Below are 144,179 nucleotides of genomic sequence, written 5' to 3' on the forward strand. Positions count from 1 at the left end.
CTTTTTGAAAAATAAATATTAGTGAGTAATGTTTAAATATTTAAATATATGTATTAGTGTTTCACTTTGTGTATAAGTGGCTGCATGGGTTGGTGAGTAGGTACATGTGTATGTATATAGGTTATTAGATGTTTTTCTTAGTATCAGTATGAGTGTTTGTATGGTTTGGTGGGGGTATTACTTAGCACATAGATGCATGAATGACTGACTCTCTTTGTATCTGTTTTGAAGACAGCATATGTGCAGGACTGTAGGGGTGGATGAGTGTGTAAATGTGTGTGTTAGTGAGTGAATGACTGTCTCAGTAGTGTCTTTATCAGTAACTACATATGTTTTAATCTAGTATATGTGAGTATTGATGTATATAAGTAAGTATATGTGAGAGTGAGGAATTGTAAGAGTTCCAGTTTAAATTAGTATGTGTTTCTATAAGTGATTGTTTAAGAGAGTTAGTATGTGTAAGTTTCCTTAGAAGTAAAGTGGTAGTGTGTGTATAGCTGTATATGCAAATAAATGAATGTTCAATAGTTTATTTGCATGTGTGACTATGTGTGTGAGTAACTTTTGGATGACTGTCCGTGTGTAACAGGATGTATAGGTGTATCACTACATATGATGAGTGAGTATATGTATGAGTGACTATATAGAACTGTTAGTGAATGAGTGCATGTGTATATAGATGGTGGAATTATTCAATTGGTTGTAGTAACTGGTATGGGTATCTCCATTTTTTTTGAAAATGTTACTTTTTATTTTTGAATATGTGTTTCAAGGGTTACATTTCAGTGAAAGGAGGTCTATCACTCTGTCACAAGGATGGTGTCATCAGTGATGTCATGAGTGATGTCACTGACCATGAGTGATGTAATATGTGACGTCATCAGCAGTGCATTGCACGCGCAAGTTATAGTGAGTCCAACTAACTATAACGTGGGAATTTCAATGGTTTTATGCGAGTAAAATTTCCAGCTAACTACAACTGGTGTAAAACCTATGGTTTTTTCAGCGAATTTAATAGGTTTTTTAAATGCTAATTCCTAACTATAACTAGTGTGAAACCTATGGTTTTTTCAGTGAATTTCAATGGTTTTTTAATAGCAAATCTTAATAGGTATAGAAAGTGAAACATTTTAAAACGAATTTTATATTGTATAAATATGTAAAAAAAAAAAATTAATTTGTAACCCGGGGGCGCTCCTGGGGCGCGTACCGGTGAACGCACGGGTAAGCGCAATGTTACGGCGCGCCCCGGGGCGCGTACCGGGGAGCATCCCGTTAGCGCAATTGCCGCGAACGAAAACAACATCGTGACGCGCCGCATAAGCGTGACGTATCGCGTAACCGCGTGATGCGTTCTTTCAGCGCGCTGCGTAAACGCACCCGGAAGCGCTCCGTGGCACGACCCGGAGCGCGAAACGTAAGCGCGCCGGGGCGCGTAGCATAAGCGCGTCGGGACATGTGACCTGAAAATAACACTTTTCATTGGTTCTCAACTTTTTTTTTCTCCAAATGATTAAAGCCCCCTCCTTTTTTCCTCATTCTTACTTTCTTCTTTGAGAAAGCAAGAGCTATTTGTGAGCAGAGAAATGGCTTCAGTAGTAGCTGCAGCTGGTGCACCCCCACCACCACCACCACCACCCAGAAAGGAAGGTCCACCACCCCAGATCCTTCCAGGAGTTGAAGAAGAAGAGGAAGAAGATGATGAGGAGGAACAGCCTAGGAGATTCTTGCGGGAAGAACCTAGGCAAATGCATGTGAAAGTGCATTTTATATGGAAGTACTTCTCCATCCCTGCTGGGCAAAAAAAAGTGAATGCCCCACATGTCACCTGTTTGATTTGCGACAAAGTCCTCTCCAGGGGCAACCCAAATAAAAAGTATTCCTTTGGGAATTATACAATGCTCCGCCACATGGAGAGGTGGCATCCTAACAATTTGGCACAGGCTGAGGTACAGGACATGCTTCAGAAGAACAGAGATCCTCAGGCCAGCACCTCCACAGGTGAATTTTCGGTTGCAGCACCAGAAGGGCGCCAAATGATACCAAACATCCAAAAAGAATTTGGTGAAATAAAGATGGTCTGCATTTTTTGTGGAAAGACCCTCTGCTACGGGCAACTAAGTATTTCCCTCATTAATGATGCTATAGACAACCACCACTGCAGCAAGAAAAGAAAGCAGTAGCTTTTTTTTTTTTTTTTGCTCCTGTCGAGCCACTGTTAATTCCAAGTTTTTTGTTTCTTCCCTAAAAAAATATAAAATTGTTCAAAAATACAAAAAAAAATGTTCAGAAAAGCAATAAAAAAAATATAAAACAACAAAAAGAATAAAAAAAAAGTTCTTTTCAGAACTACCTCACATTTATAAAATTAAACCTATATTTTTAAAGGATCTCTGTCAATTTTTTGTCCTTAGGGTACGCGTACCGGGGCGCGCCCCCCCCCCCAAAAAGAAAAAAAATAATTAATGAAGCAGTTAGCATGAGGAAAGGACACAGAGAGAGTTATGCTAAGAGAAAAAGAGCTGCAAGATGACCACAGAGGGATTGTTTATTACATAGTAAAAAATAGAGAAGGTGTAATTGGATGAAAGTAAAATGACTAAAGGAGCGAAAGAAACGAAGAGAGAGGAAGAACACTAAAGTAGAGATAGTGTGAGACTGTGATTGGCTGTTAAAAGAAAAAGAAAAGACAGTAAAAAATGGAGAATGAAGGGTAGTGACAGAACCATGATAAATGAAGAACGATGAGGGAAAATGAGAAAAGACAAGGTAGTATAAGTAAAGAGGGGTGAAAGAGGGAGAAAAATTGAATTAGGATAACACATAGGGAGTGACAAAGAGAGAGGACAAAGAGAGTAAAGGAAACAGTACCTGAATGGGCTTGAGTAAAACAGCAAAAAAAGATAAGTAATACAGTGTGTGTGACTTACAGGGAGTCAGTGGGTGTAGGTTGGAGTGTGGGTGTGTAAGGTGTGTCTGTGGGTGTGGTTGTGTGGAGTGTTTCGGTGTGGGTGGAGGTGAGGGTGTGTGAAATATGTGTGAGAAGTGTATGAGTGTGGGGTGTATAAGTGTTCGATGTATGTGTGTGTATGGAATGTGTGTGTGTTTTTGAGGAGTGTGTGTGGGAGTTTTTTTTGTGTGTATGAGGTGTGTGTGTGGTGTGTGTGTGTGGGGTGTATGTTACAGGTGTGTGTATGTGTTGGGAGGGGGATGAGGTGTATGTGTAGGAGTAAGGTAAATAATTAAGAAAAAGAGAATGAGTGAAAAAGCAAAGGAAGGGAACAGAGGGTAAGTGAAGTAAAGAATAGGGATCGAAAGAAGTTGAATATGAGAGGGTAAATAGGGAAAGGGGAGTAAACATGTAGAATAAGAATAAGTGAGAGAAGCAGAGTAAAGACACAGGAGTGCCTTGGAATATTCCAATATATGCCAAAGACAGAAATGGAAGTGGTCCAATCAATTTTGTCCACAATTTGAGAAAGCACGGAAACATGTGAATAAATCTGTTTCTGCTTACATGAGAGACTATGGAATGGGTTCAATATACAATAATAACTTGCGTTACAACATGCAAGATATCTACAGGAGAGTTGGGGCCCCATTAGGATGACGGGCGGACATTGTCCGCCCGCCACCCTATCGGAGAACGGGACCGCCCGCCATAAGGGCGGGGGTCCCGTGGGGGGAATTAGGATGTGCCCGCCACAGTGGCGGGCACATCCTGTAGTTTTACCATTGTGACGGGCGGTGCACTCTGCACCGCCCGCCACAATGCAAAAAATGCTTTTACGCATTTGCATATGCAAAGCGGCAGGCACCGCGCTGTGCCTGCCGCTTTGCATATGCAAATGTGGGGGGGTACCTTAGGTACCCCCCATGTGCCCCCCGACAGTGGCGCCAACCTGGGGGCCCTGCAGGGGGCCCCCGCAGCAATGTCCGCATGCCTTTCCGTGGCGGCATTGCCGCCGCGGAAAGGCCCACACATTTCGCCATCATAATATGGCTGGCGGTGTCCATTGGACTCCGCCACCATATTAATCTATTACCGCGGCGGTAAAGCGGCGGACGGTATTTCCGTCCGCCATTGTCCCCTCCGCCATCCTAATCAGGCAGAGGGGAAAACGAGAGTGGTTGCCGGGCGGATTGCCTCCGCCTGGGTGGCGGTGGCCAACGCCACCCTAGCGGAGGCAATCCGCCCGATATCCTAATGGAGCCCTTGGTGTGCACTTTTCAGATGAGGGGAATAGAATATTCCTCCTGAATTTAAGACTGTGCATTGGATTACTTGTAGGTACCTAAATCAGCCACAGAACCCAAAAGCCCTTTTCAGGGCTACCCTATCTCTGATCAATCCAAATGATTATCTTTTTCTAACTTTTTTCACTATTTTTCACCATAGTACGCTCCCCGGTACGCTTCCCCCGCAATTTTTTTTTTTTTTTTTGTTTTATTTTTGCCTATTTGAGCCTCCTAAGACCCCCACACAAAACATAGAGGGTCAAGCAGTGCCTACGATGCCCCCTTATACCCATTCCCAACGTTGGTTGTCCTCCATTTTCTGTCTTAAATCTACCAAAAACAAAATGGAGGACTCCCGTAGCACTGCCGGTGCGCGTACCGGGGCGCGCACCGGAAAGCGCTCCAAAAAAATGTTAAAAGTTAATTTACATAAAAACCACTGGAGACACTTTCACCAAATATAGAATAGCTCATACTACATACCAATCCCTACCATTTTCCCAAATTCGATGGAATTCCATTGAGCCATTTAGCCTGTAGACCTCTCTAAGTACCCTGAGGTAAATTACTTCACAAAAACACATATGAAGTGTTAGAATTTACAACCAATGAAAATGTTACTTTCATTTTCTACTTTTTTTTCCTGACATTTAATTGGTTATGTACATGAACATAAATGAAAAATGAGAGGGAAACACGATCCTTTTGACTACAACTACCTGAGGTACATCTTGAAAGGATTTTCGCATTTTCTCTTCTTCACCTCTCTGTAAAGTAAGTTGATAATTTGTAAGGGGCACTTTAAGTTAATTTGTAAAAACGTTTTCTGATAGTTATTTACTGTCCCTCTGCTATAGTTATAGATAGATAGGCTCCTCTGTTATATTGATGGATTGACTTAGGCTTCTCTGCTATAATTATGAATTTACTTACATTACTTCACAGGCACTTTTTTATATTTCTACTTCCTGCCTGTTACCATACACTGCCCAAAGTTAACTTCACTGTTAAAAAATCAAAACTACCTGTCTGAACTTAAACCCAACAGTGCCATATTTCTACTGATTTTTTTTTTTTAATGCAAATTTCAGCACAAAAATGGAAGGAGAACAGAACATTTCCTTTGAAATTGTCCTAGAGATGAACAATGAAGAAAACATTGAACCCAATGACTTGGAATTCATGGATGAATCACGGGACCATGAACTTCTACAATGTGTAGAATCTGTGGATTTGTTAATTCAATATGAGGACGTTTCTGACAGTCAAATGTTGGAAGTTATGTTCACTCAAAAAGAGGACATTTCGGACAGTCAAATGTTAGACGTTATATTTAATTTGGAAAATGAATCTAAAAAATAAATGTATATTTAATAATTCTAAAATTGTTTGAGACATTATTCATTTGTATATGTAATTCTTTAACTAGTACCAAATTGATTATAATGTAAAGTCAGACTTATAGTATACTGTGCAACTTTTTTGCTTTACATGGTAATTTTGCTCATAGATACTTCCTTTCTCCCACTATATTATCTCCAATGTGTATTTGACATCTCTTTTTCATCTCCTGCCTCCATGTTCTTTCTGCTTTCCTGACAGACTATGGTATGGATTCCATATACCACAATAACTTCTATAACAACATGCAAATTATCTACAGAGGAAACGGTGTACATTGAATTTAAGACTCTGCATTGGTACCTACATGTTAGTACTTAAATCACCCACACAACACAACAACTCTATTCAGAGATACCCTACCTCTAAGCACTTTAAATTATTATTTTAGTGTTTCACTGAGTTTTCCCCATGTGTGGGGGTGGGGGAGGTGTGTGTGGGGGATGTGCAGGGTGTGTCTCTGAAGTGTGTATGTGTGTGTGTGTGTGTCTGGGGGGGATGAGGTGTATAGGTGTGTGGGGTATGTGGGTGTGGGTGGGGATGTGGGTGTGTAAGGTGTGTGTGTGGGTGTGTGGGGTGTTTGGGAGTAGGTGGGAGTGTGGGTGTGTGAGGTGTGTGTTGGTGTGGGGGGTATGTGTGTAGGATATGTATGTATGTGTGGGATGTGTGGATGTGTCTGTGAAGTGTGTGTGTGTGTGTGTGGGGGGGGGAGGTGTGTGTATGGGATGTGTGGGGTGTGTCTGTGAGATATCTGTGTGTGCGTGTGTGTTGGGAGGGGGGTGAGGTGTGTGTTTGAGTGTGGGTGTGTGGGATGTGGGTGTGGGTGTGGATGTGTATGGTGTCGGTGTGGGGTGTTTGGGTGTGGGTGGAGGTGTGCGTGTGTGAGATATGTGTGGGGAGTGTGTGGGTGTGGGGATGTGGGGTTGTGTACGTGTGGGTGTGTTTGGCACGTACTTGTAGGTACTTAAAACAGCCACAGAACCCAAAAGCTCTTTTCAGAGCTACCCTACCTGTAATCACTCAAAATAATTATTTTACACTATTATTTTCACTATTTTTCACCAAAGTACGCTCCCCGGTAAGCTCCCCGGTGCGCGTACCGGGCGCTCCCCCCGCGAAAATCGGAAAAAAAGTAAAAAAAATGTGTTACCCGCGGGACCGTTTTATGTCCCCCACATCAAACCTAGGGGGTCAGGGGGGTCTACCCTGACCCCTTTTGGTTATTTCCCCCTTTGTTTTTACCACCTCTTGTGTCTCGATCCTACCGACACACAAGATGGCGGCCGCTCCGGACTGTTTCGAATGTTTACAGACACCCGAGAACCAATCAGCTTCCAGTGCGCAAGTCGCGTGGCGCGCCCGGAACACTCCCCGGTACGCGTACCGGGGCGCGCTTACAGATATATACATTTTTTTGAACCTAAATTACTCAAAATCCTCTGGAGCACATATCTTGAGACATAGCAAAGGCACATTGGGCTACCAGTCCCTACAATTTTGCCAAGTTTGGTGAAAACCCATTCAGCCGTTCGAGCTAAAAGTGCGACAGACCGGCCTATGGAAATTAACATGGGGAAAACACGTTTTGGGATCCCCCTTTTATCTCGGCCCCCGCTTGACGAATCCCCCCCAAACTTTCAGGGAAGGAGCGGAGAGCCGCAAGGCAAGCTTGCTGAAAAATTCAGGCAGATTCCTCTACCGGCGCCAAAGTTATTCCCAATAGAATGTTACGATTTCCCTATGGAAATCAATCCTAACTATAACTACCTACTGGCGACCGCCAGTAGGTAATATATATATATATATATATATATATATATATATATATATATATATATATATATATATATATATATATATATATATATATATATATATATATATATATATATATATATATATATATACATATATATTTTTCTGCTTAGTCTGGCATTGGTGGATGATCCAATATGAGGGACATTAATGGATGATCCTGACAATGCTGAAAAACCTACCCACCTCCGTCCAACCTGGACGCGTTCCAGGTCAGGTGGGTAGGTTTATCGGCAGTGTCTGGATCATTCACCAATTGTCCTTCATATTGGATCCTCCACCAAGTGTCCCTCATAGTGGTCAGGACAATCCATTTCACCTAAGGATCACAATCTAACTCTATAGAGGTGGAATCAATGACTAATACCCACTGGGGCCACCAGTTAACATCAAAAGGTCAACCTTTTATAGAAAGGAGACCCCTAGCCCCCGTCAATGGCAAAAACAGATTATTTCATGACCCTGATGAAGAGCTGCCCAACCATCGGGCTCCCAAGACACGAAACATGTCGACCACATCAAACTAGTGACCATTCAGACGGGAAACATCCTTTACAACGCCACTTTTATGACGCACTGCCATTACAACGAATCTTTTACAACGCAAGTGCTTTTACAACGCATGCTTTTACAACGCATGCTATTACAACTCAGATGCCATTACAACGCAAGTATTTACAACGTAAGTATATAGTATCATTTTTATTAAAATAATTCTTTATTTTATAAGTTTGTGATAAAAATAGGTTAATGAATAAAAACATATAATTTAAATTATACTTTTTGAATAATACAAAATAAATAGGAAATATAATTTTCTTTAAAAATATTTTGTTTATTAAAAATTAATACTTAAGTAATCATTAATACTAGTGTAAGTAATAAAAGTTATTGTAATTTAAATAATAAGGAAGAAAAAAATGAATACTAAATTAATAATTAATACTAGAGAAACAAATAAAAGAAATATTTCAAAACTTTATTAAGATGATTTTACGCCGGCTCCACCGCGAAACTACAGAAAAAACTCCAACGCATCCAAAATGCTTCAGCCAGACTCATACTAGACATCCCCCGCACAGACCACATTTCCGCTCACCTGAAAGACCTTCACTGGCTCCCCGGCAACAAGAGAATAACGTTCCGTCTCCTCACCCACGCGCACAAAGCCCTTTACGAACTTGGACCTGATTGCCTCACACGCGCCTTTCCTTTTACACCCCCACCCGCCATCTGCGATCATCCAACCACGCCCTCGCCGCTGTACCGCGCATCCACAAAGCCACCATGGGAGGAAGATCCTTCTCCTACTTAGCGGCCAAGACCTGGAATTCCCTTCCCATCCACCTCCGCCTTACTCAAGACCACCTAGCCTTCAGAAAACAACTCAAAACATGGATATTCGATAAGTAAACCCCCCCCCCTTCTTCCTCAAGCGCCTTGAGACCCTATGGGTATGTAGTGCGCTATATAAATTCTGACTTGACTTGACTTGATTAAACATATTTAAAAAAATACTAAATTAATATTTAATACTAGAGTAATACATAAAAGACATATTTAAATAAATTATTAAGATGATAAAAAATTTATAGAATAGTAATAATTAATAGTAGAGAAATAAATAAAAGAAATATTTAAATAAATTATTAAGATAAAAAAATGATAGAATAGTAATAATTAATACTAGAGAATAAATAAGAAATAGTTAAATAAATTATTAAGATGATAAAAAATGGATACAATAGTCATAATAAATCATTTAATTTTTTAAAATATAGAAAGAATAGTAATTTATAAAAAAAGAGTACTAAATAAAAGATTAAAAAATACTCAAGTAAAAATGAATACTAGAGTAACTAAGGATTAAAATAAAAAGAGGATTTTTTTTTAAAAGGTAGAAATAATAGGATTAATAAAAAAAGGGAAGATATAATTAATTTAAAAAATATAAAGTTTTTTTTTTTTTAAATAATTAAAAAATAGTTAATATGTATTAGAAAATATAAAGAAATTAAATAAAAATACAGACGTATTTAAAAATAGTTTCATTTTGTATTGATTTCAATGGAGAGTAATGTCCTTCGTTTATTTCTATAGCTCATGTTATGAATGCCGCGGAACATTTTGGAAAGAATTTTTACAGCTATAAGACAGATCGAAAGGAAGGAAAAGAGACAAGTTTAGAGGTAAGTGCAATTTAAAGGGTATATCGGTAGTACAACATTTATAGAAAATGTAAATTTTAATAAAATAAATAATATAATACATGCATAGGAAATTTATGAAGTGAATTTTTTATTTAAAAAAATATATTTTGGTAAAGAATATTTTTCTTACATTTATACATATTTTTATTATGACAATAGATGCATGTAACATTTATTTAAAAATGTTTAAGAACTTTGTAATATACATTTAAAGAAATAGTCCTTTTTTAATCTTTGTAGCTCCTGATGACGTCGATGCGTAAACGTGAATGCGAGCGGCAATTTTAAACATCGTCGATGGAGGAAGCAGCTGGAAGCTGAACTGCGTTCAGGTAGGATACCGTTTAAACTTTATTTATTTACATTAGAATGTTTAACAGTATATCTATATTGTAAAGAAAGGATAAGGAGAGGTTGCGTATGTAAATTGAAATGTTTATTGAGTAATTTCAGCATGTTGCCGATCATGTAAGTAGAGTATGCCTTTGTTGGGTCGCCTGTAGTAATATATTAATGTATGTTATTATTGTTAGGTTGAAAATTAAGGAGAAATGTTATGAAAATATTAATATAGAGTATGTAAGATTTAAAAATGCAATGTTAAAAAATATCTGTTTGAAGATTGAATACATGTCCTTTGGATTTTTTGGGATATCGACTTGGAAACCAGTTTGGATTTCGGGGAATAAGGATTTTTCGGGTGTTCGAATTGGAAACCACTTAGGATTTCGTGGACTATGGATTTTTGGGGTGTTCGAATTAGAAACACTTTGGATTTCGGGGATTTAAGATTATTGTGGACATCGAATTGGAAACCACTTTGGATTTCGTGGATTTTGGATTCCAGTCGTGAACTTTTGGAGAAGAACATGGATTTCGAGGAATATGGATTTTTAAGGAGATCGAATTGTCAAGAAATTGAATTTCGGGGACTCTGGATTATGGATATTGTTTGGGAATTCATGATTTTTACTTTGACGTTTTTAGTATTGGATCAAAGAAGATAGTTTTTAACAGAAAACTACTGCATTTTTAAAAATATCAGAATGGTTTTTGAAAATGGAAAATGAAAAAACGTGAAGTATTTGAAAAGGACAAAATTTCAAATTTTTTTAACATCCTTGGATTGTTATTGGATTTGGATTTTACTACCAAAAGGATTTATTTATGGGGAAAAAAAGAAGAAGAAAAAGAAAGAAGACTACTAAAGGTAAGGTGACCCGACGATTATTTGTAAAAACTAATTTAGTGAAAAGTAAATGCCAATTTAATTGAAAAGTTATTGTAATTTAGGGCAAAGCAGGAAAGTAATGTGTATATTAGAATTTAAAATGTAGGACGTTAGCAACATTTTCTAGGTAATCTAAAGCCACACACAACGAAAACTGTTGTAAGATAGCCAATAGTCTCTCGGACATTTGTTTGGATTTTTGGGAGATGCGTGGGTTTAAGCTACCAGTTAATGTTTGAGAGATTCTCATTTCTTGGAAACTTTGCTCCTTCTTCAAAGTTTCCAAAAAATGATAGAAGTTGGGGTGTGGTGTACCAATTGTATGGTTGAAGGAGTTATGCCATCCCTCTATGGCATTGTTTGTTTTTGCTTCTCCTTCTAAACAGCTTGTGTAGCAGTTCCACCACTCCACATGGAAACGTGGCTTCCTTCTGCGACCCGACCTGCTTAGATGCCCAATCCATGTGTCTTCAAAATAATTTAGTAAGGGTGCCAATTTATCCTCGTTCTCATTAAAAAATTCAGACTCTGTAATTGCAGTGTAGTACTCGTCTACAATTTCAGGAGGAACAAAGCAAAGAGCAGTTAGTTTTTTTAGTTCAAACCGTAATTTGCTATCTGATGAATAATCTGCAACCAGGGATGTTTTTTGAAGTTTACACCAAAAAGCCTGGGAAAAATGAAAAAAACATCCCTGAATTTGGGTATCCGTGTACATTTTGGTGATTACATTAATCATTGCAAATTCAAAATCATTAATTATTTTCCTAGGACTTTTATTGGATGTTTTACTTTTAATCACTGATAAAAGTTTAGTGTAGGTTGCAGTTTGTTTATCAGGTAGCAAACTATATACTAAGGGAATTACATTGTGGTTAATCTTGGCATGAATAGTGTAAATTTGGGTTAATGGATGGGGTGTACTTTTAAACGTCTCATCCATCATCCAAATTTCACTGTTCTCTAATTTAACAAGGTTGCGGGGAGTACTAAAGATTAGAATTCGTTTCAGAGGGTTTTGGTTGTCATGCAGGAGGAAAGGTTCATTAGAAATAGAAATAGTGAGTTCTTCAGGAATTAGAATGTCAACAAAGGTATGAGGTGTTGTTGTATGGGTATTACTTGCCTGCTTTTGTCTTTGAATAATTCTTCGCACATTGGGAATGATAGACATACTGCTAGCTACATGACTGGGGATATGCTGTGCAACTTCTCTTAATATGGAAGCTGTTGAGTCATTGGAGGTGCATGCAATTGCTTTCATTTCATTAATGGTTTCACGAACCTCAATCTCCATTGCAGAGGCAGAGTGATTATGTTCAGTTGTTTTATTAATAGTTTCTCCATGAGTAACCGCTCTGCCACTGCAATGGGTTGAGTAATATTGCACACACCTCCAATGTCTTCGTGGTTCACTTATCCTTTCTTTACAATATAGATATCCTGCATGCTTTAGTAAGCGGTTTCCTCTCTTTGATTTTACGTAGGAGGCAGTTTGTTCAGAAGACATTTTCTGTAAAGACAAAAAAAGTGAAATTAATTTATGTTTTTTATTGAGAAGGACTATTTCTAACTTTACTTATTGTAGTTTGAAAAAGGATTTAGAGTAGTAATCTCACACTTTCCCTACTGCTGCACCTTCCTAGAGTTAGAATAGTAAATGGTACCCGTACACTATCCCACACTTTCCCTACTGCTGCACCTTCCAGGAGTTAGAATATTCAATGGTACCCCTTAAATATCCCTCACTTTCCCTACTGCTGCACCTTCCTGGAGTTAGAATAGTAAATGTTACCCCTACACTATCCCACACTTTCCCTACTGCTGCACCTTCCTGGAGTTAGAATAGCAAATGGTACCCCTACACTATCCCACACTTTCCCTACTGCTGCACCTTTCTGAAGTTAGAATAGTAAATGGTACCCCTACACTATCCCACACTTTCCCTACTGCTGCACCTTCCTGGAGTTAGAAAAGTAAATTGTACCCCTACACTATCCCACACTTAACCTACTGCTGCACCTTCCTGGAGTTAGAATAGTAAATAGTACCACTATACTATTCCACACTTTTACAACTGCTGCACCTTCCAGGAGTTAGAATAGTAAATGGTTCCTCTACACTATCCCTCACTTTCCCTAATGCTGCACCTTCCTGGAGTTAGAAAAGTAAATTGTACCCCTAAACTATCCCACACTTTCTCTACTGGTGCACCTTCCTGGAGTTAGAATAGTAAATTGTACCCCTACACTATCCCACACTTTCCCTACTGCTGCACCTTCCTGGAGTTAGAATAGTAAATGGTACCCCTACACTGCCCCACACTTTCCCTACTGGTGCACCTTCCTGGAGTTACAGTAGTTAATGGTACCCCTAAACTATCCAACATTTTCCGTTCTGCTACACTTTCTTTTCTTTTTTTACTGGTTCACTTTTGACACATTTACCTTTATAGATTGGAGTTTTGCTGTTTTGGTTGAAGATGTCTATTTGTTTGGCTGTTGTTCGATGCTTGTTAGATGGTTATCTGTTTTGAATGAAAAAATAAAGTATAATTGAGATTTGTTTTTTATGAAAATATATTTCATCTTTCTCTGAAAAGAAATTTTAATAAACGTTATTGTTCATGTTAGCAAAACACACTGTATTTCACATGGTACATAGGCTCATTTCTTATATTAATAGGAATTAGAAAATACTTTTGATTCTGCAGCCATTTCTTGTTTGTTTGCATTGAAAAAATGAACAGAATGCCTTTTCTAAAGGATGTATGACGTTTGCATATTTGAAATGTTATTAAACTTGTTTTACCTTTGGTTGTTTACTTTTGCGTTCTTGGCTTGGATTTGGAGTTTGAAAATGAAGAATAGTTTCTTTTTGACCTGGTTGAAAGATAGAGAAATAGGAATATTTCTTGTACATTTTTAAAATATTGTACTTTTCTTTTTTGTCATGAAAACAGAGGTTTTTCTATTACGATGTTTTTTGGTAAATTGGATATAAATAGTAAAATTTACCTCTTCAATTCTTTCAATTGTTTTTCAGTTGAAAGAAGGTTTATAGTTCTTAGAAGATGATTTCTCTAAATATGGATTAAAAAAAGGAAGATGTTACATTTAAGTTTTATAACCCTACAATTTTATAGGAAAAAAAAGAATGTTATTTGAAATGAATCTATGACATAATATCGACAGACAGAATATAGACATACAAACATATCGACACAAAAATATCGAAATCAAAAATATCGGAGTTCTATCTACATAAAGGTAAGTACAAAAATATCGAAAAAAAATATAGTAGTACAAAAATATCGAAGTTAAAAATATCGTTTTTTAAATGTATTATTAATAATGTAAGAATCATTAAAAAATACATATAACTTAGCAAATTAAAAATATAAACATTAAAACATATTAAAAAATGTATAACTAATACATACACATGTAAAATAAATAAAAAAAACTGCATATAAATTAATATATATATACTTACTCTACATATTGCAACAGTAGAAAAAGCGTTGGATAGGGTAGGGGTAAAAATTACTATTCCCACTCCAGAGAGTGCAACAGTAGGGAAAGCGTTGGATAGCGTAGGGGTAAAAATTACTATTCCCACTCCAGAGGGTGCAACAGTAGGGAAAGTGTTGGATAGCGTAGGGGTAAAAATTACTATTCCCACTCCAGAGAGTGCAACAGTAGGGAAAGCGTTGGATAGCGTAGGGGTAAAAATTTATATTCCCACTCCAGAGAGTGCAACAGTAGGGAAAGCGTTGGATAGCGTAGGGGTAAAAATTACTATTAACACTCCAGAGAGTACAACAGTAGGGAAAGCGTTGGATAGCGTAGGGGTAAAAATTACTATTCCCTCTCCAAAGGGTGCAACAGTAGGGAAAGTGTTGGATAGCGTAGGGGTAAAAATTACTATTCCCACTCCAAAGGGTGCAACAGTAGGGAAAGCGTTGGATAGCTTAGGGGTAAAAATTACTATTCCCACTCCAGAGGGTGCAATAGTAGGGAAAGCGTTGGATAGCGTAGGGGTCAAAATTACTATTCCCACTCCAGAGAGTGCAACAGTAGGGAAAGCGTTGGATAGCGTAGGGGTAACAATTACTATTCCCACTCCAGAGAGTGCAACAGTAGGGAAAGCGTTGGATAGCGTAGGGGTAAAAATTACTATTCCCACTCCAGAGAGTGCAACAGTGGGGAAAGCGTTGGATAGCGTAGGGGTAAAACTTACTATTCCCACTCCAGAGAGTGCAACACTAGGGAAAGCGTTGGATAGCGTTGGGGTAAAAATTACTATTCCCACTCCAAAGGGTGCAACAGTAGGGAAAGCGTTGGATAGCGTAGGGGTAAAAATTACTATTCCCACGCCAAAGGGTGCAACAGTAGGGAAAGCATTGGATAGCGTAGGGGTTTAAATTACTATTCCCACTCCAGAGGGTGCAACAGTAGGGAAAGCGTTGGATAGCGTAGGGGTAAAAATTACTATTCCCACTCCAGAGAGTGCAACAGTGGGGAAAGCGTTGGATAGCGTAGGGGTAAAACTTACTATTCCCACTCCAGAGAGTGCAACACTAGGGAAAGCGTTGTATAGCGTTGGGGTAAAAATTACTATTCCCACTCCAAAGGGTGCAACAGTAGGGAAAGCGTTGGATAGCGTAGGGGTAAAAATTACTATTCCCACGCCAAAGGGTGCAACAGTAGGGAAAGCATTGGATAGCGTAGGGGTAAAAATTACTATTCCCACTCCAGAGGGTGCAACAGTAGGGAAAGCGTTGGATAGCGTAGGGGTTTAAATTACTATTCCCACTCCAGAGAGTGCAACAGTAGGGAAAGCGTTGGATAGCGTAGGGGAAAAAAATATTATTCCCACTCCAGAGAGTGCAACAGTAGGGAAAGCGTTGGATAGCGTAGGGGTTTAAATTACTATTCCCACTCCGGAGGGTGCAACAGTAGGGAAAGCGTTGGATAGCGTAGGGGTTTAAATTACTATTTCCACTCCAGAGAGTGCAACAGTAGGGAAAGCGTTGGATAGCGTAGGGGTTTAAATTACTATTCCCACTCCAGAGGGTGCAACAGTAGGGAAAGCGTTGGATACCATGGGGGTAAAAAATACTTCCCACACTACTCCCCCTTTAACACACAACACACTACACATACAAAAAACACAATTAATATAAATTTCAATTAATCAATTAATAACAATTAATATTACTAAATTGATGTAATTATAAATGAACTAATTAACACATATTAATTACTAATTAATTAACAATAAATACCAATAGATAAATACAATCTCTTTAATTAATTACATTTAATTATATCACACCCTATCCCCCTATAAACACACAACCCACTACACATAAATAAATCACATCATTTAACCACTTAATAATTATTAATTACCAATTCATTATTAATTAACAATAACAAAAAATGTAATATATTAGCACATTAACTCTAATTAATTTAATTAAATAATTAATATTATTTAATTACCAATTAATTATTAATTAACAATAACAAAAAAGTAAATGTATTAGCACATTAACTCTAATTAATTTATTTACTAATTAATATTAATTAATTACCAATTAATTAATTAACAATAACAAAACAATATATATATTAAAACATTAACTCTAATTAATGTAATTAACTAATTAATATCAATTAATTACCAATTAATTATCAAATAAAAATATTTACAAAAATATAATAATTAACTAATTAATATTAATTATTTACCAATTAATTATTAATTAAACATATTTACAAAAATATATTAATTAATTAATTATTATTAAATTACTTCCCACCCTATTCCCCTATAAACCCACAACATGCTCTGATACTAAAACGCAAAATGTAAATAAAATTACTAATTTTCAAACATACATTACAAAACATATTTAACAAACATATAAACAACATAATAAAATACATAACACTAAACAAAATTTCGATATTAGTAATATACATACCTTAACCCCATGGCTGCTCAGCATATTCCCCTGCTGTGCTGAGAAATCGGAAATCCCACACAAGATGACGAGCTGGGCTCGTCATGAGCGTGCGAGGAGGCTACTTCATGACGAGCCCAGCTCGTCATGAGTGTGGAAGGGGTTAAAAAAACGATATTCTGTCTGTCGATATTTTGGACATCGATATTCTATACCATCGAAATTAAAACATCGATATTATTGTATATCGATATTTTAATTTCGATATTTTGTCTCACTACCATTTGAAATATTTTGTCATACTTTCGAAAACGGAATTTTCATGTGTTAAATTTTTAGCTATTTTTAAATTGATTTACAAAAATTGTATTTCATTTTTAGGTTCATAAGGTACTGCATCCTTTAAAAAATACATTTATTATAAATACTTGAAATAAAGTACCTTTTTCAATCAGGATATATTATGCTTTGCTCCTCAATTGGAGAAACCACTCTTGCAGAGTTGTTGTTGGGTGTTTCACATTTATTCTTTTTTCTGACGATAGAAAACATTTGAGATTTTTTATGTTTTAATATATGTAAATTCGAATAAGTAATTCTTTTTTAAGTTTTTACTAGAAAACAAATCATTCTAAAATGTTAAACACAGAACTAAAACTGTGACAGTGCTACGGATTACCTTTTTAAAAAATGCAATAATACTATTGCTTTTTTAAACACTGCTGCATGTGACAATTATTTGCTTTGTCACGGCATTTGAAAACTTTGCAATTTTTTTGGTTAAGCAGATTAAAAGTAAAGATATTTTATAATTATAATTGGACTTACATCGTAGAGTAAATAGTTGTTATGGTGAAACAATGTTATTTGATGAATGGATTTTTTTATAAATCTGGAAAAAAAATAAGTTATGTTTAGTATTTGAAATCTTTATTTTGAGATTAATGCTTATTTTAGTTTTATTTAAATGGAAACTTACTTGTATTTCTGTAAGGATTAAGATTGGCTTCGGTCCAGGTCGTCTATCTGGCAAGGGTCAGTTTTTTGCGTCTGCTGTCTCTGGGAGTTGTAAAACAACTGATTTCAAAAAGGTGTCTTACTCGTATTTATAGGTTTTTGTGTGGTTACCTGTAAATTTTAAGAAACGCTGCGTTTAAATGTGTTTTTTTACTTTAATTTGCTGTGAAAACATGTAATTTAAATTATCGTTTTAAAAGTGTGTGTTTTGTGTTTGAAATAGCGTTCGGTCCTCCATTTTGTTTTCAGTCTCTAGGTGTTATTTCATGAAAAGAGTTGTAGGACTTATTTGTTGTGCTTATTATCTAAAATGGTGGCTATGTGTTTCATATTTCGATTATATTTGTTAAAGTTATGTTCTTTATTTCGTATATTAATAGTTTGTGAATAATATTTTTTGAATTTGTTTTATATGTTTCTAAATGTTTTCTGAATGTGAGTATTTTTTTATTATTCGAGCATGAATTTTAATACTCGCGTATTAATTTTGGAAAATGCCGTGTTTTATTTTATATTGACTTACAGTTTATTACCACATTTTAAATTACTTCCCCACCCAAAACCCCTATTTTCCCTGCATCCCGTGCCAGGATTTATATATATGTAATTCTTTTTTTATGCGTTGTAATGGTATGCGTTATATGTGTTTTCGTTGTAATAGTTCTTTTCCATTACTTTTAGTATTTCACGTTGTAATAGTATGCGTTGTAAAGACATGCGTTGTAAAGGTACTTGCATTGTAAAAAATGCGTTGTAAAAGCATGCATTGTAATAGTGTGCATTGTAACGTCATACATCCCATTCAGACTAGTAGTTATCCTGGTACCTTATAACCACATGATAGCACCACTACTTTTATTTAGTCCTGGTACCCTTTCCATATAAACAAAATTTTAGGTCACCAGAACCAATTTTAGCCATCACTCAACTCACTCACTCCCTCACTTGCATTTATCTATACGGCATCTCCAGATCAAAAGATCTCCGATAAAGAATCCCTCAGGCCTGTCAGGCATTGCAGCGTCGGACAGACGAGGAGCACTGTTAGAACTGGGGGTCTCTAGTTGGCAGAGGTAGGTGCCACTGTCCAAATAGGGACACTTGCTTCTAGTCAGGGCCAGGAGATAACCCTCTGAGATAACCCCTGCTCACCCTCTAGGTAGCTTGGCACGAGCAGTCTAGGCTAACCAGAGGCAATGCGTAAAGTATTTGTACCAACACTCACAGTAACACAGTGAAAACACCACAAACTGACTCCACAACAGTTTAGAAAAATAAAGGTATTTAATCTAAACTACACAAGACCAAAACGACAAAAATCCAACATACACAGTTCAAGAATATGGTTTCAAAAGAGTTCTTAAGGTTTGCGATAAAGTTCTTTAAGTTGCGATAGAATAAAGCACAGATGCGTGTAAAGTTCACAGTTGCGTCACGTTTACTCACAGTACCTTTTAGTTGCAACAAAGTTCCAAAAGCAGAAGCTGGTGCGGTGGAAAACAAGCGATGCGTTGCTCGTGAAACCCTGGGGAGGCGATGCGACAACCCCGCTGCAGCAGCGGGCGTGTTGCGACGAATCCGGACTGTATAGGGAGGAAGGCCACTTGTATGGATTCCGGTGCGTAAGTTCCATAGGAAGTCTGTTCTCGCAAAAGGCACGATGCGACGATCTCGTAGGGGCTGCGACGATCTCCGGGGCGACGATGCACGGTCCAGCGGTGATCCTCTCTGTCTCAGCTCCTCGATGCGATGATTCTGCGACGATGCTCGCAGCGACGTGATGCGGTCCGCAAGCAAGCGGTGCGACGATCTCACCCAGGGATGACAGGCTCTGCGACGACACTCGCAGCGATGTTCGACTTTCCCGCACCGGTCTGGTGCGTCCCGCAAATGAAGGATGCGACGGCCCTGGCAGCGGCGTCAGGCGCTGCGACGATCTCGACCTTCGTAGCGGCGGGAAACTTCTCGCTCTGTCGGGGATGTGCTCCGCAAGCGAGCGATGTGACACTTTTCGATTGCAAAAGTTTCTCAAGCTTAGTTTCAAGCTTCCCAGCTCAGGTACAACTTCCAGAGGCCCCACAACTGGATCAAGCACTCTAGGAAAGACAGAACTCTCTCAGCAGAGTTCAGGGAAGCTGGGGGTGAAGTCCTTTTGTTCCTGGGACTTCAGAACAGGGAGCCAGCTCTTCTCAGGCCCTTGGAGATTCCTTCAAAACAGGGGACACAGCACACTAGTAAAGTCCTTCCCCTCTCCTTGGCAGCAAAGCGACAGCAGGTCAGTCCAGCAGGGCAACAGCAGGACAGTCTTCCTTCTTCAGTTTCAGCTTTCTCCTTGGCAGAGGTTCCTTCTTGATTCCAGGATGATCTAATTTTCTGTTGTCAGGGGTCCTGTACTTATACCCCTAAAGTCTTTGTTCTCTCTGTGCATGTGGGCCCTGAGCCCGGTCTGAACCAGTTCTGGGTGTTTCCTGAGTACTTTGTTTTGATGGCTTCTTCTTTCCTTTCAGAGTGAAGGGCAGGGTCGTCCGCCGCCCAGCAGGAGGTGGAGCCAGCATTGTGGAAGGCAGGCACAGCCCTATTCAGGCCCAGGTGCTAACTCCTCCCACCACTCCAGTTGCAAATGCAGTCATTCAGCCTAGGGCTGACTCAGCCAGCCTCCTGGGGAATCCCCAGCCCCTGTCACTCTCAAACCAGACAGTCAATACGCAAGCAGGCCAAGGCACACAGAAGGGTCAGACAAGAGAGCAGCAACTTTCTAAAAGGGCTTTTCTCAAACACAGGATTTAAAAACAACCTTTCCTAAAAGATGTGTTATTAGATTCTGAGTTCAGGGATACTAGATACTTATGTCCTATCTTGTTCCTATCTGAAGAAATGCTGTTAACCACTGTAGCCAGCATCCCCCATGATAATCTATGGAGCAAGATAGCCTTACAATAGTGAAAAACGAAAATGGTTGCCATTCACTATCAGAGCATGTTACCTGCACTAGTACATGCTCTACCTTTTACATACACTGCACCCTGCCCAGGGGGTACCTTGGGCCTTCCATAGGGGTGACTGATGTGCACAAAAAGGGAAGGGTTAGGCCTGGTCAGTGGGGACACTGACCAGGAGGACATGGCAGTTTCTAAACTGCCCACAGGCGCTGCAGTGGCAGGCCAGAGACACCATTTTAGAGCTACTCTTGTGGGTGGCACAATCAGTGCTGCAAGCCCACTAGTAGCATTTGTCATCACCAGCCCTGGCATACCCAGTGCACTTTACTAGGGACTTCATGGTGATACAAATATGCCAAACATGTATATCCAATCAGAATAACACTTTACATAGGGAGCACTTACACTCTGGCACTTATCAGCAGTGGCAGAGTGTCCAAAGTATCTAAACCAGCAAAAACGAAATCCAGCACAGCATCAAAAATACAGGAGGTAGAGGCAAAAAGATAGGGGAAAACCACGCCAAAGATGCCAGGTCTAACACGTGTCCCCTCCAGCTGAAAGTGGGGAGAACTACCCACCCTCTTTGGAGTTTGCTTCACTAAGGCGGAAAAACCTGGACAGACCATCAGCATTGGCGTGTTCTGTGCCAGGGCGGTGTTCCACCGTAAAGTCCATTCCCTGTAGGGAGATGGAGCACCTCAACAGTTTCGGGTTCTCACCCCTCATTTGCATTAACCATCTGAGGGGCCGGTGGTCGGTCTGAACACAGAAGTGAGTCCCAAACAGGTAGGGCCTCAACTTTTTCAGAGCCCAGACCACAGCAAATGCTTCTCTCTCAATCGCACTCCACCTCTGTTCCCTGGGAAGTAGCCTCCTACCAATGAAAGCTACTGGCTGGTCTCCATTCTCCTCAGTGTCTTGTGAGAGTACTGCTCCCACACCATGCTCTGAAGCGTCTGTCTATACTATGAACTCACTGGAAAAGTCAGGCGCCTTGAGCACCGGTGCTGTGCACATAGCAGTTTTCAGGATTTCAAAAGCAGTCTGGCAGGCTTCAGTCCAGTCCACTCTTTTGGGCAATTTCTTGGAAGTGAGTTCTGTCAAGGGGGCGACAATGGTGCCATATCCCTTGACAAACCGTCTGTAATACCCGGTGAGTCCTAAGAAGGCTCTCACCTCTGTCTGGGTCTTGGGGGGCTCCCAAGCCAGAATGGTATCAATCTTTGCCTGTAGAGGCACCACCTGGCCGCTCCTAACCTGGTGTCCCAAATACACCACAGATCCCTGCCCTATCTGGCACTTGCTGGCCTTGATAGTGAGGCCTGCCCTTTGCAGAGCCTTCAACACTTCGCAGAGGTGTTGCAGGTGTTTCTCCCATGTGGAGCTGAACACAGCAATGTCATCCAGGCATGCGACGCTGAATTCCTCCAGCCCGGACAGTACCTGGTTAACCAGTCTCTGGAACGTGGCAGGGGTATTTTTCAACCCAAAGGGCATGACTCGGAACTGGAAGTGCCCCTCTGGCATTAAAAATGCTGACCTCGCTTTGGCCCCATCAGTTAAGGCAATCTGCCAGTACCCAGAAGTCAAATCAAATGTATTGAGGCACTGGGCAGCTCCCAACCGATCCACGAGCTCATAAGCTCTGGGGATGGGGTGTGCGTCAGTCTTCATGACCCCATTGAGCCCACGGTAGTCCACACAAAACCTGAGTTCTGGAGGGCCACCGGGCGTAGCAGCTTTCTTGGGCACCAAGACCACTGGGCTAGCCCAGGGGCTGCTGGAGGGCTCAATCACCCCTAGCGCCAATATCTTGGAAACCTCTTCCTTGATGCTGGCCCTGACCTTGTCAGCTGCCTTGTAAAATTTGTGTTTCACAGGCAGACTGTCTCCAGTGTCCACATCATGGACGCACCCGTTGGTGACACCTGGGGTCAGGAAGAACAGGGAGGAGAACTAACCCAACACTTGGCGACAGTCCCTCTGCTGCTCTGGGGTCAGGGTGGGCGAGAGGACCACACCATCCACTGACCCATCTTGCTCCTTAACTGCCAGGAGGTCAGGGAGAGGATCACTATCCTCTTCCATTCCTGCATCTGTAGCCATGAGCATAGTCACTTCAGACCTCTCAAAGTGTGGTTTGAGGCGGTTCACATGCAAGACTTTCAGGGGCTGCCAGGGAGTCCTCAGGTTAACCAGGTAGGTTACCTCACTCTTCCTTTCCACCACCTCATATGGCCCAGTCCACTTGTCTTGGAGCGCACAAGGCTCCACTGGCACCATCACCCACACTTTCTGCCCAGGTTGAAACTCGACCAGAGTGGTATTCTGGTCGTACCATCTTTTCATTTCTTCCTGGCTTGCTTCCAGGTTCACCTGAGCGAGCTTCCTTAAGCGTTGTGTCTGGTTGCGGATGGCCAGCACATAGCTGAACACATCCTGGGGGGTTTTCCCACGGGACTTTTCCCAACCCTCCTTCACCAGTGAGAGAGGTCCTCTAACAGGGTGGCCATACAGGAGTTCAAAGGGACTGAACCCTAAGGACTTCTGAGGAACCTCCCTGTAGACAAACAACAGGCATGGTAACAAGACGTCCCACTTCCGTCTCATGGGCTCCGCTAGGCCCATAATCATACCTTTCAGGGTCCGGTTGACCCTTTCAAGCAACCCATTTCCTTGAGGGTGGTAAGGAGTGGTGAACTTATAAGTTACCCCACACTCCTCCCACAGAGACTTCATGTACTTAGATATGAAGTTGGTACCCCGGTCGGAGATCGCCTCTCTGGGGAACCCCACACGGGAAAAGATCCCCATCAATTCACGGCCCACCAGGGGTGCTGTGATTGTCCTGAGAGGGACTGCTTCCGGGTACCGGGTGTTATGGTCCACCACGACCAGGATGGACCTGTTACCTAAGGTTGTCTTGGGGTCCAGGGGCCCTACTATGTCTATGCCCACCCGCTCAAAAGGGGTGCTCACTACTGGGAAGGGTTGAAGGGGTGCCTTCAACTTCATTCCAGTCTTGCCACTGGCTTGACAGGTTTGGCAAGATCTGCAAAAGGAACCAACGTGCTTTCTCATCTGGGGCCAGTGGAAGTGGGTGACAAGCGGGTTCAGGGTCTTGTCTTGCCCCAGATGTCCTGCAAGAGGCACATCATGAGCCAGACCCATTAGGAAGCTTCTGAAGCGCTCGGGTACCACCAGCACATGGGCTGCACCGGGCTCAGCAAACTTAGGCTCGCTATATAGTAGGTCATCTTCCCAGTAGATAAAGTGGTCTCAGGCTGCTCCACCTGCTGCCTGATCCACAGCCTGTTGCCGCAGACCATCGAGGGAAGGGCCTTCCTTCTGCACCTGGCAGAACTCCTCCCTGGAGGGACCACCTTCTTGCTGCCAATGGGTCAGTTCAGGTAGGTCTCCCAGTTCGGCCACCTGTTACCCTGTAGGTTCCAGGGCATCTCCCTCAGGTTCTGCTCCTTCCTGGACCGTGGGAACTGCTGGAGCGGGTTTCCCGCACCCCTTGCATCTTCCTCTCCTGGTAGGTCTCTGGGCCACTGTTTCAGGCTCCAGTTCTGCTGAGTCCCCCCTACTGGCTGTCATAGCACGAGTGGACACACAGATCCACGCAGGCAAACCCAACATTTCAAAATGAGTTCTGTGTTCTACATCCTTCCATGGAGAACTCTCCAGGTCGTTACCTAACAAACAGTCTACAGGCAAGGCATCACTGACAATTACTTCCAAAATACCAGAGACTCCCCCACCCCAATCAAAGGGAACATGCGCCAGCTTGCAGAGGCGCACTGAGCTGTCAGCTGCCACTACAGGGCTGAGTACACCAGGGATGATTTGCTCAGACACCCACTGATGTCACGCTGGTTCCTATTTCTCTCAGAGCCTCAATCTCACTCCCATTGATGGTCACCTTCTGCCCATATTTCTTAGTGTTAGAGGGCAGTAAGGTTTCCTGGACCATCTCTTGGTCTCCTAGACAGACAAGGGTCATAACTGCTAGCTCCCCCCAGTCACTAGAAACCATATCCCCTCCCAAAGCTACACTAGCTAACGCTGGGGCGGGAGCACCAGTGGGTGCTAGCTTCATCTTGGGACAGCTTGGAGCAATGTGGCCCACCTCATTAAAGTGATAGCAGGTAGGGGGACCTTGGTTATCTCTTCTGTCTCTATTGTCCCGCCTGCCCTTAGGGGGCCTTGGCTGTCTAGGTTTGGGGGTTGGGATTCCTTTCCCTGGGAACTATTTTGGGGCCCTTGTGAGAACTCCTTTTGGTTACCCTTGTCCCCCCCACTCTTCTGCTGGGGACCCTGCCCACCTTTGGCTGTGGTACCCACAATTCCTCTGTGGACCCTGGTACTGGTCCAGCGGTCCGCCTCCTTAGCAAGCTCAATGGGGTCTGTCAGCTTGCTGTCTAAGAGATGCTGGCGCAGCTCTGGAACACAAAGACTACTCAAGTGCTCCCAACTGATTAAATGGAACAACCCCTTAAAATCAGTTACTTTACTGCCCTTCATCCAACCTTCCAGTGCACGAGAGTACTGATTCACACATTCCATCCAAGTCTCAGACTCTCTCTTCTTGGAGTTTCTAAACTGCAGTCTATACTGCTCCGGAGTAAGGCCATACCTGAGACATAAGGCCTCCTTCATATTGGGGTAGGTCATGGCACCTGCCAACTCTAAGGGCTCTAGAGCACTCCTCCCAGAAGCCTCAAAATGTTTCCACAGGCCCGCCCCCCAATGCTGTTCAGGCACACCATTCATTCTCAATGCAATCTCATACGAAGTGAACCAGGCATAAATATCCTCACTCCTATGGTAATTCTGCACCAGGTCCTTGGGAATATATACTTTACCCCCTTGCACTGGCTGCCCGCTGCAACCATTTGAACTGGCATCCACCTCCTTGGCTTTAAGATCCAGTTCTCTCATGCTCAACTCATGAGCCAGAAGCAATTTCTTCTCTTCTAGGGCATGGGCATTTTTACTCTCCTCCGCTGCCCTTTCTCTCTCAGCTCTTTGGTTTTCTTTCTCCATTTCCAAATGCTTCATTTTTATTTTCAAGACCTCCAAGTCATATTCTCTCACTCTCTGATTCTCTTGTAACTCTTCTGGGGTGAGGCCCCTGCTGGAATGGTTGCTGCCAGCTCCTGAGCCTACTCTGCCCACTGGCAGATCTGCGCCTTGAAAGGCATTTTCTCCATTCACATCATTTCCCTCTTGTGCCTCCCAATGGGCCTTCAAGATTTTCTGCAGCTCCTCCTTTCTGTAGGCGCTCTTTATGGGGCACCCAAACTCAAGGCAGAATTTTCTAAGATGTTTTGCTTGGTAGTAGTACAAATCCTCAATGGAAAACTCCAACTCTACTTCTGCCCCCTCACTGAGTGCCTTACCTTTCGCAGACATGATGCTTTGAAGAGTAACTCAAAAATAGAATCAAAAATCAAAAACCAGTAGTATGCGGTGGCGTAGTGGTCTGCACTCACTAGTGATGTACACCAATTACTGTGGGTCTAGTACAAGTACAAGTTCAATCCACACCACTGACCAACAATGTTCGTACTGGGGGTCTCTAGTTGGCAGAGGTAGGTGCCACTGTCCAAATAGGGACCCTTGCTTCTAGTCAGGGCAAGGAGATAACCCTCTGAGATAACCCCTGCTCACCCTCTAGGTAGCTTGGCACGAACAGTCTAGGCTAACCAGAGGCAATGCGTAAAGTATTTGTACCAACACTCACAGTAACACAGTGAAAACACCACAAACTGACTCCACAACAGTTTAGAAAAATAAAGGTATTTAATCTAAACTACACAAGACCAAAACGACAAAAATCCAACATACACAGTTCAAGAATATGGTTTCAAAAGAGTTCTTAAGGTTTGCGATAAAGTTCTTTAAGTTGCGATAGAATAAACCACAGATGCGTGTAAAGTTCACAGTTGCGTCACGTTTACTCACAGTACCTTTTAGTTGCAACAAAGTTCCAAAAGCAGAAGCTGGTGCGGTGGAAAACAAGCGATGCGTTGCTCCTGGGACCCTGGGGAGGCGATGCGACAACCCCGCTGCAGCAGCGGGCGTGTTGCGACAAATCCGGTCTGTATGGGGAGGAAGGCCACTTGTATGGATTCCGGTGCGTAAGTTCCGTAGGAAGTCTGTTCTCGCAAAAGGCACGATGCGACGATCTCGTAGGGGCTGCGACAATCTCCGGGGCGACGATGCGCGGTCCAGCGGTGATCCTCTCTCTCACAGCTCCTCGATGCGATGATTCTGTGACGATGCTCGCAGCGACGTGATGCGGTCCGCAAGCAAGCGGTGCGGCGATCTCACCCAGCGATGACAGGCTCTGCGTATGACACTCGCAGCGATGTTCGACTTTCCCACACCGGTCTGGTGCATCCCGCAAACTAAGGATGCGACAGCTCTGGCAGCGGCGTCAGGCACTGCGACGATCTCGACCTTCGTAGCGGCAGGAAACTTCTTGCACTGTCGGGGATGCGCTCCGCAAGCGAGCGATGCAACACTTTTCGATTGCAAAAGTCTCTCAAGCTTAGTTTCAAGCTTCCTAGCTCAGGTACAACTTCCAGAGGCCCCACAACTGGATCAAGCACTCTAGGAAGGACAGAACTCTCTCAGCAGAGTTCAGGGAAGCTGGGGGTGAATTCCTTTTGTTCCTGGGACTTCAGAACAGGGAGCCAGCTCTTCTCAGGCCCTTGAAGATTCCTTCAAGACAGGGTACACAGCACACTAGCAAAGTCCTTCCCCTCTCCTTGGCAGCAAAGCAACAGCAGGTCAGTCCAGCAGAGCAACAGCAGGACAGTCGTCCTTCTTCAGTTTCAGCTTTCTCCTTGGCAGAGGTTCCTTCTTGATTCCAGGATGATCTAATTTTCTGTTGTCAGGGGTCCTGTACTTATACCCCTAAAGTCTTTGTTCTCTCTGTGCATGTGGGCCCTGAGCCCGGTCTGAACCAGTTCTGGGTGTTTCCTGAGTACTTTGTTTTGCTGGCTTCTTCTTTCCTTTCAGAGTGAGGGGCAGGGTCTTCAGCCGCCCAGCAGGAGGTGGAGCCAGCATTGTGGAAGGCAGGCACAGCGCTATTCAGGCCCAGGTGCTAACTCCTCCCACCACTCCAGTTGCAAATGCAGTCATTCAGCCTAGGGCTGACTCAGCCAGCCTCCTGGGGAATCCCCAGCCCCTGTCACTCTCAAACCAGACAGTCAATACACAAGCAGGCCAAGGCACACAGAAGGGTCAGACAAGAGAGCAGCAACTTTCTAAAAGTGCTGTTTTCAAACACAGGATTTAAAAACAACCTTTCTTACAAGATGTGTTATTAAATTCTGAGTTCAGGGATACTAGATACTTATGTCCTATCTTGTTCCTATGGGAAGAAATGCTGTTAACCACTGTAGCCAGCATCCCCCATGTTAATCTATGGAGCAAGATAGCCTTACAATAGTGAAAAACGAAAATGGCTGCCATTCACTATCAGAGCATGTTACCTGCACTAGTACATGCTCTACCTTTTACATACACTGCACCCTGCCCAGGGGGGTACCTAGGGCCTTCCATAGGGGTGACTGATGTGCACAAAAAGGAAGGGTTAGGCCTGGTCAGTGGGGACACTGACCAGGAGGACATGGCAGTTTCTAAACTGCCCACAGGCACTTCAGTGGCAGGCCCGAGACACCATTTTAGAGCTACTCTTGTGGGTGGCACAATCAGTGCTGCAGGCCCACTAGTAGCATTTGTCACCACCAGCCCTGGCACACCCAGTGCACTTTACAAGGGACTTCATGGTGATACAAATATTCCAAACATGTATATCCAATCAGAATAACACTTTACATACGGAGCACTTACACTCTGGCACTGATCAGCAGTGGCAGAGTGTCCAAAGCATCTAAACCAGCTAAAACGAAATCCAGCACAGCATCAAAAATACAGGAGGTAGAGGCAAAAAGATAGGGGAAAACCACGCCAAACATGCCAGGTCTAACAAGCACCCCATGATGAGGCATGACACCCTAACAGGTGTGTGAGGGTACTAAGACCTGACTTTAAGATCTTCCAGTGAGAAGAACCCTAGCCTTTGGATTAAAATACTTATATCCACTGCCATAAGAGGAACTACCCCTATTTTGATAATAAACACTCGGTGTAAAACTCATCCCAATGATACAATTTCCTGTTGCTGCCCTCTGGGCTTTGTGGTGGGGTGCTTGGTTAGCACTCTGTGTGGATACCGTATGACCTGTTCTGTTTGGTAGATGATACAACTAACATTGAGATGTGGTCTCCTCTTCAGAGCTGCGGCATCACTGCTGTCTCAGGCATTTACCTTTATCTGGTTTCTTTCAAGCCTTTTTCATGGCACTGGTACCCGTTGACTCATTGTCAGTAGTTGAAGGAAAACATTGATATACACAGTACTATCAGTCCCAGGATGCATCACACCATGTTGGATGATTAACTTCATCGTAAACCAAATTTAATCCACATTAATCCACTGTTTTCTGTTCATATCATCAATTTTGATTGTTCAAAACAAGTTGATTTCAATATTCAAGTGCACGTATAATGCCCAATTGCCTTTAATACAGCATGTTAAAATCCCTCAATGTCAGTAGTGTCACCATAAGAACTAAGCCAGGGCACAAGTCTTTTAAAAAGACGAGGGGGGACTGACCAAGTAAGACAGTATGCAAATGACATCATGACGTCACGACATAGCGCTATAAAAGAAATAAAATAGTACTATTTAAATTTTTGGTGTAAATACTCTGACAGACTAACCCATCGGACGGTCTTACAGTGTCTGTATTTACATACAGGGACAGAACAAAGGCAAAAGCATGCCTCTCTTAAGAACCTGTGAAGAGAAGGCAAGCGGTGTGCCTTTGCTTCCCTCTGTGGCATTTACATTTAAGCAGGCCCGGACTGGCCATTGCGGGCACCAAGCAATCCCCCGGTGCGCCGCAAGGGTGGGGGCCGGTTTTGGGCCATGGGGGCCGTTTTTGTTACAGGGCTGTTTTTGCAACATAGCTGCAAAATCGGCCCTGTAACAAAATCGGCCGAAAACCGGCCGCGGCAAAGAGCTCGGTTGCACCCCCAGCGGGCCGGCCGAGCACTTTGCCAGGGCTTGTTTTGGTTCTCAGTCCGGCCCTGCATTTAAGTGTGAGGTTCCAGGCGGCCACTAGTCAGCATATTCTAACAAAAGGAGGCCGGAACGCCCCTTAACTTCGGCCCAGCTGGAGGTGAAAAAAGGCTCCCTCGCTGCCTGCACTTTTCTGCTGGGAATGGAAAGCAGACAACGTACAGGTGCTGCTGAACGTGTTCTGGTGTCTTACACTGAGACAAGTTTAACATATTTCTGTGGGGCCTAACTTCTTGTCAGGGGGGGACCGCATCTACCCCGTGAAAATAGTGGGTGGACGCCGTATACCTGCGTGTATCCCCAACTCGTGCCCTGGACTAGGCTCTTTAACATGGTAGTTCAGGTGACTTGTCTGGTTTCATGATGTTGGGTTTCATATCTGAGGTCTGCTGGGTATTCTATTCCGATGTGTTTCTGGGTGGGTTGTTGTGCTCTCTTTATTCTGTCTGTGGTAGTATTTTTGTCCTATGAGCTTGTACCACTGGAGGATATTGTTGTCCATCTGATTGCTAGATTGACACAAGTGTGTATTTATACCCTCAAAGCTGTCTAATAGAGATTCACTTTGTGAGTTCAGAAAGTTGCAGAAACTGTTTCCGAGGTTTTCTTCATGAGCCATTGTTTTTATTATTTTAATGCAACCCCCCTTTCTATGTTAAATGTTCTAGTCTCTGATCTGTATTATTTGGAATTGGTGAGCGTTGCATTTCCCTGAACCTCATCAGCTCCTCTCTTATTGCTCAGCGTGTGGTCTACCAAGTCCAACAACTTTTTAGGCAAGTATATTGGAACGTTTGGGGGATTTTCTAAGAACGATACTATGAAAGCCCAGCTGCAGTACGTTTTATTCTATGCCCACCCTTCCTTTCTGACCCCTTCCAGAGAAGTTCTTATAATGTAAGAGAAAATAAAAATGATAGAGGAAGAAAAAATACCAGTGGAACGAAATAAAAAATGGCACGATAAAAATGTTGTGCAGGACTAAATGAAGGAATGCAAATCGGCAGGCTAAAAGAATAGAAAATTATAAACTAAAAGTGGAAACAATCGAAAACAAAAATGACAAAAGGCATAGAAAAAAACTAAGAGAATAGGTGAAAGAAAGACCAACACAGATTATGAATCTTAACCAGAAAACATGTAGTATCACAGTTATGAAACATCTGACATCCCTATATTTTTGAACGAGGTTTGATATGAAAATGTTCCATTTAAAGAGGGAATGTGAATCAGCGTTTAAAAAAGGAGTGAGCTGCTTTTGCTCAATCCGAGATTTTGTTATTAGTTCGTGGGCGTTATCCTCTTCTTCCTCTGGGATAGTCGGCATCCATCCGCTGGAAGCTGCTGTGAGGTTGCTCTTCTGGTGCGCGCTGCTCGGTGTTTAGGAAGTAAACAGTGGGCAGTGGCAGGCTGAGCGCTGGCAGGCTGCGGAGGGGCCGCCGCTGCCACAAGCTATGAGACGGCTGCTCAGGGAAGCAACAGCAGCGGCTCCCACGCGACACAGCCCACCCGGGCTGCACGCCTCGCCCTCTGGGGCTGCCTTTGGAGAAGCAGAGGTCTGAAAGAAGACCAGCAGACCCATGTGACACACTGGCCCCGTCCACCCCTCCTCCGTGCATATTGGGCAGCGCCGGCGCTGCTGCAACCCATCCTGCTCTTGTCATTCGGACCGCGAGGAATCGAAGTGTGTGCCATTGGCAGCCGAGGCCGGGGTTCATTAAGTGTCCTGGAGTGGAGTGTGTCTTATTGCACGTGTGGACTTGGCAGAGGAGGTTGGATGATTAAACGAATGCAGCGCTAGGATGTGCTTCCAGGCTGGTTCATGAAATCGGAGCTAAGGCAGCGGGGACTTTTTTCCACACCTTTGGAATTGTTTTCATTCTCATTTTTTGTTTTGGAATATTTTATTTTTCCATTTACTTCAACCCCTGGAACGCACTGGGAGAATGGCGAGACTAAATAAGTCCAACTTTATGCTGGGATTTTTACTTCTGTGGCACATTTCAGGAGACCTGTGTAGTGGAGAAGGCGCCGATGGTAAATATTACCTACTTTCCATGAGTATACGTGCACTCGCACTTTTCAGACTTCTAAAATCACTGCAGCCATTAAAAAGTTTGAAGGTGCATAAATGATCCATTTCAGAAAGGTACAAATAATTGGCACGCCTGCTGGTCCATTCGAAAACACACTTGGAAGAAATGGGTGTCTGCGGTGTTTTAGCAGCAGCGATTTACAGTGCATATTTTATTTACACAATACCTCAGCTTGTCAATGGTTTCGCTAAATATTGCATATATGTTGAGAGCATGTCACTCGAAGTAGCGGGCTCTCGTAGCGCCTATTCATTCAGCTGCCCTGTCATTTTCCTGCCCCCGCCCCCACATTCTGCAGGACCGGGCTGCTGCACCCGCGCGCTGGCGGTGTGGTCTTTAGGGCGCGCGCAATCGGTACCTGTCGGACTCCCTGGGTTCCCAGGAAGTGCCGCGCGCTGTCCAGTTCGCATGCCATGGATCCCGGGCAGAGTCTAAGTTGCTCAGATCCTAATTAAAGGTCCCCACGGGAAAGCGGTCCTGGCCGGTGTCCGGATGATCAATGGCTTTTAGTGGCAATGTGTTGGTGTATTTCTCCAAGGATCGCTGTAATTGAATATAAATAGCAAATGCCAATCAGGCGACGTGCTAGCGGATGGAGGGGCCCCGTGCTTCAATCACGGTTACTTCACGCCCCTCTGAAGTTGGGGGCCACTTCTTAAGATTCTCTTCAGGATGCAAGTGCAGGGGGAGGGGGATGGCTAGATCTGGGGCAGTACTTAAACTGTGTGCGTCGTACACCTTATACTCACACTTTACTTATAATTTATTTTGTTATCACAGCTGGTATTATGTATGCATAGCTCCCCTCCCCAAGCAAATTCTGCTAGCCAACTGCTTTTCGTTGGAAGGTTAACACTAATCTTCTGATGCCAACATTTCCGAGCTCGACTTTTCTCATTGTGGGGATCACTAAATTCATAGTTTAGTTGTTTAGCCAACTCGTAGAGGGATTACCACTGTGAATACCTTTGAATTCTATCTTGTCACTTCCAGGTCGCGAAAAGTAAATGGGGGAGCATGAGCTCCACCCATACCACTACCAGACTCTGGAACTCCATTCCAATAATACTAAAAAAAAGAAACAAATCTGTTAAAATTCAGAAAGGGTCTAAAGACTTGGCATGTTAGAGGGTGAGTCCTACTAAACCCTACACAATGTCATCGATCTGATGGTAGCGCCTAGACATCTCCGGGTATATGCAGCGCTGTATAAATGCCTCATTTCATTTTATTTTCCTTTCATCATGTGTGATTTCCTGACGTGGGGACGTTTGTTGAAGCGCAGACCGCACAAACCCGAGCACCCTGCACTCAACCCACCAAATCCACCACAGACGTGTTCATCATCTCATCTAGATCTATCTGGCGGTTCCCACGTGTGTTTTTTTTGTCCATTAACGTTTAGAACAGTCTATAAGTAATCTGCATGGTAAAAGTGAGTTAACCCCTCCCCCGGCTGCATGTTTATCTGGAATATCTGCCATGCATGGGGTCCTTCAGCTGCTTCTGCAAAAAATGCAGCAGTTGCAAACTGCCTTGAAAGGTAAAGCTTTATCAGACTCCAGCCCCTGATTTTGGCCACAAACTCTGAAGACCATAGGCTGGAATATGCGGGGCCATGTTGTATAGGAAGAGCTGGATAAAGTGCTGAAGACATTAACGTGCATCTCTCAGTGAGTCCCAATGAGGCATTCCTCCATAAATCCTGAACATGGTGCCAGGTTGCCCCGCTACACAAAGGGTCTCCAAGGACTCGGTGACTGCACAGTGCCACTCTCCATTGATGCCACTTAGACGCAAGCACTGGCAGAACAAAGCCAGGCGCACAAAGCCTAAGAGAGGGGAAAGAGACAAGTCAACTTGTCAGGTCCGCACAAGTCTTTCAGCGTGTGTTGTGAGGCTGTGTGTGTGTGGCCAGAGGGGGAGGATGTCTTTTCATGTGTTTCTATTTTTTACGAAGAAGTGGTACCCAATGGTACAATGGGAGTGAATGCCGATATAGACTTTTAATGATGATTCAGATTATCCGTGCATGGCTGCAGAATCACAAAGAGTGGCCCAGCTCCGTCTATAAGGATGCGCCACAGAGTCCAGCAGAGGTGGTCCGTGGTTTTCTTTAACGTGTTTCAGTCATCTGCAGTTTTTTAGAAAGTCGTTTTCTTGTTTTATTTGTATACGGCCATTAAAGAGAGTGCAGAGGTTCTGGGAAATGCAGACCTCCCTTGTGCACCTGTCATTTATCCGCACTTTTTTTTACACATCTGATCACTGAATTAAGGTGATGTAAAGTTAATATTATTAGTACAAGGAAAGGTGAGCCATCTTCATGTTTCCTTTACCGTGGGTTTGTGGTATTTGACTTCTGTATGAGGATGTACACTCTGACACTTAAAATGATTTGCTGCGTTCATCAATTTTAAACAAATTCATCTTCAATTGTCATGAGTTAGCATTTCACAAGGAATGGTCTGTAAATTCTGTAAGCTTTCGAAACTACACGCTTTGGCATATAACTTTGGATACGTATATGTATTGTTCCATTTTAACTTCAAAAGGCTTTTCCTTAGATCACTTTATTCTTTTTGACATTCATATGTTTCGATGTCGTTTTTTCACAATTTTCAAAGAAAATTTCCTTGCAAGTCTTTTTTCCAAACTGCACATGCTTCTTATGTCCAGCAGAGGGCATACATAACATCTTCTGAGCCTAGTGACTTTTCCCTATTTTTTCCATCTCAGATAATCGAGAAAATGTGCTACTATGAAATCCAAGGAAGACGGATATTTTAGTCGTTAATCTTACTCTTATTGCCTAATCTATCAATCTTCCATGCTGCCGAATGCAGCAAGCCAACTTGCTGTGCTGTGTGAAAGGGAAAGGGCAGGAATGCAGCATATTTAACATTATAGGACACGTGCCTGTCCTTTCCTAGCATTGGTAAACTTTTGGCTGCCTAGCTCCAATGTAGGCATCTTTGTGTCATGTTGCAAGGGTGCCTGCGCTGTTGTCAGGATTGTTTACGTGCAGGAAGGGACACCTTCCTGAACAAAACAATCCTGAGGCATTTTCCTATTTCTATGTGTGTGAGGAAAAACGTGGACAAATAAAGCAATATCTCTTTGTAACACTGTCAGGATTGTTTATGTGCAGGAAGGGACACCTTCCTCCACAAAACAATCCTGAGAGGCATTTTCCTGTTTCTATGTGTGCTGCAGAATGCAATACACATAGATGAAAAACGAAGAGAAATGAAGAAATATCTTCTTGTCACACCTCACCTGGGGAGGTGTGGCATTTTGATGCATTCACAGGTCTGCCACTAATGACAAATTTGTGAATGTGTCAAAATCCACCAATGGATGCGTGGGAACACTCAAGATCCATCCATGGGACACCTCCATAGGGCACCATAACGCAAAACAGCGATTTGCACTGTATTGCGTTGCTCTAGATTTATCAAGCAAAGCAGGGCCACGGAAGGTGGCCTCATGTGGCTTGATAAATCTCACCTAGGTTTTGCATTGCCGTTGCGCCCCTTGCAGGAAGTAAGGGTCAGCTACCAGTAGGAGAATCATGTTGAAGAGTCCAGTACGTTTGAAGGAAGGAAGTGAGAAGGAAGGTTTAAGAAGGTTTTGCAAGGCCAATGCAAAATCTTGATAAATATGCCCCCAATATTTAAATGCTGATGCTGGGATATTTTATTGGTGAAACTAAATGGACCCTTAAAGATATCAATTTACATCATTAATAATATATCTATTGATATAGCTCTGAAATGACCAGGAGCCCAATAATCTTACTTGTGTTTTAACCGGTCTGTCTCTTAGCACTCTAGGGGCCAGTTTACAAACATTTTGCGCTGTGTTTGTGTCAGCAATAATCTTTTCTTTAATTATTTACTTTCCAGGGCAAAATGGGTGTCACGTAGGTGGCTCATGGGCATTCCTATGCAGCCACCCATGCTTTTTGATACAAACGCCTATCTGCTGACATTAGTAGAGAAGGATTTGGCCAAAAAAGAATGACGCTTTTATAGTAGGAGTTAAACAGGAAAAATGCTTCTATTTCTCCTATTGTTTCCCAGTTTGCATGTGTGATGCACAGTGCAGCCCACATCCAACGTGGGAAACATTTCAAAGTTTGCCTATCATAGTATTTTGCACTGAACGGGGCCCCTTCCAGTACAAAACTTTTGCTGGACTCACGCACACACCCTTGCACTATGACCAACCGTGTGTGTGCGTGGTACTCAGCCAGCAGATTTTGCACTAATGCTAGGGAGAGGGGAGGCGAGTGACAGACATCTGTAGATATGGTGATGTCCTTCTCTCTCCCTCTCATGCAACTCGGCAGAGCATTTTTGAGTGCTGCGGAGCATTGTGTGTAAGTTTTATAATTCTGGGCATGGGATCGAAAAATGAGTAAACAGTGACAACTCAAAAACAATGCAGCAAGATTTGTGTCACTTGAATGTATCTTTAAAAGTGAGCCTTCTAGCTCAAAAGAGGGTGGTTGCAGCCCAATTTTGCAATGCCCTATGCCGCCCCTCTACGTTTCTGGTGCACGTAATGTCCACAGACCTCGCACCACCTAAGAACTTTTTGCTAAGAGTCGCAAACCTCCTGCCTCATTAATATTAGTGGGCCAGGAACTGGCTCGTGACTTCTAGTGAAAAGTTACAAATGCAGGGAAGAAGGCCTGCTCCCAATGCAGATTTCCACCTCATCATTGGAAATCACAACCTGCTACTATTATGACCCGAACTACAGAGGTCATAATGCAAAAACTGATCCTCTGAGATTTAGAGGTCAGAGAGAGCATGCACCTGTCTGTGGACAAGCTATCTGCTCCTCACAATGCCTACAGCATGCACAAGTAAGTTGGTAGCTATCCACACCGTACACACTGAAATGCTTAGTACTGGGCTTCAGCTGGCAATAAATATTCCATGTTCTATGACCCTAAAAGTTGTTAAACATGGTCATAAAACGCATTCGTAATTCGCCAGTGGAGAAGAGATGCCGTTTGATTCCCTCTTTCCCTTGTGATGCTCATGGGACTGTAATGCAATTTCTTTTAAGAATCAAGCAAGCTTTAGTTTCTTGAGATTTTTAATATAAATGCTGCAGACTATACACTACTGAACGCATTTCCGAATTATCACACGTCCAAGTACGCTCAAGAATTTTTTTCAAAACTGCAAATTTTTACAGTTCTTGCTGAATATTTGTCCAATGAGCACAAAAAAGCAGACAACCTCATGTATCATTTGCCCACACGTGTGCATGTTACTTGCAGGGCCGGTCCTAGGACTTCTGGGGCCCCGGGCGAAATGGAAGATGTGAGGCCCCTCGAATTTGCAACATCAAAGGCCGGCGTTAGGGATGGTGACCCTCGGTGCGACAATGTTTGTTGGCGCCTCGCCAATGAGCTCCTTTGCTATGAATTCCCTCACTATCACCCTTTAACAGCGCTCCTCAAGTTATGCTATGTGGATTGATGCTCAGCAGATTTATAAAGCGCATAGCTGCCCGAGGGCTTCCCAGTGCTGCGTGAGTCATCGTGTTGTCTAGCGGGATTCTGAGGCAGTACATGTCTAAGGCTAGTGGTGGTAAAGCCATGTTTTAAGCATATTTCTGAATCTGGTCTCGTTCATATATATTCTGCGCTCAGCGGGCATAGCATTCCAAAGCTGAGGCTCAATGCGACAAGGATACACATCCCCCAATCTGATCCTTTGGACCTTTAGCAATCTCGCATTGGAGGATCTTAAGGTCCTGCTAGGAGTGTAAGGTACCAGAAGATCCACTATTATGGTTGATTCCTCTATGCGCCAAGTAAAATGCCTTGAATTGTATCCTTTCCTCCACTCAAGCCAGTGCAAGGAAGCCACTGCAAGTTTCGCTGAGGTATGTTTGGGAGGCTTGAGGATAGTCCTTGCTGCCACACTTTTGACTAATTGGAGTCCCTTGATAATATATTTGGGTGAGCCCATATTCAGGGAGTTCCCATCGTCCAAGCAAAAAAGAATCAGCACTCGGACCTCTATTCTCCTAGATTGTGTAGGTAGGAGGTCTATGATTTTCCGTAGAGTTCTAATAAGGCCACAGCAAGATGATGTAAATATTTTTACTTGAGCCTCCATAGATAGAGAGCTATCCAACCACATACCTAAGTTCGTAATGGGGAAGGAAGGGATTGGATGTGCCCCCAGGAACTCTGGCCCTCCGAGGTTTGTTTGCGGTGTTGGCTTGTTTCCTAAAACCATCAGCTTGGCTTTGTTTCCCTTCAATTTAAGTGGGCAGTTAGCCATCCATCGTGCAACTGTCTCTAGCCAAGGGGCAAGTTGTTGATGTAAACCTGTTCTAGGGTAAAGGGAGACTACCAGTTGGGTGTCGTCAGCATAGGAGACCATCAACACCCAAAATTCCTTAACGATGTCTACCAATAGACTCAAATAAATGTTGAAAAGTGTAGGCCTCAATGCAAAGCCCTGCGGAACCCACACTTCAAACGGAAGACATCTGAATCACAGGGAGGTTCACAAATTTGAAAGGACTTTTCTTTTAGGAACGAGAAAAGCCAGGTCAGAGCACAATTTTGTATTCCTATTTCACTTATCCAGAGCACTGGAGTCTCGTAGCCAACGGTATTGAACGCTGCGCTCAGGTAGAGAAAGATAATGGCCATGGAACCTCCTTTCTCCAGCAATATTTTCAGCTCCCCTTTTATTGCTAATAATGCGGTTTCCATGCTATGCTGTGGACCAAAATCAGTCTGAGTCGGATTAAGAAGAGAGTTCTCCTGAACACAAGCAATAGCCTCACTGAAAGCCCTGACCTTGGGTTTATGCCACTCACCTTGCTTTGGCTCGACGCTGACTTTTAATTAATGCTTTTACCTGCCCTGGACCTTGCAGTTATAATGCAGAAGTATGAAGCCAGGGAGAGGGTCCTTCTCTCCTGGGCCTCACAGGGATAGATTATGTCTGCAATGAGGCTTAATGTTGGGGGCCCCTCTCACTTTGCACTCAGAAAAAAGAAAACAATCTCTATGTGAAAAGAATAGGCAGCAATTTGTCAGAACACATCGCCTGACATTTAACGTCTGTTTTTGAAATTTACAGGCATCTTTATTGCTCATTCACCTTCTGAACTCCAGCATTTTAATTTCAGGGGTACTGCAGTCTCCCCTTCCCCCCCAACACCCCCACACTCCTATTTCCAGCACCTCTATCCTTCTTTGTCTCCCATACGGTCCTCGAATGCATGTACCATATTTCTTTACATTTTTCCTCGCCTCCTCCTGGTCTAAGCATACTGTTTCCCCATATTCACCTGCTCTCCCTTCTCAGCCTCCCTTCACCATCTTGTCTCTTGATCACCTTTCTCCTCTTAACCCATACTGTCTCACGTTTGAAGTTTTACCATTTCTCCTCCATTGCTATATTTTGTCTTCACTTTTGCTCTGCACTCTCCCATCCACTTATATCCTTAAAGGGCAGGGTAAAGTGCACACACAACAAATGTGACAACATTAAAGCAATAATTTAAAAGCATCTTTATTGCTCCTTCACCCGTGGGACAACAGCAGGGTTATTTGGGGAGGGCTGTAGCACCCCACTCACCCCTACTTCCAGCGCATGTGAAAATTCTCTGGACTGCCCACACAGCAAATGCACCCACAACATTTAAAACTCTGCCACTTTTCATGGACTCTGGAACCAAAGTCAGGCATGACTCACAGTTCCAGAACGTGAGAGGATTTTCAGTTTTACATGATGTGAACTGAGCCCTAAGTCATTAGAGAGCTTTACGTGACCATCAGTTACATTACAAAATGATATATTCATTTTTTAGGGGCATGTGGAAATAGTGTTATGCCCAGAATCACTGAATGTTCAGCAGACGCTGAGACTCTAACCTAGTTCCTTAGTTCGTATAAGCTGCTCAATGCGTGCAAATCCCTGGGGGAAGTGTTTCATCCCATGGCTTCACAGTCATACTGAAATAGTAGGAAGTTCAGGAGATGGGGGGCACCCTACCCTGGGCCGCACAGTACTGAATAATGACAGTACGGCCAAGGGCAGGGGGGCCCACAGTTAGACCTTGAACCCTGATCCAGTGCTGCAAGGCTCAGGAGGGGGGCCTCTCGTGCCCTGGGCCTCACAGCACTGGATAATGGATGCAAGGCCAAGAGAAGGGGGCCCCACACTTGGGCCCTGGTCCAGAGTTTCGAAGCTCAGTGAAGTGGGGACTACCACCCCTGGACTTTAAAGAAGTGTGGCGCTTTGCCTATAAACATTGCCCAGCCACGGCTTCTCTCTGTTCTTCTGAGCCGCCTCTCCTGACCCATTAGTATTCAGCCGATCCTGAAAACAAAAGGGCCATTCGTTGCGTGGAAACGCGAATGGCACCTTTTCAACAGAGCACAGCCCCGCCCTTGACCTGCTCACACAAACACAATTATCTTTGCTGCTGTCCCAAGACCCCCGGGCATTCTTTCCATCCCCCCCCACACCCGTAATCCCAGGAATTACACCACGCCTTTAGGACTGCCGAGATTAAGGCACCTCGTTTACATGTTTGGGTTATCTTTGTTACTGCTCACATCATTATATTTTTCCTCCTTTCTCTCTTCTCCACCTTTCTCTCTTTCGTGATTTTTCATCACATTCTGAAGATGAAAAATAATTCGCAGTCTCCATAATTGAGTGTCGGTACCAGCCACCTGCACACACCAGCACAGATTACGCACAGGTGGGAGTACAACATCCTCAATTTGGTTGGACTATGCCTAGATGTTCCCTCTTCTGCCTGCCACAGTCTTTTTTTTACAGCACTTTGTATTGACCAAGAAGTGATATATTAAAAGCATACAATATACCTTTTTTAAGTAAATAAATGTTCTCCTTTCTTTCCCCCATATTCCTATCCAATTTACAGTGGAGTTAAGGCAGTAGCATTGTGGACCTTTTAACTGTCCCGTCAATTCATCCACGAAATAGCACAGCACTCGTGTAAAAACGAAGTAGTACATTTAATGGGAAGAACAAGACTATCTGAAAGTCATTCAACTGCGGGGCCGGCGGCGGGGCCCCCCCTGAGCGCGAGGCCCTGGGCAGCTGCCCATACCGCCCATGGCTAGGACCGGCCCTGGTTACTTGTTACGCTGTCACATTTGTGAAGCGTGTCTGAAGGCTTTCTTTGTTGTCTTTAGAAAGTGTGAAAGTATCAGGTGGATGCTAGACACTTCTCTGAAAAACCATTTTGCCCAAAATGGAAGTTTGAACTGAGCAGAGTTCACCAAGTGTCTGACACCGAGGTACTGTTCATGACAGATTCCCCTCGAGGTTTCACTTAACGTGGTACCTTACTTCTTAGACATCTTTCTTTACTCTTATTGTCATTGCTGCAACTCACTGGTTTATGCAGTCTTTATTCTACTTGTATTCTCGTAATGCTGAAAATATCAAACATTGCTTTATATTTGCTTGTTAATTTGGTAGTAACAATCTTATTATCTTCTATTGCATATGTGCTATGTTCCAGTATTTTAATTTTGTAAAGGCTTTCGTTTTTTCCATTAATAACTGAAGATATCAAGGGAGTCACCGTTCTTAAAGGGCCACCCCAATGTGAGAATTGATTATCAGAAAAGTTGGTCCTTGTAAGTGTTTATTTAATTAATCCAAATATGATGTTAGTGGTAGTACCGGAGTCGTGTGTGAAGGCTCCCTCTCAGGCCTTATGATGCCAGGTAGTATACAAATTATCACAATTGCATGATTTGTTGATTTGGCAGTCTTGAGGTCAGTGTTACACAAAGAAAAGTACAGGATTTTCAGAACAATGTGAAAACTCACCATGTACTCGTTACACGTTTAAGTGTAATAGTAACATATAAACCACCCTATCACGTTCAACGGACGTATTATATCTCCATTGAACAAATGCTCATATTAAAATTGTGTGATCTCACCCTCGTCTAGAGGGACAAAAACATAAATTGGAAAGCAACATGACATGTTTTTATTTACTTTAATATACACACATTTTGCCTGTGTTAGACGTGTATTAATGTCTCAGGATTCTAAAAGGTATAAACAGGGATATCTTCGAGATTGTGGGGGTCCGGGCCAAACATAATCTGGGGCCCCTGGCTTGGAACTACTCTGAATTTATTACCATTTCCAGCTTTTCCAAGCCCTAAGCAACTATGGTCTGATCACTAACAATCCTCTTTGTCTGCTCCCAAATATTTAAGGAGACCCCAGTCTTTTAGGGGGCTAGGGCTCATTCAGTGCAAAGCCTTTGAATATTTAGAAGATATTGGATACCAGGGAGCCCCTTTTTATATTGTGAAGGGGGGCCATCATTCTTGCACTATGCCACTGTTTGGGACTGTCCTAAAAGCTTAATGATGGGGCCCCTAGAACGGTGAGAGCCCTGGGCCAGAGTCCACTTTGCCCATGCCTTAAAATGTCTCTAAGTATAAAGGGTCTTATGTTATATTTTCAAACCATGAGGTCAATGCATGATGGCCAAAATGCACCAAATAGGATGTAGATATATAACTTTTGCCATTATTTTAGGCCAAGCACTCATTAGAAACTATAATTCATAATAAAGTATAATACATATACTTCTGTTTAATGAGTAGGGAGTACATTTTTTCTTTATATTTTCCAACGCGTCAATTAGCTAGAGCAGGCAGAGAAGGTATATGATATTGAGGGTGTTCTTGAAATTTGTAAGCCAGCTTTTTCATAGATTAATCAGTTGGGAAGACAAATATTATCTATCTATATAGCTATCACACACTTTTGGGAAACACTGATAATGGATTTACAGAAGAACTTGGGTAACACCAACCAATCAAGAAGAAGCCAAAATCAATCCAGGTCAGAACGTCAAAAATTGTGGAGCCTGACACAAAGCAAACAATTCCTTAATGAGGCAATCAAGGCAAAAAAGAAAGGCATCTACTTGTCACAGATGCCCCCCATCCCTTCCTTGCGAGCCACTTATAAGAAGAAAGTCTGGGAGTTGAAAAGACTGTGGACAGAAAAGAACTGGCTTAAAGTATTCTCCCTAATTAAAGAAAAAGACAATAGCAAGCTATGGCGATACATTAACAGTCTGAGCTCTGGAAGTCAGCTCAAGGAAAATAGCGTTGCAGGCAACGTGTGGGAACAGTATGTGAAGGGTCTGTACACCTGTGGAGTAAATAAGATGGACTCTCTCTGCTCAGAGTGGTCGCAGGTGGCAGCTGTAACCATTAAAACTCGGAGCGCGCTGAAAGATATTACAGTGCCCAGTCAGCCCGTCATTTATACAGAGGAGGAGACTGTAAGGTACATTAGGGCTACAAGAACAGATGGGGCTCCTGGCCCAAATGGTATTCCCGCCCAGGTCTTCAAAACTGCCCCTGCCTTTTTTTCATCCATACTTACCCCGCTATACAATCATTCATTCTCCACAGCAATCTTACCAACATCCTGGAAAGGCTCGGTCTTATTTCCAATACATAAGAAGGGAGACCACTCGAACCCGGCTAATTACAGGCTCATAGCCCTTCTTGATATAGAAGCCAAGGTATATGCCCGCCTATTACTATGGGACCTAGAGGCCTGGGTGGACAAGAACGGCATTCTCCCGCCTTTTCAGACTGGCTTTAGGGCCAATAGCTCCACCATGGACAATATCATAGCGCTTTCCTACTTCTCGAAGCAAGCCGTTTTTAGGAACAAGCTGGCCCTGTTCTGCTGCTTCATAGACTATTCCACGGCCTTTGACCGAGTCAATCGAAGACGGTTATGGGCAAAACTCGAATCTTGGGGGATCCCTCAAACACTGCTAAAAGCTATAAAAGCCCTCTATGAGGGGACATGGGTCCAGGTCAAATTAAGTCCAACAATCGCAACATCAAGAATTGAAACTAATACCGGACTAAAGCAGGGTTGTGTTTTGGCTCCCCTACTCTTCAACTTGTACACAGCAGACATGGGGCAAGCCTTGAAAGACGCCAACTTAGTACCTCCGAGATTGGGGAAGTTGGCCCTGGGAACTCTCCAGTATGCAGACGATACGGTGGTCATGGACCACACCAGGGTGGGGCTCCAAAGAGCATTAAATAATCTTGCAATATATAACAAGGAAAATAGCCTACGGATTAATGAGAGCAAGACTAAGATAGTAATCATTGGTAAATACCCCCAATAAAAACAAGCAACATGGTCTTTGGGTGAGCACCGAATCAGGACAGCCACATCCTACAATTATCTGGGGGTATGGGTGTTGGAGAGGGCCACTGCAGTCAAACACATAAAGGAGTTAACACCGAGAATTAACAAAATAATCCTGTCTTTCAGACGTCTAAGCCATCGCCTAGTTAGTCCATCAATAGAACCCATGTTGACTGTCCTTAGGCCAAAACTGATTCCCGCTATCATGTATGGTCACCTAGCCTTCCCAGGAGCACTCGAGAAAGTCATCAATGCGGCACAGATGAAAGCTTACAAGACTGTGCTACACGCTCCTAGACAAGCAAGGAACACCAGGCTAAGGCTGGAAATAGGTTTGAACCGCCCAGAGTTGGTACTACAGGGGGACCTAATAAAATATTACATCAGAGTACTGAAAGCCCCTGAAAATAATCTTAAACACTTTCTAAAAATTATTTTCAGAGTAGCGGGCTCCCCATGGCACTCCAAGTTGGAACAAGCAATAGACCTATTGAAAATCGAGGGAAAGAGCATGCCCCTTCAGTAAATTCCTTATTCTGCCTGGGCCCAAGCTGTAAAGCGCCAAGTCCAGACCATCTCGTTTGAACTGGATCGCTCATCACTCCGGTACAACCCTCTTTCATTGGCCCTGGACAAGTCTTACACTCCTGGCAAATTGCAACCATATTTGCAAGACTCACTTTCAACTCAAGCAAGAAAGAAAATTCTGTATTTGCGCTTCCTGGTCCTTAAGATTTTGGATTTTAACCCAAAATGGGCACGAACTGACAGTACCATCTCCTGCCGGTTATGCAACTACCACAGAGAATCTTGGCTACACCTTTTATGCTGCTGTTCAAAGCTGGCCAGCGATCGTCATCGTCTGCTGTACCCGGCCCTAAGGAACTTGGGCTTCAGAACTTGCAGAGAGGCCTCGGACTGGTGCTTCTCAGAAACCACAACTTGTTTACTTGCCAGGGTTGGCAAGTTTATCCATCAAGTTAGAATTGCACTTGACTTCCATCAAAAGGCCTCAGAACTGAGGGGTCCAGTCATTCTGCAATGAAAATTATCTGGTGCCCTAACCCTGTTAGTCGTTACCTAATTCAGGGTTTTCTTGCAAGGCCACTGGAATCACTGGAATCAGAAATCCAATTTGGGGCCGGACAGGGTGCTCGTTAAGAATTTATCTTAATGACAATTAGCATTATGGAGAGAATAACCCTGCTGGACTCTTATACAACTATTTGATCCTTGGAGGTGCAAAGATGCGAAACTGTGCTAACTCATCATTTTAATAAATAAAAAAAATCTTTTAATTGAAGTTTTAACAGACACAAAGTAGTAAATAGAGCCGGCCCAGCCACAGTGCTATTTTAAAGCTGAACATTGGGTTTTTACTGGGGGTAGGGTACTTGGGGGGGGGGTGTTGTTTATGTGTTTTTTACTGTAAAGATTTTAAGTAATCGCACAGTTAATAAAGTTACTTACTATCTATCTATCTATCTATCTATCTATCTATCTATCTATCTATCTATCTATCTATCTATCTATCTATCTATCTATCTTCTGTCATATCATTTATGACATTACTGATGACATTTCAAATGACATTATTGATAGCATCACAGATGACATAATTCAATGAATGTGCACGTTTGTTTTACAGTTTACATAGTTGAGAGTAACTACCATATTAATTCTACATAATTTTGTACAGCTAGGGTGTAGCCTATGTGTGTAAGTGTTTTCAAAATGCATGTGCTTCTACTGCACCACAGCTATGTAGAGGTACTGAACATGTTATAAATGTTTGCATTCAAGAGTAACTCTGTGTGCAAGAGATAGCTGACTTGTATTTGTCATGCTGCAGACAACGTTTCGGTTGTGCATAGAAAGTTTCCAACAAGAGAAAGATTCTACATAGTAGATACTAACTTTTTTAGGCAGCCTTGACTTAGTAGAGAGAACTGTGTCAGCATGATCATTTATACTTAACATGGAAGAGCATGTGCACTAGGTCCATATATACAAGTGCTTGTTGTGGCTCAAAAGAAAATGTGTCTGTAAATTGTTTGCACAGTATAAAGGCTGCAGGTAGTATGACCTTTTGCCAATTCAGATCTTGGTTATATTTTGGCAAATACAGTTTTTTACAGCTGTTGCATAGAATGTACATTGATCTTAGTAGATTCTTTTGAATACTCTGTGGTGTCTTTCTCATGAGAGTTTCACTTTTTGGAAACAGTTTGGTATAGAATTAACTCTCTCCATGAATTAAACACTGTTTACAGTACTCAGTTATGTACTGATATCAACTATGTTTCTTAATTTAGGCTCAGTATGTGTCAGGGGTTTGATAAAGATAAAAGCTGTACGTAGTAGGGCATTTGTTAAGGAATTGACAATCACTATTTTGTCTTTCTCTGAACAGTTATACACAGATTGAACACCTTACTCAATGAGGTTTACCCACATATCTGTGGTTCATTGTTAATGTGAACCATAGTGTGTGTAAAACCAAAGCAATTTATACAGCAATAAGTGGGAAAGCGAAGCTTGGTTGATGTAATCAATTATGTAATTTGAGATATCAGTGATGTCATAAATTATGTCATAGAACATTTCATGAGTGATGTCATTTGTGAGATCATAAGCAGTGCATTGCAGGGGGCAAATTATAGTTAGTGTGGGCAAATATAACTGGTGAATATTTGTTTCTTTTTTTAGTTCGAAACGTTAATGCACTAAGAAACCCACCTAACTATAAAATGACATTTTAACCTTTGTTTTTTCCAGTGAATTTCTAAGGTTTTTTTCAATTTAAAACCCATATTTTTATGACACCTAGGGGTCGATTCCGATTCGGTAAAATCCCCTACGAATAGCCGTACGGAGCATTTGTCCCATACGAATCGTACACCTACAATGTCCCCGTACGTACGATGAAATACGATCCGAATCCAAAGCAGATCTCCGTACGAATCGTACGAAAGACCATACGACTTAATAATCTGTGCAAATCGCATTCGGAACACGCAGTACGCGACGTCCGTACGGATCGAAGCAGCTTTTTCCGACCCAGCAAGTATGATTCGTTACGGCAACACTCCGTACAACTCTTCTACTATGGGAAATTAAAACGTCCGTAAAAGCAAATATCGACTCAAATCGCGTGCGAAACGGACCCCCCCGGGTACGCGAGTTCACCCCATGATTGCAGTGGTATGGTGCGTAGGAATACGGTGCATCGGGGTACGGTGCGTGGGGGTACGGTGCATAGGGGTACAGTGCATAGGGGTACAGAGCATAGGGGTACGGTGCTTACCCCCATGATTGCAGGGGTACGGTGCATATGTGAATATGTGGCTCTCCAGACGAATTGCTCATACAACGTTTTCCGTACGAATCACGTTCTCGGTCCCCGGTCCGGATTGTACTTGTCGGGTCGTACAGCATGTTTACGATTCGTACGGTTCACCGTCAGGGTCCTGTGTCGTACGGATTTTCCCTTGGTTTTCGTATGGTTCGCAAAGATTCACACTTATTATTTTCCTACGGATCGTACTACACGATCCGAACGGATTTGTACGATTCGTACGGAAACGGCTACGAATTCGAATCGTCGTATGGATTAGTTTCCCGAATCGGAATCAACCCCTTAATGTTAATTTAACCTTGGTTTTGTCTCCAATTAAATTGAAGGGTTTAAAAGAAAATTATATGCATTTAAAAATACATAGAAACTAACTACTCCAACAGTGTATGCGCAGAGAATGTTTAACTTCTTAGTTGTTGTAACTAACATATTCAGAAATATTTCCAGCATTGTTTTCATAGTCTTTTTATCTATCTTTACAAAAACATCATATTTATATTTCAAAAAGATGCTGTTAGAAATGGGGATCTCTAATCGTCAGAGGTATGCACCTTTGTCTAAGTAGGGACCCTTGCTTCTAGTCAGGGTACTTGGGATACACACTTTAGATAACCCCTTCTCACCCTCTTGGTAGACAGGCATATCCCAAAGGCGAAGTGTAAAGTATTTGTACTCAAAACACACATTAATACAGTGATAACACCACAAATTGACACCACACCAGTTTTGAAAAATAAAGTATCTTTATCTAAACTCAACAACTCCAAAACTACAAAAATAAACACATACAGGTAGAAAAATAGCACGCACAAATAGTTATTTCCAATATAAAGCTTGTAGAAAACATATGGGGCTATTATGAGGTTATGACAGCAATAAATCCAGAGTACGGTGCCAACCACAAGATGCACAGTGTCGGGCACGGGGTCAAACAGACCCCCAAACAAACAGTACTTTTGGATAATGAAGTCTATGATGATGCACTGTATCGTGGAGGTGAGGCGTCGGTGCCGAGGCCAAGGCCAGCTCCCTGGCTGCCACACGCAAGGCGAGGTGTGGTGTCTGTGAGGAGGTGAAGTGTCGAAAGAGGAAGTGGGTTGCATCAGTGGTGAGACGGCTATTCCGGTGAAAATAGAAAGTAAGCGAGTTCATGGAGTCACCCGAGGCAGGCATGATAACTGAATGCATGTGTTGGCGGTGACAGAGTCGGTGCGAGTGATGGAGTTGGGCAGGGCCAATGAATGCAAGTGATATCAAGCATTGATGGGCGTCGGAGCTGCGGTGCATGCCCGGCGGTGCATACTGCTCTTCTAGTGCGGTACCCCTGATCATTGGGCAGGTCACGGCACCACAGCTGCATCACTGATGGCATCAGAGACAGGTTTTCCTGCTTCTTTCAAGTTGCTTCCAGCTACCAACAGCAGGAACAACCTCCAGAGGCCCAAAACTAGAATAGGCACCTCCTGACTGGTCAGAACTCTCAGCAGTAGAGTTCAGAGGAGATGGGGGGGTGAAGTCTGTGAGTCCCTGCGACTTCAGAACAGGGGGACAGTGCACCAGGCCCTTGGAGAGTCTTCTTCAAGCAGGTTTCTCAACAAAGTTCCAGTCTTTGCCCTGTCCTTGGCAGAAGGAGCAACTGCGGGCCAAGCCCACACAGCACAAAGCAAAGGGCCAGTACTCATCCTCACAATTCTCCAGCTCTTCTCCTAGGCAAAGGTTCCCCTTCAGTCCAGAAGTGATCTAAAGTTCTGGGGTTTAAGGTCCAGGACTTATACCCAATTTTGTCTTTGTTCTTCTTTGTTCAAGGGTCTCTGAGCTCAGTCCAAACCAGTTCTGTCCTCACTGGTGCAGAATAACCACAGGGGATGGAGATAGTATTGTGCAAGGGAGACAGGTCCTACTTAAGTACAAGGAAAAGTCCTCCCACTACTCTAAATGCAGCGGAGGTCTATTCACCTAAGCTCTGAGTCATCTAGGAAAGTCCAGGCAGACCTCAACTGCCCCAGTGGCTGTCTACATTTACATTTACATTTACATTCTGAGCTCAGTCCAAACCAGTTCTGTCCTCACTGGTGCAGAATAACCACAGGGGATGGAGATAGTATTGTGCAAGGGAGACAGGTCCTACTTAAGTACAAGGAAAAGTCCTCCCACTACTCTAAATGCAGCGGAGGTCTATTCACCTCAGCTCTGAGTCATCTAGGAAAGTCCAGGCAGACCTCAACTGCCCCAGTGGCTGTCTACATTTACATTTACATTCTGAGCTCAGTCCAAACCAGTTCTGTCGTCACTGGTGCAGAATAACCACAAGGGGATGGAGATAGTATTGTGCAAGGGAGACAGGTCCTACTTAAGGACAAGGAAAAGTCCTCCCACTACTCTAAATGTAGCGGAGGTCTATTCTCCTCAGCTCTGAGTCATCTAGGAAAGTCCAGGCAGACCTCAACTGCCCCAGTGGCTGTCTACAGAGAATGCATATCCCCAGCCCCTGTCACTCCAAAACCAGACAGTCACAACAGATACAGGCAGAGGCCCACAGAATGGTTAAACAAGACAAGACAAAGCATTTTCAGAAGCACAATTTGAAAACTATCTTCACTAAAAGATGTGTTATTAAATTCAGAGAGCCTCAACTTTATTCCTCTATTTTGTCTCAATGGGAAGTTGTACTTGTGAGATGTTGAAAAGTACCTCCCATGCTATCCTAAGGGATAGATAGCCTTTCAATAGTGAAAAAGAAATTGGCAGTATTTCACTATCAGGACATGTCACACACACCAGCACATGTACTACCTTTCACACTTTGCACCCTGCCAATGGGGTACCACGGGCCTGCCTGAGGGTTGTCTTACATGTAAGAAAAGGGAAGCTTAGGGCCTGGCAAGTGGGCGCACTTGCCAGGTCGACATGCCAGGTAAACATTGCACATGTAGACACCACAGTGGAAATTTGGGTGTGAAAAGTGGCTTACCTTTCCGGTCACAGCTCTCTGCAGTGTGACAGATGTACAAGTAAAGTATAGAGTTGAAATTGTCTTTATGCTAACATGTCTGACTTACATAACAACTATAGAGTTTATGATATACAAAACACACCGCCCTCTCAGGTGAGACATATCCCCAGAGTAACATATGTGCAAAGTAGGCTCAGGAAAGAAACTGTTCTCTCTGCACATACGCCTCTTCACATTGATGAATGCCCATAGTATAGTATAAAATGAAGTATCCTCTCTGTTCAGAACTGTGTCTTGGACAACCCGTGTCCATATTTCATTGTGGAGACATACCCCATACATAATAGGGTGTGTACAGCAGCTGATAGCAGTGTGTATTAGGCTATACACATGCCCTTCCCCCTGTGCCAAGACCTCTCTCTAGTATCGCACTTCACCATACTACAGCATGCAATGCCACACTGTTGAATCACAAACTGCACAGCGAAATAATTGGCTTCTCCATTGCCAAGTCTCTTTTGTATAAATGATGTGTATAAAAACATTAGCATACATTTACATGTAGGAGCATATTCACATTCCCTTGAACTTAGAGCTGCCAGTTTTACTGAAAATTACAATAGTATACCAAATGTGAAATTTATTGGTAAGTGTTAAAGAAACTAATGCAAAGTAACTTTAAACCTTTCTATTACAGCAAAGCAATTTAATAATAATACAAACTACAACAACTCCATTAAAAAACAATATAAACAACTGTAATCCAAAGAAAACAAACAACTTTAAAATACATATAAACATTTTAATGCTCATAAATAGGTCCTAAAACACCCCCCACCTTTTTGTTTTAATTTACTTACTGGATCTTAATTTTGTAGCCCTTCCTTTATAGTCTTTTATCCTCCATAGCCTGTCAAGGAGTATTTCGATTTGTGTTATGTCATGGCATGCTAGGTGGCAATAAAGTCTGAGCAAAGCAGCATATCTATATATACAGTTCACAAAGCCTAGCTCGTCCAGAGTTAGCTTGTGCTTCTGAACTACTTAACTGTTCAGGTGATTCCACATCCTTCCAACCTGAATACACTGTGCCTGAAGAAGTAGTTATTGCTGACCAGCACAACAATCCTGCTTTTCTTAACAAGGCTCTTCAGTGCTGCAGATGTAATCAGATAATTTTTTCCTTAAAGAAAGTTTCCATTTTCCTCCTAAAAAAGACAAAATAACCAAAAAAATAAATGTTGCACACTGGTCAATAATTGATAAAAGTGATACATCAGTATATTTTTAAAACCTTTCGAAGTTTTCCACCCACTATCACATATTTACATCGAATGCACCAGTAACTTGTCATTTGTTTCTCTTGAAAAATACCACACCCTCAACCAGTCTATTTTAATATTTTTGCAATTAAATTAGAACATGCCATCAATTCTGAGCCATAACAGTTTCTAAAGTAAAATAATCATTGTTACACACCTTTGCTAATGTTCACCACAGTGTGTCACTCTAGAAATAGCAATATCGCCACTCAGACATCTCATAGGGCTAAAATATATGTACAATGATGTTCATAAGACAATTGGAGCTAGTATTATTACATTTTTGTTTTAAAAGTTAACAAATACTGCTTCTTTACTTACAAGTATATGCAGTTGGAACACTTAATTTTTTAACAGTTCTCCAAACGTTGCTCACATCTTGCTACATTCTAATCTGTACCTCTCAAAAGCTATATTAGCACATCTAAAAATCCACAAACAGCTTTTCACTCTGTAAACATGGTGTAGAATAAGTTTGCCAACACTAGTACACCTAATGACACTTCCCAACAAAGTTAAGAAAATCGAGTATTAAATACCTGAACTTGAAGTTCTTTCTTAAATATAGATGAAGACACCAGTCTCTTTCAAATCCACAAAATTCCCTTCTGTTGAGCACAACTCTAACAGACTTCCTTCTCCTCCAAAGCACCAAGGAGAAACTGAGCCATAGTTGGTTCTGCATCCTTTTACATTGCAGCATTCTTCAACCATGTAATAACAATGAAAACTATTGGGTGAGACTTGGCAAGTTTTTCTTACTTCTTCCCATACTATCTTGTGAGACTCATGCTCAACATACATCATGGCACTACCAGTGATTTTCCATGCGAGTCTTGTGAGATCGTAACAAATTATAAAAAATAAGAATTAACGATTTACTCTTTACAGTACTTATCTCTTACACATTTTCTCTCTAAAACAAGCACTACAATACTGATTCCTATTAATAAAATGTATTGGGAACTTATCTACTAATTTTTACTATTCATAATCCCATGAGAGTCCCACAAGATTGTACAAATTTGTTAAAAACAATATACATTTATAATTTTCACAGTAGTTATCCCTTAGACACCCTTTCTTTAAATCTAGGGGGCAGTGTGGCTTTCTTTTCAATTCCCCAAAACCTAACATTTATCACAGTAAACAGTAATGGCTGCCATGGGAGGGAGGCAAGTCAATAAGTCCCTGGAAAGCAGGGCACCAAAGCAGAGAGTTTTGTTGGGCCTTGCTCTTTCTGCATGGTTATGGCCAAACCTTTTGCCCTACTCCGCCTATTTTTCTGACATCCTTTTTGGTGGCATTAGGACTCTAGGCACTTTACCTCTGCTAATCAGTGCTAAAGTGCATGTGCTCTCTTCTCTAAATATGGTATGATTAGTTAACACATGTTTGGCATATTTGATTTACTTCTGAGTCCCTTGAAAATGTGGTATACCATATACCAAGGGCCTGTAATCTAAATGCTAATAGTGGGCCTGCAGCACTGATTTTGCCACCCACACAAGTAGCCTTCCAACCCTGTCTAAGGCCTGCTATTGGAAGGCCTGTGTGTGCAGTTTACAGCCACTTCATCTAGGCCTTTAATACCAATTACCTAGCCTTAAATTCCCCTTTTATTACACATAAGTCACCCTAAGGTAGGCCCTTGGAAGTCCTAAGGACAGGTTGTTATGTAGCTAAAATGCAGGACATTTACTTTTAAATTTTACATGTCCTGGTAGTGACAAACAGCGACATTAGTTTTTCACTACTGTGAAGTCTATTCCTCTCATAGCCTTATTAGAAAGGAGTAGCTAAATCATGTTTCATATCTGTGGAAGAGTAAATATAAATCCTCTTGGGTGGTAAAGTTGTAATTAACATTACTGTTTTAGAAATACCATTTTTAGAAAGTGGACATTTCTCTGCTCTTACTTCTCTGTGTGCCTTACACCCTGCCTCCAATACAGCTACACTTGTGTATTCCCTGTAGACAGCCACAAACACAGGAAGGCTGGGTATGACATTAAACTCATCTGCATTCATCTACATTCGGATAGCTCTTTCTAGGCAGGAAGAGGGAGGGGGAACTGACACACCTGATTAGGCAGTGTCCTGTGTCCCACACAAAGGGCTGATTAACCCTCGCAGATATCCTGGCAAACAGGGCTAAGATAAAAGGGGACCTGTGCACTTCAAGGGCTTGCTTTGAAATTACTCCCACCTCATGCACTTCAAAGGCATATTTGGGTATAAGTACTGGGGCTCTGACCCTACCAAGACAGTACATCAGAAGGCCTGTGAAGTACTCTGCTAGGAGTAAAGACTGCTGTGGTACAAGGATTGCCGCTCTGTTTGACAGTCTGTTCAGAAGAAACTGCTTCTCTGCTTTGCTGAGCTGCCCTGCTGTCTGCTGATCTTTGACCTGTTGAAGACAAGAACTGGACCCATCTCACTTGAACTCAGAGTGACTCCAAGGGCTTGCTGGCTTGCCCTCTGTTCTGAAGTCTCAGGGTCATCAAAGACTCCATACAACTCTGCTGCTGGACTATGCTATCTGTGAGTCTTCCTATACCAATCTAGTCTTGGGCCTCTGAAGACAATTCTGCAGCGGTTTTTGCTTGAAAATCAACGCAGTGACAATTTGGAACTGATTTAAAGTGACGCATTGCCCTTCGACGTAGGAGCTGACCGATGAAATTGCCTCGAAGGAATACGTTTACACAGTCCCTGCATCGTGAAGGGGTTCAATGCCGAAGCCCTCATCGACTGCTCGGATTGACTCCAACACTTCACCTCCTCGACACCTCGTATCCAAAGTCAAAGTCAAAGGAACTTATTGAGCGCACAAATCACCGTAAGGTCTCATGGAGCTTGTGGGACTCCAGAGACTGATGGTCAAATCCAAACATCATTAGTTCTGATCAGATAATCCAGCCTTCAACACTTTCTCCATGTTTGACCTGTCTGAGTCCTGTAGCCAGCCTGCCCTTCATCACAGTCGTCTGAACTTTGTATTTACCCGGGTCTAGCGGGGCCTCAAGTAACCTCTCAGTGCTATTAACTTCTAAGCACTATTTTTGCTTATTTTTAAGAAATCCATAATACCAGTTTTATTTTTGGGATTTTTGTTGTTTTGGTCTTGTGTTATTCATAAAAATATTCTCTGTTTTGTTAAACCTGTGTGGAGTATTTTTGAGGGGTTCTTATTGTGTATTGTGTGTGTTGCACAAATACTTTACACAATGCCTCTTTAGATAATCCTGACTGCTCTGTGCCATGCTACCAGAGGGTGAGCAGAGAGTGTCGATTATGTGTATCTAACTTACCCAGACTCGGATTGTGACACCCACCTGGACTGGTGCATACCTCTGCCAACTTGCCCAATTTCTAACATGGGGGATCAGCATTGAGAGTAGGACTTGTGTTTGTGCCATACCTAATAGTAACTCAGTGTTCACTACCTTCTATACTAAGACCAATTTTAACCTTTTCCGTACTCCCTGATTGACATCTTTGATTTTTCCAAAAGTCCTTTTACCCAATGCTCATTTTTCTACAATGTCTGTGGTGGTATCTGGCAATATTTTACTAAATCTACATTTAAGTCTGTGGTCAGATAGAAATGTGGTCTTGTTCATATATCGTCCTAGGTCATTACTGATCACTGAGTCAATAGGTCTAAAAAGCCTTTTACCTCACATTAGGATTGCAGGCATTCCTATATTTTAAGGAAAATGTTGTCTAGATGTAGCACCCACAAAATGTACAGCAATAGACTCCCTCTGTACCAAGCAATGTTGTAACTAACATGGTATCTCAGGAACTAGTCATCACAGGGTTAAGCAAGATATCATTTCAACACAAAGAAGAATTAAACAAACAGTAGGTGCCAGAAGAGAAAGCTATTGACTTTGTCAATGTTTGTCAGCTTGACTGAAAGTTAAGGAAAGCGATTTGTCATGGCTAGTGCTGGTCGCCACATAGTGGTTTTCTTTTTTTTTGCTCTCAGCAATGCTTGAACAGCAGCTCGGCTGCTGAACAGCATGACTAACAAATATTGACAAAGCCAGTACCTCTTGCAGGCGAGACCTTTTGACATTGCCAATTATTGATTTAATTATAATGAGACATGGCATTTGATGCTAACCATGTGGTGGCTTCATCTCTCCTTGGAGACTTTTCCAAGTCACTTTCAAATAGCAGTCTATGCCTGACTGATAGCAGGACTGAACAACTTTACTAAACTAATCGTCTGGGTGTTTGTGTTTATCGATGTATGTGTGTGTTTGAGTACATGAATGTTTCTGTCTATGATTGTGTTGTATGTTTGGACATACATGCGTGTTGGTTGGCATGTTTGTGTCTGTTTCTTCATGACTGCTTATATACTAGTGTCTCCTTTTTGTGTTAGTTTGAACTTGTGTGCTTGAGTGTATGTGTGGTATGTTGTGTGCAAGCTATTTTATTGTACTGTGTGTGCTGTGTGAATGGTTTGTCGCTATATTTGAGAAGGTTTCCGTATGTGTACTTGTGTAACTTTGTGCAACTTTTTTATCTATTTGAATGTCTGTCTTATATGTATGTGAGCTTGTGTGTGAGAGTTTACGTTCATCAGAGAAAATTAGTGCATTTCTGGGTATCTTATGGTGCGCTTCAGCCCATGGCACATTCTTCAAATGCACATGTGTGGCCGTTTGAGTCATTTTGTTTGAACGCAAGTTGTCAGCAATTCCTTCACTTTCTATTTATACCTGAATTACCTGTGGCTGACAATCAGTGGCAGGCTCTGAAAAATCTGGGTGGGGAACGTGCCACCTCTTTTTTCATGGGCGTCATTTAAAAAAACACAATGACTTTTATTCTGTACACATATAGATGTAAACGACAACTGGAAAGGAGGAATACCGTAGCACTTTCAGATAGAAGATGAGACACGATACACATCAGAGATTTAAATTCGTAGATCAGCTAAAAAAACTCTACAATTCAAACCTTGCTCTCATGCAGGTCTCTTGAACAGATTGAAAAAGTCATATTCAACCATTTTACCTCGGATTGCGATAGTAATTATCAAAATCCAATATTAAGAGTGAGGCTACATATTGGTTATCCAAACATCAGGTCTCTGTGGGGCATATTACCAAGGGCATTATCGCCGCTTTAGCGGCAATTTTTCCCTCTAAAGCGGCGATAATTTTATCGCCCTATTACCTAGCTGTCGCTAACACAAGTTAGCGACAGCTAATAGGCGATAGCGGGCATTTAGGGGCCCACTATGCATGTCAGCGATGATTATCGCTAATGAGATGCAAATCGCTATCCCCTATTACTAACTTTTGGAAATAATCGCGCTAAGCGCGATTATCTCCAAAAGCTAACGCCTGCCCAGAGCAGTTCTTAGCCATGTTATCCAATGGAAGGTGGATAACATGGCTAAGAGCATTGTCACGATAATGCATGAATATCGCTGATTTTACAGCGATATTCATGCATTTCCCACGATTTTTACCGCTTTTGAGATAAACCTTGATAATATCAAGGTATCTCAGCGGTAAAAATCGCCGGAGCGCGGCGATATTTTAATACCCGCTAACCAAGCTTAGCGATAAATATCGCTATAGCTTGGTAATATGCCCCTGTGTTTTTAGAAACTATTACCGACAGTGATTCAAATGGCGCCAGGTTGCAGAAACTAGGGCTCACTGCTGTAACCAGTGGTCGAAGTGCATTAAAAAAAGTATGGGAACTGTGATGCTGCATGCAATGGGTTGCGTGTGAGTAAGTGTGAGCATGTGGTTAAAGGGGAGGCAAAACAGACAAAAACAAAATATTCTGTTTCGGTCTTTCACCTTTAGGTAACTACATATAAAATAGCACACAGCTTGAATGAAAATTAAATGCAAGTTATGTTAATCAGTGGGTAATGCACTATTGTACTGTATGAAACCCCTTTTAGTTATGCACTGCACCAGAGAGCCACAAAACTGAATCCTGGTTGGTGCAGTAGAGAATAGTGAGTTGTGTATTCTTAGGGCTACGAGGTCTCAGTCTGTGAGAGAAGGTACTGTGAATAATTTTAGTCATTATTTTAAAATTCCATTTGACACAGTATAAGATTGGCTGCTACAACAAAATGCGTAAAAAAGGTTTAAGAGAAAAAAAGTGCTTCCAAATATGGATTTTTAGTAATACCCAGACTGTATGTAGTGCAAATTATTTTATACCTGTCTTTTAAAAGCTCATACTTTACAGCTTAGCTGGCAGCTCCCTTACAATACCTCTCAAAATGAATAATTGTGTGTCATCAGGAAGCATTTTTATATAACTGCCTTTAAAAAGCACACTCTTCACAGCTTAGCTGGTAGCTCACTTACACCACCTCTCAATAGAATAAATGTATGTCATCAGGAAGCTTCAAGTGATACCATTAATGAAAGCCAATCCCATCTTCCAAGCACCCTTCATATTTGCAGATTGACCTGTTGCGCACATTAACATTTCTTTAGGATATGCAGGCACACTGGCAAGAAGATGTGTTTAGTTGTCAGCCTCTTCCTCAGTTTCTGATCAGAGGAGGCTCCCTGCTTACACTTTAGTGGAAGCATTTCAATTCTATGAATTAACCATCCTGGGACCGTTGTCTTTTCACAAAAAGTAAGAGAATTTTTTTTCTAAAATGAAAGAACTATGGACATGTCGTGCCCCTCAGATTTGTATTTTATTTTTTATTTTTGAGTTTTATATTGTATGAACATGATGTATCAGAGTGCTGTACAACATGGATGCAGTCAGATAAGCATACTCAAGTGACCCTTTGGGGAGTCAGAGCACTGTACATCAGGAAAAATAAACCAATATGAGTATACAAATGTGGGGGAGCAACAATGTGAGTGTAAGGACGGAAGTTTGACGTTCGTAGTTTTGTTTTGGAATGGTCATTAACAAATATATGGAGTGTCATTGGAAAGGCTACATCTTCATTGGGGAAGGAATCTGATAATCATTAATTGTTTTACACTTCATTTGAATAAGGCCTTTGAGGGGTTGGTTCTGGTCTCATGAGGAAGTGAGTTCCAAATTTTGTTGGCAATTCCAGAGAAGGAGCTATTGTAGGTGTTCTTCCTTTTAAAGTTGTAGGGCTTCAGTAGAAGGGAGCCTGTGATTCTTAAAGCTCTGTTCTCACCTGGTATGATAAGTTTCCTGGCCAGGTAAGATGGAGTGTTGTGTTGAAGAACTTTATGTGTCAGGCAAGCAATTTGTAGGTGCATCTTTGCCTCATAGGGTAGCCAGTTCACTGTCTTGAGATCAGGGGTGATGTGATCACTTTTTTTGAGCATGTAATGAGTCGAGCTGAGCCATTAAAAGTTGTCTTCAGAGTTGTCAATTTTGCTTTTGATAGACCCACAAGGGTAGCAGTACCATAATCTAGTGTAGAGATCACTAGCGTTTGTACTCATGCCCCAAGTAACTACAGTTGGTAGTTGGTGCCTGTGATCGTGGCCCTGATGTGACACTGCATAGGGAGCTGATTTTCCAGGATTATTCCATTGACCTTGCTGAGTTTCGGATGTGTGAGGTACAGTTCAGGGCTGTTAGATCAATGAGTCATTCTCTGGAATTCAGAGTGTGGTTGAGTGGAGAGATTTGGAGGAATTCAGTTTTGAGGGCATTAGGTTTTAGGTGGTTCTGTGTAAACCAGTATTGGGTTATTGTCATTGTGTTATTGAGGATGCTGATGTCTTCTGAAGAGGTGATCTTTAGGTATAGTTGTGTATCATTCAGGTACATATGGTATGAGATGTTGTAGAGTTGGAGGATTTCAGTCAGGGAATCCATTAGTGGTTTGAAAAGGGTGGGGGAAAGTGAGGAGGCTTTAGGGGGCAAAAACATTGCAACTGGGCGGGGTTAAGTTTATAGAAGAAGAAAGGAGATTGGATTTCCTGTTGGTTGGATTTTTGACAAGTTCAAACTTTTATTTGGGAAGATCTTTGGCCTTGTCAAGTTCCACAAGAGGATTACGATCTTCTGGTATGCCTGTTGTAGGCTTTCCTTCTTAGTTTTAGTAAATTGAGATTTGTTGGAGAGGTAGAGAGTCTCCAAATTTATTCCGCTGCCCTTAGTAATCAGGGTTCATCATAAAGCCTGTAGTCCAACCAAGGGTTGAACTTTTTGATCTGGATTCTTTTCAATTGTTTGGGCCAATGGATCCCATGATGCCGGACATGGAGTTGATATAGTGATTGGTTAGATCTTGTGTGTCGGAGATATTCATGCATGGAGGTAAAATGTTGTTACTGAGAGTACTTAGCCTGTGTGGGTTGATGTTTCTGGTGTATCTAGTTCAACATTTGGCTTTCACTGGTTGGTCTTTGGAGATAATTAGCCTTTCTGCTACGGGGAATAGGATGCAGTGGTGGTCTGCCCAGTCACATGGTAGGAGGCATTACATTTGAATGGTATGTTCCTTTGCTATTATTAGGTTTAAAGTTACCACTTTATTGTGTGTCGGGCTATTGCAGGCCTAAACCAGGTTGAGGTTGTGGAGGAAGGTTTGATGCTACTCTCAATGATCAGACCACTTCGACCATAGGCTCTAACAAAATATGCTCTGTGTATAATCACACCAAACACTGAGCGATATTACCATTTTGCCACACACACTGTAACAGTGATTGATAAGGAGCATCGTGAACAGTATCAGAATGTTTTCTTTTAAACTCTGATAACTTAAAATGCTGTTGGAATATATGCCAGATGGAGGAACAATCATGTACAAGGTGGCAAGGCTCATGCAGCCAATCGGGTGACCCACAGCAAACACCAAAAGAGATAAACGCTATAGCACTGCCCATATCTACATCAGCCTACATTTCTTCACTCTAGTTTGCTCAGTAGTTATTCGCTAGTCCCAGCTCGTGAACAGAAGCAGCCGCTTGTGCATGTTCACTTCTGCAGCTGACAGTGTGCACAGAGTAAGTGACTTTGCAGATGTTAGGTTACAGGCACCATATCTTAGAAGTGTGAGTAACTTAGTATTGCACCAGTTTGACGTGTGCCCCTAGTTGCAACACTCATATAATACAACAAAAAGGACTTGAGCTTCAAATAAGTTCAAATGACAGCCCCATAAAACTAAAAATACAAGCATTGGCAAAGTCAGTATCTTTTACGTATGCGAGCCATTGGCTGTCAACGTTTTTAGCCATGTTGCACAGCTGCACAGCTAAGTTTGGGAAAAAAGCGTTATAACGGGGCCAGCACAGGGTGCATCATAGTGCTTTTTCCTCTGGCAGGATGGGGCGGGGACATAGGGATGGGCAATAAAAATGTGCAAGCAATGGAGTGGGAGGAGGGATAGAGGAATCCACCAAAGAACAAATCCCAAAAAAGTACCTCAATTGAGAGCGAGGGATAGAACAACACTAATAAAGTAATGTATAAGTAATGCTCCGTGGATCAGCTGAATAGAGGAACACAGAGTGAAACCAAGAGGTGCTGCCCATTATGAAGTAAGAAAACCATAGTGCATGGAGGCCAACCAATGGTAAGCAATAGGCAGGTTCTAAGACCTTTTAATTGTTTTTTTTAATTTGTGTTTACAAGCGAGCTTGTAGAGACAGCACATGCGCTGTCTCAGGTGAGATCAAAGAAAATTATATATGCTCTGACCAACTGGTACAAACATGACCTTTTTGCACCAAACTCTGCGTAAGTGTATTTTGCATTGGTTGTTTATTGTAATTGCTGAGTGTCGTTGTTGTGCGACACTATGCAAATCTGCATTAATGGACCTTACAGGACACAAAGATTCTCAGTGATGAATAATATTTTTACTAAGTGTAGGAGAGTAGGGTCTGCTTACTATGGTTACCCCCACTTTTTGCTGGTGTTTCACTGTTTTTCGACTTTAGTCTGGCTGGGGCCTGCTATTCAGGACCCCAGCCTAGCTGCTTCCTCTCTAAATTGATTGCATGTACTGTAGGTACCCTCCAGATTGGTTACTGGGTTACCCTTGTGAGTCCCTTGTAAATGGTACCTTAGGTACCAAGGGCATAGGTACTCCAGGGGCTTACCAGGGGCTGAAGCATGTATTATGCCCCCCTTGGGAAGCCTTCTAAAATGGCACCACAGGTCTGCTACTGCAGCCTGGGTAAGGTGGTGGAGGCACCCCTTACTAAGATATAACCTATCACTCACTCCTATGGCAGTCCTTATCGATCCTGAAGGCAGAGTGCTTGGTTTCATGTGAGAGGGTACCCATGCATGAGCAGGACCCCTCTTCAACTTTTGGAATCCATTCTCTTAGACTGTTCTGTGATGCAGCCAGACCATATACTCTTAAGTGTATTATAACCTCGCGGTAAATGCTAACTTTGGAATGGCTGCTTGGAAACTTGTCGTGTTTGGTGTCAAACACTTTGAAATCATACCCCCAACCAGTCCTGGCTGTGGGGGTAGGATTCCACCCTTCTAGAGGGAGAGACATGTACACACTGGCCTAATCAGTAATAGTTTAAAAGAGCCCTTGCATCACCAAATGGATGCCACAGCCACAGACACGGGTCTGACCTCCTGCTGCTGGACGAAACTCCAGCATGGGAGGCCTGGACAATAGGTTTCCTGTCACAGGTAGCTGCAACCACCCCCCAGACAGGCTTTAGTGTATTGGGGCTGGGTCGGTGCAGTCAGAGAATGCTTTTCAGACAGTGCTGGGGGCACACTTGGGGGCATATTATCAAGGGATTTATCTTTAAAAGCCAAGAAAGCGGAGATAAAATTATCTCCCACCAACACCAGTTAGCGACAGCTAGTAGGAGATAGCGACCATCTTGGGCCCCGTTTTGCATGTCAGAGATATTTATCACTAATGACATGCAAAGTGGGCGTGCCAAGATGTTAGCAACTGGAAACAGTCGCTAACATCGCTATCTCCTATTACCAACTTTTGGAGATATTCGCGCTAAGCGCGAATATCTCCAAAAGCTAACACCTGCCCTGAGCAGTTCTTAGCCATGTTATCCAATGGGAGGTGGATAACATGGCTAAGAGCATTATTTCGGTAATGCATAAATATTGCTGACTTCACAGCGATATTCATGCATTTCGGCCGATTTTTATCGCTTAGGAGATAAACCTTGATAATAGCAAGGCTCCTAAGCGATAAAAATCGCCGCAACACGGCGATAAAATTATTGCCGCTAAGCCAACATAGCGATAATTATCGCTAGTTGTTGGTAATATGCCCCTTGGTGTCCCTGTGCATACCCAAGTTCAAACCGGTTGCAGGGGCGCTCAGCCCCTGCTCTGGCATGAAACTGGACAAAGGGAAAGGGGTGTAACCACCACCCTCCCTGGATACCCCCATAGGTGGGTCCCTAGAGTATGTCCAACCCCATAACTTTTTTTAGTTTTTTTTTAGTTTTATATAGCGCATCCTAGACCCGAGAAATCAGATATCAGAGCGCTTTACATGAGCACCAGTTTCGTTACAGAAGAACACATTCATTTTTGGTAGGCACGGGGAGATTAAGTGATTTGCCCAGAATCACAGGATGTTCTAGCGTCGTTGCCGAGACCCGATTCCGGTTCCCCAGCTTCGAGCCATACTTACTATAAGTATGAGAACCCAGGGGCATATTATCAACAACTAGAGATATTTATCGCTAAATAAGCATAGGAAAAATTTTTTTTATCGCCGCACATCGCCGGACTTTATCGCAAAGATAACGTGCTATTAGCAACATTTATCTCCAAAGCGATGAAATATCCGGCGATAGCGGCGAAATGCATGAATATCGCTTTCAAGCATTATCCCCAATAGGGACTTAGCCTGAAAATCCACCTCCCATTGGATATACAGGCGGAGAACTGCTCTGAGCAGGCGTTAGTTTTCAGCGATATTCACGCTTAGCGCAAATTTTTTTTCCGCTACTCCTGCGTTGATAATAGGCGATAGCGATGTAAGCGACTGCTTTCAGTCGCTATTAGAAACGGGATCTCTGGCTGGCCAAGGCTTGCGCCAGAGTCAGTCAGAGACCACCACTTCCACGTCAGGGCAAGGGAGTCACACACCAAGATAACCCCTGCTCACCCTCTAGGTAACGTGACGCGAGCAGCCAGGCTAAACTTGGAGGCTATGTAGGTCAAGTGTTTGTGCGCGCACCCAGCAACAACACCCAAGGCCCACCACAAAGGAAACTCCACACAAGGTTATATAAAAATAGTCTTTGTATTATATCAAAACACATTAGATAAGAACACACATTTTACAATGTGCCAACAGGCACGGGCAGAATTTACAAGGGATATGTACAAGACAGGGCCACCTGGACCACTGTCAGGAATCATCACTTTTTAGGAATAGTAATTAGCACATAGAACACTTTTAGAACAAGTTAGCACACAACCAGTAATTACTGGTAAAGGGTAAGTACTTCCTACGCAACCCTAAACACCTTAGGAAAATATTGAGCAGGAAACCAAGACCTCGCTAGCAACACCTGTACTAGGAGAAAAACAACCACCTAAGTATCACCAACATTTAGGGGTATAAGCATAGGAACATTACACATGATGCATTAACATTCAGCGGTGTAGGGAAAGAAAACACATGATGCATCAAAAACACATTCAGAGGTGTAAGGAAGGAAATACATGATGCATCAAAACACATTCAGAGGTGTAAGCACAAGTAATTGCGCAAAACTCACATGAGCCACAACCTGTGGTAGTCCCTAGGCCCTCTGGCCTTGTTGGGGCTAGGACGCCCTGTGTCCCAGTGTCAGGGGGGGCCTAAACGTGGCAGCTGCCCACAAAGTGCTGGGCAGCTGTGAAGACAACGGCTCTGCACAAAGCACTTGTGTCCCCCAAGAGCCTCGTGGCTCTAAACAAACAGAATTGCCCTCCCGAGCCTCTCAGGGCTCGTAAAACAACTGTGCCCCCTTGAGCCTCTCTGGGCTCTAGATCAATGGGGCCTTTGAGCCTCGCTGGGCTCTGAAGCAGAAATGCACTGAGCCTCTGGGGCTCTAAATAAAGATAATGTCCCTAGAGCCCTCGTGGCTCTAAATCGATAGAAATGCCCCTGGAACCTCTCCGGGCTCTCTCACAATTGGGCCGGTCGTTGGAGTCCCACTGGGGATTCTGAAACAAAGGAATGCCCCTCAGATCGTTGGAGCAGCCCTCTGCCAACCGGGGCCGCTCAAAATCACAAGGAAACTGCCCTTGAAGCTGGAAAGCCAGAGCAACACTCACCGGCTACTGTGGTGGGGTCTCTCTGATGCCGCGTTGGCTCTCTGCGGCATCTCCCTGCCTCGCGGTGCACGGACACAGCTGCGCCCAGGACTCTCCTCCGCTTCCGGATGCCCGCACTTCTCCTTCTCGGCACACGTCTTTGGATGCGGGGCTCTCCTCCCACTCCACATGGGGAGCCTCGCTGGCGGACACACGCAGGAACACGGGATCGGCTCCCGCTGCTTCCGGCTTCCGGATGTCCAAAGGTCCCGCCCCCGGATGCCTGACTTCCGGTTCGGCCGGGTGGCGGCGACGGGGGCGATTTCGCAGGCAATGGCAGGTGGGCACCGGCTTTAACCCACAAATCGCTCCCGGCGCTATAAGCCAAAATAAAGCGCTCTTAAGCACGGGAAGCAGACAAAGCGCTCCCAGGCGCCAGGGGAAAGGAAAAGGGCTCCCAAGCGCTAGGGGCAAGGATAAAGCGCTCACAGCGCTAGGTGCAAAGATAAAGCGCTCACAGCGCTAGGGGCAAAAGTAAAGCTCCAGCATGGTCTGGAGGCAGGCAGGGGGGGCAAGGCAGCTCACTGGGTCTCCAGGCAGGGAGACAATCCAAGTGGCGGTCCTCCTGGCCCCAGCAACAGCAGCACCCCCCTCTGGCAGGATCCTGGAAGAGAACAACATTCATGGGGACACAGCCCCTTTTTATACAGGTAAATCCTTTGTTTGGAGGTGCAGGGTGGGGGAGAAACCAGTCGCAGCTGATTTTGGAGCACCCTTGATGGCTCAACCACCCCTTTCATTCACTAGGGAGGCTAGGGTCGTTAGACGCACCACAGGGGGCGGAGCCAGCATTGTGTGGGGAAAGCCCAGCCCCATTCAGGAACCAGGTGCAGCCCTCCCTCACATCACTCAGGCTGATCTCTCCACTCACTCCTGGGCAGACCCATCCAGACTTCCTGGAGCCAGGCTTGCCAACCAGCTCCAGCCAATCACGCTCCAGCACCCTCACTGCACACACACATCAATGTCTAGAAGTGGCACTTCCCTACTAGACACATACGAGCCGCACATACCATTGCGCAAGATTCACTCTCACGAGTTCGCACATACCAAACTCGACACATACGAGCCGCACATACCATTGCGCAGCATTCACTCTCACGAGTTCTGACATACCAAACTCGAGCCTGCACTCCCCACACATCAGGAACTACCAGGGACCCACACATTCCCCATGCATTCCTATGGGAGGGCAGGCCAGCCATAATACACGCACGCACTTTACCCTGGGACACAGGGAAAAAGTGTGCAGAGACCCAAAAATCACTAACACAGATCCCATACTAAAAGCAAAAAGATTGGGGGTGAACCTGCCAGAAGGGCCAAGTCCAACAGTCGCTAACAGGTTGGATACGCCCACTTTGCATGTCATTAGCGATAAAAATCGCTGACATGCAAAGCGGGCCCCAAACCGCTCACTATCACCTAAAAGCTGTCGCTAACTTGCTAATAGGGCAATGAAATTATCGCCGCCTTGCGGCCGAAAACGGCCACAAGAGCAGACATAATTTCATATTGCCTGCCTTGGTAATATGCCCCCCAGTCCTTATGACTTTAGATTACACCTGGATGAAACTCTGCAACATATATCCTGGAACTGCGACATTCTATTTCGACTAGAAGACAGAAGAATCTCCCTTGGGGTCAAGGAGCGACTCCCCTGTTCAAACAGGCACCAACAAAGCAATTGCCGGTCTGCATCTTCGACGCTCCAGCCGGACCCCGAAGTATCTGCAGCCCAGGAAGATAATTTCCAGACCTCTCTAAGGCCGACATGAGTCCCCAGCAAAGCTGAGACCAGCAGCCCAAACAAGTGACGTGGAACCGAAACTCCTGACATTGTGCACATTTGCTAAGTGCATTGACTTACCAAGCTTTTTAGAAGTTGTTCTTTGGGTTACATGTAGCCCAAACCCTGAGCATTATCGGCACCAAAGATTGTGGGCCTACACTCCACGAGTGTTCTGTGGGCCTGCTTCTTGCATTTCTACTTGAGGCTCCTTTACGATCCCTAGTCCGTTGACTGTCGGGTCCCCACGAAGGTAACTTCTGTTTCTTGGGCTTGCCTAGTTGCTCCAGCTATGCCCTGACTCTCTTCCATAGGGTGAGTCCCTCAGATCTTGCTGGTTTGCACCGAAGCCAATCTTTGCTTTCTGCATGGGTTGCTGTTGATAAGGCTTGTTGGGTACAATCCGGATACCGACACTGCAGCACTCGACATCGTTTGTGGGACAGGTCAAATCCAGCTCCTGGTTGTTGTCAACACCTCCTGGTCCTCGTGGCTGAAGAGTCAAGCTTCACCTTCTGCACCTGAAATCACCCGACATAAGTGGGCATCTTCTCATCACCTTTCTGGTCACTGGCAAGTGACCCAGACTCGGCCCCCTCTGCTTTCAGATTCTTCACATCTCTGATCCACCCTTGGATCCAACACGACTGATGGTGAGCTACAACGCCAGAAAGACTGCGGAGCTGGTTGTGTGAAGGAGGACGTGCTGTGAGGGTGAGTTAAATTAAAAGTGTCTAAATGAGTATCAAAAAAAATTTTTTTATTAAATGATCCCTAAGACACAATTTAACAGGTATTATGTGTCTGAATTTAGTTGCCAAGGATTAGGAATGGTAAAATTTGCATAAAATAAGTCATTTTGCAATAATTCATCATTTGACTTTGGGAATATGATGTGTTGTTTAAATGCGAAACATTTGATGTGATTTCCTTTCACATGTCACAACTGTTTATTTGTAATTATTTTTGTGAATTATCGTCATTTTACTTGCTTTTTCGTGAATTTGTAAATAATTGTTTTTTGAAATGTTTGTTGTATTGTAATTTGAGATTGTACAGAATGAGATTATCTGTTTAGTAGATTATGTGTTCTTTTTTGAGAATTAATATAATATCAAAAAATAATTAAAATTAATCAGCCGAAATCAATGGCTGGAAAAACGCATTCACTTTCGTTTATTTCCCCATATAAGTAACATTTCCTGAATAATTGGTTGAGAGGGTACACTAGTTGTTTTTCATTGTCAATAGGCCCTACCTTCTCTCTCCTTTATCCTGTTGGGCCAAACCCCTCCTTTTCACAAAATTTTACTGTGTGCTGCATAAGTTTACTTTATGTACTTTTGCCTCTAGCCTCATAAAGAGACTAGAGGGATGTGTTTAGAATACATATCTTATATATATACCTGGTATGGTTCTCCTTTCATTTGGTCATTCATGAGATTATAGGCTGGTAAAATAAGCTGCTTTACATTCCGTCAAGACTTGGCATGAAGGCTGCTCTCCACAGCTACCACTAGGATAGGTTTCTATATAGGTTGTCTTTAAACCTACCATCAATAAGGGTCGTTTGGACTGGTTCAAGGTGCCCCCTAGAATAGTAGACAGCATATGCAAGGCCAACTTCCCACATTGGTATGCAGTGTGTGGGATTCCAGCTTGCCATTGTTTTACCAGATAATCTCAAGTGTTTGAACATTTGAAAACCACCAAAGGTACATATAATACAAGCTTAGTTACAGTAAGTTTTACTAAACTTATAGTTGTGTGTTAAGGGCTTAAGCACACCCTTTCTACAACTCAAGAGAGTTTAGTAGGTAAAGAACTAGAGTAGGTAGTGCATACACCACACCTCACTAGTTATGTCTTCAGTGCCAGGACCTAGTGGATCCTTGCAAGATGTCAGCAAACTACAGACATCTAAGTATGACACATTCCCTTTCTCTGAGTTAAGGGCTCTGTGTACCATGAGAAAACTGAAGACTGGCAAAGGGGCCACCACCCAATGCCTCAGAGAGGTATTACTGTTAGACGACCTTAGCAAAGCTTTAGGGCCTGAAGGGGTACACTGATGCTGACCAGGCAGGTTACAATGACTTAGACCTGGACAATCCAGCTCCTCCTGGAGATGGAGAAATGGAGGCCCAGTGGGTCCCTTATTTGTCCTCCCAGGAAGAGTTAGGGGTGTACCTAGAAGGCCATGATCACCTTTTTGGAATCTAGCCATTCTGACACATCTGTAGGGACCTCTGTCTCTTCTCATAGGAGGGACATCTCCCAGGAGAAGAGAGAGCATCAGATGAGACTTGAAGCTCAGCTGAGGATAAGGAGACAAAGAGTAGCCTTAGAAAGGCAGTCCCTAGAGCTTGAAAAAGCTAGAAAAAAGATGGGACTAGAGTCCATGGTGGCAGCAATTTCCCTAGTGGTAGGGAAAGGTCTTATGACCATAGAAACTTAAACAAGATTGTCCCTCTCTACCAGAATGGGGATGACATCCACAAATAAATAACTGCACTGGAAAGGGTCTGCAAAGTACATAAGGTCCCCCAGGAGCAGTGAGCAGCAATATTGTGGCTGTCCTTTGTAGACAACAGAGATACAAGCTTCTCACTGTCAGAGAAGAGGATGCTGATGATTACAAAGTCCTGAAGATTGCTCTCATATATGGGTTTGGCCTAACCACTGAGCAGTATAGAATACAGTTCAGAGATACCCAAAAGACACCGACTCAGGACTGGGTTGACTTGGTGGATTGTGCCACTAAGGCTCTGGAGGGCTGGTTACTGGACAGTAAAGTGTGTGATTATACAGGATTGTATAACTTCATCATGAGGAAGAAGATCCTTAATAACTGTCAGAATCAGCTGTTGCATCAGCACCAGGTAGACTCTGATCTGACCTCTCCCCAAGAATTGGGAAAGAAGGCAGACAAATGGGTCAGAACCAGGGTGAAGCAGAAGGTACAGAACCAAGGTGGTGACCAGAAGAAGCAAGAGCATAAAAAGGATGGGGAGAAGGGTAAAGACCAGAAGTCTTCACAAGGCCCCCCAAAATCTTTTACTGGTGGGGATTTCCAATCTTCTAAGAATAAAGGCCAAACAAAAGCATGGTGTAAAATCTGTAAACAGAAAAGCCATTGGACTAGTGATTGCACTAAGAAAGATGCAACTCCAGACACCATTCCCTTAAGGCAACTGTTCCCCCTAGTTCAGCTCCAAGTGATGCTCTACAGCAGAAGGGTGTAGTAGGGTTAACCCTGTGTACTGAGATGGGCTCTGGCCTAGTCAGAGTGCCAACTCAGGCTGTCTTGATCTGTGATGGAGGCTTGGATATGTCCTCCTGTGTGAGTCCCAGTAACTTGGGCAAATACAGACAACAGCTTTTTGATCAATGGAAACGAGTCTTTTGCCTACAGGGACACAGGAGCAAGTGTCACAATAGTTACACAAGACTTTGTGGACCCTAGGCAAATCATACTTGGTGAACTTTACCAAGTGACCAATTCTAGCAATGTCAGGACCAACCATGCCCTGGCAGTTGTTAATTTCTCCTGGGGAGGGGTAACTTGCCTTAAGAAATTTGTGGGAAGTGCAGACCTCCCTGTTGAATGTTTGCTTGGCAATGATTTAAAGACTTCAGCCAGGTCTTAAGTGGAGTTTAGGACCCATGCAGAAATGTTAGGGATCTCTGCACATGTGTTGGCTGGGACTAGGTCACAGGTCAAAAAACCTAACACTGAACAGGCCCTGGATTCTGGAATAATGGACCAGGTGCCTTCCAAGAAAAGGAGCTGTAGGGTTAAGGCAGTGCCTTCCCCCCTGACTCAGAGTGTTGATCAGTCTCTTGAGGGAGATGGTTGTTCTCCTGAAGAAGGAACTGTCCCAGAGGAGCTTCAGCCTGATCAGGTTGACTCCCCGGGGACAGGGGGACCTTCCAGGGCAGACCTGAGTCAGGAGCAGCTGAGCTGCCCTTCTCATGAACCCCTCAGAAAGCAAGCTGCTGCTGAGGCTGCTGGGAATGCTAGTGGCACCCATAAGATGTATTGGGTTGAAGGACTCCTGTACTCAGAGAGGAGAGGCCCCAAGCCTGGTGCTGCAAGGAGGTTGGTTATACCTCTAAAATTCAGGGGCTTCCTATTGAAACTAGCCCATGATATTCCTCTAGCAGGACACCTGGGCCAGAACAAGACTTGGGCCAGAATTGTCCCTCACTTTCACTGGCCCCACATGTCTGAAGACAGCAAGGAGTTTTGTCGCTCCTGTGTCACCTGTCAAGCCAGTGGCAAAGCAGGTGGCATCACAAAGGCCCCCTGTTACCACTACCTGTGGGGGGGTTCCCTTTGAAAGAGTGGAGATTGATGTTGTTGAACCAATGGATCCTCAGACAGCATCTGGGCACATGTTTATCCTAGTGGTGGTGGACCATGCCAGTAGGTACCCAGAGGCTATACCCCTTAGGACCACTACAGCACCTGTTGTGGCAAGAGCCCTCTTGGGAGTGTTCTCAAGAGTGGGTTTCCATAAGGAGGTAGTATCCGACAGAGGTGCAAAGTATATGTCTAGTTACATGACTGCAATGTGGAAGGAATGTGGAGTGAACAACAAATTCACCACACCTTATCACCCACAATGCAGTGGTTTAGTTGAAAGATTCAACAAAACCTTAAAGGGTATGATCAATGATCTTCCAGAAAAGGTTAGGCAGAGATGGGACCTCCTACTGCCCGGCCTTTTATTTGCATACAGGGAGGTTCCTCAGAAGACGGTTGGCTACAGCCCTTTTGAACTTCTGTTTGGGTATCCTGTTAGAGGCCCATTGTGTCTGGTGAAGGAGGGATGGGAGTTACCTCTCAAACCCCCTAAACAGGCCATTGTGGACTATGTACTTGGTCTCCTCTCCAGGATGGCTGAGTACATAAAAAAGGCAACCAAAAACCTTGAGGCTAGCCAGGAATTACAGAAAGCCTGGCATGACCAAAAGGCTGTACTGACTGTTTACCAGCCAGGGCAGAAAGTATGGGTGCTGGAGCCTGTGATCCCAGCAGCTCTCCAAGACAAGTGGAGTAGACCTCACACTTTTATTGAACAGAAGGGAGAGGTTACCTGTTTGGTAGATCTTGGAACTCCCAGGTAAGTATGGGTGCAAAATCCACTCAGCTCGCTAAATTTGCAAATTTTCGTCAATTTCGCGATCCGCGAATCTGGCGAAATTGCCGAAAAATTTGCGAATTCGCGAGCGGGCGGATTTTATTTTGGGGCCCACAGGAAGCACAGTTAAGGCAGGTGCTCGAGTTGAAGCTACCTTTGTAACCATTTTAGAATGGTGCCGGCAAGCTGCCAGAGTGCTTGCTGGCGCCATTCTAAAATGGTTGCAAAGTTAGCTTCAACTCGGCACCTGCCTTAACTCTGTAAGTGCTTCCTGTGGGCCAAAAATTAAACCTCAACAGGAAGCACTTACAGACATAAATAAAGCAGGTGCCCGAGTTGAAGCTCAAATTCAGTAACGTTTTAATCAGCCCAAAACATTAGTGAGCACGGTCGAGGCTGGGCAAGTGTGCTTTAACCCCATATCTGCCGTCGAAAATTATCTGTGATACCCGAGGAGGAAGGTCTTTGCATCTCTGAGTTTCTCGAGCGCAATCCCCGTTCCTGTGACCAGGAGGCTGCTTTCTCCTCACCTACTGCCCTGCTCGCTCTCTGACCCTTTATACACGAGGCATTTTGACACGCATAGAAGCCCCGCACCACACACTAGCGGTATCAAACGTCTTCCCGCCCTTTCCCAACTATGATGGACAGCTCACTCAAGGGCCCTCGGCGCCTTTTGGCGCTGTGGCAAAGTTACAGGCACACATGGTCAGTGGAGACAAATCTTCTGGCCCTACGCAGCTGCAGTGTAGGAAAAGGACTATCATTTACCCGACGAGGTAGCACTTACTGGATTAGCCAGTAGAAAGTACTCCAGTTGAGTAGAGGTATTGCACAAAACGGTGGCATCTTCGGGGATAACTATGCAGGGCAGGATTCATTCTGGCACGAGGCTCCTGTCACAAAAATGAAACCTCAACAGGAAGCACTTACAGATATAAATAAAGCAGGTGCTGAGTTGAAGCTCAAATTCAGTAACGTTTTAATCTGCCCAAAAGCATTAGTGAGCACGGTCGAGGCTGGGCAAGTGTGCTTTAACCCCATATCTGCCGTCGAAAATTAGCTGTAATACCCGAGGGAGGTCTTTGCATCCCTGAGTTTCTCGAGCGCAATCCCCGTGTAGTTCCTGTGACCAGGAGGCTGCTTTCTCCTCACCTGCTGCCCTGCTCGCTCTCTGACCCTTTATACACAAGAGGCATGTTGACACACATAGAAGCCCCACACCACACACTAGCGCTATCAAACGTCTTCCCGCACTTTCCCAACTATGATGGACAGCTCACTCAAGGGACCTTGGCGCCTTTTGGCACAGTGGCAAAGTTACAGGCACACATGGTCAGTGGAGACAAATCTTCTGGCCCTACGCAGCTGCAGTGTAGCAAAAGCACTATCATTTACCCAACGAGGTAGCACTAACTGATTAGCCAGTAGAAAGTACTCCAGTTGAGTAGAGGTATTGCACAAAACAGTGGCATCTTCGTGGATAACTATTCAGGGCAGGATTCATTCTGGCACAAGGCTCCTGTCACAAAAATTAAACCTCAAGAGGAAGCACTTACAGATATAAATAAAGCAGGTGCCCGAGCTGAAGCTCAAATTCAGTAACGTTTTAATCTGCCCAAAACATTAGTGAACACGGTCGAGGCTGGGCAAGTGTGCTTTAACCCCATATCTGCAGTCGAAAATTAGCTGTAATACTTGAGGGAGGTCTTCGAATCCAAGAGTTTCCCGAGCGCAATCCCGTGTAGTTCCCGTGACCAAAAGGCTGCTTTCTCGTCACCTGCTGCCCTGCTCGCTCTCTGACCCTTCATACATAAGAGGCATGTTGACACGCATAGAAGCCCCGCTCCACACACCAGCGGTATCAAACGTCTTCCCGCCCTTTCCCAACTATGATGGAAGCTCACTCAAGGGACCTCTACGCCTTTTGGCGCAGTGGCAAAGTTACAGGCACACATGGTCAGTGGAGACAAATCTTCTGGCCCTTTACGCAGCTGCAGTGTAGGAAAAGCACTATACATTTACTCAACGAGGTAGCAATTACTGATTAGCCAGTAGAAAGTACTCCAGTTGAGGTGATGCAAATCGCAAAAAAAATCCGCGATTTCGCGGGAAAATCCACGAATTTGCAGACTTTTTTGCGATTTCGCGCAAATTTGCGGACCACAGATCAGGAAAATTCACCCATACTTACTCCCAGGAGCCCCCATAGGGTGCTTCATGTCAACAGACTGTAACCATATGTTGACAGGGCAGACATGGGCTTACTCATGGCTACTGATGAGGGACAGAAGGAGGAGAGTGACTCTCTCCCAGACCTGCTCTCACAGAACCCTGATGATGGGTCAGTAAATGGTGTAGCCTTGGCAGGCAGCCTCACTGATCAGCAGCAAACTGATTGCAGACAAGTGCACAGTCATTTTAGACATATGTTGTCTCTGACTCCAAGTCAGACCACCTGGTGCACCCATGAAGTGGACACTGAGGACAGTCTGCCTGTTCAAAAGAGGATTTACAGGCAACCTGATCATGTCAGGGACTGTATCAGGTCTGAAGCCTAGAAAATGTTGGATTTGGGAGTTATTGAACCATTAGATAGCCCTTGGGCTAGTCCAATAGTCTTGGTACCTAAACCTCACACCCAGGGTGGTAAGAGAGAGATGAGGTTTTGTGGTGACTCCAGTGGTCTCAATTCAGTCACTAGGACTGATGCCCATCCAATCCCAAGAGCAGATGAGCTTATAGACACTTTGGCTTGACCCAAGTTTCTGAGCACATTTGATCTAACAGCTGACTACTGGCGGATCAGATTAGCTGATGATACAAAGCCAAAGACAGCATTTCCAACGCCTAGCGGGCACTATCAATTTGTGGTAATGCCCTTTAGTCTGAAGAATGCACCCGCCACTTTTCAAAGATTGGTGAACAAAGTCCTAACAGGCCTCTAAGACTACTGTGCAGCATATCTAGATGATATTGCTGTCTTTAGCTCCACCTGGGAGGATCTCTTGCTCCCCCTGAGAAATGTTTTGGAGGCCCTGCAAAAGGCAGGCCTAACTATCAAGGCTACTAAGTGCCAGATAGGGCAGAGGCAGGTTGTGTACCTGGGCCACCTTGTAGGTGGAGAGCAGGTTCAACCATTACAGAGCAAATTTCAGACCATCATGGAATGGAATGCTCCCACTACCCAGACTCAGGTCAGAGCTTTCTTGGGCCTGCCTGGGAACTACAGGAGATTTGTCAAGGGGTATGGTCCATTGTGACACCCCTTAATGACTTAACTTCTAAAAGAATGCCAAAGAAAGTTCAGTGGACAGTTTTTATTTTATACAGCTTGTAAAGCGCATAGTTACACTAGCAAGTGTGCTATTGAACTGTTGCCGCTACAGCTATAGCTTACATCCGGCCTAAGTAGAGTCTTTCTAAAGTATGAGTCTTAGGCTTTGGGGAAGAGAATTGTTTTGAGCTCTCTTCGGAATGCGGGCTCTGACGTCTCCAATCTCAATCTCATTGGCAGTTTGTTCCACTGGATGGCGGTCTGGACTCTAAAGGACCATCCACCCATTCGCACTCTTTTGAACTTAGGGACCTGAACCTGCCCCGTACCACCAGATCTCAACTGGCGAGTAGGCTCGTAACGTTTGAGGAGACTGTGTAGGTATTTAGGGCCTTTTCCATGGAGGATGCGATGCCCTACACAGAGGGCCTTAAACGTCACCCGTTCTCTGACTGGCAGCCACTGTAGGGTTTTCAATGCTTTTTTTGCTGACGCTTTTCTAGGTAGTTGTAGGATCAGACGGGCCGCCGCATTTTGTATGCGCTGTAATCGTTGCAAGCATTTTTCACTGGCACCTAAGTATAGGACATTTCCGTAGTCCAGCCTGGACGTTATTAAAGCATGGACCACTGATTGTCTTGGCGGCACAGGCAGAAGGCCCAGTGTTTTCCTTAAGACCCGTAGCATACCAAAGCAAGTGCCCGCCACTTGTTTTGTCTGGTGATCAAAGGATATTTTGTTGTCTACCCAGATTCCTAAGTTCTTGACTGGATTGCTGGGTTCGGGTAGAGCCCCCAGCTCATCCGGCCACCAGGCCGAGGTCCAAACTGATGGTGCCTTGCCCACAATCAGCACCTCTGTCTTGTTTCCGTTTAATTGGAGGCAGTTGTTGGCCATCCATTTGACGAGCTCCTGCATGCATAGCGAGAAATTTGCTGCACATTGCTCCTTTGGCTGTGTCAGGGTCACGATCAGTTGTGTGTCATCTGCGTGACAGTAAGCTGTCAAAAAGCATTTGATGACCTGAAGCAGGCCATGTGCACTGCACCAATTCTGCAAAGTCCTAACTACTCCAGAGAATTCATTGTCCAAACAGATGCATCTGAGTTGGGGGTAGGGACTGTGCTATCACAATTGAATGATGAAGGTCAGAACCAGCCAGTAGGTTTTATTAGCAGAAGGCTGACCCCTAGAGAGAAACATTGGTCAGCTATTGAAAGGGAGGCCTTTGCATTAGTTTGGGCTCTGAAGAAGCTGAGGCCATACTTGTTTGGCACTCTCTTCGCTGTTCAGACTGACCATAAGCCCCTCCTGTGGCTAAAACAGATGAAGGGTGAAAGCCCCAAACTTTTGAGGTGGTCCATTTCCCTACAGGGGATGGACTATACAGTGGAACATAGACCTGGAAGTAACCATGCCAATGCAGATGGACTCCCGCGATACTTCCACTTAGAATATGAAGAACATGACTAAACTGGTCAAGGTTAGTTTAATATCCCTGCATTTGGGGGGTTGTGTAGGAGAGTAGGGTCTGCTTAATATGGTTGCCCCCACTTTTTGCTGATGTTTAACTGTTTTTCGCCTTTAGTCTGGCTGGGGCCCTGCTATCCAGGACCACAGCCTAGCTGCTTTCTCTCTAAATTGATTGCATGTATTTTAGGTACACCCCAGGTTGGTTACTGGGTTACCCTTGTGAGTCCCTAGTATATGGTACCTTATGTACCAAGGGCATAGGTACCCCAGACGCCTACCAGGGGCTGAAGCTTGTATTATGCCACCCCTGGGAAGCCTTCCAAAATGGCACCACAGGTCTGATACTGCATCCTGGGTAAGGTGGTGCAGGCACCTCTTACTAAGATATAGGTTACCCATATCTATCTTTAATCACTTACACATATAAACCTATAAGTTACTTCTATGGCAGGCCTTATCAATCCTGAAGGCAGAGTGCTTGGTTTTGTTTGAGAGGGTGCCCGTGCATGAGCAGGACCCCTCTACAGCTTTCGGAAACTATTCTCTGAGGCTGTTCTGAGACAGTCAGACCATATATTCTTAAGTGCATTATAACTAGGGGTGGGTGGAATTTGCGTAACCGCAAATCTCTGCGAAACGGTACAAAATCTCCACGAACACACAGAAATTCCGCTAACACGTGGAATTGCTTGTTTGCGATGCTTTTTTCCTGTTTGCAAATGCTGTTTGCTTGCTCGGGAGAAATATCTCACGAACATGCATTTTGAGAACGCGAACAAGCAAAAAGTTCAGCGAAGTCGCAGAACACAGAATTTTGGTCAATTTCACGTTCTTCGCGGAACGGAAAATTACCCAAATTCCGCAAGCTAACTTTGGAACGGCTGCATGGAAACATGCTGTGTTTGGTGTCTAACACTTTGGAATCCTACCCCCTCCCCCGCTAGTCCTGGTCGCTGGGGTAGAATTCCACCCTTCTAGAGGGAGGGACATGTACACACTGTTGTAACCGGTAATAGTTTAAAAGAACCCTGACATCACAAAATAGATGCCACAGACATGGGTCTGACCTCCTGCTGCTGGATAGAACTCCAGCAGGGGAGGCCTGGACAATAGGTTTCCTGTCACAGGGAGCTGTAACCACCTCCCAGACAGGCTTTAGTGTATTGGGGCTGGGTGGGGGCATTCAGAGAATGCTTTTCAGACAGTGCTGGGGGCACACTTGGTGTCCATATGCATACCCCAGTTCAAACCGGTTGCTGGGGCAATCAGCCCCTACTCTGGTGGAAACTGGACAAAGGGAAAGGAGTGTACCCACGCCCCACCCCGGATCCTCCCATAGGTGGGTCCCTAGAGTATGTCCAACCCCCTAACTTAGTATTAGTATGGCAACCCAGTCCTTAGACTTTAGATTACACCTGGATGAAACTCTGCAACATATCTCCTGAAACTTTGACATTCTATTTCGACTAGAAGATGGAAGAATCTCCCTTGGGGACAAGGAGTGACTCCCCTGTTCAAACAGGCACCAACGAAGCAATTGCCGGTCTGCATCTTCGATGCTCCCGTCGGACCCCGAAGAACCTGCAGGCCAGGAAGAGGATTTCCAAACTTCTCTAAGGCAGACACGAGTCCCCAGCAAAGCTTAGACGTGCAGCCCAAACGAGTGACGTGGAACCGGAGTTCCTAACACCGTGCACATTTGCTAAGTGCATTGACTTCCCAAGCTTTTCTGAAGTTGTGCTTTAGGTTACTTGTAGCCCAAACCCCGAGCATCATCTGCCCTGAAGATTGTGGGCCTACACTCCACGAGTATTCCATGGGCTTGCTTCTTGCATTTCCACTCTAAGCTCCTCTGCGACCCCAACTCCATTGACTGGTGGGTTCCCATGAAGGTAACTCTTCTGTTTCTTGGGCTTTCTTGGTTGCTCCAGATGTGCCCTGACTCTCCTTCAAAGGGTGAGTCCCTCAGACCTTGCTGGTCTGCACCAAAGCCAATCTTTGCTTTCTGCGTGGGTTGCTGTTGCCAAGGCTTGTTGGGTCCTGTCCGGATACCAACACCGCAGCACTCGACATCCTTTCTGGAACAGCTTGAATCCAGTTCCTGGTCATCATCGACGCCTCCTGGTCCTCGTGGCTGAAGAGTCAACCTTCACCTTCTGCACCTGAAATCACCCATCAGTGGGCATTTCTCATTGCCATCCTGGTCACTGACAAGTGACCCAGACTCTGTCCCCTCTGCTTGCAGGTTCTTCACATCTCAGATCCACCCTTGGATCCACCCGGACACTTTCCACTTGGACGCCAGTAGCATTTTGCAGCAGCTCTCTATTGAAATCAACGACGAAACCAGACACAAAAAGACACCTATGCACCCGGCTTCCTTGGGTGAGGTAACTTGAGTACTCCGGTGCTCCTGTGGGTGTTGACTCTAAAACCTCCTAGTTCTAAAGGGGTTTGCTCCAAGTCCTCTTCTAAGTGTCCTTAATCTTTAAAATTCCAACCGCAACTTTCCCCGTAGAAGGTAATGGGGCTTCACAGCTGTGTTTAGACACTGCATGCGTCCCCCGTGGGTCCCCTGTATCTCTACCTTGGGTGGTTCTTGGTGGCCCCAACAGGCTCTAGGCCTTGTATCTATGTCAATTGAGGTTCTTATACCACTTTTTAGGTCTCCTGGCGTTTAACAGCGCGTCAGCGCTGTGTCCGCCAGGAGATCTTTTGTCAGTGACTATGCTTCCCAGGAGACAGGGCTGGCCGCACGCATTGCCTCTTCAACGAGGCTATATGAGCGGGGCACGCGCTCGCGAACGCGCTCAGCTGCTGTCTCCCGGGAAGCTCTTTCACCAAACACGCATGCGCATACACAGACGCATACACAGACACACACACACACACACAAGCGCCCATGCACGCACGCACCCACACATACAGAGAACCTACCCCCGCTGTCGCATACACACACGCGTGCACACACACACCCACAAGTGCACCGAGCGCCCCCCCGCCCCCACTTACCGCCACTCCGGACTTCAGCCGCCACCGCTCCTCTCCTGGGCAGGCACTCCGTGGGCGCGGCTTCCAGCAGGAAACGGAAGTCCCGCCCCACGGTAGTTTTCCTCACGCGCACACGACCAGCTGGGGAGTACAGGAGCAGGTTCGCTGAGATGAAGTGCTGGCTGGGCGGCCAATATCTGCTGGTGGTAGGTCATATGTTGGGAATGGATCAGAACCAGTGTTCTTCACCTCCACGTTAGGTAATGTAATCCATGCAGCCTTTCTCGAACTGCGCTAAAACAGAAGTCAGATAATGTGCCCATCCATTTTCCGTATTATCATCGTTTTACTCCGTGAAGAGGCCCTCATCAGGGGCGTAACACAGGCCCCCGCAGCCCCCGCGTTGCGGGGGGGCCCCGGCCCCAAATCCCCTGCCCCGGGGCCCCCAGCCTCTGGGGGCCCCCCAGCCTCTTAATAAATTAAATGGTGTACACAGCACGCAGGCGCAGCCTTTGCCCCGGCCAGGCCTCAGAGGTTCGTTCTACATTAATTAAATGGTGCGCAACTGCTGCGCAAGCGCGTCCCCGGCCAGGCCTCTCTGGAGCCGGGACTGCTACACCAGAGAGCTCTTCCGATTCCAGGAAGTGGGGTGAGGGGTCAAGGGATAACTGTCTGAGGACCCCTGTTCCGAGGACGGGTGTGAACTGTGAGCTGTACTCACCAGATTGGACTCGGACCCTCCGGACCCTCACCCTCAGAGTCGAGGGATGCTCTGTGCAGGCCTCTGAGGGTCTCAATCTGCGGACATCACCAGCTACCGAGCCGAGCCCCAGAGAAGGCGAGTGAGGTGTGAGAGACACCCTGCCCTCACGGCACCAGAGGAGACGGTTAGTGAGCTGTGAGGGGCCCCTTGCCCTCTCCCTCGTTCCCCGGGTCACTCACTCTTCATCCTCTGCCCTCCCCAACCCAAACTTCATTCTCTGCTCGCCCCTTCCTCCACCCCACTCTTCCACCTCCTCTCCCTCACACCACTTCTTTCAAAGTTGCCGTTTTCTTTTGAAATGTTTTGCACTGTTAGTGTGTAAGTGAAGCATATGTTTCCATACACGTGTGTGCTGCAAAAACACGGACTGACTGCCGCCTCGCCCTTCATCCTCTCCTGCTGTGCACCAGCAAGAGCGTCACTGGCATCACTAGCGTCACTGGGGTCAAGTCACAAGATGCCTTCCGCTGGAGTCATCAAAAGTAAACATGATTTAAGTAATTATACACAGCTGGTCAGAAGAAGCAAAGGACACCAGACGATCTGTTCCTATTGTGAAGCGCTCTGTCACCTTCGGGTAAAGTCCGCGCTATATAAAAATGCATAAATAAATAAATAAATAAATAAATCTGCCGTTCCTAAAGCCCCCTCCCCCCCGCCCCCCTCCCGCTGCAGACAAGCAGCCAAAGGCCTCTGTTGGTCCTTTTCACAGTTTCTTCTTCACAGAGCCCTGGTTCCAGCCCCTGAAGTCACAATGCAGAATGACGCCCCCCCCCCCCTCCTGAATGTGATAAGGGACTCGAGTCACCAATGTTTCACAAACACACATCGGCTTTGAGCTGAATGGGGCCCTTGAAGGCACCCCCTCTCTGCACCGAAGGAGTTACAGGGACTTGTGTGAACCCTCTGGTCTACCAACCACTCTACACACCGCCATCCACCCTTTCCCTTCTCCTCCACTATCCTCGAAAGCATCAACCCTCCGCTGCACAATATTTGGGACTTTTGATAGTGTTGGTTCATCCCTGGGTGTTTGACAACTTCTGTTTGTTTACTGGTACTTGATAGTAACAGACGATCTCTGGGTGTCTGACCGTGTCTGTCTATGTGTATTTGGTACTGACGGTTTATCTCTGGATGGCTGACCGTGTCTGTTTTTCTATGGGTAGTTATTAGTGATGGTTTATCTCTGGGTGTCTGACAGTGTCTGTCTATGTGAATTTGATAGTGACGGTTCATCTCTGTGTCTGACAGTGTCTATTTGTCTATGTGTATTAGATAGTGATGGTTTATCTCTGAGTAATTTACAGTGTCTGTCTATGGTTAGTTGACAGTGTTGCTTCGTCTCTTGGTGTCTGACAGTGTCTGTTTGTCTATGGTTAGTTGACAGTGTTGGTTCGTCTCTGGGTGTCTGACTGTGTCTGTTTGTCTATGGTTAGTTGACAGTGTTGGTTCGTCTCTGGGTGTCTGACAGTGTCTGTCTATGGTTAGTTGACAGTGTTGGTTGTTCTCTGGGTGTCTCTGATAGTGTCTGTTTGTCTATGGTTAGTTGACAGTGTTGGTTGTTCTCTGGGTGTCTCTCTGATAGTGTCCGTTTGTCTATGGTTTGTTGACAGTGTTGGTTCGTCTCTGTGTCTGACAGTGTCTGATTGTCTATGGATAGTTGACAGTGTTGGTTCGTCTCTGGGTGTCTGACAGTGTCTGTTTGTCTATGGTTAGTTGACAGTGTTGGTTCGTCTCTGGGTGTCTGACAGTGTCTGTTTGTCTATGGTTAGTTGACAGTGTTGGTTCGTCTCTGGGTGTCTGACAGTGTCTGTTTGTCTATGGTTAGTTGACAGCGTTGGTTCGTCTCTGGGTGTCTGACAGTGTCTGTTTGTCTATGTGTATTAGATAGTGATGGTTTATCTCTGAGTAATTTACAGTGTCTGTCTATGGTTAGTTGACAGTGTTGCTTCGTCTCTTGGTGTCTGACAGTGTCTGTTTGTCTATGGTTAGTTGACAGTGTTGGTTCGTCTCTGGGTGTCTGACTGTGTCTGTTTGTCTATGGTTAGTTGACAGTGTTGCTTCGTCTCTTGGTGTCTGACAGTGTCTGTCTATGGTTAGTTGACAGTGTTGCTTCGTCTCTTGGTGTCTGACAGTGTCTGTTTGTCTATGGTTAGTTGACAGTGTTGGTTCGTCTCTGGGTGTCTGACAGTGTCTGTTTGTCTATGGTTAGTTGGCAGTGTTGGTTGTTCTCTGGGTGTCTCTGATAGTGTCTGTTTGTCTATGGTTAGTTGACAGTGTTGGTTGTTCTCTGGGTGTCTCTGATAGTGTCCGTTTGTCTATGGTTTGTTGACAGTGTTGGTTCGTCTCTGTGTCTGACAGTGTCTGATTGTCTTTGCTGAAGTAGATTGTAAAGTTCTTTCAGGAACATCCTCTTGCATTACGACATTGCAGGCAGCAGGCCATGCAGGAGATGGTAGGGAAGTCACGTGACACAAATCATCTTTATACAACAATTCAGAGTTTGATAACAAATTAATGTAACACATTGTAATATACAATGCCAATAGCTCAAACTTTAATACTGGGAGACCTATTGCATTGTAAATGCTTGTTTAATATATGGTTTGGTACGCCCCTAGGGCTCAACGTATATTGTGCGAATTTACTGTGTGCTAAATAAGTTTACTTTATGTACTTTTGCCTCTAGGCTTATAAAGGGACTAGAGGGATGTGTTTAGAATAAATACATATATTATATATATACCGGGTGTGGTTCTCCTTTCATTTGGTCATTCATGAGATTAGAGACTGGTAAAACAAGCTGCTTAGCCTGAAGGCTGCTCTCCACAGCTACCACTAGGATAGCTTTCTATATAGGTTGTCTTTAAACCTACCATCAATAAGGGTCATTTCGACTGGTGCAAGGTGCCCACTAGAATAGTGGACAGTATATGCCAGGCCAACTTCTCACACTAAGCAGCTTCAAGTGTTTGTTAAATTTAAAGGTAAACCATCCACTTAAGGGACTTAGCCCCTCACTCAATCTCAGGTGCAAATTTGGTGAAATAATCACACATTTGCAATACCTAATGCATAATAATGAATGACTGTGAAGTTACTGCACAATTCAGTTTTTTTTACCTTGAGATGGGTGAAATGCACAAATACATGCATTTGCCTATTCTGAAGTATGCAAAATTGAAATTTGTTCTATTGCACATATATTCGAAGCCGGCTTTAGAGCTGGTGGTGCCCGGTGCAATAATGTTTTTTCGTGTCCAGCCCCCATATGACCTCCGCCTCAGATTCCCTTACTACCACCCAGGTAAAAGTGCTCCTCATCTCTCCATAGGCCCTCTGTCAAGTACATTTCATGTGTTTTAAAGCACCGGTAAAGGTTGGCTTTACTATTCCTCTCATCTATCCACCTAAAATACAGATCTGGTCTTTGCAACAGGTATATTAACCCTCTGCACTACTTTATAGCAGCCAAAACTGCCACAGGATAAAACTCTGATCTTTTTCTCTAGCAGGAACATTAATCACAAGAGTTATCATGACATTTTCATTGCTACTTGAAAGCTGGACACACAAGTTACTCTGCAGCAGGCGATTTTAAATCTTATGTTATTGCTTTACTCAGCGCCCCCCTGAAGTCACTGCTCCCAGGGCTGGACTGGCCGTTGCAGGCACTGGGCAATCCCCAGGTGCCTCAAGGGTGGGGGCCGGTTTTGGGCACCTGGGGGCCGCTTTTGTTACAGGGCCGTTTATGCAGCATAGCTGCAAAATCGGCCCTGTAACAAAATCGGCCGAGAATCGGCCCCGGCAAAGAGCTCGGTCGCACCCCCACGGTCTCACCCCCAACCTCTCCCCCGGGGGGACGGCCGAGCACTTTGCTGGGGCCGGTTTTGGTTCCCAGTCCGGCCCTGACTGCTCCCCCCCCAGATCAGCACCCATTGCAGCAGCACTGGTCACACCGCCCTAAAGCCCGCCATACACGTATTATCTGGTAACTATCTTGCGGGTGAACACCTACATGGTCACAAATTGTGAGATCGAGTAATCCTGAAATGGGTCATTTGGGTGTCTGTAGCCCAAGCAGGATTACTGACAAAGATGGGATCAGGCCCAATGAGTGGTCTTGTTAACATCTGTGTAATCCTACGTTTCAACACTGCCATAATTGTGGTTCCTTAGAGAGAAGTTAAACTTCCAGAAATTAATATTCAATAAAACAAAACAAACACTTGCACTTTATAGAGAAAACAATGCTGATGCTACATTTAATGAAATGTTTATTCACAGTTCTTTAGGTTTAAAATACTTTCGTCTTTAATTATGATGCAGACTATGTTGTTGTTTTCACGATTGCATTTTTTTTTACCTATGAAAGGTGAAATATTCTGCATATTTGAAGTCGACGTACATCATTTCAAGACTTACATTTGTAAGAAAATCTGCAATAGCCTCCCTCCTTGTGCCTGGCTGTTTGATGTCTATTACCTTTGAAAAATGCCACCAGCCATCTAGAAGACATAGAGATGCCGTGCCAATTTATTCTTCAAATTAAGTGTAGCATTAAAATATTAAGAGGTTCTGCAGCTAATGTCTCGCGGGCATTTTGGCGCTGTATCCCCTTCAAGGTTATTGACTGGGATGTGTATGTATTTTAAACCCTGTAAAGTCACAGGGAGGTGTTAGGTTTTCAGGATGCTAATTGTGGCTGCATCATATAGAAATTCATTATGTCGTATACATCCCTAAAATTGTCTCTGCCTTTCTGTCCTAAAGACATCACGCATTATTATGTCGGTGGATATGTCTGCATTATTTTGCTTCCAAATGGCAATGCAAGTAGCGTTCTTCACAGATCAAATCTATTAAGACCGTGTTAATTCAATTATCCTAGTGTGTTCAATGCGGCATAGAGATTCAATTGTTATTCAATTAGTGTGTACATAGTAAACTACTTTACAGCTATTAATCACCGACTTCATGTAATACAACTGCTGACTTTATAGTATTTGTGCTCGAAAGTGGTGTGGGTTATTGACGTTTTTCCTTGACATGTGTTGGTTATTGTAATGATGTTATTTATGGACATTTTTACAACAATTGTGGCGTGCTCTGATGTCATGCTGGGACTGAAATACACTTCAAACATTTCTCACAACTGGATGCCTTTATTGAATCCGAGAAATCATGCATCCTCACATTGTTGTTGATGTTATAAATGTTGCAATGCAGTAAAGGGATCCCTGCTAAACCCTTAGTGACCAGACAGACAGACAGACAGACACAAAGCCCATCCTGGGCAGAGGTGTCATGCCTCCTCATCCAGGATGGGCTGGTTCCACAAAGGGGAAGCTTCAAAGGCTTGCCACCTTTGTGAGCTGTCCCTGCCTGTTGCTACCTCCAGTATCTAGCTCACACCGGTTCTGAGACCCACTTTGGGCGGGAGAATCGGCGAGAAAACCAAGTTAGGAGGAGAGGTGTACCCACCTTTGCCAACCCCATCGCTCAGGTGGGGGAGGTGAGGTGAATCACACATCTCAGTACTCTCCATCTTGAATATGAAGGGACCCGGCCAATTAGAGAGAGGCACATGCACCCCTCCCATGGGGGGTGGCATAATAGATAGTGTATTCACCACAAGGAAGGGACTATTGATCCAGACTATTTAGGGGCAACCCTGAACCTTACCTCCTCAGATTTGAGGAAGAAAGAAAAAGAATCAGAGAGTTGTGCTGACCCAGGAAGAAGAAGACACCAACTGCTTTGGCCCCAACCCTACCAGCCTGTCCCGACACCGACCTGCTCACTGCAAAACACCAGCATCTGTCTCCCATGAGCACCGGATATGCTGGACCCAAGACACCAACATAGAACCTAGATCCGTGTGACTCTGCGCAACTGCACCATTCTGCATTTGATGCCCACAGCCTGAGTTCGAGTGGGCCAACACCAAGAGACAGTCTCCCCAGTGATACTGACCTGAGATCAGGTGATCCCTGACCTACCATGAGTTTCAAGTCGACACCTGCAGCCTCAACCTGAGGGGTCCCCCCGACCGTGACCAGAGCTGGAAAGAATATCCGATGCCTAAAGACACTCCTGCACCCCGATGGTCTTGGGTGGTAAAACCGACGGTGTGCAGGCATCCCCTAAAAACCCAACTTACCTCTCCTGCCAGTTGTCACCCTCAGGAACCCTCCTTGACCAAGCCTGCAGCATCTTTTCCAAAATGGAGATCTCAATTGAAAACCCTAGGGCTCTCAACGTCTTCTGCCTGCCTCCATGCCGATGGTGGTGCAGCTGTTGTGCAGATGTTTGGCCCCTGCAGTGCTGATCTCATCCCCAGGAGCTTTGGTCCCACAACTGAGTGGCCTGCTTGTAAGCAACCCCTGACCGAAAGGGCCCTAATCCCATTGGCTAACATTGGGCCCCTGCAGTCTGCACCCGGCCGCCCTAGTGCAGCTGGTCATGTGATTTGAGTGCCTAACTAAACCATGGGGAACCTTGGTTCTAACCCCCAAACGCTATTCTTGCAGGCTGTTTACTTACCTGCAAACTGATAACCTTATTTTCTCCCATGGGAACCAATGTAATGACTTTTGTATGGAAAACAAAGTAACTTTGCTTTCAACCCAAAACTGTTGTACTTACCTGTATTTTGTAAAACCCATTGTGTGCTATCTCAACATATCACCCCAAGTAGTCAAAGTAACTGAAAAGTAATCTAAAAGTAACCAAAAGTAATTTCCATGTATTCTAAACTGTTTTAAAAGCCCAAACAAGCCTTTAATGGTTCAAATTCCATTCCCCATTGCATTTCCTTGTAAAAGTTTGCATTTGAAATTATATTCTACTTGCCTGTGCCAAGTCCTGCTTGTTTTCTAGAAATAAAACATAAGTATACCTTTTTAAATTTACCTAATTGGTCTGGATTCTGTCTCTGAGTGCGTGCAATCATTCTTGATTGAGTGAATCTAATAAATGCTTAATACAACCTCCTGATAAGTCTAACCGCTCGACCACACTACCACATTGAGAGCTGTTAGTGATTATCTAATTTAGACTTTAGTATACCTCTGGGGAGCGCATAAAGAAGACGGTAGTGGTGTATCCAAACTTGAATAAGACCGTACATACACAAATAATGGTCTGATAGAAAATAATACTGGATAAGTAGAAACAATCTTTAGTAAATAAAGATGGAGTGCTACATAGACCCCTATCCGCCACTACCAAGAGGGATCAAATGTCAATCAGAAGGTTGACAAGTATACATCCAAAAAGAAGTGGTCAAGGAGAGCACAATCCTAAAGCACATGTACATATGAGACTAATAAGTCATATGGTAACAACAGTATCTAAACTATATATGATCTGTAATTTCCAATTTTAGGACAGGACCAAGTAGCAAATAGAGTTCATGTTCATGTTGTCATTTTCTTTATTACAAGATCCATAAGAATTGAAGTTGTTAAAAACAGCCGACACGTGTTTCGTCAGTACTAACAATAAGTACTAAGACTTTTTCAAGGCTATGAAAACAGAGTATCTCGGCGCATGAGACCTTTAATCATGGTCATATGACAGTGACAATAAGACCCAGGACTCAAGGTAAAAGCGATGGTCCAAGGTAGCCAATAGAATCATCAACAATGTGGTAGGTCTAGGGTATGACAAAATAGCATCCCATCTCGAGCTCAGCTACAGAAGATAGTCCCCTCCTGTAAGTAATGGTGTGTTCGGTAAGTATATAACAGAACAAACTCCAGCTAGAGAAAATAGTCCCCTCTTGTAAATAGTGGTGTGTTCAGTAAGTTTATAACAAGACAAACTCCTGTAGGGGGTGCACGAGTGAAGTTTCAAAAGTGTAGTGTTGGCCCAATCCTGAGTCACGATAATATTAGTAAAATGAGCACAGCACGAGTGTGCTTAAGTATGGCCTCAAAAGAATAGGAGGCGGAGATGAAGTGAAAGGCACCACCTAATAATGACGCCCAATAATACCTCTGGGGAGCCACTGCACTGGACTCTGTGCGCACTATTCCTTATTTTGGTATAGTATATACTGAGCCAGCTTCCTACAGTGAGGGAGTGTGGGTCGGCTACAGGGACCCAGTTAGGCCAGCTGAACAAAGTACCTGGAGCGTGGTCTGCACAGCACTGCCTTGAGAGGCTTTGCGTCATCTGAGAACAGCCGTGTCAGCTTTGCGTCATCTGGGATCAGCTATGTGGTGAGGCTTTGAAAAGCTACACCACAGCGATCACCAGAACACAAGTTGGTTCCGGCGTGCTGGCAGATCTGTGACGAGGCTTTGCGTCGATTACAGTGTGGCGGGTATCCGTGCAGTAAAGGTCTGCGGGGCTGCGTGTTGCTTCATGTTGGTTCCAATGGGGACCACAGCTGGGCTGTTACAGCACCTTAAGGACCTCTTCCAAGGGTCTAGTACTGGGTTGCCACTACTTGGGTTGGTAGTACTCACAGCTGGCAGAGTCCAGGTGCTGGATTGAAAATGGAAGAAGCCTGTTCTGTTACTGAGGCTTCTGATTTAAAGTCCAGCCAACTAACCCTTGGAGTCATTCTGGTGGTCCTGGGTTCAAGATGCAGGTCCAGTTGTTTTCACCCCAGCAGCAAGACAGAAATATGGCAGTCCTTCTTGCAGAAAAACAGCACAGCAGTACTTCTGAATCTTCCACAGGTCCAGAAATGTACTGAAGAGTTGGATATAGAGGTCCAATAATTATACCTGGTGTCCACTCTGAAGTAGGAGAATCTTCTAGAGATTTCCACCCCTGAAGTGTCAGTAATACCATTCCTCCCTGCCCGGCCCCAGCTTATCTGAGGACATAAAAGACTGGTGAAAAACCCTTTGTGGGAGTGCTCAGGCAAAACCTTTGTGATGTGCAAGTGTGGTAGGTGACAGATTGTTCCCCTTGTTAAGTCAGATTGGCCCCTAAACACCCATTCTCCCTTTGTCTCTCTGTCTGGGAGGAATGCACAAGGACCGATTGCCAACTACACCCAGTCATGTGACCCAGGTCACAGTCAGAAAATGGTTGGGAAAGGAAATTACCAATGTTCTAAAAGTGACATTTTCAGAATTGTGACAACAATTTTTACTTACAGATCTTTAGACACCAAATTCGACCTGACTACATGCTCCCAATTGGAAGTTATAGCTTAATAAATGTAGTAAGTTAACTCAAATGTTATTCTATGGGAGAGATAGGCTTGCAGTAGTGAAAAACAAATGTAAGAGTTTTCAACTACCAGGAAATGTAAAAGTACATGTTCTACTTTTCAAATGCAATGCACTCTGCCCTGTGGGCTTTTTAGGGCACACGCGAGGGCTGACTTATTTGTACTAAAGGGAAGGTTTGGGCCTGGCAAAAGGTTTATTTTGCCAGCTTGAAACGGAAGTTTAAAACTGCACACAGGATTCAATGGCAGGCTTGAGTCATGTTTCCAAGGGCTACTTTAGTGGATGACACAATCAGTGCTGCATGCCCAATAGTAACATTTAATTTACTTGCCTTTAGCACAAGTAGCACCACTTTACTAGGGACATGCAAGTAAATTATATTGGCCAGTTGAGTGTAAGCCAATTGTACCATGTTTTAAGGAGACAGCCCAAGCACTTTAGCACTGGTTAGCAGTGGTAAAGAGAGCATAGTCCTAAACGTCTACAAAAGTGGGTTGAGGACACAGGAGGCTGAAGACAAAAAGTTTGAGGATGACCCTACAGACAGGGCCAAGTCCAACAGTACTACTGCAGTTATTTAACACATATGAAGAAAAAACTGAGATTTTGAGAAGGGATTTCTTGAGATATTATAAAATATTCTCTCTTTTGATCCTATCAGGAAGCCCATATAACCTGAGGTTATTAAGATGATTTTGATTGCCCAAGTCCTTAATTAGGTGTTTTCAGTTATGGTAGCTTTTCTTATGTGCAATTTTGGGTGACAACTTATTTTTGAATACTGGTTTTTGTGATGATTATAGTCATGACTAATGAATTATTAATATTGCACTTAAAACAATTTTAATTGAGTATTTATAAGATGTTTATTAATCTAGTTTAGTTATTGCACATTTTTGCGGAGACACCATTTGATTAATTTGAGTGCTGGTTTGGTGTTTTATTTGTCTTGCTCCCGCTCATTACCCCTCCAAGTCAATGCCCTGCTGTATGTCTTCTCTCACCTTAGACTTTGCAGAGCACAGGACACTGTGACGCAATTCATTGTTTTCCTTAGAGACAAATATTTTTGCCTTTTTAAGAAAATCGAGTGGTTTAATATCAGCTCATTCAAAAGAAATATTGTTACTGTATTCAATGATGAGATAGTGGCAAGGTATCCTGGAGATTTTACTGAATAATGACCTACCAGTGAGAATTTACCATCACTGTAATCCAATCAAAGCTTATTATTGAAACGAGCTGTCTATTAATTGTGGAGGCATAATACTCCTGCTTCAGAATTAGACATCAAATTTTTATCGAAATGTATTCAGATTAGTATTCAGTTGCAACAAAGGCAAAAAATTTTATATGAGTATTCTACATATGAAGATAAGTTAAAGCAATATATGTTGTATAATCTAGAGATAATGAAATGATTTTCCTTTAGTATGCTATCAAGTATCATAAGGGAAAATAGGATGCACAGTATGTCTGACTTGGAACCAGGCCGGGAAGGCAAATCCGGTCCCAATGGGGACCTGGCGCAAATGCTGCCCGGAGGCGGGAAGCCTCCCCCTGCCTATTTACATAGCCATGGACCTGGGGGCGGTGGAGAAATCAAAAAGGAAACTCAATATCACCATGGAAAAGATTTGCAGGGCCAATGGTTGGGGTTTTGTGAGGCACAGTTTCATAAATTTGAGGTCCCCTGGCTATCACTTGGAGGACGTGGTACACCTGACCGGGGTGGGGATGGACATGTTCCTACTAAACATCGTAGGGGTGCTAGAACAAATGGGTTTTATGTAAAAAGACAAAGGGGGACCAGGATTGGGGGAGCTCCCTCCATTCGGGAAACCATAGGGAGCGTGGCAGAATGAACCCAAGAATGGTAGAAAAAAATAAATAACATACTAGAGGTAGATGGAAGGCTCACACAGTGTCCTTGGGATGCCTCACGACAAGGGCAATGAGGGAGCCAAGGGCGGCATACCGTCATAGAAAGAGTAGATGTGATGCTCCCGCAGGGCCCTTGGGATGCCTCATGGCAGAGGTACTGAGAGAGCAAGAAGTAAGGACTCAGCCTCAGGCAAGATAGAGTAGATGCTCACACAGGGTCCCTGGGATGCCAAATGGCAGGGAGCCGTAGGAGCAGGGATGGCCCAAGATGGGGTACTGGGCAAGCGGGACTGCACATGCAGCCCGGGCAGGTTCTGACGGACACCCACCAAGTCGGTAGCCAGTTGAAGCACGTGGATCGGAGACCCAGACAGGTGGGCCCCCTCCTTTAATTAAATTGATTAGGCTGAGACCACATAACGACCAAGAATGTACGGAGATAATTGCAAAAGACAATAAAATGTGCTAACATGGATGTTATAAATGACCATTGAAACAACAATGCATTTGAGTCCAAGTGTGAAGGAGTAATTAAAACACAGTTATATTACCATATACATAAAATGATTCTGTGGGTACCACCTTATGCCTCAAAAAATTCTAAATCTGTTACAGAGAGTATTTCTAAAAAACTGCTTCAGTTTAATTGTCAAAGAATAATTGTCTGGTTCCAAATGGTGCTCCTTATAAATTCAGAGCCACAGTTTTCTTTTGTGAGCACTCATTCCCAAAATAGTTATATCATCTGTTTCAGATGAACAGTTTTGAGGTTTCTGGATTTGAGGTAAATCAATAACAAATAGGGTAGGGTAAATCAGGGTAAATCAGTCTACTAGTGCTGTCATTGCCACAATTTCACTTGGAGCAACAACTTGAGGTGAAATTACCTAATATCCTATCCGGCCCGAGACTAATCTGATTGCAGCATGCGTCTATTTTTATTTATTGACTTAGATTAGGCTTTTCTCTCTCAGCCCGACACTACCCCTCTGCACGCATGCGTATATTAATCGCCGGAGCGCCAGCAAACCTGTCACTAGGTCAGCGGTGCACTCCTCTGACGTGATTGACGCACGTGCATGCGCGTAGACGTCATTCCATCAGCTGTGCTCCGCCCTAGAGACAGCGGCGGCACTTCCGTCTATATCTTCTTGATGGAGGAAAATTTTTAGTCTTCGGGTCATGTAGACGGGCATGACCTAGGCAACGCAGATGGCTGGCTTTAAATCAGTAAGTGACGCAGGATGATCCGGTCAACACGAGGTATTTTTCCTAGTGTAACACCATAATGACCCTTGCTTTTCTGTTTCCCACCCGCCAGCGAGTGACTCGCAGTCACCGCCCCCTGACAGGACCCATGCTGTAATACCACTTCATTTTGAAACATAAGCCTACTTTCTCCTTAACTTTATTCGCAACTACCTTAACCATAGATCCATTAATCACACAGGCCTTTTCACATAATGAGGTAGTTCCTCTTTGTCCGCTTGGGTAACTATCTGAGGCCAAACTGAATTGACAATAATCCGCAGCGAGCACCGGTCATTGGGGAATGTACCCTGTGAAGGTTAATTGATCTATGCTCATAGTACCCGAATAAGTATATTGGCGCAGCCCACAATTTTTAGAAATAGCAGATAATGCGTAATTGCACCTAGAAACCCGAACAGGAAGTATCACTAGGTTTGATTACTCCCCCATGGGGCCTACAAAAATATGTGACAGTAACACTTTAGACACTCCCATTCTGAGGGCATTTGTGGTTGTCCAGGATCACTCATATGTTTGGACTATGCACCAGGCAAAATATGTGTATCTGTCATTTCTTGTGTATGTGTTTTTCAATGTCCCTTTTGCCTTACAGATCGACACATGCATTCAGAAGTGCTGAAGATGTAATTTTTCCGAACCGTGAGTAATCCGGTTCTGTACGTGACCATAGGTTAGGGTGCACCTTAGCAAATGCATACCGCCATGGTCCCTAGTACTGAGGAAATCCTCGCAACTGGCACACGGAGGTTGAAACATGTCGACCTAATGTTTTAATTCTGGATGTGGCTGATCAATTTATTCAGTTGCAACGTCCACCACACACTTTATAAACTAGTCTTACTACCCTACCATTAAAATTGATTTAAGAAGTAGTAAAGACAATTTTAACATCATTACTGCACCATCACTTGCACTCAATACACAAAAATCCTGCTCCGCTGTAATCAGGCGTTGAGGCACTGGGCCTCTCTGTGGGGGGTCCAATGATGAAGCATGTCACCAACTAGGTTGGTGAGTGAGGACCCTTCATAAAAACATGAGTGATTCCTGTTTATAGCACTTGACATTCTGGCTTCACTCTTTTGTTATTTATTGTATTATCAAATTCAGTAAGGGCTACTGAATATAAACGTATGATGACTATTGGGTTTGTGTTGGTAGTTATTTAAATTAAATTTCTTGTTGTCAAAATAACATACATCAGTTCAGTTACACCACTGGTGATATGAAAGATGAACTTTTATTGGCCTATAAAATAAAAGTGGTAGTTTGTTGCACTTATTTTGGACTTGTGAAAATCTGAAATAATGTTGAGAGGAGGCTTTTCAAAGAATTAGGTAGGTTTTGGTTTGTTCAATTACAGGACAGGCCACCATTAGTTCTTCAACACAACACTTCTCTAGAAGAAACTGGAGAATAAAGATGTTCTGTTGTGTGTATTTCTAGTGAACATTGTCTTTAAAGTCATTAATTTACCTACATTGGCATGGCAATGCAAGTCAATGGGGCATCTTTAGAGGAATATGATAAAAGTAATGTACGATTGTAATACTCAATGCAATTTAGAAAGATGGTTGGACCAAGATTGCTAAAATACAGGTGAAAAATACATCTGCATTGTGTTGATGTTGCTGAAATTAAATTAATTGGGATGTATAACACCCTGGTTTGCCAACTTCTTTTGTGATATATACAAATATTAGCTTCAGTGTTTGCAATGTTAAAATAACACAGCAGGATTTATTGGAAATATTAATTACTATTACCCCAATCATTTTTGTCCCACTTTTGCTCTGGAAAGGTGTGATGATAATGATGATGATGATAATTGTTAATATAATTGTTATTATTATCATTATTTACATGTGTAATAGTAGTAGTATTGTCGGTAGTAGTATTAATAATGGGATAGTGATGGTAGGTGTATTGTTATTATGAATATTAATTAAAAGCCTTCTTGCAAAATGCTAAGTTAGGGTACTATGATAACAAATTACAGAAGGCGAAAAATCCTTCAACAAAAGTCATTGGCATGGGATTATAGATCCAACTATTTTCCCTTGAAGACACTACTGGCCAGATGTATTAACATTTTGAACCAATGTGGTCTACCCACAATTGACACAAACCTGGACAAAGTGTTGATTTGGGATTTACTTTACAGCACCAAACTTGTTTTGTGGTGGTAAGTAGTTCCAGAGTAACACACAGAAAAACTGTCTGCTTCTTTGTGCAACTTTGCATCAAGGAAGTACTAGGTTCTAGGCTCCATGGGTGGTACATGGGCATTCACATGAAACTATAATGGATTTCGACCTAAAGCCCTATCTGCTAAACTTTATAGACATTTCATTGTTTGCACCAAAACATTCCACCTCTTCAAGGCAGGCATAAAGCTGGGGAAAAGTACCCTTCCAATCTAAACATATATTAGACATCATACAGACAGCATTGCATGATGTACAGGGATATACAAGAGGCACACCCAAGTTCTGAGGGAGAGAACAACAGCACCATATCTTAGTAAATATGGCACTGTCTGCAGGGGGGCTGCTCCGTTATAGCGGAGGAGCGTTGCATCCCTGCTGAAAGTCAGCAGATGCAAACGAGAAAAATGGAATGATAATAAAGCAATTTTATTATCATTTTATTTTTCCCTGATTCAGAGCCAGCAGGGTTGGGTGGGGCCATCCTCAGCTTTTGGAGGAGTAGTGGGCCCTGCTAAATGTGTATGTCGGTTTGGACGCTTTCTTAGGCTGGCCAAACAGATATGCGCACTTAGCCTTTCTCTAACCCTGCGCATCCAGGTGGAGAACATTCCCAGGCTCCCAGGCACTGATTAAGTGGCAAACCAGGCCGCTAAGACCAATCCCAGCGCTTCTCTCCTGCTGGGAATAGTATTTGGGAGCCTGTGCCGTGTGCACAAGCCCTGGACAGAAGAAGTTACGGACCGGGAGAGAGGAGCGAGGCAGCGGCCGCCGAAGCAGCAGGTAAGTACAATTTTATTTATTTTTAATTATGTCTAATGTGATTTTTTTTGGTTTGTATTACCCCCCGCCCAACCACTTCACAATGCCATCAGCCACTATTGATTGTCTATTGATTGATTGTCTAGTTATCTCCTTTTCACACAACTCAGCAACTTTGATTGCTCTCTGTTGTGTGACAGCACAGTAAATTTGCCCATACATCTTCTATTGTTTTAAGTGGTCTAAATTGCGCATAGGCATAAAGGAGAGGTAATCTTTAAAGGTCCCAGGAAACAACAAGGAGGGAAGTGGACCAATCACATGCATGTAACCAAATTAGGTTCTCAAATGTTAAAATCATACTTTTTTGGAGAATTCTAAGAAATGAAATTTGCACTCCAGAAAAAACATGACATTCTACGGTGCGGTCCTTCTATATGTTGAGTCTAAATGGGGCTAGAATGCCCAATCAGTCTAGTAATATTTATAGATTGTATGGAGAAAAGAACTAAGGGGTCTACTAGGATCTCGGGCGGATTGCCACTGCTGGGCCGTTGGTGCGATCCGCCCGCCAAATGTTCCTGTTTGATCCCCCGCCATATTAGTACGGTGAGGGGTACCATGGCGGATGTAAAGACCGCCCGCCACTTTTCCACCAGTTAGAATGCCAGCCGGGTGGAAAAGGCACACAATATGGTGGCATTGCCGTGCAGGCACCGCCATCCATATTATGATACCTGTGGTGGAATGCCTTTCCATGGAGGAGACTCTGCCATTGAAAAGCCTGCAGTAAATCACTGTGGGGGACCATTGTGGGCCCCTGGGGGGGTGGAGGGGTGCTTGGCTGCACTGGGGGGTACCTTTGGTACCCCCCATCATTGCCATGCACAATGTGGCAGGCACCGCACGGTGCCTGTCACGTTGTGAATGGCAATGCACAACATGAACTTGAACACTGCGGAGGGTGCTGCTTAAACACCGCCCGCTGCAATGTTAAAGTAGAGGAAGCGCCCACCAGTGTGGTGGGCACATCCTAATTGGCCTGGCGGGACCTCCGCACCTCTGGCGGTCGGTCCCGTGTCCCGTTACGGTGGCCATCGTAATAGGCCCCTAAGCATCTGGTAAATATATTGATTTTGAAGTAAAATATAAACACTGAATGTTGAAGTTGCATTTTCGATGCCTAGGCTTGCTGAATACTACCATTATGTTAGACAGGAACACCAGCATTGAACGTGAAAATCATGCACTTGAAATTATTATTTACCTTGTATGTAATTTATGCCAGATATTCACCTAAATATGATAAAATGAATGACCGAAAATGCACATCTTGAACACATTTCCATTGCAGAAATTTTTAAGTCGCCATAAACGTTGGAAATTAGACCCTGGATGGGTATGTGAACAGGTTTTGTGAGGGATCACGTGGTGCAAACCAGCACAGGACATTGGTTGATTCACTTACCATTATAAATTCCAGCAGGCACAGTGTAAAATTGTGTAGTGCCACGTAAGAGCCAGGGCGACCTTCATCAAATCTGGGCCTAATCAACTTTCTCCACACTACGCTAGCACTCCATTTTTCATTCTTAAACTTGCGATATGTAGACTGCATGCTCACTATTCTGCTAGAAGCTAGTACAAATCATGCAATACCCATATACTTCTCTCCTTATTGTTGAAGTCTAATGTATTTTTTTTGCTTAGAGCAAACTGCATTCGGATCATCTTAAATATGCCATCTTTTGTCTCTGACAGAACCACTAACTAAGGGGGCGATTACGATTGCGGTTAATCCGCATCCTCCGGGCCGGCAGAAGCCACCGCTGGCCCGGAGGATGCGGATTAACCGCTGCGGTCAGAGAAATGACCCCCCGCCGAATTAGGATGGTGGGGGGGTCATCTGCGGAAGGCAAGACCGACCGACGCTTTTCCGCCACGAGACCGCAGCGGAAAAGCTCTAATATGGTGGCGGTGTCTATCAGACACCGCCAGCCATATTAGGATGCATCGGGAAACATGCAAAAGCATGTGGTCTTTGGCATTTGGGGGCCCGTTGTGGGCCCCCAGGGTGTCGGGGGTGGGGGGTGCACATGGGGGGTACCTATGGTACCCCCCATCATTTACATGCACAAAGCAGCAGGCACCGCGCGGTGCCTGCCGCTTTGTGCATGTAAATGTAACACATGCAGTTTTAACATTGCGGTGGGTGCTGCTTCAAGCAGCACCCGCCGCAATGTTAAAACATACAGGATGTGACCGCCAGGGTGGCGGTCACATCCTAATTTGCATGGAGGGACCGCCGCTGCCCCTGCGGACGGTCCCTCCTCCTCTGGGGTGGCGGACGGACACAAGTCCGTCCGCCATCCTAATCGGCCCCTAAGTATGGACGTTTTAGTGTATATTTTACTATCTCCTTTTTGCATACATTTTGTACATTTTGTTGGATATTATTTAAATTCATTTTACGTGGGATAGAAAGCTTCTGTTTCAAATAAGTAATCTTTGTATTTGGTTTTTCTGAAATTTACATTTAATTTTTAGTTAATAGTTTGATCAATGGCAATTAATAATGTAACCACTGCTCAGTAAATTTCATAAATAATGTTACCACACTTCAATTAATGCAATGATAAGGCCTTTCCAGTTTCTTTATTTTTTCTCAAAAAAATACCCAGTAGGTAATTCTCATAGATTTTTCAGGCCTCCATTTTAAACATGCATTTTCTCATTATATTTCTACTACGACTGTAGTTAATATTTCATTCCTGAATGACTGAGATGAAAGAAAAAATAATTTTCAGGTAACAGTTACTCAGACATTAAGTTTATGTTTTATTCACAAAGAGGGGCTTACAGACAGTCGGCTTAGCTGTGGGGTGCTACAAAATCCTGGTCTCAATATCAGAACGATTTCTTACACATAGGTACCCATTCTACGCATGCTGAGGCAGATATAGGGCCAGATGGACAGAGCGTTTTTATGTTCGCAAATTGGCCGATTAGCAGAATCTGCCTATTTGTGAATGCAAAAAGGGTTTTTCAAATATGCAAATCCCTATTTGTGATTCGTTAGCCTATTACCGAATTGCAATTGGGTTTGCGATCCGGTATGAGGAAGTGGGGTGTTTATGGCATCCCTGCCTAATACCGAATTGCAGTGGTATGTGTGAATGTTTTGCAACCGAAATGCGGTTGTAAAAAGTCGAATTTTACTGCCTATTTCAAGTCGGTTGTAACCCATTTGCAAGTGGGAATGGGTTCCAAATGGACAGCTTCCCTTTGGTGAATGTTTATTAAAACAATTTTTAAGAGCAGACAGAGTTCCCACAGACCACTGCCTACTCTTAAAAAATGAAAAGAAAACTTTACATTATTCTTTTTGTTAAATCATTCCAGTTTCCTTTAAGGAAAACAGGCTGCCTTTCAAAAAAAGATTGCTTTATTTAAAAGTAATCACAGACATGGTAGTCTGCTAATTACAACAGGCCACCATCCTGTGATTTTTGCGATTCCCAATGGGTCACAACCAGAGACTTACCTCATTAATATTCATGAGGGAGGCCTATTTGCGACCCACTGGGAAACGCCAAATGTTTAAACCAAACATTTGTACATGGGTGTTTGCGATTATCAAATAGCGAATTGCAAAAATGTTCTAGTTTGTAATCGCAACTGATTGCCTACGTACATCTAGCCCATAATTCTCCAATGGCGGCTCCTCCGCTAGGAGTGTCACCCCACTGCTTTTCAGCAGTGTAAGGAAAAATAAAATGAGAATAACTCAGTGTTATCATTTTCTTTTTTCTTTTTTTCGGGTACAGCAGCTTTGTGGGGTGGGGCTACTCTGCTGATAGAGATGGGGAGGGAAGGAGTGTTTTTCACTCCCTAAGTGTGCAGGAATGTTTGGCCGGCTGTATCGGGCCAGACAAACTTTCATGCGCACTTAGCATGTTCTCCACCCAGGCTGCATAAAAGCTTGGGTGAAAAACATGCCCAGGCTCTCAATCCCCGTCAGAGCTCCAAACCACAGCGCTCAAACCAATCGCAATGCTGCATTGCAGCGTTGTGATTGGCTCATGGAAGCCTTGGGGCTTCCTAATCTGTTTTCCGGCCAGAGAGTCGAGGGGATAGGCGTGAGGAGGAGGACGCAGTGAGGAGGTACGTTTATGTTAAGTTTTTTATTTACCCCCAGCATCCCCACCTTGCCACCCCATCCATGCTGGCTGCCACTAATATAATATCCACATTTGTAAAGCGCACAATCACCCGTTAGGGTCTCTAGGCGCTGGGGGCCGTCGGGAAGATTAAGCAAGCTATTGCCCAGAGTCACATGGTGCTGGGCTAATCTGCCGCCGGTGCCGGGGATCGAACCGTGTTCCCCAGATTCCGGAGTCAGTCGCCCTGGCCGCGGCGCCACACCTCTTCCTCTGAATCTTCTAACTTAAAACAAATGACTGAGTCTCTACTTCTTTTTCCATTGTTGATTTAGCAATATCATGCTCAACTTTTAAAGTGTATGTTCTATATGATTCCTTTTTTAAATGTTTGGTAGTAGAAAATAAATACATATGATATATACAAGTGGGATTTCATGTGGAACATTACAGCAGCGTTCAACATATAAGAATAATTGAGCATATTATAGCATTGACTGGCATATTGGGAATGCCTTAGGACTAGGAGCATAATGCCTTTTTATGGCATATGGGCCATATCTGGGCCACATCTTGGTTTTTATTGACATATGGATTGTGCTGGAAAACTATCTTGGTAATACTGACATTAAGGGCATATCAGGATCATATGACATCATTGACTGACATAGTGGATACCGATGTGGCACATCATGACAATGACAAGCATATGAAGAATATCTGGGGAATAGGATGGCATTAATTACCATAAGATGTGCACTATAGAGTACATAATGGCATGGACCGGCCAGCATATGATGGATGAATCCGCTCACACATTGATTTTGATGACTGCACTGACTATGATTTGTTGTGGTACAGAAGCACTGTCATACATTTATTTACTCACTAGGATGTCATAGTAGTTTTGGACTATTGAAGTGCCTCCTGAAAATTGACAGTTTCTATTGGAGGACGCAATGGGTGTATAATACAGGAAATGTAAAGCCAATATATGGGAACAAGTTAGTTTGTTTACTGAAAATGAAAATATGGTATTGGTGACAAACAAGGATAGTTTGAGAAAATGTCAAGCTAATGTTGGGAATGTGGGTTTGTTTTTCTTTTACTAAGAATGAAAGATGACACTTGATGAACGAATTACTGCAATTTAAGAAAATGAATTCACTTACAAGACATAGCAATCTGATATAAGTGCTGATTCATAATCCCATAGATATATGTAGTGTGGCAGACAGCACCTGTTGTTAACACATCGTATGCCCGGCTGCAACTAGGCTCAGCGCTCAGTATAAATAAAGGGTAAGCTGATTGCACAGGGGCAGTCACTGAAATCTGCATCCAGAGTTAAATGTCATCGGTTTGCCTCTACTACAAGACTGATGCAACAGAGTGGGCACTACTTTGCCAGGTGAGGTGCACACCAGAGATCGGCTGACAAGGCTCAGCCTAAGCCCCGCCGTCCACTTTTTCTGGATGAAGTGTACACTTTTAATGCAGTTTGCCTATTCTGGCATGGGTGATGCCTTCAGGTGAACCAGAGGCCTGTCGACTCCACTCTCACAGCACCTCCTGTGGCCTCACTGAGAAACCATGCCTTACTGCCTCTACTGTGTGTTCTCGTATACGGTCAAGACTACAAAGCTGCAAGCTAAATTGAACAAATGAAACACAGAAGAGAAAAAAAGAATATAAGTCATACTCATTCGAAGAGGGGAGGGGCCGTGTTTTCTGTAACCCCAGAACCCACAAATTAGGAAACACCTGCTGCCTAAGGGCATAGAAGGTGTCACAAAGCTGCTGATCAGCAAACAAAAAAACAAATAAAAGTGTACTCAAAAGCCTGACATCTGGTGAGAAGGTGACAGTGATAGTAAACAGATGAGCGCTGAGAAGGAACTTTGGTGCACCTTTCACAGTTTTGTGTCTGCTAGTCCGACTCGCTGCAGCGCCTGTCAGACAAGGAGGGCTCTGTCAGTGTTTGTCTTGGCGATAAATGAAGATTGGCCTCATCGAGCCATTCTTACATCCAAGAACCAATGTCACATTTGCGTTCATTTAACAAAGATAGAAAAGCAGACTCTAGATTGCCTGCCAGTGATTATCCTTGTTTCATACATAAACACCACCCAATGCTGACAATGGGCAAGTGAATAATAATGCCATTGACGGGTACAGTGGTACAGTGACAGATGCAATCATAGTCTGTTAAAAAGGGGGTTTCTGGTTGGCTCGGGTATGCACCTAAACAAGACAGAACCCACAACGTAAGTCAAGGTTAGAGAGTTACACACCCAAGATAACCCCTGCTTCCCCCATGTAGCTTGGCACAAGCAGTCAGCCCAAAGGTTGGGGATAACCCTGGAAAAATGGCCAGGTCCAACATAGCCAGACCATTAGCCCCCTCCACACATCATGATGGTGCACCATCCATACTTTTACCACAGTTCATGGACTGGTGGCACTGGCCACAGCTACTCCCAGTTGGAAAACGTGAATGACATATCCAAAAAATTACTTAAAGGCAACCACAGAAACTGATGGTGAGATCTTAAGATCTCTTTTATTTCTCAATTCTGGTGAATTATTCAAACTGTTGTTATGCTTACCAAATGCAGGAATGTCATGAACTATGAAGCAGAGGTAGCATCACTAGAAGCTCTTTTCAATCAATCTACAATTGAATTCAGACTGTTCATACTTTGTTCTCATGAAGGCACAACTGAAGGATGGTAAGTCAAATGACAGTTAATACGATTAGCTGCAGGAAATTGTCAGCACCTGTACAGACAATGACCAGGCTAAAGAAATACATGCTCAATGAATAGGAGGTTGCTGGTCTTCAGTGTTGTGATGGACAATCCATCAAGAAATGCTAAGGATGCTTGACACCATCTTTACCCTAGGCAAGCCACATGAAACCTTGCATGGAGGAGCAGAAACAACGGAGTGTGCCCTGGCTCATACATTAATCAGAACCTGATGAGCACAGATCTATCAAAAGAAATATGATTGAATCCATTCAAGAACAGACCATGGAGATAGAAATAATGACAAGGAGAAGCAACAAACATGTGGATATTGGTGAGGTGACCGTCCTGCAGAAAATGTGTGCTGTGTGGAAGATAAAGGCTGTTAAAATTGTGGCTGATAATGTTTCTTTGAAAATATATATAGGAACATCAGAAGGGGAAGAGCCCTATAGAAAGGAAATGGCATGCCACAGGCCCATCAGATGGACTTGCATGATCCAAAGGACTGGCATATCCTTCTAGGAGGCAAACAAACATGGCAGGCCCTGATGGGAAAAAAGAGATATTCAACAGTTGAGGATAAATCAAATGCAAGCAGATGTCTTCCAAGGACGTGTTTGTGATAATACAAGGACTGGAAGGTGCAGCATTGATTGATTCTAGGAAATCAGGGGACATTATGTGCAGATAACATACTTCAGTTGAAACACAGGCCATGCCTAGCCAATACCAGGCAAGAATATATGCATATGGAGTTATATACTTGCTTAGACTTGCAGGCATATTTGTGACTAGTGATAATCACAATGATAAATATCTGGCAGAAAAATGATTTCTCACAGAACTGGGCACTAGGACTCTAGTGAGCTGTGTCTGTGCAAATGGCTTGTGTTAGAGAGCAAATTACATTTACAGTTCAGAGACCTTAAAAAAACAGTCATGACACTTTCTGAGAGGAAAATTAATAAACGTGAACCAAATACACATTATAGAGAAGATGATGAAAACAAAGAATTTTAGTTCTTGCATCGTAAAAGCATGCATAAAAAGTGTAGTGTAAATGATATCATTCGCATAAATAATATAGATTGTGATTTATTAAGGAAACAAACTACATTTTATTAACATGTGCTAGAAAACATGTAACATGGTGAACTCTCATGCTATGGAGCTTATCTCTAATCATACTTTATTTATATTTATATGTGTGTACAACTAATGCAAATTTGTTAACCATCAAGATTTAACCTCAATATGATGATACATTCAATATATCTGTATTTTTCTCGTGTAAATGTGCTCACTGAAATGACAAAAGAAAAGTAGGTGTTACACATTCCTAACTAATGATGCCTTTATGAGACGTTTATAGATTGTATTTCATACATGTACTAATGCAGAGCAAACAGAACACAATTAATTAACTAACGTTTTAAATGTAATTATACGTTAGTACACTCAAAAAGATAGAAGTCTGTCGTACTGACACATTATTTGTGAACCAGACTGAATGATTTCAAGTACATCAAAAGTCATACTCGAATGACAGATATCTTATTATCTCCTACAAATGTATGCTAAACACTTCTACATTTACACTTTATGTTAGCACAATTTAATGTAGGCCAAACCGAATATCTGAGGGTTCTTGAACTGGTCAATCCACTGCTGTGAGAGAATTCCTCAATATAAGAAAATGGTATGAACAGTGTTTTGTTTCCTGAGTTCTCGTGTACGGTATGTGAAACCGCTACAATATTTGTCACAATTCTAACCAGCTGCCAGAGAAACTGTTCTCTTGAACTTGCCTATGGGCTTTTGCTTAAGGAGCATTGTTCTAATGTTTCGTACACTGGATAATATCACCTGACATCCATCCTATACGAACTGACCAAAGGACTGGTTGGTCTGATCAGAAAATGTGATCCCAGGAGGTGTCACCCCCGGAACCTTAAGAATGTAATATTACTTGATTTAATGGACTGAGCATGTTTGGATCAGCACAGTTGTTGGAGCTGGATGGTGACAGATTGGCTGCTCACTATTTCCTTACTTATGGAATTCTTTGCAGAACTTACCTTGGCAAAGCCTGGTTTGCCCAATGCTGACTCACCTGGCATCTTTGCAAACGGACTCATAGTAACGCTACAGTAATTCAAACTAATTTTCTTTGTATGAGTGTAAACACCTGGGACATCAAACATCTACTAAAATAATTCTGCCACTTGTTTGAGGGAATCAGCTGTCACAAGCACAAAAATGTAAAACTTTGTCAGAACCCCAAAATAAAAACAGTTGCATCTCATAATTGATGCATACCTTTCCACCCCAGAAGACCGTTCGATGGAAAACTAATCATTGTGGAGCAATAAAGACTTTATAGAAAAGGTATCTGACCCCATGCTATGATGACCACATAGTGGTGATAACAAGGCCAAAATAACCTAGAGATAAAATTATCTGTGTTCATGTGCATTGATGTGTGCCTGCCAAACACATCAATGAAACTAGCCCAATTATTTAGCTAATCTCTGCTTGTCAGTCAGTCAGTCAAAAAACTTTATTCGGTTGATTAAAACCATAAAAGCAATACATGATACAAAGATAATATTTTATAAAAAACAATTAAATAAATAAAGAGAGTTGATTGCATTCCTACTTAAAAGCAAGGAAAAAAGGGACATTAATAAAAAGGGATTTGGTAGATACAGGGAACACCTAAGAATAACAGTATATAAATCTCACCAGAGTATATACTAACAATCAAATTTCATGAATTGATAATGCGGCAGTTCTTACTCTTTTCTGTCTGGTGGCAGCTACTAAAAAACAGGCTACGCCAAAAGTGACTGGCACTGAGTTCAACATCTGTAAATATAGTAATGCTGGCCGTACCTGAACAAAATGTAAAGGTTTTAAAATAGGCACAAGAATTTTTTTTCGCAGAACCAAATAGTGCTCACACAGCATAACCAGATGCAGAGTATCCTGTGTTGAAAAACAGTCGCATGTACAAGGAGGTAAATTTTCTGGAGTACCCCAATCTGTATACGTGCCAAGGATGAGATGGATCAAATTAAATCTAAACCTTATGAGCAGAAATCGATGGTAGGGCTTTGTGACATATTTTAGATAGGGTTCCATCTCTGTAGTAGTGGAAAGTTGAAAAAGTAATCTGACTGTAGGTTTACTGATTTCAGCCGATTCTCTTTCGCCTTCCAACAGAGATCGAAAATGTTGTTTCACCCACTTTGCATCCTCTTTTTTGAGATTTTGCGGAAGAGAGTATATTTCCGGACGCCCTAGGCTCGCACATGCCGCTCTAACATATGCCAGCCACGGGATGGTAAGAGCTTTATCTAGAGATATACAATCCTTAAGGATGGAGTGATTCAGACTGATTTCTTCATTGGTCCAGGTTTTAATCCAGCAAAGTACTGGGGACATTTTTAGAAGATCAGTAACGTACCCCATACCTAGTTCATTATGTGTTGAATGTGTGGGGGAAGATTTCGGGAGAGTCAACAAGGCCCGTATGAAATTATTTTCGGCAATTTGTATGCCTGAGACTGGAACATAGCCCCAAATGTCTGCCCCGTAGGAAGCAATTGCCAAGCATTTGGCTCTATAGATCCTGGTCATTGCTTCCATAGGTTTAGAGCCCAATTTTTTTGAGAAGCTCAGAAGTGCTGTTGTTGACCTAATTACTCCATTTTCCTTGAGTTTCAATTGTGGCTTCCAGGTTCCTCTCTCGTCAAAAGTGACACCCAGATAGCAAAAGGAGGGCACCCTTGAAATTGGTGAATTATTGGAGCTGAAAGATCTGATCTTCATGTTTTTCTTTCGCGACCCAACGACCATGACATGGGACTTGACGGTATTAATTTTTAAATCAAGGGCTTCCATGAACTGGCCGAAATGGTCCAAAAGTTTTTGAAGCCCTATGCCGGTCCGCGCTATAAGAACAGCGTCGTCCGCGTATAGGAGGACCGGAATAGGTAGGCCCCCCATACGCGGAATATCCAGGGTGGCTGTGTTCAGAAATTTCCCCAAGGCATTGATGTACAGTGTAAAGAGTAGAGGGGCCAAGATGCACCCTTGTCTGACCCCTCTCCCTGATCTAAACTTTGCTGTGCACCTACCGTCCCTTGATGCCCTAACCGTTGCAAACAAATTAGAGTGGAGGTCATGTAAAAAATTAACCAAAGTAGTGTCCAAACCAAAGTTGTATAAGATGGTCCATAATTTTGGGCGATTAACCAAATCAAACGCTGAGGATAAGTCCATAAATCCCAAATAAAGAAGCCCCCCCTTCACCACAGTGTATTTACTGATAATTAAATGAAGGTTCAGGCATTGGTCAATTGTCCCTCTATGTGCCCTGAACCCGTACTGCAGGTCTGAAAGGATCCCGCTCTCCTCCAGCCAATCCTCCATTCTGTGCAAAATGACCCTGCCTAAGATTTTGACGGCAGAGTCCAGCAAGGAGATTGGTCTGTAGCAGGCCGGGTCCGCCCTATTCCCTTTTTTAAATATGGGCACAATTATGGAGGTAGACCAGGAGGATGGAAAGCCAGCTGTCGGGATAGCATTGAAAACGTTAGATAGAATTTTGGACCAAAATTGTGGGTACTGTATATAGAGATCTGCTGGTACCCCATCAGGGCCCGGGGCCTTATGTTTGTTGGTCTCTCTAATCGCCCTTTCAACTTCCATGATGTTAAAGTCCATGACCAGATTGGTATGGTCGTGGGTTTTGTCAATTGAGGCAGGGGCTGTAGACTCATATATTTTGCCAAAATGGGCTAGCCATCTGTTATCTTCTATGACACAGTCTAAATCCGTTTGCCCATTGTCGGAAAAAAAGGGCTGATTTACAATGGCCCAAAACTTTTTGCTGTCTCTCAAGACTTCCTCAGATAGTAGGCTATTCCATGCATCCTCCTTGATTTGGTTTTTACGTTTTTGGGTTATAGTTTTATATTCCCTCCTTAGTTTGGCCACTAAGGACTTATCTCTGGGTTTTTGTTTGATGGCTTTCATCAGAGCACTATGGACCCTCGAACATTCCTTGTTGAACCATTTATGGGTCTTTGTATTCCCTTGCCCAACTGACCTTCGTTCCAAGTTCTTACTAATCCTAGAGCAGATGTCTTCGAAGGCTACCAAGACCTTAGGGCCCTCTGCAGTTGGGTCCAAGCATACTGCCATGCTGTCCTCAGACTCTTGAGCAATTGCATGAAAGAAATCCTCTGGGACGATCATCTCCCATTTCAGGCGCCTTCCCTGCTCTTTATATTTCAGATCCTTTATAGCTGCCATACTTGGCGGACTGTCAGTGCGGAAGCAATCTAAATCCAAGGACAAGAGAACAGGATGGTGATCCGATGAGATGAGGTCAACTACGCTGTACTCATGTACCTTTGCCAAGACCCCATTTGAAACAAAAATATAATCTATAACTGTATTGGCATCTCTTCCAACAAAAGTTGGGGCTCTCGGCTCACTAATGCCCTGGTCGAATTCGAAGAGATTTAGATTCGCTAGAAAAAACTCTAGGTACTCGCCCTCTGAGGTGTGTTCAAAATGGGGAATAGCTTCAGGAGATATCCCCCCGTATCTATCATTAAAACAACCCCCCTCACAGGGGTGTATGTTAAAATCCCCCAGAATAACCAATTCCGAGGGGGTGGTGCGATCACTCCTATAGGCTGACAAAAAATTCAACAAAGAAATTAAATGTTCATTTGCAATGACGGACTCCTTTGAGTTATAAAAGTTAATCAACAGAACCGTCTTTGAGTTAGGGAGAGTCCATTCTACCGCAAGAGCATTTGTTAAAGCGGTATCTATTTTTTTGAAAACCCCTACTAAATCCAGGGAACACAAGATGAGTAAACCACCCTTTGCTCTTCCTCTTATGCCTGGAACTGCCGGGGTGAAAAAGCTGCAAAAACCATCCAGGGAAAAAGTTTGTGTTGTGACCCACGTTTCTTGGAGCCCTATAATATGATGTTGTTCAATAAAACTTTGCCATGTTGGGTCCAAGGCCTTTGCATTTAAACCTGCCACATTCCAAGTAAGGACTTTACAAAGTGCTAGATCTGTGTTAAGGGCGGTCAGTGTGCCCGCACCCCGGCTCTCTCTCGTCGTCAGGCTAGTTCCGGGTATGGGGGATAAAATAGGTGTTATAGGTGCCACTATGGAGACATCCTTACAGGGACTTGTTAAGTTTTGGCAAACCCCATATTCCCCTGGCGAACCCTGAGTATGTCAATCCACCCAATCTGTGTTTGAAAGGCACTCAAAGCGGTTTGCAATAGGAAAGTACAGGGGATTAGAAGGGCCATTTTGAGGTTGTTGATAGAAAAAGGGATGGATGGGTTGAAGGCCATGCGGGGGACCACCTTGACGTGGTCTACCTCCCCTAGTCCCCACCAAATTCCACCCCCCATCCCAGCCCTCCTCCCTCACTGGGGGTTGAATGTCCCAAGGGAAATTAGACCTTTGTCTTGAGATCCTATCGTGAGAGCCTTTAAACCAACTCCAGCGATTATCCACTTGATTGTGGGGAAGATAAAAGTACGAGAGGGGTCTGGCAGTAACCCTGCTCGCCTGATATCTTGGGGCCCTGTTGTTACAAATAAAATCTACTGCCTCTGGTTTTTCAAAAGTGACCACCACACAATCCCCCTGCAAGTTTTTCTTATTTCGTCCTACCCAGCGAGCCCTTTCTATCATTAGGATATCAGCTGATATGTTTGTTGGGAGAGGATAATTGTTCGCTAGCCAGTGGCAGACTTTATTTTTGAGTGCCTGATATGATTCTTCTTCTGGCGACCGGAGTTCTGTAACTCCGGTAAGAATAACCACATAAGGTGCGGCATCTGGGGGAAGGTGAATATTTCTACGATTCTTAACCTTACCCTTGTCCTCTATGTCGGGTTTAGGCGCCTGGGATAAACTGACGCTGGGTATGGACTGGGGGACGGTATTATTTTTAGATGAGGTCGGATTAATATCTGTTTTTTTTGTCTGGTCTACAACAGGGGGTTTAGTTATGGGTCCTACTTGATTTGAGGCGCTGCTGGGTTTCTTGGTCGTCGTATTGTTAGTTTCCGACGCTTTATTAGGAGCCATTGTAGATTTAGGTAAATTAGTAGCCTGAATAGACTTGTTATTTAGGGTAAAACTGGGGGCACTTATGTCCTTATGTATATTTTTTAAAACCGTTTCCAGACAGCGTAGTCTTACCTCTATAGGTTCTAGTAAAGCTTTTAACATATTCCAAATTACTGTATTATTTAAGGTAGAACCCGGCTCCTCCAATCGAGGTGTTATAGATGAGTTACCCGTGGGGCCGCTGAGTTCCAGAATTTCTTCCAGACTTTGGTCAATTACGGTATCATCTGGGAGACTCAGCGGTAGGCCAGGGTTATTAGGAGGTGGGCCTTCTGTGGGGATAGGTAGACTGTCTGAGGGTTTTTCGACAATGCACAGATTGGGTAGAGTAATGGCCTTCTTCCCTTTCACAGCTATTAAGGTGTTAGTTTTGCATTTTTGTGTAGGGATTGCCCCTTCTATCCGCGCTCTTTCTGTTAAAATGGCTGTAGGGTTACTAACATTTATTTCGCTTCTTTGCGTTCCACTCTCAGTCAATATATGTAAGTTAGGTGAAGCCTCCAAGTCCTGGGCGAGATTAGGGGCATCCAAGTCCGTGTTAGATCCAGAATGATGTACTAGCACCTGTGCTTCTCGCCGGGAATCCATTTTCGGTGTCCGAGCCTCAGCAATATGGCCAAGGGAGGAACGCTTGGCCATAGCCAGGTCTTGGGAAACTCTCCTATCCATAAGAATTATCCCCTCGTCGATAAGTGCATGTGTGTGGGTAATAAAATCGTCCAGTGTCCCAGTAAGTTTTTTGGCTCCTGCGGCGGCCATACTTCTTGTCTCACGGCAAGACATAACCCGGGAAATAGCGAGGGGGAGATCAGAACGCCTAGCCAAGATCTGTGGCCCAGCCCAGTCTCCTCAGGCCTCTGAGGGCCACAGAGGGCCCGCCCTTTGCCCGGGCTTGGCCCCGGGCGCTCCCGCGCGCTCCCGCGCAGCGTTGATCACAACTTTATATATGTTATTGTCAGGTGTTGGGTGGGCGGGGCGGTCAGGGAGAGCGGGCCAGGTGACTCGGCCTAAGGATTACCGGGACTCCTGGGAAAGCGAGTCCCGGTTCCTACACTCGCAGCCCTGTCTCACGCTCACGCACCCAGCAGCTACCTGTATGTCCGGTGATGGCAGCGGCGAAGCGGGACCCGCGAAGCGGGTTCCGCGAGTGGTAGCAGTCCTTCCTTCCTCCTCGAACAGAAAACGGCAATGTCAGGTGATTTGTGGCGTCCCCACACGCTATGGGAGGCAGAGTCTTTTAAGGTGCTTCAGCTGGGCGGGGCGGTCAGGGAGAGCGGGCCAGGTGACTCGGCCTAAGGATTACCGGGACTCCTGGGAAAGCGAGTCCCGGTTCCTACTCTCGCAGCCCTGTCTCACGCTCACGCACCCAGCAGCTACCTGTATGTCCGGTGATGGCAGCGGTGAAGCGGGTTCCGCGAGTGGTAGCAGTCCTTCCTTCCTCCTCGAACAGAAAACGGCAATGTCAGGTGATTTGTGGCGTACAACTAGTAGCTGTAGACAATTTACAATTGAAAAACGTGCTAGGTTTAAAGAGTACCTACCGTTTAGACGTCATGAAATAAAACAATGAATTTATTAAACCAAAATAGAAAGATATTGTAAGAAACTGGGTTACTGGTTGAGGGGGTAAATCCCTACTCAAACAGAAACCACAATCCTTGCGAGGGTGAAGTCATAAGCAATCCCCGCAATCCCCAAATTGACCTGTGCTCAACCCTCCGGTAGCTTGGGACAGAGCTGTCAGGCTTGACTTAGTGGCAATGTGCAAAGTATTTGTTCAGCTTTTCAAACAGTAATAAAATAAAAACACAACTCAAGAAAAATCTCACACCAATTCAGAAAAACAGAGTCAATTTAAATAAATATTTTAGGACCAAAATGACAAAAAATCAATAAGTAGAACGAGAGATATGTAATCTTAAATATTGAAGTAAAAATAGCATAAAAAACTGCGGATATCTGAGCACTCTAGACCGAGACAAAGTCACAAGTCATCTACTGGGACCCAGTTAGACCATGCAGCAGAGGAGCTGCATCGGTTGTGCTGGGTCCACAGATGGGCTTCAGGCCACTTCCAGGTGTCCAGGACTGGGGTTTCTCCACTTGGCCGGGTAGGACTCACAGATGGCAGAGTCCAGTTGCTGAGTTCAAGGTTGTTGAAATCCTGTTACTTCTCTGAGACTCCTGATCAGAAGGCCATCCAGCTAGCCCTTGGAGTCATTCTAGGCTCCTTGGTTTACAGATGCAGGTCCAGTCTTCTTACCCAAACAAAAGGTCAGCAAGTCAGCACAGAAGGGCAGCAGTCCTTCAGAGCAGCCACCCAGCAGAGTGGCAGTCCTTTCACACAGCACAGCAGTCATTCTTCCTGGCAGAGTCAGTAGGTTTATAAGTGTACAGAAGAATTTGCAGCTGAGGTCCACCTGGTTTCCATTTTGAAGTAGGAGCGATTTCTATAGGTTTCCACCCCCCAGAGGTGCTTGGAATTTCCAGCCTCCTTGCGCTGGCACCACCTTGTTGGGGGTCACAATAGACCAGTGACCAACTCTTTGTGAGAGTGCTCAGGTAGAGCATTTGTGTTGTGCAAGTGTGGTAGGTGACAGCTCCCACCTCATTTACTCAGAGTGGCCATCCTCCCAACACCTATCTTCACTTTGTCTCACTGTCTGAGAGCAATGCACAAAAACCAACTGCCAGCGACACCTATTCATGTGACCCAGGAACAGGCTGCAGGCACCAAATGGTTATAACAAGAAAATGCCAACTTCTAAAAGTGACATTTTTCAAAATTGTGACTGAAAAGCTGACTTAACAATTAATTTCAAATCTTTAGACACCAAACTTGACCCATCGACCTTCTTCCCATTAGACGTTACAGTATATTAAATATAATAAGGTAACTCCAATGTTATCCTAGGGGAGAGGCAGGCCTTGTAGTAATGAAAAATGAATGTAATTGTTTTTCACTACCAGGACATGTAAAACTTAAAAGTACATTTACAACTTTTTTAATACACTTCAGCTTGCCCTCACAGCTGTTCAGGGTTTACACTAGATGTGGCTTATATGTATGAAAAAGGAAGGTTTGGGCGTGGCAAAAAGTTTATTTTGCCAGGTCAAAATGTCAGTTTAAATCTGCAGACACAGGCTGAGATGACATGCCTGAGACATGTTTAAAGGACTACTTAATTCTGTCACATAATCTGTGCTGCAGACCCAGGAGTAGCATTTAATTTACATAGCCTAGGTACATGGAGAACCACTTATCTATGGATTTACAAGTAAATTAAATGTGCCGAATTGGGTGTCAGCCTATTGACCATGTTTTAAGGAGCCAGCAGATGCACTTTAGCACTGGCTAGCATTGGTAAAGTGTGCAGAGTCCTAAGAGCCAATACAAATGAGTACAGAATACAGGAGGGTGAGGTGAAAAGTTTGGGGATGACCCTAAAGAAACGGCCAAGTCCAACACTAATGCTGACTTATAGTGAGTGGGTTAGTACCATTTTGCCATTCCACAGTGACAGTCTTGGCCCTTGACCACATTAGGACTGGGCCACAGTAGTGAGACCTACACTGACAAGACAAATATATATATTTTTATATAGCAATTTGGCTTGAGGTTGGCTAGCGAAAACCCTGTTTTTTTATTAAAAAAGCGTGCTCCATCCGAGGTCCAGAATGAAAAAAAAGGAAAACATGGAGACTCTATGGCCAACTATGATAGATATGGGTCAATATGCTTGATTTAGTTCTATGTTTGGCTCATATTTAAATTACTCTGCTCTTGGGAAAGCAGTGCATAGGCTGGAGCATTATCACTCATGCAAAAAATCAGCCATCAACTGTTTAATATGATGTGTGAGTTAATTGCCCTCTAGAGATACAGAGCAGGTGTTTCAGTTTAGCCTTCCCTGCAAAGTTGGAAAAAACACATTTCCTCAATAGTTTGTGGGTATTTCAAACTTTTCTCCCTCCCACTCCCACCCTGGAGGTGATTGTAAATTTATTCCTGTCAAGGGCAGGAGTGAAGATCTTTCTAGGATGGGGAGAGGAACAAAATTGATGGGGTTGAGAAGAGTGGGTTTCTCCATAGGAATACATGATGTGACACTGTATAGATGATAACGTATTTATTATAGTACAGTTAAAGCACAGTTCTACACTTTGAAAATTGTGCATGCAGAAATTCTTTAGCATATGTGCAAAGATTTCTCAAGAGTACGACCAGTGAAATTGGCGCACTGCAGCACCTTTCTTCTGTTTCACAGAACTAGTCCCTGTGGAAATGGGAGTTCCTGGTGATGGGAGGGGCCCCAAGCATGCCCCCTTCCCATAACATTTAATAAAATAGCAATGCACTGATCCCCGGGACATGATGCACCCTGGGGGTAAGTTGCAGAGCTTGGTCAGAGCATCATGAAATTGATCATTCAGGTCAAAGGTCAATATCTTTGAAGATTAATATTTCCTTTTCCAGTGGGCCAATTTACTTTACAGTTGGCTCATTTTGCACGTGGTGCACACACTAGTCACCATTAACATTTCTATCAGGCCTCTAACGGGACACACTTTGCTGAGATGTAGGATTACTGGCTCCCTGCACCATTCTTCTCCTTAGCCTGGCTCCTGGTGCTCCTCTCCTGCTGGTGGAAACATTTTGTTTAACCCCTCTGCTATCAGCCAGCAGAACACCCTCTTCTCCACACTCTCCAAGCCCCAGAGCCTCCTTTCTGTCTTGAAAGACACTCAAGGATAGCATTGAATTCTAGGTCTCCCCTCAAAGGTTTCTCAGGAGGCATAAAAGGCAAGCACCACTGTCCCTGGAGAGACACATCCTAGTCCTAGGGATCAGCAAGTAATAAAGCACTTAGAGGAGCTTGGTAGGGCATCAGGCGGCTTCTCTTTTCAGCTGGTTATCCTCTTACTGTCATTACTTCCCAGGTCCCAAGGTCTTTTCAACTGTCACTCTTTTGTGCAGGGGTTAAGTATGGGTGAACAATTTTACATGCCAGGAATTCCTGGCCACTTCTAGGATGACACATCATCCCTCTACCCCAGTCCCAACCCTCCTGCACAGCCTTGTGGGACAATCCAATAAAGCACCACCATGTTTTATCTGAAAAGAGGTCCTCTGAGGGTCTCAGCTCAACCCCTAGCAAGACGAGCCCCATCTACATTGGCTCCAGAGGACCGGAATCCCTCTTTTGATCCAATAGGCCTAGAATGTCCCATCCCCATGTATTGTGACAATTTAACTATCGGATGTAGATTTTCCTCTCCACCCCTTTCTTCCCAGTAACTGAGTCAAATACTAACAATTGCTCCTTTTGGTGTTAGTATGGGTGAATACGATGCCAATGTATACCATGATGTATGCTGGCCCAACATTAGCCATACCAATACCAATAAATACAATGTCAAAGTATGCCATAAACTATGCTCAAATAACAATGGCAATACCAATAAATGCTATCTCAATATGTGCCGTAAACTATGTCTGCATAATAGCGTCAATACAGTAGAAATAATGTAAATGTATGCCATAATCTATGCATGCATAACAGTGTTAATACCAGTAGAAATAATGACAATGCACGCCATGATCTAGGCATGCATAATAATGTCAATATCAGTAAGGACAATAATATCGAGGAACGCCCAATACTGAGGATTTTTGTAAAAATAATATCAATGACCGCCACATTATTTTTAGAAGTTCTAACAAACTCATATCATTGCTGTCGGATTCACCCAAGGTGACCCCCCATCAACCCTGAGTAAGAGATCCATGGTCAAACAGGCCTTTTGACCCCAACCTATGCCGATCGAGTGACAGGTGGGGTCTCACTTAGCCCAAAGACAAGCATGCACCCAAGGAAAATCCTCAGCAATACCACAGATAGGTAGTCACACCATAAATAGGACCTAGAAATTGGCCCCAATAAAGCACATTTGGACAAAGGTGTGTATTCCCAAAACACCACAAAAATTAGATGCCATATGTGTTAGGAACACTCAGCCAACCAGGACATGGCATGCGCACCGCACAAGTTGATCATGCGCTCACCACACCGGACATCTGGACATGCACACACCGGCCCACATTAGCTCTCCCGAGAACAAAAATCACCAGTGTCCCGCTTTTCTGATGGTTTTTCTGGTTATTTATGACTATAATGCCTTTCAAGGAAAGTTGAAGTGTTTATTTGCGCCCACAAAATGTATATATGCGTGGCCCAAACTTCTGTACTTTGAGACTGTATTCAGGCTTGCCTCTGTTGATAAACTCCAGGCCCCTGAATTTAATTAAACCAACTTGTTCCTGTTTTGCCAAATGCATCTTTACCTTTCATTTATTTAAGGTAAATCCTATTTGAGCAAAATTTGTAAGAAGGGCTTTATTCCCTCTTACTGGGGATCAGAATATTTAATTCAGCCCAGGAGGGACGACAAAGGCCAAAATCTGATTATGAGCTGAGCCAGAGAACTATGACAATTCTTGAGCATCCATTAGATGTTGCTTTGGTGTCTTGGGAACTGCAAAATCAAAGTCTGTGTGCTTGCTCTGCGCTAGTTTGACATCTTGCTGGGCTGTGTGTGCGTAAATTTAATGACACTGCACTTTAGGGCAGATTTCACTCATATTTATGACACAGTGAAAGCACTGCAGATTTTCCATGAACCTTAATGATCAATCCATGAATGCCCACTATTAACATAAGGTCTACTCCTGTTCAGCAGCAATTCATGCAGAGTCCCTTCTGCACCAGGCTAACTCTGTGTAATTACCGGGCTGCCCACATCTGTAATCTCACACACACCACCCGCAGTTATGTTCATGTGTAACCAGCCCAAAGCTTCTTACAGTAGCTATGCCAGAGTGGCCAAACCTTAAAAGGTGGACACTGGCAGTCCAATACCCATGGATATACAGTGAGTGAGGCTGAGGTATTGAGCCTCACCCAGTGTAAAGATCCAAAAACTGGGTAGTCATAAGAGAACAATCCTGAGAGACTAAATCGACTGAACCCATGTGCTGTAGACTGTACTTCATAACAGTAAAATCTGTCTTGAACAACTAAAACAGTCACTACTTATGAGTGTACAAGTTTGGGTAGCTAACTCAATGATAATTTCTATCCAATAGTGTATTCTTTCTCTCTTTAGAAATGTGCTCTTGACTGCTGGTTTGTACCACGAAACTTATTTTCTGTCCAGTGTTAAATATCAAGAATTTGAGCTGTCTGGGATCTGAGTAGCTCCATTATTTTCTATCACCTTTCATACACATTTTAATGTATTGATGACAGAATTATCATGGCGGTGTAAATCATGTATAGAAATGAAGCACCATGTATTCTCATTTTGTTCACCCTTCAAGACTGCATATGATATAAGTTTACATATTTAAGCAGCTAGGTGCTTATTAAATCCTCATGAAGTCTGTGGCCTTTTCATGTCATTGTCTTCTGATGTCTTGCTCTTTGATTACCCTGCTTGAAAATATATCGGTGAAAGAAAGTCCAAACAATGAGCCCTTTGTCTTCACATCAACTCAATCTCAGAAAGATAATTTGCTCTTGCTATCCTAATCAATTCCCAGATGCCAGATGGAACATTAATCATCGTCAGTGTCATCATTAGCTTATCATAATTGAGTTTCTTCGGACTCAATTACAAATGCAGAGTAAAGCTTGCAGAATTATTCTTTCCAAAACATGTTTACAGCAGAGTAATCAAAGTTGCTGGTCGAAAGTAACTTGCTTTCAATGTTCCAGACCATCTTTCTCTGTATGACTCTGGAGTAATTTTTCGCATTGGGCTATGCCTTATCCTTTTTTTGAAAATGGTTGACCCTCAGCTTTACATGCCTTAATTCGGGTACCTCATTAGCAAATTGATCATTTTATTAATAATTGTGCTTTATCATAACATTAAAATTGATGGTATGCCCCCTGAATATCAAACACAAAATATAGAAAAATATTGAAATTAAATATCAACAGTAACGTAAGTCTATATTTTCCATACCTCAAGCCACATCTCTGTATCTATGCAGTACATATCTCTTCAAGGTATATAGATGTGGAGTTAGGAATAAAAAACCTATTCTTCCCTATTCATGCTCACCTTTCGATATTCTGGGGCATATTATCAAGGTGCGGTGTTAACATTATCGCCGTTTTATCGGCAGGAAACTGCCCATAAAACGGCGATAAGCCCATGTTCTTGTGTTAACATGGGCTTCTATGGGAATTAACAAGGGCGTATTATCAAGCCCATTATCGCCGTTTTATCGGCAGTTTCCTGCCGATAAAATGGCGATAATGTTAACACCGGTCCTTGATAATATGCCCCTCTGTCCTCTATATTCTTATACCACAATAACACGTATGTCATATTCAGTAGTACAATCAAATAGAGTTTATACAATTCTATCTTTCCAAATTAAAAAACCATCATATCTTCATCATTCATATCATAGACTTTTCTCTAACCACTCCGCTTACAAGCCCTAAACTTGAAATACATATTTATTTCTTAGGACTTTGCTCATAAAACCATCTTATTTATTAGGGCAGTTGTATCCTTATGATCAGAGCAAATGTTCTATCAAAACAGCCGGGCATGAACATTACCTTAGTAATTTGTTAGCCAAGTGACATAAGCGTTAGCTTTTATTTCCAACCATAAAAACTGATCATAAAAAGTAGCAAATGCTGATTCTGTAAGTAGAAGCGGACTTTGCTGAACAGCTTGTATCCCCTAATGTGAACACCAACAGCTTTATAGTTTGAAGTAAACAGAATTGAATATTTTTATTTAAATACAAATATTTTCAAGAGAACAGAATCATAACATTTGCATATAATAGGTGTTAGAATTGGGGGTCTCTGGTTGGCGCAAGTATTCACTTGTGACAAGCAGGGACCCTCTCCTCTAAGTCAGGGCAAAGGATGACCCCTTAGAATTACCCTTGCTCACCCTCTAGGTGCGTGGCGTGAGCAGCCAAGGCTATTCTTCAGGCGTTATTCAGTTAAGCATTTGTAATAACACACACAGTAAAATGTACCAATCCCCCCACAAATGGACACCAGGCTGTGAATATATAAAAATATGTTCTCTTTATGTAAAAATATATATATGAGCAGTTCAGTCTTATTACAAGATCAATAACTTTTTTGTATACCAACAGATTGTAGATAGGCAAGCTTTTCTTTAGTTTCAAGTTCAAATGTGGATTTCCTTGTTAAATCACTTCTTTATAGTTCTTTCAGTTACTGTTATTTTCAAAGCACCTCCTTGCACCAGTTCGGGGGACCTTGGATGCGCCTAGGGCCTCTGGTGCGCTTCGCAGCGCTTCCCTCGCTCTCCTGGCGGAAACTGACCCGGACCCTACCGCGGCTCACGCATCGGGCGTGAGGGCGCCTGCGTTACGTATGGCTCTTCCCACCGGCTTGGGGACAGGGCTAGACGCGAGCCAGGCTCCGCGGTGTGACTTGCGGTGCGGTCAGGTAGGGAAGCGGGGAACTGGGAGGCCGGGTGCTCTAGGCTGCACACTCACTCGTACTCACAGTTTCACAGAGGCGGGTGCGGCCGGTGCGATGAAGGGGAAATAACAACGTTGCGGGCCCCTAGCCCGATACCACAGCTTTGGGGACTCCTGCGGTCACTTGGTGAGAGTCGGCACGGATCAGTGCGACTCCGATGATGGGGGCACTTCTGGATCCTGACGTCAGCGGGTGTGTGCAATCAGGCAGGCGTAGCCCGCGACCCTCAGGACGGCGGTGCGGGGATCTCCTCAGCGGGGGCGGCGCGGCCTGACGAGTCTCTGGGATGGCAAAGCGGGGTCACAGGGCACGGTCCGTGCAGCTGTCGACCTGGCGTGGATCACTATCGTCAGAGGAATTCCAGCGGGAGGGGGGAGAGCGCATCAGCGCACTCCAGTAGCAGGCAAGGGGCAGAGGAGCAGGAAGCCTAGCCCGGGGGCATAGAGCGACTCCGATCGGAGCGAGGCTCTCACGGGGACAAAGGCAGGCAAGCTCCCGAGTGCCACAGCCCTAGGAGGGGCGATGAGGGGTGCAGTCTGGTTCCGGCGGGATGCACACACGGCTCGAAGGTCAGGACGAGCAGAAGCACCAAGAACCCACTAGTCCTGGGTTCAGGTCAGAGGGCAAGCTCCAACAAGCCCTTGGAGAATGTTTCAAGCACAAGTCAGCAAAGTCTTTTTAGCAAAGTCTTCTCCTCTCCCTCCTCAGCAAGGTAAGCAGCAGGCCAGTCCTTCCAGCGTCTTCTTCGCCTTCTATTCGGGCAGAGGTTCTTTGTGGGAAACAGGATTCTGATTTACAAGGAGCAGGGCTCCTACTTTTATACAGCATTTCTTTTGTCTTCTCAGGCCAGGGGGGCCTTTGCATAACTGCTTTCAGTCTCTGAGTACTTGTTGGGTGTACTTCTGGCTTCTGCTTTCAGTGTGAGGGCAGGCACATCAGACGCTCCACAGGGAGGTGGAGCCAGCAGTGTGTGGACAGGGGCAGCCAGGAGTACCTTGATGACAGTGCTTCGCCCTTCCTGGGCCAGGTGCAGGCTGAGTCATCAGTCCCTCCCCAGGGGGGCGGAGCCAGCATTGTGGGGGCAGAGCACAGCCTGATTAAGAGTCCAGGGGCACTCCTCCCTCCCACTAAGGTGTAATCCTTGCATTCACCACCTGTCATCCCCCAGCCCTGTCACTCACACAACCCAGACAGTCAGATACACATTCAAGCAGAGGCGGGCTGAAATGGTTAGGCAAGCAAATGCTAACTTTCTAAAAGTAGCATTTGCAAACACAGGATATTAAAATAAACTTTACTAAAAGAAGTATTTTATTATTCTGAGTTCAGGCATACTAAACTTTATTTTCTACCCTGTTCCCTGAGCCTGCTGGGATTATAGAATGTAATAATTCCAGCTGCCCATCTGGCCTAAAGGGAACAGGTAGCCTTACAATAGTGAAAAACGAATTTGGCAGTAATTCACTATTAGGACATGCCACACCCATCAGAGCATGTCCTACCTTACACTTACAATGCACCCTGCCCTTGGGCCTACCATAGGGGTGACTAATATGAAGTTAAGGGAAGGTTTAGGGGCTGGCAAGTGTGTGCACTTGCCCAGCCAGCATGACAGTACAAGAATGCACGCAGGTTCTGCGATGGCAGACCCTAGACACATTTTAAAAGGCTGCTTCTGTGGGTGGCACAACCAGCGCTGCAGGCCCACTAGCAGCATTGGCATTTACAAGCCCTGGCACTCCTGGTGCACTTTACTGGGGACTGACAGTAAATCAAATGAACCAATCAGGAATATCAATCACAGTTACACTTTTCATAGGGAGCACTTGCACTGCGGCACGGGCTGGCCGTGGCGCAGTGCCCTGAGCAGCGGACACCAGCAAAAACATCTGAGGCACATCAGCAAAGAGTGGTAGGGGAACTCACGCCAAGGTGCCAGGTCTAACAATAGGTCTTCTTTTGATTTTTACACCACAACAATTTGTGGGCAACAAATCAGCCCTATTTATTGGAAATATTAGCTCTACTTGTACTAAATGTGTGTCACCCTTAGGGCATTGTCAATATTTTTATGTCTCTACTAAGATTGTGGGAATTCCAAAACTGGTACGTATATCTGACGTTCTCAATTTGTATGTGTTTTCTCTTAGATAAGGGCCCTTCACCCTTTGGCACATTGTGCAGGTATCGTCAGGACAATAGGTAGGGTACCTATATCCCACTGAGGCAGTAGTAGCCCTATCAAATTCCTGTGTTTGCATTATTTTCACCAACTGCAGTGTGTATACTATTACGTCTCTTTTATCTGATTGGTTGTTTTGGTAGGAGACACTGACCATGCAGGCAGGGGCCTTCTTTGTCTTCATACTAGCATTCTTTCTTTGTCCTGAGTATGACCGAAACAAGAATGTTCATTCTTTTCAAGGTGTTTCTGCATGTTCACCTTTGATATCACTTTCTTGTAAATCAAGGATAAAGTTAAAACTGTGAAACACCCAGGACCAGTTCACTAAAAATGTCACGCAGCCTAACATCACATTTTATTGAGCTGTGTTGTGTGAAAGGGGAAACACAGCGCATTGCCATAGCTACGAAGATCGGCCAGCTTCTAGTGCCATCCCTTCTGCTGGTGCACAAAAAGTCTGCCTTGTGAGATGCACAACTTTGCACCATGGCATGTGGTGAGTGTGGACTGTGTAGCGCAGGACCTATGCTGGGAACGTACCTCCTAGAACAAATTCCATGCTTACACAAACTCCGAGATTCTGATATGTTATATGTGTGCTGCGCACTGCGGCACACATTCCTCCTTGTTTGCACCTACATCAAATAATCAATAGCTTTTTTTTTTCATCAAGCCCTGTCTGGCTATCTTAGTAGATCAGGCTTTGCTTCAAAACTCAAGATTGTTTGCACTGAGCTGCCCACAGGAGCACCTCCTTGAGACAAAGTGATGCAAGAAAAGTGCAATTTTCAGTTCAAACAACCTTGTACGCTGGATAGGAAATAATAGTTGCCAATTTACTGCGCATTATTGTCGATACAAAGCAGAAGTACATCTGGGCGCAAGTAGGCAGTTCCAGCTGCAATTGATTTTCATTTGTTCCCCTTCAATCTATATCCTTGAATATGGGAAAAGGTGAGCCAATAAATAGATCTATGACAATCCTATTTTGCTTATGTTTTATTGTATTTTGTAAATCGATAATTCTCAAGTTGGTATTAATTTCTTTCTAAACAGTTTATATGGATCTTCGTCCCTTCAGACTACATAAATCCATTCCTATGATTCACCTTTTCTTTTGAATTCAGGATCATGAAACTTTTTAACCTAAAGAAATATGTACCCTTTTGTATTGGACATATTTTAGTACAATATGCCTTTGTATCTGCATCACAGTTGCTGAAAATCACCTAGAGGAGCTATTAGGCACGTCTCAAGAATCTAGTACGTCTTTAATGTTTTTCTTCAATGACTGGCTGCTGCCCAGTCCTCTTGAAAACTTAGGGGCTCACAGTAGGAGTTTTAATGAGAGGAGTAGCTATAACAATTTTCATGAGTACTTTACAAATATAATTGTAAGGAATTAGAAAAATGTGGGGAGTGGCAGATCAGGGTATTGTTTGCACCGAGAATTTCACTATCCACAAACCTTTTACTTTATTGATATTTACAAACTCCCATTCGACCCTTTATTGCAGAACAAAAGGCTGGAGTAATTCACCTTCCAGGATGGAGAGGAGAACATAACTCCAAACTTGTAGTGAAGCTAAGGAAATGGGGGACATATTACCAACAACTAGCGATAATTATCGCTATGTTGGCTTAGCGGCAATAATTTTATCGGCGTGTTGCGGCGATTTTTATCGCTTAGGAGCCTTGCTAATATCAAGGTTTATCTCCTAAGCGATAAAAATCGGCCGAAATGCATGAATATTGCTGTAAAGTCAGCGATATTCATGCATTACCGAGCTAATGCTCTTAGCCATGTTATCCACCTCCCATTGGATAACATGGCTAAGAACTGCTCAGGGCAGGTGTTAGCTTTTGGAGATATTCGCGCTTAGCGCGAATATCTCCAAATGTTGGTAATAGGAGATAGCGATGTTAGCGACTGTTTCCAGTCGCTAACATCTTGGCACGCCCACTTTGCATGTCATTAGTGATAAATATCTCTGACAGGCAAAGCGGGGCCCAAGATGGTCGCTATCTCCTACTAGCTGTCGCTAACTGGTGTTAGCGACAGCTAGGTAATAGGGAGATAATTTTATCTCCACTTTCTTGGCTTTTAAAGCCAAAAAAGCAGAGATAAATCCCTTGATAATATGCCCCTGGGTCTCTCAAAGGGGACTGCATTTTCCGGAGTAGATTTGTACACTATATACAATTTTGATATCTGCAATTGAGAGCCAGAGAATATATCACAAGATGTTTCCAGCAGTATGCTTGTAATCAACCATGTATCTTTTTACAAGCTTTGGTGTGACTTACAAATCGGATTATCAAAGCGTTTGTCTGTGAGTAAATACATAATGTGGTCTTCTGCACACATGAAACATTTTGAATGCCTAATATTCACTTCCCTCTAAGGACCAAGAGGTAGAACCAGGGTTTTGAAAATCTATAAGTGGCCAGACTAACCTGTCCAATGTGAAAAACAATTAAGGAAGTGGTCTATGGCTTAAATGGCTAGGCTAACAAATTCATTAAAAAATATATAAAAATATTGCCAAGGTATGCTCCGCTTGGTTGTATGTCAAAACATTGTTTCAAAATTATTATGCTACTAAAATATAATAGGCAGTATATTCAGCACCAAAATATGGAGAAGGTAAGTGCATTTGGATATGTATAGATTTATTTTTCTTAGCTCCACATCAATATACCTTGATAATATTTATATTTTCAAAGTATATTTATGTGGAATCCAGTAAACCTATGCTTACCTATATAATCCTACAGTGTTGATGTTTTGGCCCTAGTTATTTCCCCATTATAGTATGGTAGCACAATATTTTTGAAACAGTACTGATGTTGAATACCATTTCACATGTTTATTTTAAATAATCGACTTGGATGTTGCTTGTTTTTGTTTGTTATTAACATACATTTTGCTTCTATCAAATAATTTTCATAATCTCTCAAGGCATGTTCTAACATGCATGTTTTGCAGAATTTGTTTCACAATAATTGGTCTCTTTAAAGTAGAGTTAAAATTGTGCAGTACTTATTTTGAAGGCACTGGTCAGCTGTGTTATTGTCTTATATATTTGATGCCTTGAATTGAGAATATCTGAACAAGTTTTACCATTTGGAATCATTGTTTGAAAATGAACTTTTGTTATCTGTACAAATGGAGAAAGTAGTGAAGAGGCTCTCCTTCCACTCTCTGGCGTCATGTCCTGTCAAAATTGACAACATTTTTCAATGTATGATTCAATGTATGATAGAGAGGAAGGAGGGGGATTTTAAGGATTGCATCTGTACAAAATGGGATGGAGACAAGCACTGACTATGCTCTCAGAGTTCTATCATACTAAAAATCATTCCACATCTGGAGGAATTACTTATGACCTTAGTAAAAGTTTGGCGGTCTGTGAACCGCAGTACCCTCTGTCCTGGTCCGACTGCGGCAAGCTTGGCAGTTAAAGTGCTGTATTAAGAGGTTGGTGGATTGCTATTGCAAAGACCGCAGCTGAACCGCTGACACCGCTAGCACACCACAGACCGCCGGGGTTACGGTTTGGGAAAAGCAGTTGCCTATGGCCGTACTGAGGAGTTTAACACATGTCTGTATTATGAGTTGGCTTTCCAACGAGCCGACCATGGCAGCAGGACCGCCAACTTCAAGTTGGCAGAAATGAAGGATTTGGGGGGCCTACTCACCACTTTCCTGTTCTTCCCATCAGAGTTCGATGTGGATCCCTTTCTTCAGGCCCCCCTTTCACAGCAACATCTCCACCCTGAGTATTACGACCCTGTTTGCAGCGATATACAGGTGAGTCCTTTCTGTGCCATACACCCATTTCCTGGACTGCCTCCATATGGGACAGACTCCAGAAATGGTGAGATGGTATTTTTCCACATGTATCATGCATAGGTGTACATTTGTCACATATGAAGTCGAAATGATCACACAGGCATCGATACCTATGGAAGACTAATAACCACCACCGCAAGATCTCTGTAGCCACACCACCGGCACCTTGGAAAAAACGTAATACGGCTGTCTGAAGACTGCCAGTGCTGTGTTCTACTGGCATCTGCTGATGTGGTGTTCGGGCAGTCAGACTGCCAAACTAGTAATTAGGCCTTAAGTTTCAGATTTACTATGATTTTGCACCTGAGTTGCATCACTCTTTTGGTGCAGCCCAACGAAAAATAATTGTTGGCATTCACTAAGCCACCAAAGCCATCTTGCTTGGCTTTGCATGGGCCAGTAGATGCAAAGTAACACAATGCAATGTATAGCGCTTCCTTATGTTACTTTGGGTTGGGTAGGAGTCACACTGGGAACATGATGTTCCTGTGCACCCACTGATGTATTCCAATGTAAACTCAGGTTTACAAAGAATTGCAAACATGGGTTTGCTCCAAAATGCTTTGCCTACCCAACAGAGGCTCAATGAGGAGAAATATATTTATTTCGCATTGTTACCTCTTCTTTCAATATGTGCTGCATTCCACATCATACATAGAAAGAGGAAAGTGCCTCTAAGGATTGTTTTTGTACAGGAAGGAATCAACTCCTGCACAAAACAATGCTGGCCATAACAAAGATCCACCTGCACTATGTTGCAAAGAGAGAACAGAAATGCTTTGCATCTTTGTAAATATGGAGCATTTTTGCTCTCTCCCTTTCACGCAACACAGTTCCGCAAGTTCCCTTGATGAGCCACATTGTGTGAAATAATGATAACTGTGCCCCAAGATCGAATGCATTCAACTCCAGTGGAATTTCTTTAACCGTATTTAATATAAAGTGGAGGGAATTGCTTATGAACTGGAGAAGCAAAACTGTTTTTATAGGTACAATGATCCAAACATGGAAGACAAACCACCAGTTTAATTCACATTTGCATGGGAAATTGCAGTACTGGTATAATGGAATTTGCACAGATATTTAGAGTGACACATAAGTCCTGTTTTCTGCTAATCAATCAAACGCAGATAGTATTTTGCCCTAGTCAGTTTGTACAAGTTGTTGTGCAGATCTTATCTGTACTGTTTTTGCCCAACACAGGTGTCTTTTATGCCTTAAGGTCCTGCTAGTTAATAAAATATAATGTTTGGAGGTAGCTCTAGGCCAGGGTGGAAAGAATGATTTATGAAAGCAATATGAAATCATCTTCTACACTTCACTACGGACCTTTAAATTACTCACACCTAGGGACTGATTCACAACGGGACTTAGTGTGGGGTCTCTGCACTTGGGTCGCAACTCGTATGACGCACTGCAGAGAGTGCGCCATTTGAAAATTCTGGCCTGAGTGCAGAGATTATGCAATGTGTGCGAAGACTCCGCCCCCAACTGCAGATGCTCCACATCCGTAACTTTATGAGTCGTAAGTCCCTTAGTGGATTGGGCCCCAATGATAAGCACAACAGTGTCATTTAACAGAGTGAATCCATTTTTACTAACATTACTTTTTATGTTGTTGAATTTGAGCTCTTTTACTTTGAGGCGGAGAGGCATCTGTGTCAGCTGCAACGCTGTCACCTTCTGTTATCATCAAGTCATGATTAAACTTGACTTTTAATTTTTTTTTAACTGGCTAATTTGCTGATTTAATTGAAATTAAAAAATTACGCTAATATGAAATCTAGGTTTGTTGTTGCAGCGTATTAAAAGTTGCTTTGCGTAGAATGGTGTGCCAATATGATTATGTGTGGTAATTTAATTAAATGGAAAAACATCATTAATATTCTATTTATCTATCCATCCATGGTGCTTCTAATATATGATTTATAACCGGTGCAAATATGCTAATTTTAATTTAATGATCTCTAATACATCCATTTCAGAGCCTGTTAGCGGAAAAAGACGAAATACTTAAATGAGTGGAAAGGATGTAGAGCTAAAAACAAAATCTCCAGTTTTTTTTCTCTTTCTTCTTAAAAATTAGTACACGCCGTAAGTCTTTAATTGATTCGTATGTGTTTACATTGCATCATGGTAAACACCAGCAGATCCTAAAATTGAGGCATCCGCCTATGTCCATCTGGATCATTTTGTATTTTCTGGTTAATTTCGAAATATTAATTTCAAAAGTGAAATTCAAACTTTAATCACCTCTACTCCAGTTCTTCATGAGTAAGATGTGTTTTTTTCACGTTCGGGAACTTTCACTTGGCAGGTGTTCAAATGTGTGTCTGTCTTTCGACCAATATCTCAGTAAATATAGTTTAACTGTATCCTAATCGTGTTTATTCATGTATTCATTATTTGCTTTGGTATCCGTGTCAGCCATCTTTCTACTACCTTTATGAACTTGGTAAAGAACGTTAGATTTATTTACAGGCCAATGTGGTTGACATTATGGTTGTTTTGTTGTGATGGTAACAGACGCTATGCGGAGGTGATAAATCTAGATATCCCGTGTTCCAGCAGTGGAAAGGACACCCTGGAGTGGACATTTGGTAGAAATGAGATACAAAATGAGTGCAAAGCATTGAATTTGAAGTCGGGTTATGATCTGTAGGGAAGATTATGTAAATCGGGCAGCCCTGAGAAAGTACAGATATGTTCATCTAACAAATACATCTCAAACAATAATTATTACTAAGCAATATTTCATGGATTGTTGCAAATGGCTAAAACATGAGTTTTTATTCTCGACTAAGAGCATGAATATGAATATCCCATTGCATAGCATTCAGGTTTGTTCTGCTGAAAAGTTACGTTCTAAGTCCAATGTTCAGAGTTTCATTCGCAGTGGAGGATGCAGCAAGGTGGAGGCTGAGTGTTGCAGGTGGTTATCCCTGCAGCGCAATGAGTAGGTTAGGCATTGCAGATCGTCATCACTGTAGTGTAAAGATTCGTCAAGTTTTGCAATGGTAGCCATGGCAAGCTGTTGTTGCTTTAGCAGCAAGTGCGAGTCTTGCATAGGTGGTTGTCGCAGGAGGTCACTGTTGGCTTGAAGAGCAGGTCTCACCAGAACTTTTCATTGGTAGTCATCGTGGATGGCAGAGTCTGAGCACAAATGGGCCCGTTCACAGTTGCAAAGAGCCCAAACTTTATGATTTCAGCTTTTCTCATAGGAGAAGCTCTCATTGATGCCTGCCAAGTGTTCAGGTACTGGTCAGATGGCCATGTGATTCTGGGGTAAGTGAATATGTTAGCCCAGCACACTTAATACACAAATATCACAAAGTATACAATCAGTAATGCAGGAATTTTTCGAAGGCGAGTCGATTTTGAATTTCGATTCTTTCTTTATTTTTCATTCTTTAAAAAAACCTTTGAAACCGCCAACGCGTTTCGTCCCATCTAGGGACTTCTTCAGGGCTTACAATGTAAAGTACACGTATTTCAATAGTTAATTCCTCATTGGGTCAGGACGGAAGATTTCTCAAATTTAATGCGCTTCCTTAAATGTCAGTTTCCATGTGGTTTGGGCAGGTAATTTTTCATATTATGATCAGCACAATGTCCCGGACAGTATAGTCCCGGTCCCGCAAGAGTCCTCGGCGAAGTCAGTCCTGTCGCAAGTCCGGATAGCGCTATCCGCTTTACATTGTAAGGCCTGAAGAAGTCTCTGGATGGGACGAAACGCGTTGGCGGTTTCAAAAGTTTTTTTAAAGAAAGAAAACTAAAGAAAGAATTGAAATTCAACATCGACTCACCGTCGAAAAATTCCTGCATTACTGATTGTATACTTTGTGATATTTGTGTATTGAGTGTGCTGGGCTAACAAATTCATGTACATTTGAGGAATGCTAGGTTCTTTGAATCAGCTTCTGAATTTAGGGGGTTTAGGGAATTTTGCCTCCAGCCCATGCTGCACCTCTGTGCTTTTCTAATACTGATAAGGGATTTCTTTGAACTTGTGCAGGCAATTATGCTTTGATTCCCAGCTTTGTATATTTTGTGATTCTGGGGGAACCTTACTAATGAATGAAGTTTATACCTCATCCAGCTTCCCTGAATTGGAAGGAATCTAACTTAAATTCCTTTCAGACAAGGAACTGTTGAACCACAATGGGAAAACTGGTTTTATTAAGGGTGTTAAAAGGCAGACAGTTAGCAACAATCGTAAAATACTTTGGGCCTGATTCCGATGCAGTTAGGAAATCTTCCAGACCGAATGTGTTAGGGAATGGTTTCCAGACCACTTGGATCGGGAGAGTCCAACCAACCGAGTACAATGCATCCAGATGCTTCCATTTACGATTGGGTCAGACTCCCCTTGACTTCAAAGGGAGCCTACATTCCGTCCAAATGAATAGGCGCCCATTCAAGAAAGGGGTGGCTAGGGAAGATCGGTCACCCTGTGGTGAGCACCCCCTGGTGCCTGCCATACTGTGCAAGCCTCATAAGGGGAGACCCATGGGTACTCCCACAGGCCTGATTGGGAAGGCTCCAGGTGCAGGGAGGCCCGCTACAGGCTCCCAAAGTCTGAACCTGACTGCCTATTAAAATCGGAATACACAATTTGGAAAGCTGTCCAAATCCAGCATTGTACTCAGTCATTTGGAAACGTGGCCCGTAGAGACATACAATTCTGTTCCGTACAGCTCAGTCTTTCCAAATGCCGTCTGGTTCGGATTGGGAAATTCCTAACTCCTAATTTGCATTTTACTTGGTCGGGATCCTTTCCGATTCGGTCGGAAACCTTTCATATTTGTAAGGAGCAAATGCCATTAGAAAGCCGTCCTAACCGCATGAGAATCGGGCCCTATATTGTGGCCTTTGTTCTAAAATGTTAGGCTAGCAAAACATTTCCATTTTTATAAATGGGTGCAGTGTCAGAAAACTAGAGTTTCTATATTTCTCTGCAGTCCTAAAAGTTGATTATTATTCATGGTAAACTATTCCCAACATGCAAGTTTCCCAGTCCCTCTAACAGAAAAACCCTTGTGCCATGTTATCCTCAGAAACAATTCAACAGGCTAAATTTAAATTTTTTACATTTAAATCTAAATTGTATGCTATAATTCTTGATGCTTCAAGGCACACTTGTAGATGAGTTATTTAATGTTATCTTAGTCAACAATTACGTTGGTTGGTTTGAGGTTCTGCTTACAGTGATAACCCAGGGTGGTGTGGAGTGCAAAAAAACGATGGATTTGGGCCCAGATCTTTTGACTGGGGGAGTGTGTGACATTGATCCACATTCAGTCCATCACTTGTTGTTTTTACAGTGATGATGGGCTGCTTTATCAGCCCACACATACAATGCATTAGTACATAAGAGGGTGGCAAGTTTTTGACCTATATGATCTACATGGTGAATATGCCTTTTGCACAGTTGCACTGTTTGTATACATTTTAAAGTTGACCTTACATAGATGTAAAATATAGCAATTAATGTTTTCAAAAGTATTAGCTGATTAACTGCCTCTCAATAATCAGAGACTAAAATACTAGCAGTCATCATTTAGAAAAAAACGGAGGAGACCACACAAAAAAAAATTATTTTTCATGTGGTATGTTATCTGAATATCAACACCATAAAATCATTTGACCAAAGTGGTCACAATATTGTGACTGACAATATCATGGGACATAACAGCAAGGCAAGTATATATATTTTTATGTTTGATAACAATAAAGAAAGGTTCCAGTCACCATTTTATTTGATGGGAAACAGTTCCAGAGGCTGAACATTTCTGTGCAAAGGGAATAGAGGAGTCAGGGTAGAGGTACACTGACTTGAAAGGTGTGTTCTAGGGATACCAGAGGGACCCATAAAGGCCAATAAATTGCCTTGTAATGTTTTTTTTCTCAAAAGGCAGGAATCCATGGATTCCCCGTGACGCTCAGTTTGACCCTGTCGCCAGTGACGCTGCAAATCCTGATGCAGATCATCATAGGCCCCGCCTCGTTTGTCCAGTACTTTGCAAACACACCTTCTGCTGAAGTATTGGTTGGGGGATAAACTCCTCTTGGCTGCTGAGGGTCGTTGGGGGCCAAGAACCCCTATTGTTGCCACAAATGAGTTCCCCACTGGGTGATGGCTGAGACCTCATTGGAGGTCCTGCTTCCTTTCTCAACCACTCTGCAAATGTGCCTCATGGCACACTACTGGTTAGGTGATGTACTCCCCTTGGCTGATGAGGGCAGTTGGCGGCAAGCACCACTATTGCTGCCAAAATGAAGTCCCCCATAGCAAGATTGCTGATTCCTTGTCAGATGCCCCACCCCCTTTCTCAAGCACTGTACAAATGGCGCCTCCTGGTGTTTCTACACTACTCTGCAAATGCGGCTCCTGGGGCTCTACTGGTTGGGGGAGGTGGGACCTCCTCCCAGATAGGGTTTAGTGCATTGGGGCAGGGTGGGAGTGTTTGCCATGCCCTATAGTCTGCGTGCAGGGCACATTTGGTGTCCTCCATGTATAGTCCAGCTCAAACCAGTTCAGGGTAACATTGGCTCATTGTTCTGGCACGAAACTGGACAAAGGACAGGGGAGTAACCTCACCTTGGTCCAGCCACTCCTTAGGGAGGGACCCCACTATCGTCACAAACCTTTCCTTAGGGTACTTAAGGGCTTACCTGTGGGTGGGTCCCTAGAGTTGACATGTGACACGATACAATTCACACAGCACTTCAACTTCGAACATCTGGGCACTTTCAAATTCGCTGGAGTTCGTTCTGGGCATCAAGGCTGCAACCGGGAAGACTACTGCTGCACCTGATCTCTTTGTTCTGCTCGCCTGCTGCAATGTCCATGCCTGTGCTCCTTAGAGGTACCTGTCTAGGGCCTCTGGACACCCAAGACACCTGAAGGAACTTCCCTTGAAGTGACAGAGTCACTTCCCTGCATCTGCAGGCACGCAACTAAGCTGACCGGTCTGCTGATCTGTAGGAACAGACTGCGGAAGGTTCCGGAAAATAGGCAGTGGTTCTTCACATTCCTGGAGGACTGCCCTGTCCGCTCACCAAATTTGAGGCCAGTATCCCTCGTTGGAGCCACAGGAACCTAACCTCTAAAGTTGACTTGCAGTTGCAAAGGCTTGTTGGCTTCCTTCCACCAGAATCTTTGGGCTCCAATTAGCCCCAAACTCAAGCATCTCCAGTGACCAAGATCTTTGTCTTCAATGCATCACTTGCACCGTGGGCCTGCATCTTTGGGGAGCTGCTCAAGGTACTCTGTGACTCCAGTACCTCCGGCCTGTTGGTCCTCTTGAGGGTCCCTTTTGAAAGATTGTAGTCTCCCCTGATTGCCTGGGGCCTGCCCTGACTCCCCTGCTTTTGGTGTGTCTCCTGGACCTTGCTGGTCCCGACATTGCTTGTTGGTGCTCCCCCCGGACACCAAGCCAGTAACTCTTGACATCCGACATGGGAGAGCTTGTGTTTGGCTCCTGGTCTTCCATAGCGTTGTCTGGTCCACACAGCTGCAGTTCCAAGGTCATCATCATCTCATTTACAGCACCTGACATTGGTGGGCATTCATCTTCCGTGCCTCCTGGTCATTTCCAAGTGGCATAGACTCTGTCGCCTCTGCTTTCAGGTACTGCTTGACTTGAATTCACCTTTGCATTCCATCGGACACTTTTGCCTTCTCCAGTCGCAGCACTTTTTCGAAGTCCTCATTTGGGTTCAATGGTGATTTCTGATGCCACTTGACACCAATGCACACAGCTCCCTTGGAGCAGGTATCCTGGGTCCTAAGGTATCCACAGGTTGGGCGGCTCTCCAACCTTCTGTCTTCCACAGGGTTTCTTCAGGGTCCACTGGAAGGGTCCTTCTTCTTTAAAATTGCAACCGCGACTTACAGGTTGATTTGTATGGAGAACGCGGTCATGTTCTCACACTGCACACAACCTCTGTGGGGCTCCTAGATAATCACCTTGGGTGTTTCCTTGGGTCCCTGGCACTTCTACATCCTCTGAGTACTGTCTTGACTCGAGTCATGGTTCGCATACCACTATTTTAGTATATGGTTTGGTCCCCCCTTGTTGACCACTGTGTAGTCTGTGCTACTTACCTGTTTCTGTTGCAAAGTATTGTGTGTATTGTGTGTATCTCCAGCTAAGAGTTATCTAACAGTGTTAGTGAGTGTCTTATAATAAATACATATTTTTATAAACACACGGTATGGTTCTTTTTCATTTAATCTATACCTATAAGATTGTATACTGGTAATACAAGCTGCTTTACACTCCTGCTGGACGAAGCCTGATGGCTGCTCTCCACAGCTACCATTTAGAGAGCTTTCTAAGGTTGTATAAGACCACTAAAATCAGCATAAGGTTTGTCTGGATCAGTGCAAGGTGCCCACTTACATAAGTGTACATCATATACTGAGCCAGTCCCTCACACTCACACAGACTTATTCACCCATACAGGTATTCACACACTCAATTATTCACCCATACAGCCACTCCCACAGCCACTCATACACCTATACAGCCACTAAGACATCCACTCACACAGTCACACAAACATTCACATAATAAACGTTTGAAATAGTAACATTCAGTAGTGCACAAAGTAGAGCAATTTAAATTTTGTAGTACCTTAGTATATACACTTAACACTCATAAACTTTTAGAAAAAACTCACAATCACTGGATTATGTTATCAGTGACATACTGACAATGTCATGAGTGATATAAGTAGCAGTGAATTGCTGGGGCACAAGGTATATTTACCTCAGGTAACAATAACTGATTAATTTCACTTTTTTGTACAAGTGAAATCCGACCCTAACTTTTCCGTCCCTATAACCTCTGTTTTATTCAGTGGAAAAAAAAAATATATATATATACACACACATATATATATATATATATATATATATATATATATATATATATTACCTACTGGCGGTCGCCAGTAGGTATATATAGTTAGGATTTTTTCTCTATGGGATTTTTGAAAATTCTATGTCTAATAACTTTGGCGTTTGTGGACGGAATTGGCTGAAATTTTCAGGAAAATGGCACATTTTGTTTCTGAGCAGCCCTTGAAAATTTGGGGGGGGTTCGTCAAGGGGGGGCCGAGAAAAAAGGGGGGTCCCAAAACGTGTTTTTAACATTGAGTTTTCCATAGGGCGGTTGGCCTCACTTTTAGCCCGAACGGCTGAATGGATTTGCACGAAACTTGGCAAAATTGTAGGGACTGGTAGCCCGATGTGCCTTTTGTAGGTCTCAATATATGTGCTCCAGTGGATTTTGAGAAATTAACGTTTAAAAAAAGATATATATCTGTAACAGCGGACCTGGCAGCGTCCCAGGACGCGTACTTTACGCGCAACGGAGCTTTGTGAAGCGAAGCTGATTGGTTCTCCGGCGTCTGTCAACATTCCAAAAAGTCCGTAGCGGCCGCCATCTTGTCTCTCGGTAGGATCGAGAGACAAGAGGAGGTCAAAACAAAGGGGGAAATAACTATAAGGGGGCATAGTAGATCCTCGCTGACCCCCTAGGTTTGATGTGGAGGTTTTAAAAGGGCCCCGCGGGGCAAAAAAAAATAATAATAATAATAATCGAACGGCTGAATGGATTTGCACGAAACTTGGCAAAATATTAGGGACTGGTAGCCCGATGTGCCTTTGCTAGGTCTCAATATATGTGCTCCAGTGGATTTTGAGAAATTAACGTTCAAAAAAAGATATATATCTGTAACAGCGCTCCGCTTCGCGTAACGGAGGTTTGCGAAGCTGATTGGTCATTCTGTCACTGGGCTATAGTTGGGCTACATCTGGCTGATATTTGGGCTACATTTGTTTTTTTGTGTGTCTGGCGGCCATCTTTGGGCTACATTGGGCTACATTGGGCTTCATTGGGCTACATTGGGCTACATTTGGGCTCCAACATATATATAGGCCAATGTAGCCCAATATATATTTTTCAAAGTTAATTTTCGTAAAAACCACTGGAGCATATATCTTGAGACATAGCAAAGGCACATCGGGCTACCAGTCCCTACAATTTTGCCAAGTTTCGTGGAAATCCATTCAGCCGTTCGAGCTAAAAGTGAGTCCAACCGCCCTATGGAAATGAAGGAAATGAATGGGTAATTTGTAATTAGCAAATAGCTAATCGCAAACTAGGAATGGTAAAGAATCGCTATTTATTCCTTAAAGTTCGCTATTTAGGAAATGCAAAAAACTTTGATGATACATATGGCGGTTCATCTCTAACAAGATAAGAAGCATAGGGATACATTTATGATGACTGGCGCATCACCAGGGATGTGTTAGTCATTCTGTGCCGCTGTTCCGTCACCTATGGTGTGCTGCATTTACAATGCGGCGCATCATGGGGCAAAAACAGCACAGATGCGTGATGTATCTGTGCCGTAAAGGTGGCGCATTGCTGGAGTTGTATCGCAAGTGTGATGAAGCTCCAGCAAGGGTCAGGGGTGCCCCTGTCGCAGGGTTTCTGTTCTCACACAGAACTGTGGACAGAGGATTGGAACCTCGGCGAATTAGGGTGTCCCAAAACTCACGTTAGTAATCAAAAACTCCTGAGCAAGCTAGGTACAGTGTCACATTGGATATAACAAACTCTCAATGTTTAGACAATCCAGAATATGAACTTATAGTACCTCAGGATACGTGGAACTCATGAACAGTCGGTCGTTATATATTTCTTAGAAACCAGAACATGGAGTTAAGAAGAACACATGTGTATTTGAAATGTTTATTTACTAATGCCGTCTTCTCAGGCGTAGTATCTTAGATAATACAAGTACACATATTATCAGTAGCAAAATTACCAGCATAGTTACTAGTACATAAAAAGCGAATGGTGATAGTATGTTAACATGCTGTAAATGAATAAGAGTTAGCAACACTTATAAGCAGCCGCGGGCCGTGGAGGGAGTTACGGTGAGGCAGGGAGGCGGGGAGGGGGAGAAGCAGGGTGGAGAATACAAGTACACATATTATCAGTAGCAAAATTACCAGCATAGTTACTAGTACATAAAAAGCGAATGGTGACAGTATGTTAACATGCTGTAAATGAATAAGAGTTAGCAACACTTATAAGCAGCCGCGGGCCGTGGAGGGAGTTACGGTGGGGCAGGGAGGCGGGGAGGGGGAGGGGCAAGGTAGAGAGGGCTCCACCCTGCTTCTCCCCCTCCCCGCCTCCCTGCCTCACCGTAACTCCCTCCACGGCCCGCGGCTGCTTATATCTCACCCTCCCTAATACACATATTATATTATTTGCTAAGAAGGTCTCTTTGTGTTGGTTTAGGGCGTGCCCATACTTTAGTGTCTTAGATTTGAAGGGGATCACATCAGCATACACCAGCTCTCTCTTCATGTGAACCACATCAACTGTTGTGTATGTGTGTTCGGCAAAGCAATATAAAACCCGCCTCATGCCCAGAATTGGCAGAAGTTGCACTTATGTTATGAGTATGAAGTCGTGGAGATCAGACCTCATAACAATTCTGTATCGTGTTGTTCTTGAAACTTTATCACTCGCTGTACAGATATAGTTTAACAAGCAAAGCAGATAGTAGAGCAATAACATATTATTCTCATGTAAACCACGATGAACTACTAGGTGGAAAGCTAAAGCAACAACTAAGTGTCGTGTGCAGAAGTTGCAAAAAAGGAAAAATGGCGTTTAAACCGGTAATGAGCCCATGCTAACTTAACACGGTGTAAAGATATCCAGGACCTAGATGACACCTCCCCATGATCCGGAAACGAACTGAATAAGATAATAGAAGTGCCATCTCATGAGAGCAGATTGCAAGTTTATATGTGGACGGTCCGCAAGGTAAAGCATTAAAAACTAGGAAAATGTAATGCTAAAGAAAAATAAAACAGCCAAGTACTTTATCGAGTCTTAAGCCAATAGGCAAGGTAAATAATAAAAACTTGACAAATAAGTCAATGAATTGTCAATGAAATGCTAGTACTCAGCATATCAAACATGAAAAAGGTCTATGACATAACTGTGTATGCAAAATAAGCTGCAACAGCCTCCAATAGGAAGTCACCGTCTTCATCCGAAAACAGTTCAGCCATCCAATTTAAAAGCGGAAAAGAACATACGTGCTCTCCCAGCACCGGATCCTCTATCACCATCAGAGGACAGCTCGGTGGGTTTTCAAGAAAGCTCTGTTCCAAGAAAGACTGTGCTGCCGCCAGTAAATTCCAGGGACCAAGTAGTCCATGCATCAATGCCACAGCCATAATCCTTTCGCCAGGACAAACCAACTCGTGAGTAATGATAGGAGTCATCAGCTGATTAAAGTCGACGTCAGGAGAAACCGGTCCGCAGAGACACAAATCAATGGCCCAATCGAAATCACAGGTCAGGCAGTGAAATACAGGCTGGACACAGGTGAAGTAGGAGAATCGAAAAGATAATCCATATGCCGTGCTTAATATCGCCAACGGCATTGTGCCATAATATTCTAGCATGCGATTGCGGAACAGTGTCAGCAGCTGCAGGGTGGGAGGTTGCATAGGAGGGACATCCATATTTAAAAATGTAAAAAAGCACAAGAGCGTCCGCTGGTAATGCAAGTAAAAATGCCAATCCACGAACCAGAGTGGAGAAAATAGAATGAAAGGAAGCAGGGATGACTCCAAAGATTTTCTCAAATGAAGTCACGAGACCACTGGTAACAACTTTAAAAAAGTGCGCCAGGGTCTTTGTGGAGGATGCGTTAAAGATAGTCGGAACCATCTTGCTGAAATTGAAAGGCAAATCTGAATTGAAAAGTGTCTGCACCTCTGTACGGGTGTTCGCTATGTGAAGCACGAAAGTTTCACGGGCCGAACTCAAGGCCACCTCTCTCTGAGACAAAAGAGCTCTTATTCTTGCCATGCCGTTGAAATCTGTCCCAAGGTTGGTATTTGTGGCCAGATTGAAAACTCCCTATGTTCATGTGTGGGAGGAAATAGAACATTTCTGCAGCAAATAACCCGTTCACTTACTGTTACGATAAAAGGAATACTTTTAATTAACTCAGAACAATCTTCATTATTGAGCATCAAATAACTACCATTTTCCAACAACTTGAACGTGGGGATGATAGCAGGAACTGGCGTGCCTTGCAACACGCAAGCCATATTTGGTCGGTGTTTGTTGCATGAACCGTGTAACTGTATGTGCCTACACATTAGTGAATGATCTGGCGTCTCAGTGCATTCCTCTCCATTCAGATAAACTTCTTGATCATCTTTGAAACATCTGTATGTGTATGGAAGCGACCAGACCTCATGAAGAAAAGCACTACCTAAAGGTTCATAACGACCTATTGGTATATATTTCATACAATTTGAAAACTTATATAAAGCAAAAGGCAGCGTTATTAAACCGTGGATAAGGCACGTTGCCAAAAAACCCGCAATCCTCTGCTGATGATGTCAGTGAGCATGTCATGAATGATGTAATATGTGACATCATCAGCAGTGGATTACGGGTAATAGTATCTCTAGTTTACTCCCCTATAGCTGTCTTTCTTTTAACATAAGTGTCTGTTTCCTTCCCTTATACTTACTGTTTTTGGTTCGCTTCTGGTTCGCGTACCGGCGAGCGAACTGGGAAGCGAACTAAGAGAAATAGAGGTTGGCACAGTTCCAAATATTGTACCAATTTTTTAATAACAGGGAGGTAGTTCTGAAAAGAAGTTTTTTTTTATTGTTTTTGTTGTTTTATATTTTTTTTATTATTTTTCGGAACATTTTTTTACTTTTTTTGAATTTTTCTGAACAGTTTTATATTTTTTTGGGTTTTTCTTGGAGGGGGCAATGAAAACGATTCATTGTAAAGGGCTCAACAGGAGCAACAAAACAAAAAAAGAAGTATTTATTATTTTGGGCGTTTCGTACAAACTTGCATATGATAGTCAATAGCTCTGTTGATCAGAGTGATGCTTTTTTCTCCGTAGGAAATGAATCCATCGCAAAATACGCAGATGTGTTTTACTTCACCAAATTTCATTTGTATATTTGGCACCATCTCCCTGCCCTCTGGTCCCGTTACTTCCGGTACAACAGATCTTCTGGCCATAATAGGGAGATTATCTAGGTCGTTCCGAAACTGTGCAGCACTGTAGTTGTTAGGATGCCACCTAGTCATATGGCGATGCATTGTGTAGTTTCCGAAACTGTATTTTTTCTCGGTTCCTCTGGACAGTCTATCTTGACATATAAGGCAAGTTACGTATCTTGCATTTACTTTTTTCTGACCTTTGGGAATTTAAAAAAATTGCCAAATGAAGTTTTCTTTCCGGTGAGACGTCCTGGGCTGCTCAGGCAAAAACTGCCTCTCTTCGTGCTCGTCGTCCTGTTCCTCTTCTTCTTCTTCTTGTTGAATTATAACTTGAGCAGGTGGTCCACTCTTCCTTGGATGTGGTGGAGGTGGTGGGGAAGCACCAGCTGAAGCTACTAAAGAAGCCATTGCTCAGTGATCACAAAGGGTCTTTCTCTCACAATGATGAAAGTCAGAGTGAGGAAAGAAGGAGGGATTTTCATCATTTGGGAAAAACAAGAGTTCTCAACCAATCAAAAGTGTTCATTTTAGATTATATGACCTAGTCTTACATCATTAGGAAACCAAAAGTGAAATGAACCAATGAAAAGTGTTATTACCAAGTCACATGACTTGCTGTGTTTACGTTAAGCGCTTTGCAGGGCCTCCCGGTTTGCTTCCAGAAACCTGCGCTTTGCGACTCGCTTCGCGTACCAGTTCGCTAACGTAGCACGTCATATGACGTATCACGCGACAACGTGAAACGTCATGCGGACGGGAGGCGTCACGATGTTGTTTTCTAACGCGGCACTTGCGGTAAAGAAACGTTTACCGGCTCGCGGTCTATTTCGCGGCATCAAGGTCAGCTAACGGGAAGCTTCCCGATTCGCGAAGCGGGAACGAAGAAAAAAAAATATTTAAAAAAAAATTATTCATAAACATATAAAATATATTTTTGGATTTAAAGAAGAATACATTTTACAGCTACAGATATTAGCTGTTAAAAAACCAATGAAATTCACAGAAAAAACCATAGGTTATAGACCATATATAGTTAGGAATTAGCATTTACAAAACCTTGAAAATTCACTGAAAAAACCATAGGTTATAGACCATATATAGTTAGGAATTAGCATTTAGAAAACCTTATTTTACTCACACAAAACCATTGAAATTCCATATATAGTTAGTTGCACTAACTATATATCGCGCACCCGCAATCCACTGCTGATGATGTCACATATTACATCATTCATGACATGGTCAGTGACATCACTGATGACATCACTGATGACATCTCAAATGACATCACTGATGACATCACTGATGACATCTCATTTGACATCAATGACCACATCACTGATGATATCATTCATGTGACAATACAATGCATCTCCTCACATTTTAATATAACCTCTGTTTCACCCAGTGTTAAAAAGAGAGTATAATTTTTGAAACCATTGACACACCAATACTAGTTACTACATACGCACTCACTGATTGCTACGTCTACACACACCTTCACTCATTCACCCATACAATCATTCATACATACAATCACTCATCTTTACAACACTATCATATGCACTCATACACCTATACAGACACTCACAGTCTGCCACTCATCCATGGAGTTACTCACACACCTAGTCAGTCCTGTAAAGAATCAATGACACTTCCATTTTCTTGTCTATACAGTTAAACATAGAGCACCTTACATTTTCAAACATATACTAACACATACTTACCTTCTTATACAATCATTGATACAAGTACAGATTGATCTGCACAGAGTCACACACCTCCCAGCTAGCCACACACACACTCAGTCTCCCATACAAATACTTGGGCAATCAATCAATAACCCATATAGTTACTCATATAGCTACTGATCAACACATGCAGCAGTTTACAGAACAACAGACATAATGATGCACAAATTAAGACAGTTTAGTCACTAACCCATGCAGTCAGTGAGACACATTTAATCACTCACTCATACAGTCAGTCATGCACCTACTAAATCCTTCATCCAGACACTTACACATCCACTCATTCTTCAATATGTAAGACATATTTAAACTTTATAGAAACAAAAAATCACTGGATGTTGTTATCAGTGATGTCATCAGTGATGTCATTTGAGATGTCATCAGTGATGTCATCAGTGATGTCACTGACCATGTCATGAATGATGTAATATGTGACATCATCAGCAGTGGATTGCGGGTGCGCGATATATAGTTAGTGCAACTAACTATATATGGAATTTCAATGGTTTTGTGTGAGTAAAATAAGGTTTTCTAAATGCGAATTCCTAACTATATATGGTCTATAACCTATGGTTTTTTCAGTGAATTTTCAAGGTTTTGTAAATGCTAATTCCTAACTATATATGGTCTATAACCTATGGTTTTTTCTGTGAATATATATATATATATATATATCTCACAACTCTTCTCCACTTGGAAAGGAATAGCCGCACTCCCAACGGTGATAATTAAGGTTTGTTTAATCAATGGCGCTGACAATCCAGACGCGTTTCAAAGCCCCTGCTTCTTTCTCAAAGGAGCGCCCAGGCATCATCTGAAACAAACGCACACAAGTCGATTACTTGAAATGTTAATTTTTAGTCCTCTGATGGACGCCCCTTTCCGGTCATTTTAAAGCATGCTGGTACTTGTAGTGTGATATTCAGTTCAATTTAACCCTCCAGTGGGTGATGCCAATAATTTATAAAATAATGTTCCAAACACCGTTGCTCCTTCGCATTACCTCCTTTAAAAGGCTGCCGGAGTCCAAACCGAAGCCAGTCTTCGGTGGCAACAGCTGTCCTTGCGTTTTCACGGTCAAAACATAGGGTTCATTTTCGGACAGTAATGGCGCTCTTAGTTGGTGGTGCGTCGCTTGTGGTGGAACCAAACCGCTTTAACATCTCACAACTCTTCTCCACTTGGAAAGGAATAGCCGCACTCCCAACGGTGATAATTAAGGTTTGTTTAATCAATGGCGCTGACAATCCTGACGCATTTCAAAGCCCCTGCTTCTTTCTCAAAGGAGCGCCCAGGCATCATCTGAAACAAACACACACAAGTCGATTGCTTGAAATGTTAATTTTTAGTCCTCTGATGGACGCCCCTTTCCGGTCATTTTTAAAGCATGCTGGTACTTGTAGTGTGATATTCAGAAAAACAAACCGTGAGGAGGGTCAAAGGGGAAATGATTTAAAGACCTGTCAACTCATGCCCCTATAGTCAGAATTAATACACAGAAAGAGAAGACCAGGTCTAAAGTGGTGTGCTGCTCTGACCAGTGAACGAGGGTCACAGGTACAAGTGTCAAAAGGGTTTCATTGAGTCACACTGGGCCAGACAATTCCCATCAGACCACCCCTGTGGCGGCATTTCATCATATGGGGATAAGTGGTCGCTCCATATACCGCCCATAACTTAGCGTGGCGGTGCGACAGTGGAGAGCGGCACACTGAGCCACAGTCATGCTCCAAGAAAAAGAAATAGTGAGATAAGTGCAGTGCTCTGGAAAAAATGTGCTAACTAAAATTGACTACCTAAACTAGGGAAAGTACCTATAGAGGTTGGCGTAGGTGTCAAGATTAAAAACACGCCTAGTAGTGGATGAGTGAAACTACATATTGGCGCTGTGTAGAGTGGTCAACTAGTTTCAGCTTAGCGGAGTATTACTCCAGCTTTCATCAGGACCTTATGGTAATAAGCTACTGCGACAAGGTGTGTTGAGTGTACAGAAGAAATGGTAGGGTACATGCATTTACGCTGAAGGAAGTCATGTATCTCCCCACAGCTTGGAACTTCAATGTCCACAGGAGACAGAAAAGGAATCTTCTTCCCAGCTTTGTGTGGGTGACAGCCCCACCTCGCCCGGCAACCGCTCGGGAGAATGAGGCCCCGCTATTTACGCTGAAGGAAGTCATGTATCTCCCCACAGCTTGGAACTTCAATGTCCACAGGAGACAGAAAAGGAATCTTCTTCCTGTCCAGCTTTGTGTGGGTGACAGCCCCACCTCGCCCGGCAACCGCTCGGGAGAATGAGGCCCCGCTATCAATGTCCCGGATAATAAAGACCAAGAGCTTAGCCCGGCGTCCGCCCGCGCGCGCCCGGGCAAAGGGCAGGCCGTCTTCTGTGGCCGTCCGGGGCTGGGCTGGGCTGGGCTGGGCCACCCCTTTTACTCTTGGTCTTTATTATCCGGGACATTGATAGCGGGGCCTCATTCTCCCGAGCGGTTGCCGGGCGAGGTGGGGCTGTCACCCACACAAAGCTGGACAGGAAGAAGATTCCTTTTCTGTCTCCTGTGGACATTGAAGTTCCAAGCTGTGGGGAGATACATGACTTCCTTCAGCGTAAATAGCGGGGCCTCATTCTCCCGAGCGGTTGCCGG

Source organism: Lissotriton helveticus, chromosome 10 (genome assembly GCF_964261635.1).
Source record: "Lissotriton helveticus chromosome 10, aLisHel1.1, whole genome shotgun sequence".
In the NCBI taxonomy this organism is placed as follows: Eukaryota; Metazoa; Chordata; class Amphibia; order Caudata; family Salamandridae; genus Lissotriton; species Lissotriton helveticus.